The following is a 144179-nucleotide window of genomic DNA, read 5'->3' as shown; positions in this document are numbered from 1 at the left end:
CTACACTCTATAACCTACACTCTATACCCTACACTCTCTACCCTACTCTCTACACTTTATACCCTACACTCTACACTCTATACCCTACACTCTATACCCTACACTCTACACACTATACCCTACACTCTACACTCTATTCCCTACACTCTATACCATACTCTCTATACCCTACACTCTTTACCCTACAATATACACTCTATACCCTACACTCTACACTCTATACCATACACTCTATACCCTACACTCTATACCCTACACTCTGCACTCTATACCCTACAATCTATACCCTACACTCTATACCCTACACTCTAAACCCTACACTCTATACCCTACACTCTACACTCTATACCCTACACTCTATACCATACACTCTATACCCTACACTCTATACCCTACACTCTATACCCTACACTCTACACCCTACACTCTATAACATACACTTTATACCCTACACTCTATACCCTACACTCTACACCCTACACTCTATACCCTACACTCTATACCCTACTCTTTACACTTTATACCCTACACTCTACACTCTATAACCTACAATCTACACCCTACACTCTACACTCTATACCCTACAGTCTATAACCTACACTCTATACCCTACACTCTATACCCTACTCTCTACACTTTATACCCTACACTCTACACTCTATAACCTACAATCTACACCCTACACTCTACACTCTATACCCTACACTCTATAACCTACACTCTATACCCTACACTCTATACCCTACTCTCTACACTTCATACCCTACACTCTACACTGTATACCCTACACTCTATACCCTACACTCTACACCCTACACTCTACACTCTATACCCTACACTCTATAACCTACACTCTATACCCTACACTCTATACCCTACTCTCTACACTTTATACCCTACACTCTACACTCTATACCCTACACTCTATACCCTACACTCTACACTCTATACCCTACACTCTACACCCTACACTCTACACTCTATACCCTACACTCTACACTCTATACCCTGCTCTCTAAACCCTACACTCTATACCCTACACTCTATACCCTACACTCTATACCCTACACTCTATACCCTACACTCTTCACCCTACACTTTATAGCTTACACTCTATACCCTACACTCTATACCATTCACTCTATACCCTACACTCTATACCCTACACTCTACACTCTACACCATACGCTCTATACCCTACCCTCTATACCTTACACTCTATACCCTACACTCTACACATTATACCCTACACTATATACCCTACACTCTACACTTTATACCCTACACTCTACACTCTATACCCTACACTCTATACCCTACACTCTACACTCTATACCCTACACTCTACACTCTATTCCCTACACTCTATACCATACTCTCTATACCCTACACTCTTTACCCTACAATATACACTCTATACCCTACACTCTACACTCTATACCATACTCTATACCCTGCACTCTATACCCTACACTCTGCTCTCTATACCCTACAATCTATACCCTACACTCTATACCCTACACTCTAAACCCTACACTCTATACCCTACACTCTACACTCTATACCCTACACTCTATACCATACACTCTATACCCTACACTCTATACCCTACACTCTATACCCTACACTCTACACCCTACACTCTATAACATACACTTTATACCCTACACTCTATACCCTACACCCTACACTCTATACCCTACACTCTATACCCTACTCTCTACACTTTATACCCTACACTCTACACTCTATAACCTACAATCTACAATCTACACCCTACACTCTACACCCTACACTCTATAACCTACACTCTATACCCTACACTCTATACCCTACTCTCTACACTTTATACCCTACACTCTACACTCTATAACCTACAATCTACACCCTACACTCTACACTCTATACCCTACACTCTATAACCTACACTCTATACCCTACACTCTATACCCTACTCTCTACACTTTATACCCTACACTCTACACTGTATACCCTACACTCTATACCCTACACTCTACACCCTACACTCTACACTCTATACCCTACACTCTATAACCTACACTCTATACCCTACACTCTATACCCTACTCTCTACACTTTATACCCTACACACTACACTCTATACCCTACACTCTACACTCTATACCCTACACTCTATAACCTACACTCTACACTCTATACCCTACACTCTACACTCTATACCCTACTCTCTAAACCCTACACTCTATACCCTACACTCTACACCCTACACTCTATACCCTACACTCTATACCCTACACTCTTCACCCTACACTTTATAGCTTACACTCTATACCCTACACTCTATACCATTCACTCTATACCCTACACTCTATACCCTACACTCTACACTCTACACCATACGCTATAGAGCTACCCTCTATACCTTACACTCTATACCCTACACTCTACACATTATACCCTACACTATATACCCTACACTCTACACTCTATACCCTACACTCTATACCATACACTTTATACCCTACACTCTATACCCTACACTCTACACTCTATACCCTACACTCTACACTCTACACCCCACACTCTACACTTTACACTCTATACCCTACACTCTATACCCTACATTCTATACCCTACACTCTACACTTTATCCCCTACACTCTATACCCTACACTCTATACCCTACACTCTATACCCTACTCGCTATACCCTACACTCTATACCATACACTCTACACTCTATACTCTACACTCTACAACATACACTCTATACCCTACACTCTATACCCTACACTCTATACCCTTCACTCTACACACTATACCCTACACTCTATACCATACACTCTACACCCTACACTCTATACCCTACACTCTATACCCTACACTCTACACTCTATACCCTACACTCTATACCATACAATCTATACCCTACACTCTACACTCTATACCCTACGCTCTATACCATACACTCTATACCCTACACTCTATGCCCTACACTCTAATCTCCATACCATACACTCTATACCCTACACTCTATAACATACATTCTACACCCTACACTCTATACCATACACTCTATACCATACACTCTACACTCTATACCATACACTCTATACCCTACACTCTACACTTTATACCCTACACTCTATACCCTACACTCTATACCCTACACTCTATACCCTACACGCTATACCCTACACTCTATACCCTACACTCTATACCCTACACTCTACACTCTATACCCTACACTCTATACCATACACTCTATACCCTACACTCTACACTCTATACCCTACACTCTATACCATACACTCTATATCATACACTCTATGCCCTACACTCTAATCTCCATACCATACACTCTATACCATACACTCTATAACATACATTCTACACCCTACACTCTATACCATACACTCTATACCCTACACTCTACACTCTATACCATACACTCTATACCCTACACGCTACACTCTATACCCTAAACTCTACACCCTACACTCTATTCCCTACACTCTATACCCTACACTCTATACCCTACACTGTACACTCTATACCCTACACTCTATACCCTACACTCTATACCATGCACTCTATACCATACACTCTATCCCCTACACTCTATACCATACACTCTACACTCTATACCCTACACTCTATACCCTACACTCTGCACTCTATACCCTACACTCTATACCCTACACGCTACACTCTATACCCTACACTCTACACTCTATACCCTACACTCTATACCCTACAATCTATACCATACACTCTATATCATACACTCTATACCCTACACTCTATACCCTATACTCTACACTCTATACCCTACACTCTACACTCTATACCCTACACTCTATACATTACAATCTATACCATACACTCTATACCATACACTCTATACCCTACACTCTATACCTCACACTCTACACTCTATCCCCTGCACTCTATACCATACACCCTACACTCTATACCATACCCTCTATACCCTACACTCTAAACTCTATACCCTACACTCTATACCCTACACTCTATAGCCTACACCCTACGCTCTATACCCTACACTCTATACCCTACACTCTACACTCTATACCCTACACTCTATTTCATACACTCTATACCCTACACTCTATACCCTACACTCTACACTCTATACCATACACTCTACACTTTACACTCTATACCCTACACTCTATACCCTACACTCTATACCCTACACTCTACACTCTATACCCTACACTCTATATCATACACTCTATACCCTACACTCTACACTCTATTTCCTACACTCTATACCATACACTTTATACCCTACACTCTTTACCCTACACTATACACTCTATACCCTACACTCTACACTCTATACCATAGACTCTATACCCTACAATCCACACTCTATACCCTACAATCTATACCCTTCACTCTATACCCTACACTCTATACCCTACACTCTATACCCTACACTCTACACTCTATACCCTACACTCTATACCATGCACTCTATACCATACACTCTATCCCCTACCCTCTATACCATACACTCTACACTCTATACCCTACACTCTATACCCTACACTCTGCACTCTATACCCTACACTCTCTACCCTACACTCTACACTCTATACCCTACACTCTACACTCTATACCCTACACTCTATACCCTACAATCTATACCATACACTCTATATCATACACTCTATACCCTACACTCTATACCCTACACTCTACACTCTATACCCTACACTCTACACTCTATACCCTACACTCTATACATTACAATCTATACCATACACTCTATACCATACACTCTATACCCTACACTCTATACCTCACACTCTACACTCTATCCCCTGCACTCTATACCATACACCCTACACTCTATACCATACCCTCTATACCCTACACTCTAAACTCTATACCCTACACTCTATACCCTACACTCTATAACCTACACCCTACGCTCTATACCCTACACTCTATACCCTACACTCTACACTCTATACCCTACACTCTATTCCATACACTCTATACCTACACTCTATACCCTACACTCTACACTCTATACCCTACACTCTACACTCTATACCCTACACTCTATACCCTACACTCTATACCCTACACTCTACACTCTATACCCTACACTCTATATCATACACTCTATACCCTACACTCTACACTCTATTTCCTACACTCTATACCATACACTTTATACCCTACACTCTATACCCTACACTATACACTCTATACCCTACACTCTACACTCTATACCATAGAATCTATACCCTACAATCTACACTCTATACCCTACAATCTATACCCTTCACTCTATACCCTACACTCTATACCCTACACTCTATACCCTACACTCTACACTCTATACCCTACACTCTATAACATACACTTTATACCCTACACTCTATACCTTACACTCTATACCCTACACTATACACCCTACACTCTACACTCTATACCCTACACTCTATAACCTACACTCTATACCCTACACTCTCTACCCTACTCTCTACACTTTATACCCTACACTCTACACTCTATACCCTACACTCTATACCCTACACTCTACACACTATACCCTACACTCTACACTCTATTCCCTACACTCTATACCATACTCTCTATACCCTACACTCTTTACCCTACAATATACACTCTATACCCTACACTCTACACTCTATACCATACACTCTATACCCTACACTCTATACCCTACACTCTGCACTCTATACCCTACAATCTATACCCTACACTCTATACCCTACACTCTAAACCCTACACTCTATACCCTACACTCTACACTCTATACCCTACACTCTATACCATACACTCTATACCCTACACTCTATACCCTACACTCTATACCCTACACTCTACACCCTACACTCTATAACATACACTTTATACCCTACACTCTATACCCTACACTCTACACCCTACACTCTATACCCTACACTCTATACCCTACTCTTTACACTTTATACCCTACACTCTACACTCTATAACCTACAATCTACACCCTACACTCTACACTCTATACCCTACACTCTATAACCTACACTCTATACCCTACACTCTATACCCTACTCTCTACACTTTATACCCTACACTCTACACTCTATAACCTACAATCTACACCCTACACTCTACACTCTATACCCTACACTCTATAACCTACACTCTATACCCTACACTCTATACCCTACTCTCTACACTTCATACCCTACACTCTACACTGTATACCCTACACTCTATACCCTACACTCTACACCCTACACTCTACACTCTATACCCTACACTCTATAACCTACACTCTATACCCTACACTCTATACCCTACTCTCTACACTTTATACCCTACACTCTACACTCTATACCCTACACTCTATACCCTACACTCTACACTCTATACCCTACACTCTATACCCTACACTCTACACTCTATACCCTACACTCTACACTCTATACCCTGCTCTCTAAACCCTACACTCTATACCCTACACTCTATACCCTACACTCTATACCCTACACTCTATACCCTACACTCTTCACCCTACACTTTATAGCTTACACTCTATACCCTACACTCTATACCATTCACTCTATACCCTACACTCTATACCCTACACTCTACACTATACACCATACGCTCTATACCCTACCCTCTATACCTTACACTCTATACCCTACACTCTACACATTATACCCTACACTATATACCCTACACTCTACACTTTATACCCTACACTCTACACTCTATACCCTACACTCTATACCCTACACTCTACACTCTATACCCTACACTCTACACTCTATTCCCTACACTCTATACCATACTCTCTATACCCTACACTCTTTACCCTACAATATACACTCTATACCCTACATTCTACACTCTATACCATACTCTATACCCTGCACTCTATACCCTACACTCTGCTCTCTATACCCTACAATCTATACCCTACACTCTATACCCTACACTCTAAACCCTACACTCTATACCCTACACTCTACACTCTATACCCTACACTCTATACCATACACTCTATACCCTACACTCTATACCCTACACTCTATACCCTACACTCTACACCCTACACTCTATAACATACACTTTATACCCTACACTCTATACCCTACACTCTACACCCTACACTCTATACCCTACACTCTATACCCTACTCTCTACACTTTATACCCTACACTCTACACTCTATAACCTACAATCTACACCCTACACTCTACACTCTATACCCTACACTCTATAACCTACACTCTATACCCTACACTCTATACCCTACTCTCTACACTTTATACCCTACACTCTACACTCTATAACCTACAATCTACACCCTACACTCTACACTCTATACCCTACACTCTATAACCTACACTCTATACCCTACACTCTATACCCTACTCTCTACACTTTATACCCTACACTCTACACTGTATACCCTACACTCTATACCCTACACTCTACACCCTACACTCTACACTCTATACCCTACACTCTATAACCTACACTCTATACCCTACACTCTATACCCTACTCTCTACACTTTATACCCTACACTCTACACTCTATACCCTACACTCTACACTCTATACCCTACACTCTATAACCTACACTCTACACTCTATACCCTACACTCTACACTCTATACCCTACTCTCTAAACCCTACACTCTATACCCTACACTCTACACCCTACACTCTATACCCTACACTCTATACCCTACACTCTTCACCCTACACTTTATAGCTTACACTCTATACCCTACACTCTATACCATTCACTCTATACCCTACACTCTATACCCTACACTCTACACTCTACACCATACGCTATAGAGCTACCCTCTATACCTTACACTCTATACCCTACACTCTACACATTATACCCTACACTATATACCCTACACTCTACACTCTATACCCTACACTCTATACCATACACTTTATACCCTACACTCTATACCCTACACTCTACACTCTATACCCTACACTCTACACTCTACACCCCACACTCTACACTTTACACTCTATACCCTACACTCTATACCCTACATTCTATACCCTACACTCTACACTTTATCCCCTACACTCTATACCCTACACTCTATACCCTACACTCTATACCCTACTCGCTATACCCTACACTCTATACCATACACTCTATACCCTACACTCTACACTTTATACCCTACACTCTATACCCTACACTCTATACCCTACACCCTACGCTCTATACCCTACACTCTATACCATACACTCTATACCCTACACTCTACACTTTATACGCTACACTCTATACCCTACACTCTATACCCTACACCCTACGCTCTATACCCTACACTCTATACCCTACACTCTATACCATACACTCTATATCCTACACTCTATACCCTACACTCTACACTCTATTACATGCACTCTATACCCTACACTCTATACCCTACACTCTACACTCTATACCCTACACTCTACACTCTACACTCTATACCCTACACTCTATACCCTACACTCTATACTCTATACCCTACACTCTATACCCTACACTCTACACTCTGTGCCCTACACTCTATGCCCTACACTCTAATCCCTACACTCTACACTCTATACCCTACACTCTATACCCTACACTCCATACCCTACACTCTATACCCTACACTCTACACTCTATACCCTACACTCTATACCCTACACTCTATACCCTACATTCTATACCCTACACTCTATACCCTACACTCTACAGTCTATACCCTACACTCTATACCCTACACTCTATACCCTACACTCTATACCCTACACTCTACACTCTATACCCTTCACTCTATACCATACACTCTATACCCTACACTCTACACTCTATATGCTACACTCTATACCCTACACTCTATACCCTACACTCTACACTCTATACCCTACACTCTATACCCTACACTCTATACTCTACACTCTATACCCTACACTCTATACCCTACACTTTATACCCTACACTCTACACTCTATACCCTACACTCTATACCCTACACTCTATACCATACACTCCATACCCTCCACTCTATACCCTACACTCAACACTCTATAACCTACACTCTATACCATACACTCTATACCCTACACTCTATACCCGACACTCTATACCCTACACTATACACTCTATACCCTACACTCTACACTCTACACTGTATACCATACACTCTATACCCTACACTCTATACCCTACACTCTACACTCTATACCCTACACTCTACACCCTACACTCTATACCATACACTCTATACCCTACACTCTACACTCTATACCCAACACTCTATACCCTACACTCTATACCCTACACTCTATTCCATACACTTTATACCCTACACTCTATACCATACACTCTACACTCTATACCTTACACTCTACACTTTACACTCTATACCCTACACTCTATAGCCTACACTCTATACCCTACACTCTATACCCTACACTCTACACTCTATACCCTACAATATATACCCTACACTTTAATCCCTACACTCTACACTCTATACCCTACACTCTATTCCCTACACTCTATACCCTACACTGTATACCCTACACTCTACACTCTATACCCTACTCTCTATGCAATACACTCTATACCCTACACTCTTTACCCTACACTCTACACTCTATACCCTACACTCTATACCATACACTCTATGCCCTACACTCTACACTCTATTCCCTACACTCTATACCATACACTCTATACCCTTTACTCTATACCCTACACTCTATAACCTACACTATACACTCTATACCCTACACTCTACACTCTATTCCCTACACTTTATACCATACACTCTATACCCTTTACTCTATACCCTACACTCTATAACCTACACTATACACTCTATACCCTACACTCTACACTCTATACCATACACGCTATACCCTACACTCTATACCCTACACTTTACACTCTATACCCTACAATCTATACCCTACACTCTATACCCTACACTCTATACCCTACACTCTATACCATACACTCTATACCCTACACTCTATGCCCTACACTCTATAACATACACTCTATACCCTACACTCTATACCTTTCACTCTATACCCTACACTCTACACTCTATACCCTACAATCTATACCCTACACTCTACACTCTATACCCTACAATCTATACCCTACACTCTATACCCTACACTCTACACCCTACACTCTATACCATACACTCTATACCCTACACTCTATGCCCTACACTCTATAACATACACTCTATACCCTACACTCTATACCTTACACTCTATACCCTACACTCTACACCCTACACTCTACACTCTATACCCTACACTCTATACCCAACAGTCTATACCATACACTCTACACTCTATACCCTACACTCTACACTCTATACCCTACACGCTATACCCTACACTCTACACTCTATACCCTACGCTCTATACCATACACACTATACCCTACACTCTATACCCTACACTCTACACCCTACAATCTGTACGCTACACTCTACACTCTATACCCTACACTCTATACTCTATACCCTACACTCTATACCCTACACTTTATACCATACACTCTATACCCTACACTCTACACCCTACACTCTATACCCTATACTCTATACCCTACACTCTGCACTTTATACCCTACACTCTACACTCTATACTCTACACTCTACAACATACACTCTATACCCTACACTCTATACCCTACACTCTATACCCTTCACTCTACACAATATACCCTACACTCTATACCATACACTCTACACCCTACACTCTATACCCTACACTCTATACCCTACACTCTACACTCTATACCCTACACTCTATACCATACAATCTATACCCTACACTCTACACTCTATACCCTACACTCTATACCATACACTCTATACCCTACACTCTATGCCCTACACTCTAATCTCCATACCATACACTCTATACCCTACACCCTATAACATACATTCTACACCCTACACTCTATACCATACACTCTATACCATACACTCTACACTCTATACCATACACTCTATACCCTACACTCTACACTTTATACCCTACACTCTATACCCTACACTCTATACCCTACACTCTATACCCTACACGCTATACCCTACACTCTATACCCTACACTCTATACCCTACACTCTACACTCTATACCCTACACTCTATACCATACACTCTATACCCTACACTCTACACTCTATACCCTACATGCTATACCATACACTCTATACCATACACTCTATGCCCTACACTCTAATCTCCATACCATACACTCTATACCCTACACTCTATAACATACATTCTACACCCTACACTCTATACCATACACTGTATACCCTACACTCTACACTCTATACCATACACTCTATACCCTACACGCTACACTCTATACCCTAAACTCTACACCCTACACTCTATTCCCTACACTCTATACCCTACACTCTATACCCTACACTCTATACCCTACACTCTACACTCTATACCCTACACTCTATACCCTACACTCTATACCATGCACTCTATACCATACACTCTATCCCCTACACTCTATACTATACACTCTACACTCTATACCCTACACTCTATACCCTACAATCTGCACTCTATACCCTACACTCTATACCCTACACTCTACACTCTATACCCTACACTCTACACTCTATACCCTACACTCTATACCCTACAATCTATACCATACACTCTATATCATACACTCTATACCCTACACTCTACACTCTATACCCTACACTCTATACCATACACTCTATACCCTACACTCTATACACTACACTCTATACCCTACACTCTACACCCTACACTCTATAACATACACTTTATACCCTACACTCTATACCCTACACTCTACACCCTACACTCTATACCCTACACTCTATACCCTACTCTCTACACTTTATACCCTACACTCTACACTCTATAACCTACAATCTACACCCTACACTCTACACTCTATACCCTACACTCTATAACCTACACTCTATACCCTACACTCTATACCCTACTCTCTACACTTTATACCCTACACTCTACACTCTATAACCTACAATCTACATCCTACACTCTACACTCTATACCCTACACTCTATAACCTACACTCTATACCCTACACTCTATACCCTACTCTCTACACTTTATACCCTACACTCTACACTGTATACCCTACACTCTATACCCTACACTCTACACCCTACACTCTACACTCTATACCCTACACTCTATAACCTACACTCTATACCCTACACTCTATACCCTACTCTCTACACTTTATACCCTACACTCTACACTCTATACCCTACACTCTACACTCTATACCCTACACTCTATAACCTACACTCTACACTCTATACCCTACACTCTACACTCTATACCCTACTCTCTAAACCCTACACTCTATACCCTACACTCTACACCCTACACTCTATACCCTACACTCTATACCCTACACTCTTCACCCTACACTTTATAGCTTACACTCTATACCCTACACTCTATACCATTCACTCTATACCCTACACTCTATACCCTACACTCTACACTCTACACCATACGCTATAGAGCTACCCTCTATACCTTACACTCTATACCCTACACTCTACACATTATACCCTACACTATATACCCTACACTCTACACTCTATACCCTACACTCTATACCATACACTTTATACCCTACACTCTATACCCTACACTCTACACTCTATACCCTACACTCTACACTCTACACCCCACACTCTACACTTTACACTCTATACCCTACACTCTATACCCTACATTCTATACCCTACACTCTACACTTTATCCCCTACACTCTATACCCTACACTCTATACCCTACACTCTATACCCTACTCGCTATACCCTACACTCTATACCATACACTCTATACCCTACAATTTACACTCTATACCCTACACTCTATACCCTACACTCTATACCATGCACTCTATACCATACACTCTATCCCCTACACTCTATACCATACACTCTACACTCTATACCCTACACTCTATACCCTACACTCTATACCCTACACTGTATACCCTACACTCTACACTCTATACCCTACAATCTATGCCCTACACTCTATACCCTACACTCTATACCCTACACTCTATACCCTACACTCTATACCATACACACTATGCCCTACACTCTACACTCTATTCCCTACACTCTATACCATACACTCTATACCCTTTACTCTATACCCTACACTCTATAACCTACACTATACACTCTATACCCTACACTCTACACTCTATTCCCTACACTCTATACCATACACTCTATACCCTTTACTCTGTACCCTACACTCTATAACCTACACTATACACTCCATACCCTACACTCTACACTCTATACCATACACTCTATACCCTACACTCTATACCCTACACTCTACACTCTATACCCTACAATCTATACCCTACACTCTATACCCTACACTCTATACCATACACTCTATACCCTACACTCTATGCCCTACACTCTATAACATACACTCTATACCCTACACTCTATACCTTACACTCTATACCCTACACTCTACACCCTACACTCTACACTCTATACCCTACACTCTATACCCAACACTCTATACCATACACTCTACACTATATACCCTACACTCTATACCCTACACTCTACACTCTATACCCTACACTCTATACCCTACACTCTACACTCTATACCCTACGCTCTATACCATACACACTATACCCTACACTCTATACCCTACACTCTACACCCTACACTCTGTACGCTACACTCTACACTCTATACCCTACACTCTATACTCTATACCCTACACTCTATACCCTACACTTTATACCATACACTCTCTACCCTACACTCTACACTCTATACCCTACACTCTATACCCTATACTCTATACCCTACACTCTGCACTCTATACCCTACACTCTACACTCTATACTCTACACTCTACAACATACACTCTATACCCTACACTCTATACCCTACACTCTATACCCTTCACTCTACACACTATACCCTACACTCTATACCATACACTCTACACCCTACACTCTATACCCTACACTCTATACCCTACACTCTACACTCTATACCCTACACTCTATACCATACAATCTATACCCTACACTCTACACTCTATACCCTAAGCTCTATACCATACACTCTATACCCTACACTCTATGCCCTACACTCTAATCTCCATACCATACACTCTATACCCTACACTCTATAACATACATTCTACACCCTACACTCTATACCATACACTCTATACCATACACTCTACACTCTATACCATACACTCTATACCCTACACTCTACACTTTATACCCTACACTCTATACCCTACACTCTATACCCTACACTCTATACCCTACACGCTATACCCTACACTCTATACCCTACACTCTATACCCTACACTCTACACTCTATACCCTACACTCTATACCATACACTCTATACCCTACACTCTACACTCTATACCCTACACTCTATACCATACACTCTATATCATACACTCTATGCCCTACACTCTAATCTCCATACCATACACTCTATACCATACACTCTATAACATACATTCTACACCCTACACTCTATACCATACACTCTATACCCTACACTCTACACTCTATACCATACACTCTATACCCTACACGCTACACTCTATACCCTAAACTCTACACCCTACACTCTATTCCCTACACTCTATACCCTACACTCTATACCCTACACTCTACACTCTATACCCTACACTCTATACCCTACACTCTATACCATGCACTCTATACCATACACTCTATCCCCTACACTCTATACCATACACTCTACACTCTATACCCTACACTCTGCACTCTATACCCTACACTCTATACCCTACACTCTACACTCTATACCCTACACTCTACACTCTATACCCTACACTCTATACCCTACAATCTATACCATACACTCTATATCATACACTCTATACCCTACACTCTATACCCTATACTCTACACTCTATACCCTACACTCTACACTCTATACCCTACACTCTATACATTACAATCTATACCATACACTCTATACCATACACTCTATACCCTACACTCTATACCTCACACTCTACACTCTATCCCCTGCACTCTATACCATACACACTACACTCTATACCATACCCTCTATACCCTACACTCTAAACTCTATACCCTACACTCTATACCCTACACTCTATACCCTACACCCTACGCTCTGTACCCTACACTCTATACCCTACACTCTACACTCTATACCCTACACTCTATTCCATACACTCTATACCCTACACTCTATACCCTACACTCTACACTCTATACCATACACTCTACACTTTACACTCTATACCCTACACTCTATACCCTACACTCTATACCCTACACTCTACACTCTATACCCTACACTCTATATCATACACTTTATACCCTACACTCTACACTCTATACCCTACACTCTATACCCTACACTCTACACTCTATTTCCTACACTCTATACCATACACTTTATACCCTACACTCTTTACCCTACACTATACACTCTATACCCTACACTCTACACTCTATACCATAGACTCTATACCCTACAATCCACACTCTATACCCTACAATCTATACCCTTCACTCTATACCCTACACTCTATACCCTACACTCTATACCCTACACTCTACACTCTATACCCTACACTCTATACCATGCACTCTATACCATACACTCTATCCCCTACCCTCTATACCATACACTCTACACTCTATACCCTACACTCTATACCCTACACTCTGCACTCTATACCCTACACTCTATACCCTACACTCTACACTCTATACCCTACACTCTACACTCTATACCCTACACTCTATACCCTACAATCTATACCATACACTCTATATCATACACTCTATACCCTACACTCTATACCCTACACTCTACACTCTATACCCTACACTCTACACTCTATACCCTACACTCTATACATTACAATCTATACCATACACTCTATACCATACACTCTATACCCTACACTCTATACCTCACACTCTACACTCTATCCCCTGCACTCTATACCATACACCCTACACTCTATACCATACCCTCTATACCCTACACTCTAAACTCTATACCCTACACTCTATACCCTACACTCTATAACCTACACCCTACGCTCTATACCCTACACTCTATACCCTACACTCTACACTCTATACCCTACACTCTATTCCATACACTCTATACCCTACACTCTATACCCTACACTCTACACTCTATACCCTACACTCTATACTCTATACCCTACACTCTAAACCGTACATTCTACACTCTATACCCTACACTCTATACCCTACACTCTATACCCTACACTCTACACTCTATACCCTACACTCTATATCATACACTCTATACCCTACACTGTACACTCTATTTCCTACACTCTATACCATACACTTTATACCCTACACTCTATACCCTACACTATACACTCTATACCCTACACTCTACACTCTATACCATAGACTCTATACCCTACAATCTACACTCTATACCCTACAATCTATACCCTTCACTCTATACCCTACACTCTATACCCTACACTCTATACCCTACACTCTACACTCTATACCCTACACTCTATAACATACACTTTATACCCTACACTCTATACCTTACACTCTATACCCTACACTATACACCCTACACTCTACACTCTATACCCTACACTCTATAACCTACACTCTATACCCTACACTCTACACTTTATACCCTACACTCTACACTCTATACCCTACACTCTATACCCTACACTCTACACACTATACCCTACACTCTACACTCTATTCCCTACACTCTATACCATACTCTCTATACCCTACACTCTTTACCCTACAATATACACTCTATACCCTACACTCTACACTCTATACCATACACTCTATACCCTACACTCTATACCCTACACTCTGCACTCTATACCCTACAATCTATACCCTACACTCTATACCCTACACTCTAAACCCTACACTCTATACCCTACACTCTACACTCTATACCCTACACTCTATACCATACACTCTATACCCTACACTCTATACCCTACACTTTATACCCTACACTCTACACCCTACACTCTATAACATACACTTTATACCCTACACTCTATACCCTACACTCTACACCCTACACTCTATACCCTACACTCTATACCCTACTCTTTACACTTTATACCCTACACTCTACACTCTATAACCTACAATCTACACCCTACACTCTACACTCTATACCCTACACTCTATAACCTACACTCTATACCCTACACTCTATACCCTACTCTCTACACTTTATACCCTACACTCTACACTCTATAACCTACAATCTACACCCTACACTCTACACTCTATACCCTACACTCTATAACCTACACTCTATACCCTACACTCTATACCCTACTCTCTACACTTCATACCCTACACTCTACACTGTATACCCTACACTCTATACCCTACACTCTACACCCTACACTCTACACTCTATACCCTACACTCTATAACCTACACTCTATACCCTACACTCTATACCCTACTCTCTACACTTTATACCCTACACTCTACACTCTATACCTTACACTCTATACCCTACACTCTACACTCTATACCCTACACTCTATACCCTACACTCTACACTCTATACCCTACACTCTACACTCTATACCCTGCTCTCTAAACCCTACACTCTATACCCTACACTCTATACCCTACACTCTATACCCTACACTCTATACCCTACACTCTTCACCCTACACTTTATAGCTTACACTCTATACCCTACACTCTATACCATTCACTCTATACCCTACACTCTATACCCTACACTCTACACTCTACACCATACGCTCTATACCCTACCCTCTATACCTTACACTCTATACCCTACACTCTACACATTATACCCTACACTATATACCCTACACTCTACACTTTATACCCTACACTCTACACTCTATACCCTACACTCTATACCCTACACTCTACACTCTATACCCTACACTCTACACTCTATTCCCTACACTCTATACCATACTCTCTATACCCTACACTCTTTACCCTACAATATACACTCTATACCCTACACTCTACACTCTATACCATACTCTATACCCTGCACTCTATACCCTACACTCTGCTCTCTATACCCTACAATCTATACCCTACACTCTATACCCTACACTCTAAACCCTACACTCTATACCCTACACTCTACACTCTATACCCTACACTCTATACCATACACTCTATACCCTACACTCTATACCCTACACTCTATACCCTACACTCTACACCCTACACTCTATAACATACACTTTATACCCTACACTCTATACCCTACACTCTGCACCCTACACTCTATACCCTACACTCTATACCCTACTCTCTACACTTTATACCCTACACTCTACACTCTATAACCTACAATCTACACCCTACACTCTACACTCTATACCCTACACTCTATAACCTACACTCTATACCCTACACTCTATACCCTACTCTCTACACTTTATACCCTACACTCTACACTCTATAACCTACAATCTACACCCTACACTCTACACTCTATACCCTACACTCTATAACCTACACTCTATACCCTACACTCTATACCCTACTCTCTACACTTTATACCCTACACTCTACACTCTATACCCTACACTCTACACTCTATACCCTACACTCTATAACCTACACTCTACACTCTATACCCTACACTCTACACTCTATACCCTACTCTCTAAACCCTACACTCTATACCCTACAGTCTACACCCTACACTCTATACCCTACACTCTATACCCTACACTCTTCACCCTACACTTTATAGCTTACACTCTATACCCTACACTCTATACCATTCACTCTATACCCTACACTCTATACCCTACACTCTACACTCTACACCATACGCTATAGAGCTACCCTCTATACCTTACACTCTATACCCTACACTCTACACATTATACCCTACACTATATACCCTACACTCTACACTCTATACCCTACACTCTATACCATACACTTTATACCCTACACTCTATACCCTACACTCTACACTCTATACCCTACACTCTACACTCTACACCCCACACTCTACACTTTACACTCTATACCCTACACTCTATACCCTACATTCTATACCCTACACTCTACACTTTATCCCCTACACTCTATACCCTACACTCTATACCCTACACTCTATACCCTACTCGCTATACCCTACACTCTATACCATACACTCTATACCCTACACTCTACACTTTATACCCTACACTCTATACCCTACACTCTATACCCTACACCCTACGCTCTATACCCTACACTCTATACCATACACTCTATACCCTACACTCTACACATTATACGCTACACTCTATACCCTACACTCTATACCCTAAACCCTACGCTCTATACCCTACACTCTATACCCTACACTCTAATCCCTACACTCTACACACTATACCCTACACTCTATACCCTACACTCTATACCATACACTCTATATCCTACACTCTATACCCTACACTCTACACTCTATTCCATGCACTCTATACCCTACACTCTATACCCTACACTCTACACTCTATACCCTACACTCTACACTCTACACTCTATACCCTACACTCTATACCCTACACTCTATACTCTATACCCTACACTCTATACCCTACACTCTACACTCTGTGCCCTACACTCTATGCCCTACACTCTAATCCCTACACTCTACACTCTATACCCTACACTCTATACCCTACACTCCATACCCTACACTCTATACCCTACACTCTACACTCTATACCCTACACTCTATACCCTACACTCTATACCCTACATTCTATACCCTACACTCTATACCCTACACTCTACAGTCTATACCCTACACTCTATACCCTACACTCTATACCCTACACTCTATACCCTACACTCTACACTCTATACCCTTCACTCTATACCATACACTCTATACCCTACACTCTACACTCTATATGCTACACTTTATACCCTACACTCTATACCCTACACTCTACACTCTATACCCTACACTCTATACCCTACACTCTATACTCTACACTCTATACCCTACACTCTATACCCTACACTTTATACCCTACACTCTACACTCTATACCCTACACTCTATACCCTACACTCTATACCATACACTCCATACCCTCCACTCTATACCCTACACTCAACACTCTATAACCTACACTCTATACCATACACTCTATACCCTACACTCTATACCCGACACTCTATACCCTACACTATACACTCTATACCCTACACTCTACACTCTACACTGTATACCATACACTCTATACCCTACACTCTATACCCTACACTCTACACTCTATACCCTACACTCTACACCCTACACTCTATACCATACACTCTATACCCTACACTCTACACTCTATACCCAACACTCTATACCCTACACTCTATACCCTACACTCTATTCCATACACTTTATACCCTACACTCTATACCATACACTCTACACTCTATACCTTACACTCTACACTTTACACTCTATACCCTACACTCTATAGCCTACACTCTATACCCTACACTCTATACCCTACACTCTACACTCTATACCCTACAATATATACCCTACACTTTAATCCCTACACTCTACACTCTATACCCTACACTCTATACCCTACACTCTATACCCTACACTGTATACCCTACACTCTACACTCTATACCCTACTCTCTATGCAATACACTCTATACCCTACACTCTTTACCCTACACTCTACACTCTATACCCTACACTCTATACCATACACTCTATGCCCTACACTCTACACTCTATTCCCTACACTCTATACCATACACTCTATACCCTTTACTCTATACCCTACACTCTATAACCTACACTATACACTCTATACCCTACACTCTACACTCTATTCCCTACACTTTATACCATACACTCTATACCCTTTACTCTATACCCTACACTCTATAACCTACACTATACACTCTATACCCTACACTCTACACTCTATACCATACACGCTATACCCTACACTCTATACCCTACACTCTACACCCTACACTCTATACCATACACTCTATACCCTACACTCTATGCCCTACACTCTATAACATACACTCTATACCCTACACTCTATACCTTACACTCTATACCCTACACTCTACACCCTACACTCTACACTCTATACCCTACACTCTATACCCAACAGTCTATACCATACACTCTACACTCTATACCCTACACTCTACACTCTATACCCTACACTCTATACCCTACACTCTACACTCTATACCCTACGCTCTATACCATACACACTATACCCTACACTCTATACCCTACACTCTACACCCTACAATCTGTACGCTACACTCTACACTCTATACCCTACACTCTATACTCTATACCCTACACTCTATACCCTACACTTTATACCATACACTCTATACCCTACACTCTACACCCTACACTCTATACCCTATACTCTATACCCTACACTCTGCACTTTATACCCTACACTCTACACTCTATACTCTACAATCTACAACATACACTCTATACCCTACACTCTATACCCTACACTCTATACCCTTCACTCTACACACTATACCCTACACTCTATACCATACACTCTACACCCTACACTCTATACCCTACACTCTATACCCTACACTCTACACTCTATACCCTACACTCTATACCATACAATCTATACCCTACACTCTACACTCTATACCCTACACTCTATACCATACACTCTATACCCTACACTCTATGCCCTACACTCTAATCTCCATACCATACACTCTATACCCTACACCCTATAACATACATTCTACACCCTACACTCTATACCATTCACTCTATACCATACACTCTACACTCTATACCATACACTCTATACCCTACACTCTACACTTTATACCCCACACTCTATACCCTACACTCTATACCCTACACTCTATACCCTACACGCTATACCCTACACTCTATACCCTACACTCTATACCCTACACTCTACACTCTATACCCTACACTCTATACCATACACTCTATACCCTACACTCTACACTCTATACCCTACACTCTATACCATACACTCTATACCATACACTCTATGCCCTACACTCTAATCTCCATACCATACACTCTATACCCTACACTCTATAACATACATTATACACCCTACACTCTATACCATACACTGTATACCCTACACTCTACACTCTATGCCATACACTCTATACCCTACACGCTACACTCTATACCCTAAACTCTACACCCTACACTCTATTCCCTACACTCTATACCCTACACTCTATACCCTACACTCTATACCCTACACTCTACACTCTATACCCTACACTCTATACCCTACACTCTATACCATGCACTCTATACCATACACTCTATCCCCTACACTCTATACTATACACTCTACACTCTATACCCTACACTCTATACCCTACAATCTGCACTCTATACCCTACACTCTATACCCTACACTCTACACTCTATACCCTACACTCTACACTCTATACCCTACACTCTATACCCTACAATCTATACCATACACTCTATATCATACACTCTATACCCTACACTCTATACCCTACACTCTACACTCTATACCCTACACTCTACACTCTATACCCTACACTCTATACATTACAATCTATACCATACACTCTATACCATACACTCTATACCCTACACTCTATACCTCACACTCTACACTCTATCCCCTGCACTCTATACCATACACACTACACTCTATACCATACCCTCTATACCCTACACTCTAAACTCTATACCCTACACTCTATACCCTACACTCTATACCCTACACCCTACGCTCTATACCCTACACTCTATACCCTACACTCTATACCCTACACTCTATACCCTACACCCTACGCTCTATACCCTACACTCTATACCCTACACTCTACACTCTATACCATACACTCTACACTTTACACTCTATACCCTACACTCTATACCCTACACTCTATACCCTACACTCTACACTCTATACCCTACACTCTATACCATACACTTTATACCCTACACTCTTTACCCTACACTATACACTCTATACCCTACACTCTACACTCTATACCATAGACTCTATACCCTACAATCCACACTCTATACCCTACAATCTATACCCTTCACTCTATACCCTACACTCTATACCCTACACTCTATACCCTACACTCTACACTCTATACTCTACACTCTATACCATGCACTCTATACCGTACACTCTATCCCCTACACTCTATACCATACACTCTACACTCTATACCCTACACTCTATACCCTACACTCTGCACTCTATACCCTACACTCTATACCCTACACTCTACACTCTATACCCTACACTCTACACTCTATACCCTACACTCTATACCCTACAATCTATACCATACACTCTATTTCATACACTCTATACCCTACACTCTATACCCTACACTCTACACTCTATACCCTACACTCTACACTCTATACCCTACACTCTATACATTACAATCTACACCATACACTCTATACCATACACTCTATACCCTACACTCTATACCTCACACTCTACACTCTATCCCCTGCGCTCTATACCATACACCCTACACTCTATACCATACCCTCTATACCCTACACTCTAAACTCTATACCCTACACTCTATACCCTACACTCTATAACCTACACCCTACGCTCTATACCCTACACTCTATACCCTACACTCTACACTCTATACCCTACACTCTATTCCATACACTCTATACCCTACACTCTACACTCTATACCATACACTCTACACTTTACACTCTATACCCTACACTCTATACCCTACACTCTATACCCTACACTCTATACTCTATACCCTACACTCTACACTCTACACTCTATACCCTACACTCTATACCGTACACTCTATACTCTATACCCTACACTCTATACCCTACACTCTACACTCTATGCCCTACACTCTATGCCCTACACTCTAATCCCTACACTCTACACTCTATACCCTACACTCTATACCCTACACTCCATACCCTACACTCTATACCCTACACTCTACACTCTATACCCTACACTCTATACCCTACACTCTATACCCTACATTCTATACCCTACACTCTATACCCTACACTCTACACTCTATACCCTACACTCTATACCCTACACTCTATACCCTACACTCTATACCCTACACTCTACACTCTATACCTTTCACTCTATACCATACACTCTATACCCTACACTCTACACTCTATATGCTACACTCTATACCCTACAATCTATACCCTACACTCTACACTCTACACTCTATACCCTACACTCTATACCCTACACTCTATACTCTACACTCTATACCCTACACTCTATACCCTACACTTTATACCCTACACTCTACACTCTATACCCTACACTCTATACCCTACACTCTATACCATACACTCCATACCCTCCACTCTATACCCTACACTCTACACTCTATAACCTACACTCTATACCATACACTCTATACCCTACACTCTATACCCGACACTCTATACCCTACACTATACACTCTATACCCTACACTCTACACTCTACACTGTATACCATACACTCTATACCCTACACTCTATACCCTACACTCTACACTCTATACCCTACACTCTACACCCTACACTCTATACCCTACACTCTATACATTACAATCTACACCATACACTCTATACCATACACTCTATACCCTACACTCTATACCTCACACTCTACACTCTATCCCCTGCGCTCTATACCATACACCCTACACTCTATACCATACCCTCTATACCCTACACTCTAAACTCTATACCCTACACTCTATACCCTACACTCTATAACCTACACCCTACGCTCTATACCCTACACTCTATACCCTACACTCTACACTCTATACCCTACACTCTATTCCATACACTCTATACCCTACACTCTATACCCTACACTCTACACTCTATACCATACACTCTACACTTTACACTCTATACCCTACACTCTATACCCTACACTCTATACCCTACACTCTATACTCTATACCCTACACTCTACACTCTACACTCTATACCCTACACTCTATACCGTACACTCTATACTCTATACCCTACACTCTATACCCTACACTCTACACTCTATGCCCTACACTCTATGCCCTACACTCTAATCCCTACACTCTACACTCTATACCCTACACTCTATACCCTACACTCCATACCCTACACTCTATACCCTACACTCTACACTCTATACCCTACACTCTATACCCTACACTCTATACCCTACATTCTATACCCTACACTCTATACCCTACACTCTACACTCTATACCCTACACTCTATACCCTACACTCTATACCCTACACTCTATACCCTACACTCTACACTCTATACCCTTCACTCTATACCATACACTCTATACCCTACACTCTACACTCTATATGCTACACTCTATACCCTACACTCTATACCCTACACTCTACACTCTACACTCTATACCCTACACTCTATACCCTACACTCTATACTCTACACTCTATACCCTACACTCTATACCCTACACTTTATACCCTACACTCTACACTCTATACCCTACACTCTATACCCTACACTCTATACCATACACTCCATACCCTCCACTCTATACCCTACACTCTACACTCTATAACCTACACTCTATACCATACACTCTATACCTACACTCTATACCCGACACTCTATACCCTACACTATACACTCTATACCCTACACTCTACACTCTACACTGTATACCATACACTCTATACCCTACACTCTATACCCTACACTCTACACTCTATACCCTACACTCTACACCCTACACTCTATACCATACACTCTATACCCTACACTCTACACTCTATACCCAACACTCTATACCCTACACCCCACGCTCTATACCCTAAACTCTATACCCTACACTCTATACCCTACACTCTATTCCATACACTCTATACCCTACACTCTATACCATACACTCTACACTCTATACCTTACACTCTACACTTTACACTCTATACCCTACACTCTATAGCCTACACTCTATACCCTACACTCTATACCCTACACTCTATACTCTATACCCTACAATATATACCCTACACTTTAATCCCTACACTCTACACTCTATACCCTACACTCTATACCCTACAATCTATACCCTACACTGTATACCCTACACTCTACACTCAAAACCCTACACTCTATGCAATACACTCTATACCCTACACTCTATACCCTACACTCTACACTCTATACCCTACACTCTATACCATACACTCTATGCCCTACACTCTACACTCTATTCCCTACACTCTATACCATACACTCTATACCCTTTACTCTATACCCTACACTCTATAACCTACACTATACACTCTATACCCTACACTCTACACTCTATTCCCTACACTCTATACCATACACTCTATACCCTTTACTCTATACCCTACACTCTATAACCTACACTATACACTCTATACCCTACACTCTACACTCTATACCATACACTCTATACCCTACACTCTATACCCTACACTTTACACTCTATACCCTACAATCTATACCCTACACTCTATACCCTACACTCTATACCCTACACTCTATACCATACACTCTATACCCTACACTCTATGCCCTACACTCTATAACATACACTCTATACCCTACACTCTATACCTTTCACTCTATACCCTACACTCTACACTCTATACCCTACAATCTATACCCTACACTCTACACTCTATACCCTACAATCTATACCCTACACTCTATACCCTACACTCTATACCCTACACTCTATACCATACACTCTATACCCTACACTCTATGCCCTACACTCTATAACATACACTCTATACCCTACACTCTATACCTTACACTCTATACCCTAACTCTACACCCTACACTCTACACTCTATAACCTACACTCTATACCCAACACTCTATACCATACACTCTACACTATATACCCTACACTCTATACCCTACACTCTACACTCTATACCTTACACTCTATACCCTACACTCTACACTCTATACCCTACGCTCTATACCATACACACTATACCCTACACTATATACCCTACACTCTACACCCTACACTCTGTACGCTACACTCTACACTCTATACCCTACACTCTATACTCTATACCCTACACTCTATACCCTACACTTTATACCATACACTCTATACCCTACACTCTACACTCTATACCCTACACTCTATACCCTATACTCTATACCCTGCACTCTGCACTCTATACCCTACACTCTACACTCTATACTCTACACTCTACAACATACACTCTATACCCTACACTCTATACCCTACACTCTATACCCTTCACTCTACACACTATACCCTACACTCTATACCATACACTCTACACCCTACACTCTATACCCTACACTCTATACCCTACACTCTACACTCTATACCCTACACTCTATACCATACAATCTATACCCTACACTCTACACTCTATACCCTACACTCTATACCATACACTCTATACCCTACACTCTATGCCCTACACTCTAATCTCCATACCATACACTCTATAGCCTACACTCTATAACATACATTCTACACCCTACACTCTATACCATACACTCTATACCATACACTCTACACTCTATACCATACACTCTATACCCTACACTCTACACTTTATACCCTACACTCTATACCCTACACTCTATACCCTACACTCTATACCCTACACGCTATACCCTACACTCTATACCCTACACTTTATACCCTACACTCTACACTCTATACCCTACACTCTATACCATACACTCTATACCCTACACTCTACACTCTATACCATACACTCTATACCATACACTCTATACCATACACTCTATGCCCTACACTCTAATCTCCATACCATACACTCTATACCCTACACTCTATAACATACATTCTACACCCTACACTCTATACCATACACTCTATATCCTACACTCTACACTCTATACCATACACTCTATACCCTACACGCTACACTCTATACCCTAAACTCTACACCCTACACTCTATTCCCTACACTCTATACCCTACACTCTATACCCTACACTCTATACCCTACACTCTACACTCTATACCCTACACTCTATACCCTACACTCTATACCATGCACTCTATACCATACACTCTATCCCCTACACTCTATACCATACACTCTACACTCTATACCCTACACTCTATACCCTACACTCTGCACTCTATACCCTACACTCTATACCCTACACTCTACACTCTATACCCTACACTCTACACTCTATATCCTACACTCTATACCCTACAATCTATACCATACACTCTATATCATACACTCTATACCCTACACTCTATACCCTACAGTCTACACTCTATACCCTACACTCTACACTCTATACCCTACACTCTATACATTACAATCTATACCATACACTCTATACCATACACTCTATACCCTACACTCTATACCTCACACTCTACACTCTATCCCCTGCACTCTATACCATACACCCTACACTCTATACCATACCCTCTATACCCTACACTCTAAACTCTATACCCTACACTCTATACCCTACACTCTATACCCTACACCCTACGCTCTATACCCTACACTCTATACCCTACACTCTACACTCTATACCCTACACTCTATTCCATACACTCTATACCCTACACTCTATACCCTACACTCTACACTCTATACCATACACTCTACACTTTACACTCTATACCCTACACTCTATACCCTACACTCTATACCCTACACTCTACACTCTATACCCTACACTCTTTATCATACACTCTATACCCTACACTCTACAGTCTATTTCCTACACTCTTTACCATACACTTTATACCCTACACTCTTTACCCTACACTATACACTCTATACCCTACACTCTACACTCTATACCATAGACTCTATACCCTACAATCCACACTCTATACCCTACAATCTATACCCTTCACTCTATACCCTACACTCTATACCCTACACTCTATACCCTACACTCTACACTCTATACCCTACACTCTATACCATGCACTCTATACCATACACTCTATCCCCTACACTCTATACCATACACTCTACACTCTATACCCTACACTCTATACCCTACACTCTGCACTCTATACCCTACACTCTATACCCTACACTCTACACTCTATACCCTACACTCTACACTCTATACCCTACACTCTATACCCTACAATCTATACCATACACTCTATATCATACACTCTATACCCTACACTCTATACCCTACACTCTACACTCTATACCCTACACTCTACACTCTATACCCTACACTCTATACATTACAATCTATACCATACACTCTATACCATACACTCTATACCCTACACTCTATACCTCACACTCTACACTCTATCCCCTGCACTCTATACCATACACCCTACACTCTATACCATACCCTCTATACCCTACACTCTAAACTCTATACCCTACACTCTATACCCTACACTCTATAACCTACACCCTACGCTCTATACCCTACACTCTATACCCTACACTCTACACTCTATACCCTACACTCTATTCCATACACTCTATACCCTACACTCTATACCCTACACTCTACACTCTATACCATACACTCTACACTTTACACTCTATACCCTACACTCTATACCCTACACTCTATACCCTACACTCTATACTCTATACCCTACACTCTATACCGTACATTCTACACTCTATACTCTACACTCTATACCCTACACTCTATACCCTACACTCTACACTCTATACCCTACACTCTATATCATACACTCTATACCCTACACTTTACACTCTATTTCCTACACTCTATACCATACACTTTATACCCTACACTCTTTACCCTACACTATACACTCTATACCCTACACTCTACACTCTATACCATAGACTCTATACCCTACAATCTACACTCTATAGCCTACAATCTATACCCTTCACTCTATACCCTACACTCTATACCCTACACTCTATACCCTACACTCTACACTCTATACCCTACACTCTATAACATACACTTTATACCCTACACTCTATACCTTACACTCTATACCCTACACTCTACACCCTACACTCTACACTCTATACCCTACACTCTATAACCTACACTCTATACCCTACACTCTTTACCCTACTCTCTACACTTTATACCCTACACTCTACACTCTATACCCTACACTCTATACCCTACACTCCACACTCTATACCCTACACTCTACACTCTATTCCCTACACTCTATACCATACTCTCTATACCCTACACTCTTTACCCTACAATATACACTCTATACCCTACACTCTACACTCTATACCATACACTCTATACCCTACACTCTATACCCTACACTCTGCACTCTATACCCTACAATCTATACCCTACACTCTATACCCTACACTCTAAACCCTACACTCTATACCCTACACTCTACACTCTATACCCTACACTCTATACCGTACATTCTACACTCTATACTCTACACTCTATACCCTACACTCTATACCCTACACTCTACACTCTATACCCTACACTCTATATCATACACTCTATACCCTACACTCTACACTCTATTTCCTACACTCTATACCATACACTTTATACCCTACACTCTTTACCCTACACTATACACTCTATACCCTACACTCTACACTCTATACCATAGACTCTATACCCTACAATCTACACTCTATAGCCTACAATCTATACCCTCCCTTCACTCTATACCCTACACTCTATACCCTACACTCTATACTCTACACTCTACACTCTATACCCTACACTCTATAACATACACTTTATACCCTACACTCTATACCTTACACTCTATACCCTACACTCTACACCCTACACTCTACACTCTATACCCTACACTCTATAACCTACACTCTATACCCTACACTCTTTACCCTACTCTCTACACTTTATACCCTACACTCTACACTCTATACCCTACACTCTATACCCTACACTCCACACTCTATACCCTACACTCTACACTCTATTCCCTACACTCTATACCATACTCTCTATACCCTACACTCTTTACCCTACAATATACACTCTATACCCTACACTCTACACTCTATACCATACACTCTATACCCTACACTCTATACCCTACACTCTGCACTCTATACCCTACAATCTATACCCTACACTCTACACCCTACACTCTACACTCTATACCCTACACTCTATAACCTACACTCTATACCCTACACTCTTTACCCTACTCTCTACACTTTATACCCTACACTCTACACTCTATACCCTACACTCTATACCCTACACTCCACACTCTATACCCTACACTCTACACTCTATTCCCTACACTCTATACCATACTCTCTATACCCTACACTCTTTACCCTACAATATACACTCTATACCCTACACTCTACACTCTATACCATACACTCTATACCCTACACTCTATACCCTACACTCTGCACTCTATACCCTACAATCTATACCCTACACTCTATACCCTACACTCTAAACCCTACACTCTATACCCTACACTCTACACTCTATACCCTACACTCTATACCATACACTCTATACCCTACACTCTATACCCTACACTCTATACCCTACACTCTATTCCATACACTCTATACCCTACACTCTATACCATACACTCTACACTCTATACCTTACACTCTACACTTTACACTCTATACCCTACACTCTATAGCCTACACTCTATACCCTACACTCTATACCCTACACTCTATACTCTATACCCTACAATATATACCCTACACTTTAATCCCTACACTCTACACTCTATACCCTACACTCTATACCCTACACTCTATACCCTACACTGTATACCCTACACTCTACACTCAAAACCCTACACTCTATGCAATACACTCTATACCCTACACTCTATACCCTACACTCTACACTCTATACCCTACACTCTATACCATACACTCTATGCCCTACACTCTACACTCTATTCCCTACACTCTATACCATACACTCTATACCCTTTACTCTATACCCTACACTCTATAACCTACACTATACACTCTATACCCTACACTCTACACTCTATTCCCTACACTCTATACCATACACTCTATACCCTTTACTCTATACCCTACACTCTATAACCTACACTATACACTCTATACCCTACACTCTACACTCTATACCATACACTCTATACCCTACACTCTATACCCTACTATTTACACTCTATACCCTACAATCTATACCCTACACTCTATACCCTACACTCTATACCCTACACTCTATACCATACACTCTATACCCTACACTCTATGCCCTACACTCTATAACATACACTCTATACCCTACACTCTATACCTTTCACTCTATACCCTACACTCTACACTCTATACCCTACAATCTATACCCTACACTCTACACTCTATACCCTACAATCTATACCCTACACTCTATACCCTACACTCTATACCCTACACTCTATACCATACACTCTATACCCTACACTCTATGCCCTACACTCTATAACATACACTCTATACCCTACACTCTATACCTTACACTCTATACCCTAACTCTACACCCTACACTCTACACTCTATAACCTACACTCTATACCCAACACTCTATACCATACACTCTACACTATATAGCCTACACTCTATACCCTACACTCTACACTCTATACCCTACACTCTATACCCTACACTCTACACTCTATACCCTACGCTCTATACCATACACACTATACCCTACACTCTATACCCTACACTCTACACCCTACACTCTGTACGCTACACTCTACACTCTATACCCTACACTCTATACCCTACACTCTACACTCTATACCCTACTCTCTAAACCCTACACTCTATACCCTACACTCTATAACCTACACTCTATACCCTACACTCTATACCCTACACTCTTCACCCTACACTTTATAGCTTACACTCTATACCCTACACTCTATACCATTCACTCTATACCCTACACTCTATACCCTACACTCTACACTCTACACCATACGCTCTATACCCTACCCTCTATACCTTACACTCTATACCCTACACTCTACACATTATACCCTACACTTTATACCCTACACTCTACACTCTATACCCTACACTCTATACCATACACTCTATACCCTACACTTTATACCCTACACTCTACACTCTATACCCTACACTCTACACTCTACACCCTACACTCTACACTTTACACTCTATACCCTACACTCTATACCCTTCACTCTATACCCTACACTCTACACTTTATCCCCTACACTCTATACCCTACACTCTATACCCTACACTCTATACCCTACTCGCTATACCCTAAACTCTATACCATACACTCTATACCCTACACTCTACACTTTATACCCTACACTCTATACCCTACACTCTATACCCTACACCCTACGCTCTATACCCTACACTCTATACCCTACACTCTATACCATACACTCTATACCCTACACTCTACACTTTATACCCTACACTCTATACCCTACACTCTATACCCTACACCCTACGCTCTATACCCTACACTCTATACCCTACACTCTAATCCCTACACTCTACACACTATACCCTACACTCTATACCCTACACTCTATACCATACACTCTATATCCTACACTCTATACCCTACACTCTACCATCTATTCCATGCACTCTATACCCTACACTCTATACCCTACACTCTACACTCTATACCCTACACTCTACACTCTACACTCTGTACCCTACACTCTATACCGTACACTCTATACTCTATACCCTACACTCTATACCCTACACTCTACACTCTATGCCCTACACTCTATGCCCTACACTCTAATCCCTACACTCTACACTCTATACCCTACACTCTATACCCTACACTCCATACCCTACACTCTATACCCTACACTCTACACTCTATACCCTACACTCTATACCCTACACTCTATACCCTACATTCTATACCCTACACTCTATACCCTACACTCTACACTCTATACCCTACACTCTATACCCTACACTCTACACTCTATACCCTTCACTCTATACCATACACTCTATATCCTACACTCTACACTCTATATGCTACACTCTTTACCCTACACTCTATACCCTACACTCTACACTCTACACTCTATACCCTACACTCTATACCCTACACTCTATACTCTACACTCTATACCCTACACTCTATACCCTACACTTTATACCCTACACTCTATACCCTACACTCTATACCCTACACTCTATACCCTACACTCTATACCATACACTCCATACCCTCCACTCTATACCCTACACTCTACACTCTATAACCTACACTCTATACCATACACTCTATACCCTACACTCTATACCCGACACTCTATACCCTACACTATACACTCTATACCCTACACTCTACACTCTACACTGTATACCATACACTCTATACCCTACACTCTATACCCTACACTCTACAATCTATACCCTACACTCTATACCATACACTCTATACCCTACACTCTACACACTATACCCAACACTCTATACCCTACACTCTATATTCTACACCCTACGCTCTATACCCTACACTCTATACCCTACACTCTATACCCTACACTCTATTCCATACACTCTATACCCTACACTCTATACCATACACTCTACACTCTATACCTTGCACTCTACACTTTACACTCTATACCCTACACTCTATAGCCTACACTCTATACCCTACACTCTACACCCTACACTCTACACTCTATACCCTACAATATATACCCTACACTTTAATCCCTACACTCTACACTCTATACCCTACACTCTATACCCTACACTCTATACCCTACACTGTATACCCTACACTCTACACTCTATACCCTACACTCTATACCCTACACTCTACACTCTATACCCTACACTCTATACCCTACACTCTACACTCTATACCCTACACTCTACACTCTATACCCTACTCTCTAAACCCTACACTCTATACCCTACACTCTATAACCTACACTCTATACCCTACACTCTATACCCTACACTCTTCACCCTACACTTTATAGCTTACACTCTATACCCTACACTCTATACCATTCACTCTATACCCTACACTCTATACCCTACACTCTACACTCTACACCATACGCTCTATACCCTACCCTCTATACCTTACACTCTATACCCTACACTCTACACATTATACCCTACACTTTATACCCTACACTCTACACTCTATACCCTACACTCTATACCATACACTCTATACCCTACACTCTATACCCTACACTCTACACTCTATACCCTACACTCTACACTCTACACCCTACACTCTACACTTTACACTCTATACCCTACACTCTATACCCTTCACTCTATACCCTACACTCTACACTTTATCCCCTACACTCTATACCCTACACTCTATACCCTACACTCTATACCCTACTCGCTATACCCTACACTCTATACCATACACTCTATACCCTACACTCTACACTTTATACCCTACACTCTATACCCTACAATCTATACCCTACACCCTACGCTCTATACCCTACACTCTATACCCTACACTCTATACCATACACTCTATACCCTACACTCTACACTTTATACCCTACACTCTATACCCTACACTCTATACCCTACACCCTACGCTCTATACCCTACACTCTATACCCTACACTCTAATCCCTACACTCTACACACTATACCCTACACTCTATACCCTACACTCTATACCATACACTCTATATCCTACACTCTATACCCTACACTCTACCATCTATTCCATGCACTCTATACCCTACACTCTATACCCTACACTCTACACTCTATACCCTACACTCTACACTCTACACTCTGTACCCTACACTCTATACCGTACACTCTATACTCTATACCCTACACTCTATACCCTACACTCTACACTCTATGCCCTACACTCTATGCCCTACACTCTAATCCCTACACTCTACACTCTATACCCTACACTCTATACCCTACACTCCATACCCTACACTCTATACCCTACACTCTACACTCTATACCCTACACTCTATACCCTACACTCTATACCCTACATTCTATACCCTACACTCTATACCCTACACTCTACACTATATACCCTACACTCTATACCCTACACTCTATACCCTACACTCTACACTCTATACCCTTCACTCTATACCATACACTCTATACCCTACACTCTACACTCTATATGCTACACTCTTTACCCTACACTCTATACCCTACACTCTACACTCTATACCCTACACTCTATACCCTACACTCTATACTCTACACTCTATACCCTACACTCTATACCCTACACTTTATACCCTACACTCTATACCCTACACTCTATACCCTACACTCTATACCCTACACTCTATACCATACACTCCATACCCTCCACTCTATACCCTACACTCTACACTCTATAACCTACACTCTATACCATACACTTTATACCCTACACTCTATACCCGACACTCTATACCCTACACTATACACTCTATACCCTACACTCTACACTCTACACTGTATACCATACACTCTATACCCTACACTCTATACCCTACACTCTACACTCTATACCCTACACCCTACACTCTATACCATACACTCTATACCCTACACTCTACACACTATAGCCAACACTCTATACCCTACACTCTATACCCTACACCCTACGCTCTATACCCTACACTCTATACCCTACACTCTATACCCTACACTCTATTCCATACACTCTATACCCTACACTCTATACCATACACTCTACACTCTATACCTTGCACTCTACACTTTACACTCTATACCCTACACTCTATAGCCTACACTCTATACCCTACACTCTACACCCTACACTCTACACTCTATACCCTACAATATATAACCTACACTTTAATCCCTACACTCTACACTCTATACCCTACACTCTATACCCTACACTCTATACCCTACACTGTATACCCTACACTCTACACTCTATACCCTACACTCTATGCAATACACTCTATACCCTACACTCTATACCCTACACTCTACACTCTATACCCTACACTCTATACCATACACTCTATGCCCTACACTCTACACTCTATTCCCTACACTCTATACCATACACTCTATACCCTTTACTCTATACCCTACACTCTATAACCTACACGATACACTCTATACCCTACACTCTACACTCTATTCCCTACACTCTATACCATACACTCTATACCCTTTACTCTATACCCTACACTCTATAACCTACACTATACACTCTATACCCTACACTCTACACTCTATACCATACACTCTATACCCTACACTCTATACCCTACACTTTACACTCTATACCCTACAATCTATACCCTACACTCTATACCCTACACTCTATACCCTACACTCTATACCATACACTCTATACAATACACTCTATGCCCTACACTCTATAACATACACTCTATACCCTACACTCTATACCTTTCACTCTATACCCTACACTCAACACCCTACACTATACACTCTATACCCTACACTCTATACCCTACACTCTATACCATACACTCTACACTCTATACCCTACACTCTATACCCTACACTCTATACCCTACATTCTATACCCTACACTCTATACCCTACACTCTACACTCTATACCCTACACTCTATACCCTACACTCTATACCCTACACTCTATACCCTACACTCTACACTCTATACCCTTCACTCTATACCATACACTCTATACCCTACACTCTACACTCTATACGCTACACTCTATACCCTACACTCTATACCCTACACTCTACACTCTACACTCTACACCCTACGTTCTATACCCTACACTCTATACTCTACACTCTATACCCTACACTCTATACCCTACACTCTACACTCTATACCCTACACTCTATACCTTACACTCTATACCTTACACTCTATACCCTACACTCTATACCATACACTCCATACCCTCCACTCTATACCCTACACTCTACACTCTATAACCTACACTCTATACCATACACTCTATACCCTACACTCTATACCCAAAACTCTATACCCTACACTATACACTCTATACCCTACACTCTACACTCTACACTGTATACCATACACTCTATACCCTACACTCTATACCCTACACTCTACACTCTATACCCTACACTCTACACCCTACACTCTATACCATACACTCTATACCCTACACTCTACACTCTATACCCAACACTCTATACCCTACACTCTATACCCTACACCCTACGCTCTATACCCTACACTCTATACCCTACACTCTATACCATACTCTCTACACTCTATACCTTACACTCTACACTTTACACTCTATACCCTACACTCTATAGCCTACACTCTATACTCTATACCCTACACTCTATACCCTACACTCTACACTCTATACCCTACATTATATACCCTACACTTTAATCCCTACACTCTACACTCTATACCGTACACTCTATACCCTACACTCTATACCCTACACTGTATACCCTACACTCTACACTCTATACCCTACACTCTATGCAATACACTCTATACCCTACACTCTATACCCTACACTCTACACTCTATACCCTACACTCTATACCATACACTCTATGCCCTACACTCTACACTCTATTCCCTACACTCTATACCATACACTCTATACCCTTTACTCTATACCCTACACTCTATAACCTACACTATACACTCTATACCCTACACTCTACACTCTATTCCCTACACTCTATACCATACACTCTATACCCTTTACTCTATACCCTACACTCTATAACCAACACTATACACTCTATACCCTACACTCTACACTCTATACCATACACTCTATACCCTACACTCTATACCCTACACTTTACACTCTATACCCTACAATCTATACCCTACACTCTATACCCTACACTCTATACCCTACACTCTATACCATACATCCTATACCCTACACTCTATGCCCTACACTCTATAACATACACTCTATACCCTACACTCTATACCTTACACTCTATACCCTACACTCTACACCCTACACTCTACACTCTATACCCTACACTCTATACCCTACACTCTATACCATACACTCTACACTATATACCCTACACTCTATACCCTACACTCTACACTCTATACCCTACACTCTATACCCTACACTCTACACTCTATACCCTACGCTCTATACTATACACTCTATACCCTACAATCTATATCATACACACTATACCCTACACTCTATACCCTACACTCTATACCCTACACTCTATACGCTACACTCTGCACTCTATACCCTACACTCTATACCATACACTCTATACCCTACACTCTACACTCTATACCCTACACTCTATACCCTACACTCTATACCGTACACTGTACACTCTATACTCTACACTCTACAACATACACTCTATACCCTACACTCTATACCCTACACTCTACACACTATACCCTACACTCTATACCATACACTCTATACCCTTTACTCTATACCCTACACTCTATAACCTACACTATACACTCTATACCCTACACTCTACACTCTATTCCCTACACTCTATACCATACACTCTATACCCTTTAATCTATACCCTACACTCGATAACCTACACTATACACTCTATACCCTACACTTTACACTCTATACCCTACAATCTATACCCTACACTCTATACCCTACACTTTATACCCTACACTCTATACCATACACTCTATACCCTACACTCTATGCCCTACACTCTATAACATACACTCTATACCCTACACTCTATACCTTACACTCTATACCCTACACTCTACACCCTACACTCTACACTCTATACCCTACACTCTATACCCTACACTCTATACCATACACTCTACACTATATACCCTACACTCTATACCCTACACTCTACACACTATACCCTACACTCTATACCCTACACTCTACACTCTATGCCCTACGCTCTATACCATACAATCTATACCCTACACTCTATACCATACACACTATACCCTACACTCTATACCCTACACTCTATACCCTACACTCTATACGCTACACTCTACACTCTATACCCTACACTCTATACTCTACACTCTATACCCTACACTCTATACCCTACACTCTATACCATACACTCTATACCCTACACTCTACACTCTATACCGTACACTCTATACCCTACACTCTATACCCTACACTCTACACTCTATACCCTACACTCTACACTCTATACTCTACACTCTACAACATACACTCTATACCCTACACTCTATACCCTACACTCTATACCCTACACTCTACACACTATACCCTACACTCTATACGTTACACTCTACACCCTACACTCTATACCCTACACTCTATACCCTACACTCTACACTCTATACCCTACATTCTACACCATACACTCTATACCCTACACTCTACACTCTATACCCTACACTCTATATAATACACTCGATACCCTACACTTTACACTCTATACCCTACACTCTGCACTTTACACTCTATACCCTACGCTCTATACCCTACACTCTACACTCTATACCCTACACTCTATACCCTACACTCTACACTCTATACACTACACTCTATTCCATACACTCTATACCAAACACTCTATACCCTACACTCTACACTCTATACCCTACACTCTACACTTTACACTCTATACCCTACACTCTATACCCTACACTCTATAATCTATGCCCTACACTCTATACCCTACACTCTACAATCTATACCCTACACTCTATACCCTACACTCTATAACCTACACTTTACACTCTATATCCTACACTCTATACCCTACACTCTATACCCTACACTCTATACCCTACACTCTATACCATATACTCTATACCCTACACTCTATACCCTACACTCTACACTCTATACCCTACACTCTATACCCTACACTCTACACTCTGTACCCTACACTCTATACTATACACTCTATACACTACACTCTACACTCTATACCCTACACTCTATACCATACACTCTATACCCTACACTCTACACTCTATACCCTACACTCTATACCCTACACTCTATACCCTACACTCTACACTCTACACTCTATACCCTACACTCTATACCCTACACTCTATACTCTACACTTTACACCCTACACTCTATACCCTACACTCTATACCCTACACTCTACACTCTATACCCTACACTCTATACCCTACACTCTATACCCTACACTCTACACTCTATACACTACACTCTACACCCTACACTCTATACCATACACTCTATACCCTACACTCTACACTCTATACCCTACACTCTATACCCTACATTCTATACCCTACACCCTACGCTCTATACCCTACACTCTATACCCTACACTCTACACTTTATACCCTACCCTCTATTCCATACACTCTATACCCTACACTCTATACCATACACTCTACACTCTATACCCTACACTCTACAGTTTACACTCTATACCCTACACTCTATAGCCTACACTCTATACCCTACACTCTATACCCTACACTCTACACTCTATACCCTACCGTTTATACCTTACACTTTAATCCCTACACTCTACACTCTACCCTACACTCTATACCCTACACTGTATACCCTACACTCTACACTCTATACCCTACACTCTATGCCCTACACTCTATACCCTACACTCTATACCCTACACTCTACACTCTATACCCTACACTCTATACCATACACACTATGCCCTACACTCTATACTCTATTCCCTACACTCTATACCATACACTCTATACCCTTTACTCTATACCCTACACTCTATACCCTACACTATACACTATATACCCTACACTCTACACTCTACACTGTATACCATATACTCTATACCCTACACTCTATACCCTACTCTCTACACTCTGTACCCTACACTCTATACCCTACACATTATACCCTACACCCTACACTCTATACCCTACACTCCCTGCCCTACACTCTACACTTTATGCCCTACACTCTATACTATGCACTCTATACCCTACACTCTACACTCTATACCCTACACTCTATACCATACACTTTATACCCTACAGTCTATACCCTACACTCTAAACTCTATACCATACACTCTATACTCTACACTCTATACCATACACTCTACACCCTACACTCTATACCCTACACTATACACTCTATACCTTACACTCTATACCCTACACTCTAAACCCTACACTCTATACCACACACTCTATACCCTACACTCTACACTCTATACCCTACACTCTATACCCTGCACTCTATACCCTACACCCTACGCTCTATACCCTACACTCTATACCCTACACTCTATACTCTATACCCTACACTCTATTCCATACATTCTATACCCTACACTCTATACCCTACACTCTAATCCCTACACTCTACACTCTATACCCTACACTCTATACCCTACACTCTATACCATACACTCTATACCCTACACTCTATACTCTACACTTTACACCCTACACTCTATACCCTACACTCTATACCCTACACTCTACACTCTATACCCTACACTCTATACCCTACACTCTATACCCTCCACTCTATACCCTACACTCCATACCCTCCACTCTATACCCTACACTCTACACTCTATACCCTACACTCTATACCATACACTCTATACCCTACACTTTATACCCTACACTCTATACCCTACACTCTACACTCTATACACTACAATCTACACCCTACACTCTATACCATACACTCTATACCCTACACTCTACACTCTATACCCTACACTCTATACCCTACATTCTATACCCTACACCCTACGCTCTATACCCTACACTCTATACCCTACACTCTACACTTTATACCCTACCCTCTATTCCATACACTCTATACCCTACACTCTATACCATACACTCTACACTCTATACCCTACACTCTACAGTTTACACTCTATACCCTACACTCTATAGCCTACACGATATACCCTACACTCTTTACCCTACACTCTACACTCTATACCCTACCGTATATACCTTACACTTTAATCCCTACACTCTACACTCTACCCTACACTCTATACCCTACACTGTATACCCTACACTCTACACTCTATACCCTACACTCTATGCCCTACACTCTATACCCTACACTCTCTACCCTACACTCTACACTCTATACCCTACACTCTATACCATACACACTATGCCCTACACTCCACACTCTATTCCCTACACTCTATACCATACACTCTATACCCTTTACTCTATACCCTACACTCTATACCCTACACTATACACTATATACCCTACACTCTACACTCTACACTGTATACCATATACTCTATACCCTACACTCTACACTCTACACTGTATACCATATACTCTATACCCTACACTCTATACCCTACTCTCTACACTCTGTACCCTACACTCTATACCCTACACATTATACCCTACACCCTACACTCTATACCCTACACTCCATGCCCTACACTCTACACTTTATGCCCTACACTCTATACCATACACTTTATACCCTACACTCTATACCCTACACTCTAAACTCTATACCATACACTCTATACTCTACACTCTATACCATACACTCTACACCCTACACTCTATACCCTACACTATACACTCTATACCTTACACTCTATACCCTACACTCTAAACCCTACACTCTATACCATACACTTTATACCCTACACTCTATACCCTACACTCTAAACTCTATACCATACACTCTATACTCTACACTCTATACCATACACTCTACACCCTACACTCTATACCCTACACTATACACTCTATACCTTACACTCTATACCCTACACTCTAAACCCTACACTCTATACCACACACTCTATACCCTACACTCTACACTCTATACCCTACACTCTATACCCTGCACTCTATACCCTACACCCTACGCTCTATACCCTACACTCTATACCCTACACTCTATACTCTATACATAGTAACATAGTAACATAGTTAGTAAGGCCGAAAAAAGACATTTGTCCATCCAGTTCAGCCTATATTCCATCATAATAAATACCCAGATCTACGTCCTTCTACAGAACCTAATAATTGTATGATACAATATTGTTCTGCTCCAGGAAGACATCCAGGCCTCTCTTGAACCCCTCGACTGAGTTCGCCATCACCACCTCCTCAGGCAAGCAATTCCAGATTCTCACTGCCCTAACAGTAAAGAATCCTCTTCTATGTTGGTGGAAAAACCTTCTCTCCTCCAGACGCAAAGAATGCCCCCTTGTGCCCGTCACCTTCCTTGGTATAAACAGATCATCAGCGAGATATTTGTATTGTCCCCTTATATACTTATACATGGTTATTAGATCGCCCCTCAGTCGTCTTTTTTCTAGACTAAATAATCCTAATTTCGCTAATCTATCTGGGTATTGTAGTTCTCCCATCCCCTTTATTAATTTTGTTGCCCTCCTTTGTACTCTCTCTAGTTCCATTATATCCTTCCTGAGCACCGGTGCCCAAAACTGGACACAGTACTCCATGTGCGGTCTAACTAGGGATTTGTACAGAGGCAGTATAATGCTCTCATCATGTGTATCCAGACCTCTTTTAATGCACCCCATGATCCTGTTTGCCTTGGCAGCTGCTGCCTGGCACTGGCTGCTCCAGGTAAGTTTATCATTAACTAGGATCCCCAAGTCCTTCTCCCTGTCAGATTTACCCAGTGGTTTCCCGTTCAGTGTGTAATGGTGATATTGATTCCCTCTTCCCATGTGTATAACCTTACATTTATCATTGTTAAACCTCATCTGCCACCTTTCAGCCCAAGTTTCCAACTTATCCAGATCCATCTGTAGCAGAATACTATCTTCTCTTGTATTAACTGCTTTACATAGTTTTGTATCATCTGCAAATATCGATATTTTACTGTGTAAACCTTCTACCAGATCATTAATGAATATGTTGAAGAGAACAGGTCCCAATACTGACCCCTGCGGTACCCCACTGGTCACAGCGACCCAGTTAGAGACTATACCATTTATAACCACCCTCTGCTTTCTATCACTAAGCCAGTTACTAACCCATTTACACACATTTTCCCCCAGACCAAGCATTCTCATTTTGTGTACCAACCTCTTGTGCGGCACGGTATCAAACGCTTTGGAAAAATCGAGATATACCACGTCCAATGACTCACCGTGGTCCAGTCTATAGCTTACCTCTTCATAAAAACTGATTAGATTGGTTTGACAGGAGCGATTTCTCATAAACCCATGCTGATATGGAGTTAAACAGTTATTCTCATTGAGATAATCCAGAATAACATCCCTCAGAAACCCTTCAAATATTTTACCAACAATAGAGGTTAGACTTACTGGCCTATAATTTCCAGGTTCACTTTTAGAGCCCTTTTTGAATATTGGCACCACATTTCCTATGCGCCAGTCCTGCGGAACAGACCCTGTCGCTATAGAGTCACTAAAAATAAGAAATAATGGTTTATCTATTACATTACTTAGTTCTCTTAGTACTCGTGGGTGTATGCCATCCGGACCCGGAGATTTATCTATTTTAATCTTATTTAGCCGGTTTCGCACCTCTTCTTGGGTTAGATTGGTGACCCTTAATATAGGGTTTTCATTGTTTCTTGGGATTTCACCTAGCATTTCATTTTCCACCGTGAATACCGTGGAGAAGAAGGTGTTTAATATGTTAGCTTTTTCCTCGTCATCTACAACCATTCTTTCCTCACTATTTTTTAAGGGGCCTACATTTTCAGTTTTTATTCTTTTACTATTGATATAGTTGAAGAACAGTTTGGGATTAGTTTTACTCTCCTTAGCAATGTGCTTCTCTGTTTCCTTTTTGGCAGCTTTAATTAGTTTTTTAGATAAAGTATTTTTCTCCCTATAGTTTTTTAGAGCTTCAATGGTGCCATCCTGCTTTAGTAGTGCAAATGCTTTCTTTTTACTGTTAATTGCCTGTCTTACTTCTTTGTTTAGCCACATTGGGTTTTTCCTATTTCTAGTCCTTTTATTCCCACAAGGTATAAACCGCTTACACTGCTTATTTAGGATGTTCTTAAACATTTCCCATTTATTATCTGTATTCTCATTTCTGAGGATATTGTCCCAGTCTACCAGATTAAGGGCATCTCTAAGCTGTTCAAACTTTGCCTTCCTAAAGTTCAATGTTTTTGTGACTCCCTGACAAGTCCCCCTAGTGAAAGACAGGTGAAACTGCACAATATTGTGGTCGCTATTTCCTAAATGCCCAACCACCTGCAGATTTGTTATTCTGTCAGGTCTATTAGATAGTATTAGGTCTAAAAGTGCTGCTCCTCTGGTTGGATTCTGCACCAATTGTGAAAGATAATTATTCTTGGTTATTATCAGAAACCTGTTGCCTTTATGGGTTTCACAGGTTTCTGTTTCCCAGTTAATATCCGGGTAGTTAAAGTCCCCCATAACCAGGACCTCATTATGGGTTGCAGCTTCATCTATCTGCTTTAGAAGTAGACTTTCCATGCTTTCTGTTATATTTGGGGGTTTGTAACAGACCCCAATGAGAATTTTGTTACCATTTTTCCCTCCATGAATTTCAACCCATATGGACTCGACATCCTCATTCCCTTCGCTAATATCCTCCCTTAAAGTGGACTTTAGACAAGACTTTACATAGAGACAAACCCCTCCTCCTCTCCGATTTTTACGATCCTTTCTAAACAGACTGTAACCCTGTAAGTTAACTGCCCAGTCATAGCTTTCATCTAACCATGTCTCGGTTATTCCCACTATGTCAAAGTTACCTGTAGATATTTCTGCTTCTAGTTCTTCCATCTTGTTTGTCAGGCTTCTGGCGTTTGCGAGCATGCAGTTTAGAGGATTTTGTTTTGTTCCAATCTCCTCACTGTGGATTGTTTTAGAAATGTTCTTACCTCCCTTCTGAGTATGTTTTCCTGGGTCGTCTTTGTTCGAGTCTAATGTTTTTCTTCCCGTCCCCTCTTCTTCTAGTTTAACGCCCTCCTGATGAGTGTAGCGAGTCTTCTGGCGAATGTGTGTTTCCCAGGTTTGTTGAGGTGTAGTCCGTCTCTGGCGAGGAGTCCATCATACCAGTAATTCACACCGTGGTCCAGGAATCCAAATCCTTGTTGTCTGCACCATCGTCTTAGCCAGTTGTTTGCATCAAGGATCCTGTTCCATCTCCTGGTGCCATGCCCGTCTACTGGAAGGATAGAAGAAAAAACTACCTGTGCATCCAGTTCCTTTACTTTCTTCCCCAACTCTTCAAAGTCCTTGCAGATTGTCGGTAGGTCCTTCCTTGCCGTGTCATTGGTGCCAACATGTATCAGAAGAAATGGGTGGACGTCCTTGGAGCTGAAGAGCTTTGGTATCCTATCGGTCACATCCTTGATCATCGCACCTGGAAGGCAGCATACTTCTCTTGCAGTTATGTCCGGTCTGCAGATGGCTGCTTCGGTGCCTCTCAGTAGTGAGTCTCCCACCACCACCACTCTTCGTTGCTTCTTGGCTGTACTTTTTGCTGTCACTTGTTGCTGTGTGCCCTTTTCTTTTTTGCTTGCTGGTATTGCTTCATTCTTAGGTGTGCCATCTTCATCCTCTACAAAGATTTGATATCGGTTCTTCAGTTGTGTGGTTGGTGATTTCTCCATGGTCTTCTTGCTTCTTTTGGTCACATGCTTCCACTCATCTGCTTTTGGAGGTTCTCTGACACTTTTTGCACCTTCTGTGACCAGTAGAGATGCTTCTGTTCTGTCTAGAAAGTCTTCATTCTCTTTGATGAGTTTCAAAGTTGCTATTCTTTCTTCCAGACCCCGCACCTTTTCTTCTAAAAGGGCCACTAGTCTACACTTCTGACAGGTGAAATTGGATTCTTCTTCTGGTCGATCTGTGAACATGTAGCACATGCTGCAGCTCACCATGTAGGTTGTCACATCTGCCATGTTGTTCCTAGATCCTGCTGACTTGCTGTGTGTTTTCCTTCTTGTGTAATCTACTCAGCCAAGCTCTCTTGCAATAATGTCCTACAGGCAAAAATTTGCGCGCCGTAAGGCGCGCGGTTTGGTGATGCTTTCGAAGCAGCTGGTCCCGGCTGTACCCAACGATCTTCTAGCTTAGGGAGACTTCGCTTCTCCCAGAAGGCACCTGGAATATGCAAATTAGCCTCCTGAAGCTTGAATCCCTGGTTTGGTGATGCTTTCGAAGCAGCTGGTCCCGGCTGTACCCAACGATCTTCTAGCTTAGGGAGACTTCGCTTCTCCCAGAAGGCACCTGGAATATGCAAATTAGCCTCCTGAAGCTTGAATCCCTGGTTTGGTGATGCTTTCGAAGCAGCTGGTCCCGGCTGTACCCAACGATCTTCTAGCTTAGGGAGACTTCGCTTCTCCCAGAAGGCACCTGGAATATGCAAATTAGCCTCCTGAAGCTTGAATCCCTGGTTTGGTGATGCTTTCGAAGCAGCTGGTCCCGGCTGTACCCAACGATCTTCTAGCTTAGGGAGACTTCGCTTCTCCCAGAAGGCACCTGGAATATGCAAATTAGCCTCCTGAAGCTTGAATCCCTGGTTTGGTGATGCTTTCGAAGCAGCTGGTCCCGGCTGTACCCAACGATCTTCTAGCTTAGGGAGACTTCGCTTCTCCCAGAAGGCACCTGGAATATGCAAATTAGCCTCCCGAAGCTTGAATCCCTACACTCTATTCCATACATTCTATACCCTACACTCTATACCCTACACTCTAATCCCTACACTCTACACTCTATACCCTACACTCTATACCCTACACTCTATACCATACACTCTATATCCTACACTCTATACCCTACACTCTACACTCTATTCCATGCACTCTATACCCTACACTCTATACCCTACGACTCTACACTCTATACCCTACACTCTACACTCTACACTCTATACCCTACACTCTATACCCTACACTCTATACTCTATATCCTACACTCTATACCCTACACTCTACACTCTATGCCCTACACTCTATGCCCTACACTCTAATCCCTACACTCTACACTCTATACCCTACACTCTATAGCCTACACTCCATACCCTACACTCTATACCCTACACTCTATACCCTACACTCTATACCCTACACTCTATACCCTACATTCTATACCCTACACTCTATACCCTACACTCTACACTCTATACCCTACACTCTATACCCTACACTCTATACCCTACACTCTATACCCTACACTCTACACTCTATAGCCTTCACTCTATACCATACACTCTATACCCTACACTCTACACTCTATTGCATGCACTCTATACCCTACACTCTATAACCTACACTCTATACCCTACACTCTTTACCCTACTCTCTACACTTTATACCCTACACTCTACACTCCATACCCTACACTCTATAAACTACACTCTACACTCTATACCTTACACTCTACACTCTATTCCCTACACTCTATACCATACTCTCTATACCCTACACTCTTTACCCTACAATATACACTCTATACCCTACACTCTACACTCTATACCATACACTCTATACCCTACACTCTATACCCTACACTCTATACCCTACACTCTGCACTCTATACCCTACAATCTATACCCTACACTCTATACCCTACATTCTAAACCCTACACTCTATACCCTACACTCTACACTCTATACCCTACACTCTATACCATACACTCTATACCCTACACTCTATACCCTACACTCTATACCCTACACTCTACACCCTACACTCTATAACAAACACTTTATACCCTACACTCTATACCCTACACTCTACACCATACACTCTATACCCTACACTCTATACCCTACTCTCTACACTTTATACCCTACACTCTACACTCTATAACCTACAATCTACACCCTACACTCTACACTCTATACCCTACACTCTATAACCTACACTCTATACCCTACACTCTATACCCTACTCTCTACACTTTATACCCTACACTCTACACTCTATAACCTACAATCTACACCCTACACTCTACACTCTATACCCTACACTCTATAACCTACACTCTATACCCTACACTCTATACCCTACTCTCTACGCTGTATACCCTACACTCTATACCCTACACTCTACACCCTACACTCTATACCCTAGACTCTATAACCTACACTCTATACTCTACACTCTATACCCTACTCTCTACACTTTATACCCTACACTCTATACCCTACACTCTACACTCTATACCCTACACTCTATACCCTACACTCTACACTCTATACCCTACACTCTACACTCTATACCCTACTCTCTAAACCCTACACTCTATACCCTACACTCTATACCCTACACTCTATACCCTACACTCTATACCCTACACTCTTCACCCTACACTTTATAGCTTACACTCTATACCCTACACTCTATACCATTCACTCTATACCCTACACTCTATACCCTACACTCTACACTCTACACCATACGCTCTATACCCTACCCTCTACACCTTACACTCTATACCCTACACTCTACACATTATACCCTACACTATATACCCTACACTCTACACTCTATACCCTACACTCTATACCCTACACTCTACACACTATACCCTACACTCTACACTCTATTCCCTACACTCTATACCATACTCTCTATACCCTACACTCTTTACCCTACAATATACACTCTATACCCTACACTCTACACTCTATACCATACACTCTATACCCTACACTCTATACCCTACACTCTGCACTCTATACCCTACAATCTATACCCTACACTCTATACCCTACACTCTAAACCCTACACTCTATACCCTACACTCTACACTCTATACCCTACACTCTATACCATACACTCTATACCCTACACTCTATACCCTACACTCTATACCCTACACTCTACACCCTACACTCTATAACATACACTTTATACCCTACACTCTATACCCTACACTCTACACCCTACACTCTATACCCTACACTCTACACCCTACTCTCTACACTTTATACCCTACACTCTACACTCTATAACCTACAATCTACACCCTACACTCTACACTCTATACCCTACACTCTATAACCTACACTCCATACCCTACACTCTATACCCTACTCTCTACACTTTATACCCTACTCTCTACACTCTATAACCTACAATCTACACCCTACACTCTACACTCTATACCCTACACTCTATAACCTACACTCTATACCCTACATTCTATACCCTACTCTCTACACTTTATACCCTACACTCTACACTGTATACCCTACACTCTATACCCTACACTCTACACCCTACACTCTACACTCTATACCCTACACTCTATAACCTACACTCTATACCCTACACTCTATACCCTACTCTCTACACTTTATACCCTACACTCTACACTCTATACCCTACACTCTATACCCTACACTCTACACACGATACCCTGCACTCTACACTCTATTCCCTACACTCTATACCATACTCTCTATACCCTACACTCTTTACCCTACAATATACACTCTATACCCTACACTCTACACTCTATACCATACACTCTATACCCTACACTCTATACCCTACACTCTGCACTCTATACCCTACAATCTATACCCTACACTCTATACCCTACACTCTAAACCCTACACTCTATACCCTACACTCTACACTCTATACCCTACACTCTATACCATACACTCTATACCCTACACTCTATACCCTACACTCTATACCCTACACTCTACACCCTACACTCTATAACATACACTTTATACCCTACACTCTATACCCTACACTCTACACCCTACACTCTATACCCTACACTCTATACCCTACTCTCTACACTTTATACCCTACACTCTACACTCTATAACCTACAATCTACACCCTACACTCTACACTCTATACCCTACACTCTATAACCTACACTCTATACCCTACACTCTATACCCTACTCTCTACACTTTATACCCTACACTCTACACTCTATAACCTACAATCTACACCCTACACTCTACACTCTATACCCTACACTCTATAACCTACACTCTATACCCTACTCTCTACACTTTATACCCTACACTCTACACTGTATACCCTACACTCTATACCCTACACTCTACACCCTACACTCTACACTCTATACCCTACACTCTATAACCTACACTCTATACCCTACACTCTATACCCTACTCTCTACACTTTATACCCTACACTCTACACTCTATACCCTACACTCTATACCCTACACTCTACACTCTATACCCTACACTCTATACCCTACACTCTACACTCTATACCCTACACTCTACACTCTATACCCTACTCTCTAAACCCTACACTCTATAATTTACACTCTATACCCTACACTCTATACCCTACACTCTATACCCTACACTCTTCACCCTACACTTTATAGCTTACACTCTATACCCTACACTCTATACCATTCACTCTATACCCTACACTCTATACCCTACACTCTACACTCTACACCATACGCTCTATACCCTACCCTCTATACCTTACACTCTATACCCTACACTCTACACATTATACCCTACACTATATACCCTACACTCTACACTCTATACCCTACACTCTATACCATACACTTCATACCCTACACTCTATACCCTACACTCTACACTCTATACCCTACACTCTACACTCTACACCCTACACTCTACACTTTACACTCTATACCCTACACTGTATACCCTACACTCTACACTCTATACCCTACACTCTATGCCCTACACTCTATACCCTACACTCTATACCCTACACTCTACACTCTATACCCTACACTCTATACCATACACACTATGCCCTACACTCTACACTCTATTCCCTACACTCTATACCATACGCTCTATACCCTTTACTCTATACCCTACACTCTATACCCTACACTATACACTATATACCCTACACTCTACACTCTACACTGTATACCATATACTCTATACCCTACACTCTATACCCTACTCTCTACACTCTGTACCCTACACTCTATACCCTACACATTATACCCTACACCCTACACTCTATACCCTACACTCCATGCCCTACACTCTACACTTTATGCCCTACACTCTATACTATGCACTCTATACCCTACACTCTACACTCAATACCCTACACTCTATACCATACACTTTATACCCTACACTCTATACCCTACACTCTAAACTCTATACCATACACTCTATACTCTACACTCTATACCATACACTCTACACCCTACACTCTATACCCTACACTATACACTCTATACCGTACACTCTATACCCTACACTCTAATCCCTACACTCTATACCACACACTCTATACCCTACACTCTACACTCTATACCCTACACTCTATACCCTGCACTCTATACCCTACACCCTACGCTCTATACCCTACACTCTATACCCTACACTCTATACTCTATACCCTACACTCTATTCCATACATTCTATACCCTACACTCTATACCCTACACTCTAATCCCTACACTCTACACTCTATACCCTACACTCTATACCCTACACTCTATACCATACACTCTATACCCTACACTCTATACTCTACACTTTACACCCTACACTCTATACCCTACACTCTATACCCTACACTCTACACTCTATACCCTACACTCTATACCCTACACTCTATACCCTACACTCCATACCCTCCACTCTATACCCTACACTCTACACTCTATACCCTACACTCTATACCATACACTCTATACCCTACACTCTATACCCTACACTCTATACCCTACACTCTACACTCTATACAATACACTCTACACCCTACACTCTATACCATACACTCTATACCCTACACTCTACACTCTATACCCTACACTCTATACCCTACATTCTATACCCTACACCCTACGCTCTATACCCTACACTCTATACCCTACACTCTACACTTTATACCCTACCCTCTATTCCATACACTCTATACCCTACACTCTATACCCTACACTCTATACTCTATACCCTACACTCTATTCCATACATTCTATACCCTACACTCTATACCCTACACTCTAATCCCTACACTCTAAACTCTATACCATACACTCTATACTCTACACTCTATACCATACACTCTACACCCTACACTCTATACCCTACACTATACACTCTATACCGTACACTCTATACCCTACACTCTAATCCCTACACTCTATACCACACACTCTATACCCTACACTCTACACTCTATACCCTACACTCTATACCCTGCACTCTATACCCTACACCCTACGCTCTATACCCTACACTCTATACCCTACACTCTATACTCTATACCCTACACTCTATTCCATACATTCTATACCCTACACTCTATACCCTACACTCTAATCCCTACACTCTACACTCTATACCCTACACTCTATACCCTACACTCTATACCATACACTCTATACCCTACACTCTATACTCTACACTTTACACCCTACACTCTATACCCTACACTCTATACCCTACACTCTACACTCTATACCCTACACTCTATACCCTACACTCTATACCCTACACTCCATACCCTCCACTCTATACCCTACACTCTACACTCTATACCCTACACTCTATACCATACACTCTATACCCTACACTCTATACCCTACACTCTATACCCTACACTCTACACTCTATACAATACACTCTACACCCTACACTCTATACCATACACTCTATACCCTACACTCTACACTCTATACCCTACACTCTATACCCTACATTCTATACCCTACACCCTACGCTCTATACCCTACACTCTATACCCTACACTCTACACTTTATACCCTACCCTCTATTCCATACACTCTATACCCTACACTCTATACCATACACTCTACACTCTATACCCTACACTCTACAGTTTACACTCTATACCCTACACTCTATAGCCTACACTCTATACCCTACACTCTATACCCTACACTCTACACTCTATACCCTACCGTATATACCTTACACTTTAATCCCTACACTCTACACTCTACCCTACACTCTATACCCTACACTGTATACCCTACACTCTACACTCTATACCCTACACTTTATGCCCTACACTCTATACCCTACACTCTATACCCTACACTCTACACTCTATACCCTACACTCTATACCATACACACTATGCCCTACACTCTACACTCTATTCCCTACACTCTATACCATACACTGTATACCCTTTACTCTATACCCTACACTCTATACCCTACACTATACACTATATACCCTACACTCTACACTGTATACCATATACTCTATACCCTACACTCTATACCCTACTCTCTACACTCTGTACCCTACACTCTATACCTTACACATTATACCCTACACCCTACACTCTATACCCTACACTCCATGCCCTAAACTCTACACTTTATGCCCTACACTCTATACTATGCACTCTATACCCTACACTCTACACTCTATACCCTACACTCTATACCATACACTTTATACCCTACACTCTATACCCTACACTCTAAACTCTATACCATACACTCTATACTCTACACTCTATACCATACACTCTACACCCTACACTCTATACCCTACACTATACACTCTATACCTTACACTCTATACCCTACACTCTAAACCCTACACTCTATACCACACACTCTATACCCTACACTCTACACTCTATACCCTACACTCTATACCCTGCACTCTATACCCTACACCCTACGCTCTATACCCTACACTCTATACCCTACACTTTATACTCTATACCCTACACTCTATTCCATACATTCTATACCCTACACTCTATACCCTACACTCTAATCCCTACACTCTACACTCTATACCCTACACTCTATACCCTACACTCTATACCATACACTCTATATCCTACACTCTATACCCTACACTCTATACCCTACACTCTACACTCTATACCCTACACTCTACACTCTACACTCTATACCCTACACTCTATACCCTACACTCTATACTCTATATCCTACACTCTATACCCTACACTCTACACTCTATACCCTACACTCTATACCCTACACTCCATACCCTACACTCTATACCCTACACTCTATACCCTACACTCTATACCCTACACTCTATACCCTACATTCTATACCCTACACTCTATACCCTACACTCTACACTCTATACCCTACACTCTATACCCTACACTCTATAACCTACACTCTATACCCTACACTCTATACCCTACTCTCTACACTTTATACCCTACACTCTACACTCTATACCCTACACTCTATACCCTACACTCTACACTCTGTACCCTACACTCTATACCCTACACTCTACACTCTATACCCTACACTCTACACTCTATACCCTACTCTCTAAACCCTACACTCTATACCCTACACTCTATACCCTACACTCTATACCCTACACTCTATACCCTACACTCTTCACCCTACACTTTATAGCTTACACTCTATACCCTACACTCTATACCATTCACTCTATACCCTACACTCTATACCCTACACTCTACACTCTACACCATACGCTCTATACCCTACCCTCTACACCTTACACTCTATACCCTACACTCTACACATTATACCCTACACTATATACCCTACACTCTACACTTTATACCCTACACTCTACACTCTATACCCTACACTCTATACCCTACACTCTACACACTATACCCTACACTCTCCACTCTATTCCCTACACTCTATACCATACTCTCTATACCATACACTCTTTACCCTACAATATACACTCTATACCCTACACTCTACACTCTATACCATACACTCTATACCCTACGCTCTATACCCTACACTCTGCACTCTATACCCTACAATCTATACCCTACACTCTATACCCTACACTCTAAACTCTACACTCTATACCCTACACTCTACACTCTATACCCTACACTCTATACCATACACTCTATACCCTACACTCTATACCCTACACTCTATACCCTACACTCTACACCCTACACTCTATAACATACACTTTATACCCTACACTCTATACCCTACACTCTACACCCTACACTCTATACCCTACACTCTATACCCTACTCTTTACACTTTATACCCTACACTCTACACTCTATAACCTACAATCTACACCCTACACTCTACACTCTATACCCTACACTCTATAACCTACACTCTATACCCTACACTCTATACCCTACTCTCTACACTTTATACCCTACACTCTACACTCTATAACCTACAGTCTACACCCTACACTCTACACTCTATACCCTACACTCTATAACCTACACTCTATACCCTACACTCTATACCCTACTCTCTACACTTTATACCCTACACTCTACACTGTATACCCTACACTCTATACCCTACACTCTACACCCTACACTCTACACTCTATACCCTACACTCTATAACCTACACTCTATACCCTACACTCTATACCCTACACTCTACACCCTACACTCTATAACATACACTTTATACCCTACACTCTATACCCTACACTCTACACCCTACACTCTATACCCTACACTATACACTCTATACCTTACACTCTATACCCTACACTCTAAACCCTACACTCTATACCACACACTCTATACCCTACACTCTACACTCTATACCCTACACTCTATACCCTGCACTCTATACCCTACACCCTACGCTCTATACCCTACACTCTATACCCTACACTTTATACTCTATACCCTACACTCTATTCCATACATTCTATACCCTACACTCTATACCCTACACTCTAATCCCTACACTCTACACTCTATACCCTACACTCTATACCCTACACTCTATACCATACACTCTATATCCTACACTCTATACCCTACACTCTATACCCTACACTCTACACTCTATACCCTACACTCTACACTCTACACTCTATACCTTACACTCTATACCCTACACTCTATACTCTATATCCTACACTCTATACCCTACACTCTACACTCTATACCCTACACTCTATACCCTACACTCCATACCCTACACTCTATACCCTACACTCTATACCCTACACTCTATACCCTACACTCTATACCCTACATTCTATACCCTACACTCTATACCCTACACTCTACACTCTATACCCTACACTCTATACCCTACACTCTATAACCTACACTCTATACCCTACACTCTATACCCTACTCTCTACACTTTATACCCTACACTCTACACTCTATACCCTACACTCTATACCCTACACTCTACACTCTGTACCCTACACTCTATACCCTACACTCTACACTCTATACCCTACACTCTACACTCTATACCCTACTCTCTAAACCCTACACTCTATACCCTACACTCTATACCCTACACTCTATACCCTACACTCTATACCCTACACTCTTCACCCTACACTTTATAGCTTACACTCTATACCCTACACTCTATACCATTCACTCTATACCCTACACTCTATACCCTACACTCTACACTCTACACCATACGCTCTATACCCTACCCTCTACACCTTACACTCTATACCCTACACTCTACACATTATACCCTACACTATATACCCTACACTCTACACTTTATACCCTACACTCTACACTCTATACCCTACACTCTATACCCTACACTCTACACACTATACCCTACACTCTCCACTCTATTCCCTACACTCTATACCATACTCTCTATACCATACACTCTTTACCCTACAATATACACTCTATACCCTACACTCTACACTCTATACCATACACTCTATACCCTACGCTCTATACCCTACACTCTGCACTCTATACCCTACAATCTATACCCTACACTCTATACCCTACACTCTAAACTCTACACTCTATACCCTACACTCTACACTCTATACCCTACACTCTATACCATACACTCTATACCCTACACTCTATACCCTACACTCTATACCCTACACTCTACACCCTACACTCTATAACATACACTTTATACCCTACACTCTATACCCTACACTCTACACCCTACACTCTATACCCTACACTCTATACCCTACTCTTTACACTTTATACCCTACACTCTACACTCTATAACCTACAATCTACACCCTACACTCTACACTCTATACCCTACACTCTATAACCTACACTCTATACCCTACACTCTATACCCTACTCTCTACACTTTATACCCTACACTCTACACTCTATAACCTACAGTCTACACCCTACACTCTACACTCTATACCCTACACTCTATAACCTACACTCTATACCCTACACTCTATACCCTACTCTCTACACTTTATACCCTACACTCTACACTGTATACCCTACACTCTATACCCTACACTCTACACCCTACACTCTACACTCTATACCCTACACTCTATAACCTACACTCTATACCCTACACTCTATACCCTACTCTCTACACTTTATACCCTACACTCTACACTCTATACCCTACACTCTATACCCTACACTCTACACACTATACCCTACACTCTACACTCTATTCCCTACACTCTATACCATACTCTCTATACCCTACACTCTTTACCCTACAATATACACTCTATACCCTACACTCTACACTCTATACCATACACTCTATACCCTACACTCTATACCCTACACTCTGCACTCTATACCCTACAATCTATACCCTACACTCTATACCCTACAATCTAAACCCTACACTCTATACCCTACACTCTACACTCTATACCCTACACTCTATACCATACACTCTATACCCTACACTCTATACCCTACACTCTACACCCTACACTCTATAACATACACTTTATACCCCACACTCTATACCCTACACTCTACACCCTACACTCTATACCCTACACTCTATACCCTACTCTCTACACTTTATACCCTACACTCTACACTCTATAACCTACAATCTACACCCTACACTCTACACTCTATACCCTACACTCTATAACCTACACTCTATACCCTACACTCTATACCCTACTCTCTACACTTTATACCCTACACTCTACACTCTATAACCTACAATCTACACCCTACACTCTACACTCTATACCCTACACTCTATAACCTACACTCTATACCCTACACTCTATACCCTACTCTCTACACTTTATACCCTACACTCTACACTGTATACCCTACACTCTATACCCTACACTCTACACCCTACACTCTACACTCTATACCCTACACTCTATAACCTACACTCTATACCCTACACTCTATACCCTACTCTCTACACTTTATACCCTACACTCTACACTCTATACCCTACACTCTATACCCTACACTCTACACTCTATACCCTACACTCTATACCCTACACTCTACACTCTAGACCCTACACTCTACACTCTATAACCTACTCTCTAAACCCTACACTCTATACCTTACACTCTATACCCTACACTCTATACCCTACACTCTATACCCTACACTCTTCACCCTACACTTTATAGCTTACACTCTATACCCTACACTCTATACCATTCACTCTATACCCTACACTCTATACCCTACACTCTACACTCTACACCATACGCTCTATACCCTACCCTCTATACCTTACACTCTATACCCTACACTCTACACATTATACCCTACACTATATACCCTACACTCTACACTCTATACCCTACACTCTATACCATACACTCTATACCCTACACTCTATACCCTACACTCTACACCCTACACTCTACACTCTACACCCTACACTCTACACTTTACACTCTATACCCTACACTATATACCCTACACTCTATACCCTACACTCTACACTTTATCCCCTACACTCTATACCCTACACTCTATACCATACACTCTATACCCTACTCGCTATACCCTACACTCTATACCATACACTCTATACCCTACACTCTACACTTTATACCCTACACTCTATACCCTACACTCTATACCCTACACCCTACGCTCTATACCCTACACTCTATACCCTACACTCTATACCATACACTCTATACCCTACACTCTACACTTTATACCCTACACTCTATACCCTACACTCTATACCCTACACCCTACGCTCTATACCCTACACTCTATACCCTACACTCTAATCCCTACACTCTACACACTATACCCTACACTCTATACCCTACACTCTATACCATACACTCTATATCCTACACTCTATACCCTACACTCTACACTCTATTCCATGCACTCTATACCTTACACTCTATACCCTACACTCTACATTCTATAACATACACTCTACACTCTATACCCTACACTCTATACTCTATACCCTACACTCTATACCCTACACTCTACACTCTATGCCCTACACTCTATGCCCTACACTCTAATCCCTACACTCTACACTCTATACCCTACACTCTATACCCTACACTCCATACCCTACACTCTATACCCTACACTCTACACTCTATACCCTGCACTCTATACCCTACACTCTATACCCTACATTCTATACCCTACACTCTATACCCTACACTCTACACTCTATACCCTACACTCTATACCCTACACTCTATACCCTACACTCTATACCCTACACTCTACACTCTATACCCTTCACTCTATACCATACACTCTATACCCTACACTCTACACTCTATATGCTACACTCTATACCCTACACTCTATACCCTACACTCTACACTCTATACCCTACACTCTATACCCTACACTCTATACTCTACACTCTATACCCTACACTCTATACCCTACACTTTATACCCTACACTCTACACTCTATACCCTACACTCTATACCCTACACTCTATACCCTACACTCTATACCATACACTCCATACCCTCCACTCTATACCCTACACTCTACACTCTATAACCTACACTCTATACCATACACTCTATACCCTACAATCTATACCCGACACTCTATACCCTACACTATACACTCTATACCCTACACTCTACACTGTATACCATACACTCTATACCCTACACTCTACACCCTACACTCTATACCATACACTCTATACCCTACACTCTACACTCTATACCCAACACTCTATACCCTACACTCTATACCCTACACCCTACGCTCTATACCCTACACTCTATACCCTACACTCTATACCCTACACTCTATTCCATACACTCTATACCCTACAATCTATACCATACACTCTACACTCTATACCTTACACTCCACACTTTACACTCTATACCCTACACTCTATAGCCTACACTCTATACCCTACACTCTATACCCTACACTCTACACTCTATACCCTACAATATATACCCTACACTTTAATCCCTACACTCTACACTCTATACCCTACACTCTATACCCTACACTCTATACCCTACACTGTATACCCTACACTCTACACTCTATACCCTACACTCTATGCAATACACTCTATACCCTACACTCTATACCCTACACTCTACACTCTATACCCTACACTCTATACCATACACTCTATGCCCTACACTCTACACTCTATTCCCTACACTCTATACCATACACTCTATACCCTTTACTCTATACCCTACACTCTATAACCTACACTATACAGTCTATACCCTACACTCTACACTCTATTCCCTACACTCTATACCATACACTCTATACCCTTTACTCTATACCCTACACTCTATAACCTACACTATACACTCTATACCCTACACGCTACACTCTATACCATACACTCTATACCCTACACTCTATACCCTACACTTTACACTCTATACCCTACAATCTATACCCTACACTCTATACCCTACACTCTATACCCTACACTCTATACCATACACTCTATACCCTACACTCTATGCCCTACACTCTATAACATACACTCTATACCCTACACTCTATACCTTTCACTCTATACCCTACACTCTACACCCTACACTCTACACTCTATACCCTACACTCTATACCCTACACTCTATACCATACACTCTACACTCTATACCCTACACTCTATACCCTACACTCTATACCCTACATTCTATACCCTACACTCTATACCCTACACTCTACACTCTATACCCTACACTCTATACCCTACACTCTATACCCTACACTCTATACCCTACACTCTATGCCCTACACTCTTCACCCTACACTTTATAGCTTACACTCTATACCCTACACTCTATACCATTCACTCTATACCCTACACTCTATACCCTACACTCTACACTCTACACCATACGCTCTATACCCTACCCTCTATACCTTACACTCTATACCCTACACTCTACACATTATACCCTACACTATATACCCTACACTCTACACTTTATACCCTACACTCTACACTCTATACCCTACACTCTATACCCTACACTCTACACTCTATACCCTACACTCTACACTCTATTCCCTACACTCTATACCATACTCTCTATACCCTACACTCTTTACCCTACAATATACACTCTATACCCTACACTCTACACTCTATACCATACACTCTATACCCTACACTCTATACCCTACACTCTGCACTCTATACCCTACAATCTATACCCTACACTCTATACCCTACACTCTAAACCCTACACTCTATAACCTACACTCTAAACTCTATACCCTACACTCTATACCATACACTCTATACCCTACACTCTATACCCTACACTCTATACCCTACACTCTACACCCTACACTCTATAACATACACTTTATACCCTACACTCTATACCCTACACTCTACACCCTACACTCTATACCCTACACTCTATACCCTACTCTCTACTCTTTATACCCTACACTCTACACTCTATAACCTACAATCTACACCCTACACTCTACACTCTATACTCTACACTCTATAACCTACACTCTATACCCTACACTCTATACCCTACTCTCTACACTTTATACCCTACACTCTACACTGTATACCCTACACTCTATACCCTACACTCTACACCCTACACTCTACACTCTATACCCTACACTCTATAACCTACACTCTATACCCTACACTCTATACCCCACTCTCTACACTTTATACCCTACACTCTACACTCTATACCCTACACTCTATAACCTACACTCTATACCCTACACTCTATACCCTACTCTCTACACTTTATACCCTACACTCTACACTGTATACCCTACACTCTATACCCTACACTCTACACCCTACACTCTACACTCTATACCCTACACTCTATAACCTACACTCTATACCCTACACTCTATACCCCACTCTCTACACTTTATACCCTACACTCTACACTCTATACCCTACACTCTAGACCCTACACTCTACACTCTATACCCTACACTCTATACCCTACACTCTACACTCTATACCCTACACTCTACACTCTATACCCTACTCTCTAAACTCTACACTCTATACCCTACACTCTATACCCTACACTCTATACCCTACACTCTATACCCTACACTCTTCACCCTACACTTTATAGCTTATACTCTATACCCTACACTCTATACCATTCACTCTATACCCTACACTCTATACCCTACACTCTACACATTATACCCTACACTATATACCCTACACTCTACACTCTATACCCTACACTCTATACCATACACTCTATACCCTACACTCTATACCCTACACTCTACACTCTATACCCTACACTCTACACTCTACACCCTACACTCTACACTTTACACTCTATACCCTACACTCTATACCCTACACTCTATACCCTACACTCTACACTTTATCCCCTACACTCTATACCCTACACTCTATACCCTACACTCTATACCCTACTCGCTATACCCTACACTCTATACCATACACTCTATACCCTACACTCTACACTTTATACCCTACACTCTATACCCTACACTCTATACCCTACACCCTACGCTCTATACCCTACACTCTATACCCTACACTCTATACCATACACTCTATACCCTACACTCTACACTTTATACCCTACACTCTATACCCTACACTCTATACCCTACACCCTACGCTCTATACCCTACACTCTATACCCTACACTCTTATCCCTACACTCTACACACTATACCCTACACTCTATACCCTACACTCTATACCATACACTCTATATCCTACACTCTATACCCTACACTCTACACTCTATTCCATGCACTCTATACCCTACACTCTATACCCTACACTCTACATTTTATACCCTACACTCTACACTCTACACTCTATACCCTACACTCTATACTCTATACCCTACACTCTATACCCTACACTCTACACTCTATGCCCTACACTCTATGCCCTACACTCTAATCCCTACACTCTACACTCTATACCCTACACTCTATACCCTACACTCCATACCCTACACTCTATACCCTACACTCTACACTCTATACCCTACACTCTATACCCTACACTCTATACCCTACATTCTATACCCTACACTCTATACCCTACACTCTACACTCTATACCCTACACTCTATACCCTACACTCTATACCCTACACTCTACACTCTATACCCTTCACTCTATACCATACACTCTATACCCTACACTCTACACTCTATATGCTACACTCTATACCCTACACTCTATACCCTACACTTTACACTCTATACCCTACACTCTATACCCTACACTCTATACTCTACACTTTATACCCTACACTCTATACCCTACACTTTATACCCTACACTCTACACTCTATACCCTACACTCTATACCCTACACTCTATACCATACACTCCATACCCTCCACTCTATACCCGACACTCTATACCCTACACTATACACTCTATACCCTACACTCTACACTCTACACTGTATACCATACACTCTATACCCTACACTCTACACCCTACACTCTATACCATACACTCTATACCCTACATTCTACACTCTATACCCAACACTCTATACCCTACACTCTATACCCTACACCCTACGCTCTATACCCTACACTCTATACCCTACACTCTATACCCTACACTCTATTCCATACACTCTATACCCTACACTCTATACCATACACTCTACACTCTATACCTTACACTCTACACTTTACACTCTATACCCTACACTCTATAGCCTACACTCTATACCCTACACTCTATACCCTACACTCTACACTCTATACCCTACAATATATACCCTACACTTTAATCCCTACACTCTAAACTCTATACCCTACACTCTATACCCTACACTCTATACATTACACTGTATACCCTACACTCTACACTCTATACCCTACACTCTATGCAATACACTCTATACCCTACACTCTATACCCTACACTCTACACTCTATACCCTACACTCTATACCATACACTCTATGCCCTACACTCTACACTCTATTCCCTACACTCTATACCACACACTCTATACCCTTTACTCTATACCCTACACTCTATAACCTACACTATACAGTCTATACCCTACACTCTATACTCTATTCCCTACACTCTATACCGTACACTCTATACCCTTTACTCTATACCCTACACTCTATAACCTACACTATACACTCTATACCCTACACTCTACACTCTATACCATACACTCTATACCCTACACTCTATACCCTACACTTTACACTCTATACCCTACAATTTATACCCTACACTCTATACCCTACACTCTATACCCTACACTCTATACCATACACTCTATACCCTACACTCTATGCCCTACACTCTATAACATACACTCTATACCCTACACTCTATACCTTTCACTCTATACCCTACACTCTACACCCTACACTCTACACTCTATACCCTACACTCTATACCCTACACTCTATACCATACACTCTACACTCTATACCCTACACTCTATACCCTACATTCTATACCCTACACTCTATACCCTACACTCTACACTCTATACCCTACACTCTATACCCTACACTCTAAACCCTACACTCTATACCCTACACTCTATGCCCTACACTCTTCACCCTACACTTTATAGCTTACACTCTATACCCTACACTCTATACCATTCACTCTATACCCTACACTCTATACCCTACACTCTACACTCTACACCATACGCTCTATACCCTACCCTCTATACCTTACACTCTATACCCTACACTCTACACATTATACCCTACACTATATACCCTACACTCTACACTTTATACCCTACACTCTACACTCTATACCCTACACTCTATACCCTACACTCTACACTCTATACCCTACACTCTACACTCTATTCCCTACACTCTATACCATACTCTCTATACCCTACACTCTTTACCCTACAATATACACTCTATACCCTACACTCTACACTCTATACCATACACTCTATACCCTACACTCTATACCCTACACTCTGCACTCTATACCCTACAATCTATACCCTACACTCTATACCCTACACTCTAAACCCTACACTCTATACCCTACACTCTACACTCTATACCCTACACTCTATACCATACACTCTATACCCTACACTCTATACCCTACACTCTATACCCTACACTCTACACCCTACACTCTATAACATACACTTTATACCCTACACTCTATACCCTACACTCTACACCCTACACTCTATACCCTACACTCTATACCCTACTCTCTACACTTTATACCCTACACTCTACACTCTATAACCTACAATCTACACCCTACACTCTACACTCTATACTCTACACTCTATAACCTACACTCTATACCCTACACTCTATACCCTACTCTCTACACTTTATACCCTACACTCTACATACTATAACCTACAATCTACACCCTACACTCTACACTCTATACCCTACACTCTATAACCTACACTCTATACCCTACACTCTATACCCTACTCTCTACACTTTATACCCTACACTCTACACTGTATACCCTACACTCTATACCCTACACTCTACACCCTACACTCTACACTCTATACCCTACACTCTATAACCTACACTCTATACCCTACACTCTATACCCCACTCTCTACACTTTATACCCTACACTCTACACTCTATACCCTACACTCTATACCCTACACTCTACACTCTATACCCTACACTCTATACCCTACACTCTACACTCTATACCCTACACTCTACACTCTATACCCTACTTTCTAAACCCTACACTCTATACCCTACACTCTATACCCTACACTCTATACCCTACACTCTATACCCTACACTCTTCACCCTACACTTTATAGCTTACACTCTATAACCTACACTCTATACCATTCACTCTATACCCTACACTCTATACCCTACACTCTACACTCTACACCATATGCTCTATACCCTACCCTCTATACCTTACACTCTATACCCTACACTCTACACATTATACCCTACACTATATACCCTACACTCTACACTCTATACCCTACACTCTATACCATACACTATACCCTACACTCTATACCCTACACTCTACACTCTATACCCTACACTCTACACTCTACACCCTACACTCTACACTTTACACTCTATACCCTACACTCTATACCCTACACTCTATACCCTACACTCTACACTTTATCCCCTACACTCTATACCCTACACTCTATACCATACACTCTATACCCTACACTCTACACTTTATACCCTACACTCTATACCCTACACTCTATGCCCTACACCCTACGCTCTATACCCTACACTCTATACCCTACACTCTATACCATACACTCTATACCCTACACTCTACACTTTATACCCTACACTCTATACCCTACACTCTATACCCTACACCCTACGCTCTATACCCTACACTCTATACCCTACACTCTAATCCCTACACTCTACACACTATACCCTACACTCTATACCCTACACTCTATACCATACACTCTATATCCTACACACTATACCCTACACTCTACACTCTATTCCATGCACTCTATACCCTACACTCTATACCCTACACTATACATTCTATACCCTACACTCTACACTCTACACTCTATACCCTACACTCTATACCCTACACTCTATACTCTATACCCTACACTCTATACCCTACACTCTACACTCTATGCCCTACACTCTATGCCCTACACTCTAATCCCTACACTCTACACTCTATACCCTACACTCTATACCCTACACTCCATACCCTACACTCTATACCCTACACTCTACACTCTATACCCTACACTCTATACCCTACACTCTACACTCTATACCCTACACTCTATACCCTACACTCTATACCCTACATTCTATACCCTACACTCTATACCCTACACTCTACACTCTATACCCTACACTCTATACCCTACACTCTATACCCTACACTCTATACCCTACACTCTACACTCTATACCCTTCACTCTATATGCTACACTCTATACCCTACACTCTATACCCTACACTCTACACTCTATACCCTACACTCTATACCCTACACTCTATACTCTATACTCTATACCCTACACTCTATACCCTACACTCCATACCCTCCACTCTATACCCTACACTCTACACTCTATAACCTACACTCTATACCATACACTCTATACCCTACACTCTATACCCGACACTCTATACCCTACACTATACACTCTATACCCTACACTCTGCACTCTACACTGTATACCATACACTCTATACCCTACACTCTACGCCCTACACTCTATACCATACACTCTATACCCTACACTCTACACTCTATACCCAACACTCTATACCCTACACTCTATACCGTACACCCTACGCTCTATACCCTACACTCTATACCCTACACTCTATACCCTACACTCTATTCCATACACTCTATACCCTACACTCTATACCATACACTCTACACTCTATACCTTACACTCTACACTTTACACTCTATACCCTACACTCTATAGCCTACACTCTATACCCTACACTCTATACCCTACACTCTACACTCTATACCCTACAATATATACCCTACACTTTAATCCCTACACTCTACACTCTATACCCTACACTCTATACCCTACACTCTATACCATACACTCTATATCCTACACTCTATACCCTACACTCTACACTCTTTTCCATGCACTCTATACCCTACACTCTATACCCTACACTCTACATTCTATACCCTACACTCTACACTCTACACCCTACACTCTATACCCTACACTCTATACTCTATACCCTACACTCTATACCCTACACTCTACACTCTATGCCCTACACTCTATGCCCTACACTCTAATCCCTACACTCTACACTCTATACCCTACACTCTATACCCTACACTCCATACCCTACACTCTATACCCTACACTCTACACTCTATACCCTACACTCTATACCCTACACTCTATACCCTACATTCTATACCCTACACTCTATACCCTACACTCTACACTCTATACCCTACACTCTATACACTACACTCTATACCCTACACTCTATACCCTACACTCTACACTCTATACCCTTCACTCTATACCATACACTCTATACCCTACACTCTACACTCTATATGCTACACTCTATACCCTACACTCTATACCCTACACTCTACACTCTATACCCTACACTCTATACCCTACACTCTATACTCTACACTCTATACCCTACACTCTATACCCTACACTTTATACCCTACACTCTACACTCTATACCCTACACTCTATACCCTAAACTCTATACCCTACACTCTATACCATACACTCCATACCCTCCACTCTATACCCTACACTCTACACTCTATAACCTACACTCTATACCATACACTCTATACCCTACACTCTATACCCGACACTCTATACCCTACACTATACACTCTATACCCTACACTCTACACTCTACACTGTATACCATACACTCTATACCCTACACTCTACACTCTATACCCTACACTCTATACCATACACTCTATACCCTACACTCTATACCCTACACTCTACACTCTATACCCTACACTCTACACTCTACACCCTACACTCTACACTTTACACTCTATACCCTACACTCTATACCCTACACTCTATACCCTACACTCTACACTTTATCCCCTACACTCTATACCCTACACTCTATACCCTACACTCTATACCCTACTCGCTATACCCTACACTCTATACCATACACTCTATACCCTACACTCTACACTTTATACCCTACACTCTATACCCTACACTCTATACCCTACACCCTACGCTCTATACCCTACACTCTATACCCTACACTCTATACCATACACTCTATACCCTACACTCTACACTTTATAACCTACACTCTATACCCTACACTCTATACCCTACACCCTACGCTCTATACCCTACACTCTATACCCTACACTCTAATCCCTACACTCTACACACTATACCCTACACTCTATACCCTACACTCTATACCATACACTCTATATCCTACACTCTATACCCTACACTCTACACTCTATTCCATGCACTCTATACCCTACACTCTATACCCTACACTCTACATTCTATACCCTACACTCTACACTCTATACCCTACACTCTATACCCTACACTCTATACTCTATACCCTACACTCTATACCCTACACTCTACACTCTATGCCCTACACTCTATGCCCTACACTCTAATCCCTACACTCTACACTCTATACCCTACACTCTATACCCTACACTCCATACCCTACACTCTATACCCTACACTCTACACTCTATACCCTACACTCTATACCCTACACTCTATACCCTACATTCTATACCCTACACTCTATACCCTACACTCTACACTCTATACCCTACACTCTATACCCTACACTCTATACCCTACACTCTATACCCTACACTCTACACTCTATACCCTTCACTCTATACCATACACTCTATACCCTACACTCTACACTCTATATGCTACACTCTATACCCTACACTCTATACCCTACACTCTACACTCTATACCCTACACTCTATACCCTACACTCTATACTCTACACTCTATACCCTACACTCTATACCCTACACTTTATACCCTACACTCTACACTCTATACCCTACACTCTATACCCTACACTCTATACCCTACACTCTATACCATACACTCCATACCCTCCACTCTATACCCTACACTCTACACTCTATAACCTACACTCTATACCATACACTCTATACCCTACACTCTATACCCGACACTCTATACCCTACACTATACACTCTATACCCTACACTCTACACTGTATACCATACACTCTATACCCTACACTCTACACCCTACACTCTATACCATACACTCTATACCCTACACTCTACACTCTATACCCAACACTCTATACCCTACACTCTATACCCTACACCCTACGCTCTATACCCTACACTCTATACCCTACACTCTATACCCTACACTCTATTCCATACAATCTATACCATACACTCTACACTCTATACCTTACACTCTACACTTTACACTCTATACCCTACACTCTATAGCCTACAATCTATACCCTACACTCTACACTCTATACCCTACAATATATACCCTACACTTTAATCCCTACACTCTACACTCTATACCCTACACTCTATACCCTACACTCTATACCCTACACTGTATACCCTACACTCTACACTCTATACCCTACACTCTATGCAATACACTCTATACCCTACACTCTATACCCTACACTCTACACTCTATACCCTACACTCTATACCATACACTCTATGCCCTACACTCTACACTCTATTCCCTACACTCTATACCATACACTCTATACCCTTTACTCTATACCCTACACTCTATAACCTACACTATACAGTCTATACCCTACACTCTACACTCTATTCCCTACACTCTATACCATACACTCTATACCCTTTACTCTATACCCTACACTCTATAACCTACACTATACACTCTATACCCTACACTCTACACTCTATACCATACACTCTATACCCTACACTCTATACCCTACACTTTACACTCTATACCCTACAATCTATACCCTACACTCTATACCCTACACTCTATACCCTACACTCTATACCATACACTCTATACCCTACACTCTATGCCCTACACTCTATAACATACACTCTATACCCTACACTCTATACCTTTCACTCTATACCCTACACTCTACACCCTACACTCTACACTCTATACCCTACACTCTATACCCTACACTCTATACCATACACTCTACACTCTATACCCTACACTCTATACCCTACACTCTATACCCTACATTCTATACCCTACACTCTATACCCTACACTCTACACTCTATACCCTACACTCTATACCCTACACTCTATACCCTACACTCTATACCCTACACTCTATGCCCTACACTCTTCACCCTACACTTTATAGCTTACACTCTATACCCTACACTCTATACCATTCACTCTATACCCTACACTCTATACCCTACACTCTACACTCTACACCATACGCTCTATACCCTACCCTCTATACCTTACACTCTATACCCTACACTCTACACATTATACCCTACACTATATACCCTACACTCTACACTTTATACCCTACACTCTACACTCTATACCCTACACTCTATACCCTACACTCTACACTCTATACCCTACACTCTACACTCTATTCCCTACACTCTATACCATACTCTCTATACCCTACACTCTTTACCCTACAATATACACTCTATACCCTACACTCTACACTCTATACCATACACTCTATACCCTACACTCTATACCCTACACTCTGCACTCTATACCCTACAATCTATACCCTACACTCTATACCCTACACTCTAAACCCTACACTCTATACCCTACACTCTACACTCTATACCCTACACTCTATACCATACACTCTATACCCTACACTCTATACCCTACACTCTATACCCTACACTCTACACCCTACACTCTATAACATACACTTTATACCCTACACTCTATACCCTACACTCTACACCCTACACTCTATACCCTACACTCTATACCCTACTCTCTACACTTTATACCCTACACTCTACACTCTATAACCTACAATCTACACCCTACACTCTACACTCTATACTCTACACTCTATAACCTACACTCTATACCCTACACTCTATACCCTACTCTCTACACTTTATACCCTACACTCTACATACTATAACCTACAATCTACACCCTACACTCTACACTCTATACCCTACACTCTATAACCTACACTCTATACCCTACACTCTATACCCTACTCTCTACACTTTATACCCTACACTCTACACTGTATACCCTACACTCTATACCCTACACTCTACACCCTACACTCTACACTCTATACCCTACACTCTATAACCTACACTCTATACCCTACACTCTATACCCCACTCTCTACACTTTATACCCTACACTCTACACTCTATACCCTACAATCTATACCCTACACTCTACACTCTATACCCTACACTCTATACCCTACACTCTACACTCTATACCCTACACTCTACACTCTATACCCTACTCTCTAAACCCTACACTCTATACCCTACACTCTATACCCTACACTCTATACCCTACACTCTATACCCTACACTCTTCACCCTACACTTTATAGCTTACACTCTATACCCTACACTCTATACCATTCACTCTATACCCTACACTCTATACCCTACACTCTACACTCTACACCATATGCTCTATACCCTACCCTCTATACCTTACACTCTATACCCTACACTCTACACATTATACCCTACACTATATACCCTACACTCTACACTCTATACCCTACACTCTATACCATACACTCTATACCCTACACTCTATACCCTACACTCTACACTCTATACCCTACACTCTACACTCTACACCCTACACTCTACACTTTACACTCTATACCCTACACTCTATACCCTACACTCTATACCCTACACTCTACACTTTATCCCCTACACTCTATACCCTACACTCTATACCCTACACTCTATACCCTACTCGCTATACCCTACACTCTATACCATACACTCTATACCCTACACTCTACACTTTATACCCTACACTCTATACCCTACACTCTATACCCTACTCTCTACACTTTATACCCTACACTCTACATACTATAACCTACAATCTACACCCTACACTCTACACTCTATACCCTACACTCTATAACCTACACTCTATACCCTACACTCTATACCCTACTCTCTACACTTTATACCCTACACTCTACACTGTATACCCTACACTCTATACCCTACACTCTACACCCTACACTCTACACTCTATACCCTACACTCTATAACCTACACTCTATACCCTACACTCTATACCCCACTCTCTACACTTTATACCCTACACTCTACACTCTATACCCTACAATCTATACCCTACACTCTACACTCTATACCCTACACTCTATACCCTACACTCTACACTCTATACCCTACACTCTACACTCTATACCCTACTCTCTAAACCCTACACTCTATACCCTACACTCTATACCCTACACTCTATACCCTACACTCTATACCCTACACTCTTCACCCTACACTTTATAGCTTACACTCTATACCCTACACTCTATACCATTCACTCTATACCCTACACTCTATACCCTACACTCTACACTCTACACCATATGCTCTATACCCTACCCTCTATACCTTACACTCTATACCCTACACTCTACACATTATACCCTACACTATATACCCTACACTCTACACTCTATACCCTACACTCTATACCATACACTCTATACCCTACACTCTATACCCTACACTCTACACTCTATACCCTACACTCTACACTCTACACCCTACACTCTACACTTTACACTCTATACCCTACACTCTATACCCTACACTCTATACCCTACACTCTACACTTTATCCCCTACACTCTATACCCTACACTCTATACCCTACACTCTATACCCTACTCGCTATACCCTACACTCTATACCATACACTCTATACCCTACACTCTACACTTTATACCCTACACTCTATACCCTACACTCTATACCCTACACACTACGCTCTATACCCTACACTCTATACCCTACACTCTATACCATACACTCTATACCCTACACTCTACACTTTATACCCTACACTCTATACCCTACACTCTATACCCTACACCCTACGCTCTATACCCTACACTCTATACCCTACACTCTAATCCCTACACTCTACACACTATACCCTACACTCTATACCCTACACTCTATACCATACACTCTATATCCTACACTCTATACCCTACACTCTACACTCTATTCCATGCACTCTATACCCTACACTCTATACCCTACACTCTACATTCTATACCCTACACTCTACACTCTACACTCTATACCCTACACTCTATACTCTATACCCTACACTCTATACCCTACACTCTACACTCTATGCCCTACACTCTATGCCCTACACTCTAATCCCTACACTCTACACTCTATACCCTACACTCTATACACTACACTCCATACCCTACACTCTATACCCTACACTCTACACTCTATACCCTACACTCTATACCCTACACTCTATACCCTACATTCTATACCCTACACTCTATACCCTACACTCTACACTCTATACCTACACTCTATACCCTACACTCTATACCCTACACTCTACACTCTATACCCTTCACTCTATACCATACACTCTATACCCTACACTCTACACTCTATATGCTACACTCTATACCCTACACTCTATACCCTACACTTTACACTCTATACCCTACACTCTATACCCTACACTCTATACTCTACACTTTATACCCTACACTCTATACCCTACACTCTATACCCTACACTTTATACCCTACACTCTACACTCTAAACCCTACACTCTATACCCTACACTCTATACCCTACACTCTATACCATACACTCCATACCCTCCACTCTATACCCGACACTCTATACCCTACACTATACACTCTATACCCTACACTCTACACTCTACACTGTATACCATACACTCTATACCCTACACTCTACACCCTACACTCTATACCATACACTCTATACCCTACACTCTACACTCTATACCCAACACTCTATACCCTACACTCTATACCCTACACCCTACGCTCTATACCCTACACTCTATACCCTACACTCTATACCCTACAATCTATTCCATACACTCTATACCCTACACTCTATACCATACACTCTACACTCTATACCTTACACTCTACACTTTACACTCTATACCCTACACTCCATAGCCTACACTCTATACCCTACACTCTATACCCTACACTCTACACTCTATACCCTACAATATATACCCTACACTTTAATCCCTACACTCTACACTCTATACCCTACACTCTATACCCTACACTCTATACCCTACACTGTATACCCTACACTCTACACTCTATACCCTACACTCTATGCAATACACTCTATACCCTACACTCTATACCCTACACTCTACACTCTATACCCTACACTCTATACCATACACTCTATGCCCTACACTCTACACTCTATTCCCTACACTCTATACCATACACTCTATACCCTTTACTCTATACCCTACACTCTATAACCTACACTATACAGTCTATACCCTACACTCTACACTCTATTCCCTACACTCTATACCGTACACTCTATACCTTTTACTCTATACCCTACACTCTATAACCTACACTATACACTCTATACCCTACACTCTACACTCTATACCATACACTCTATACCCTACACTCTATACCCTACACTTTACACTCTATACCCTACAATCTATACCCTACACTCTATACCCTACACTCTATACCCTACACTCTATACCATACACTCTATACCCTACACTCTATGCCCTACACTCTATAACATACACTCTATACCCTACACTCTATACCTTTCACTCTATACCCTACACTCTACACCCTACACTCTACACTCTATACCCTACACTCTATACCCTACACTCTATACCATACACTCTACACTCTATACCCTACACTCTATACCCTACACTCTATACCCTACATTCTATACCCTACACTCTATACCCTACACTCTACACTCTATACCCTACACTCTATACCCTACACTCTATACCCTACACTCTATGCCCTACACTCTTCACCCTACACTTTATAGCTTACACTCTATACCCTACACTCTATACCATTCACTCTATACCCTACACTCTATACCCTACACTCTACACTCTACACCATACGCTCTATACCCTACCCTCTATACCTTACACTCTATACCCTACACTCTACACATTATACCCTACACTATATACCCTACACTCTACACTTTATACCCTACACTCTACACTCTATACCCTACACTCTATACCCTACACTCTACACTCTATACCCTACACTCTACACTCTATTCCCTACACTCTATACCATACTCTCTATACCCTACACTCTTTACCCTACAATATACACTCTATACCCTACACTCTACACTCTATACCATACACTCTATACCCTACACTCTATACCCTACACTCTGCACTCTATACCCTACAATCTATACCCTACACTCTATACCCTACACTCTAAACCCTACACTCTATACCCTACACTCTACACTCTATACCCTACACTCTATACCATACACTCTATACCCTACACTCTAAACCCTACACTCTATACCCTACACTCTACACCCTACACTCTATAACATACACTTTATACCCTACACTCTATACCCTACACTCTACACCCTACACTCTATACCCTACACTCTATACCCTACTCTCTACACTTTATACCCTACACTCTACACTCTATAACCTACAATCTACACCCTACACTCTACACTCTATACTCTACACTCTATAACCTACACTCTATACCCTACACTCTATACCCTACTCTCTACACTTTATACCCTACACTCTACATACTATAACCTACAATCTACACCCTACACTCTACACTCTATACCCTACACTCTATAACCTACACTCTATACCCTACACTCTATACCCTACTCTCTATAACCTACACTCTATACCCTACACTCTATACCCTACTCTCTACACTTTATACCCTACACTCTACACTGTATACCCTACACTCTATACCCTACACTCTACACCCTACACTCTACACTCTATACCCTACACTCTATAACCTACACTCTATACCCTACACTCTATACCCCACTCTCTACACTTTATACCCTACACTCTACACTCTATACCCTACACTCTATACCCTACACTCTACACTCTATACCCTACACTCTATACCCTACACTCTACACTCTATACCCTACACTCTACACTCTATACCCTACTCTCTAAACCCTACACTCTATACCCTACACTCTATACCCTACACTCTATACCCTACACTCTATACCCTACACTCTTCACCCTACACTTTATAGCTTACACTCTATAACCTACACTCTATACCATTCACTCTATACCCTACACTCTATACCCTACACTCTACACTCTACACCATATGCTCTATACCCTACCCTCTATACCTTACACTCTATACCCTACACTCTACACTCTACACAATACACTCTACACTTTACACTCTATACCCTACACTCTATACCCTACACTCTATACCCTACACTCTACACTTTATCCCCTACACTCTATACCCTACACTCTATACCCTACACTCTATACCCTACTCGCTATACCCTACACTCTATACCATACACTCTATACCCTACACTCTACACTTTATACCCTACACTCTATACCCTACACTCTATACCCTACACCCTACGCTCTATACCCTACACTCTATACCCTACACTCTATACCATACACTCTATACCCTACACTCTACACTTTATACCCTACACTCTATACCCTACACTCTATACCCTACACCCTACGCTCTATACCCTACACTCTATACCCTACACTCTAATCCCTACACTCTACACACTATACCCTACACTCTATACCCTACACTCTATACCATACACTCTATATCCTACACTCTATACCCTACACTCTACACTCTATTCCATGCACTCTATACCCTACACTCTATACCCTACACTCTACATTCTATACCCTACACTCTACACTCTACACTCTATACCCTACACTCTATACCCTACACTCTATACTCTATACCCTACACTCTATACCCTACACTCTACACTCTATGCCCTACACTCTATGCCCTACACTCTAATCCCTACACTCTACACTCTATACCCTACACTCTATACCCTACACTCCATACCCTACACTCTATACCCTACACTCTACACTCTATACCCTACACTCTATACCCTACACTCCATACCCTACATTCTATACCCTACACTCTATACCCTACACTCTACACTCTATACCCTACACTCTATACCCTACACTCTATACCCTACACTCTATACCCTACACTCTACACTCTATACCCTTCACTCTATACCATACACTCTATACCCTACACTCTACACTCTATATGCTACACTCTATACCCTACACTCTATACCCTACACTCTACACTCTATACCCTACACTCTATACCCTACACTCTATACTCTATACTCTATACCCTACACTCTATACCCTACACTTTATACCCTACACTCCATACCCTCCACTCTATACCCTACACTCTACACTCTATAACCTACACTCTATACCATACACTCTATACCCTACACTCTATACCCGACACTCTATACCCTACACTATACACTCTATACCCTACACTCTACACTCTACACTGTATACCATACACTCTATACCCTACACTCTACGCCCTACACTCTATACCATACACTCTATACCCTACACTCTACACTCTATACCCAACACTCTATACCCTACACTCTATACCGTACACCCTACGCTCTATACCCTACACTCTATACCCTACACTCTATACCCTACACTCTATTCCATACACTCTATACCCTACACTCTATACCATACACTCTACACTCTATACCTTACACTCTACACTTTACACTCTATACCCTACACTCTATAGCCTACACTCTATACCCTACACTCTATACCCTACACTCTACACTCTATACCCTACAATATATACCCTACACTTTAATCCCTACACTCTACACTCTATACCCTACACTCTATACCCTACACTCTATACCATACACTCTATATCCTACACTCTATACCCTACACTCTACACTCTATTCCATGCACTCTATCCCCTACACTCTATACCCTACACTCTACATTCTATACCCTACACTCTACACTCTACACCCTACACTCTATACCCTACACTCTATGCTCTATACCCTACACTCTATACCCTACACTCTACACTCTATGCCCTACACTCTATGCCCTACACTCTAATCCCTACACTCTACACTCTATACCCTACACTCTATACCCTACACTCCATACCCTACACTCTATACCCTACACTCTACACTCTATACCCTACACTCTATACCCTAAACTCTATACCCTACATTCTATACCCTACACTCTATACCCTACACTCTACACTCTATACCCTACACTCTATACCCTACACTCTATACCCTACACTCTATACCCTACACTCTACACTCTATACCCTTCACTCTATACCATACACTCTATACCCTACACTCTACACTCTATATGCTACACTCTATACCCTACACTCTATACCCTACACTCTACACTCTATACCCTACACTCTATACCCTACACTCTATACTCTACACTCTATACCCTACACTCTATACCCTACACTTTATACCCTACACTCTACACTCTATACCCTACACTCTATACCCTAAACTCTATACCCTACACTCTATACCATACACTCCATTCCCTCCACTCTATACCCTACACTCTACACTCTATAACCTACACTCTATACCATACACTCTATACCCTACACTCTATACCCGACACTCTATACCCTACACTATACACTCTATACCCTACACTCTACACTCTACACTGTATACCATACACTCTATACCCTACACTCTACACCCTACACTCTATACCATACACTGTATACCCTACACTCTACACTCTATACCCAACACTCTATACCCTACACTCTATACCCTACACCCTACGCTCTATACCCTACACTCTATACCCTACACTCTATACCCTACACTCTATTCCATACACTCTATACCCTACACTCTATACCATACACTCTACACTCTATACCTTACACTCTACACTTTACACTCTATACCCTACACTCTATAGCCTACACTCTATACCCTACACTCTATACCCTACACTCTACACTCTATACCCTACAATATATACCCTACACTTTAATCCCTACACTCTACACTCTATACCCTACACTCTATACCCTACACTCTATACCCTACACTGTATACCCTACACTCTACACTCTATACCCTACACTCTATGCAATACACTCTATACCCTACACTCTATACCCTACACTCTATACTCTATACCCTACACTCTATACCATACACTCTATGCCCTACACTCTACACTCTATTCCCTACACTCTATACCATACACTCTATACCCTTTACTCTATACCCTACACTCTATAACCTACACTATACAGTCTATACCCTACACTCTACACTCTATTCCCTACACTCTATACCATACACTCTATACCCTTTACTCTATACCCTACACTCTATAACCTACACTATACACTCTATACCCTACACTCTACACTCTATACATTACACTCTATACCCTACACTCTATACCCTACACTTTACACTCTATACCCTACAATCTATACCCTACACTCTATACCCTACACTCTATGCCCTACACTCTATACCATACACTCTATACCCTACACTCTATGCCCTACACTCTATAACATACACTCTATACCCTACACTCTATACCTTTCACTCTATACCCTACACTCTACACCCTACACTCTACACTCTATACCCTACACTCTATACCCTACACTCTATACCATACACTCTACACTCTATACCCTACACTCTATACCCTACACTCTATACCCTACATTCTATACCCTACACTCTATACCCTACACTCTACACTCTATACCCTACACTCTATACCCTACACTCTATACCCTACACTCTATACCCTACACTCTATGCCCTACACTCTTCACCCTACACTTTATAGCTTACACTCTATACCCTACACTCTATACCATTCACTCTATACCCTACACTCTATACCCTACACTCTACACTCTACACCATACGCTCTATACCCTACCCTCTATACCTTACACTCTATACCCTACACTATACACATTATACCCTACACTATATACCCTACACTCTACACTTTATACCCTACACTCTACACTCTATACCCTACACTCTACACTCTATTCCCTACACTCTATACCATACTCTCTATACCCTACACTCTTTACCCTACAATATACACTCTATACCCTACACTCTACACTCTATACCATACACTCTATACCCTACACTCTATACCCTACACTCTGCACTCTATACCCTACAATCTATACCCTACACTCTATACCCTACACTCTAAACCCTACACTCTATACCCTACACTCTACACTCTATACCCTACACTCTATACCATACACTCTATAACCTACACTCTATACCTACACTCTATACCCTACACTCTACACCCTACACTCTATAACATACACTTTATACCCTACACTCTATACCCTACACTCTACACCCTACACTCTATACCCTACACTCTATACCCTACTCTCTACACTTTATACCCTACACTCTACACTCTATAACCTAAGATCTACACCCTACACTCTACACTCTATACCCTACACTCTATAACCTACACTCTATACCCTACACTCTATACCCTACTCTCTACACTTTATACCCTACACTCTACACTGTATACCCTACACTCTATACCCTACACTCTACACCCTGCACTCTACACTCTATACCCTACACTCTATAACCTACACTCTATACCCTACACTCTATACCCCACTCTCTACACTTTATACCCTACACTCTACACTCTATACCCTACACTCTATACCCTACACTCTACACTCTATACCCTACACTCTATACCCTACACTATACACTCTATACCCTACACTCTACACTCTACACTGTATACCATACACTCTATACCCTACACTCTACACCCTACACTCTATACCATACACTCTATACCCTACACTCTACACTCTATACCCAACACTCTATACCCTACACTCTATACCCTACACCCTACGCTCTATACCCTACACTCTATACCCTACACTCTATACCCTACACTCTATTCCATACACTCTATACCCTACACTCTATACCATACACTCTACACTCTATACCTTACACTCTACACTTTACACTCTATACCCTACACTCTATAGCCTACACTCTATACCCTACACTCTATACCCTACACTCTACACTCTATACCCTACAATATATACCCTACACTTTAATCCCTACACTCTACACTCTATACCCTACACTCTATACCCTACACTCTATACCATACACTCTATATCCTACACTCTATACCCTACACTCTACACTCTATTCCATGCACTCTATACCCTACACTCTATACCCTACACTCTACATTCTATACCCTACACTCTACACTCTACACTCTATACTCTACACTCTATACCCTACACTCTATACTCTATACCCTACACTCTATACCCTACACTCTACACTCTATGCCCTACACTCTATGCCCTACACTCTAATCCCTACACTCTACACTCTATACCCTACACTCTATACCCTACACTCCATACCCTACACTCTATACCCTACACTCTACACTCTATACCCTACACTCTATACCCTACACTCTATACCCTACATTCTATACCCTACACTCTATACCCTACACTCTACACTCTATACCCTACACTCTATACCCTACACTCTATACCCTACACTCTATACCCTACACTCTACACTCTATACCCTTCACTCTATACCATACACTCTATACCCTACACTCTACACTCTATATGCTACACTCTATACCCTACACTCTATACCCTACACTCTACACTCTATACCCTACACTCTATACCCTACACTCTATACTCTACACTCTATACCCTACACTCTATACCCTACACTTTATACCCTACACTCTACACTCTATACCCTACACTCTATACCCTAAACTCTATACCCTACACTCTATACCATACACTCCATACCCTCCACTCTATACCCTACACTCTACACTCTATAACCTACACTCTATACCATACACTCTATACCCTACACTCTATACCCGACACTTTATACCCTACACTATACACTCTATACCCTACACTCTACACTCTACACTGTATACCATACACTCTATACCCTACACTCTACACCCTACACTCTATACCATACACTCTATACCCTACACTCTACACTCTATACCCAACACTCTATACCCTACACTCTATACCCTACACCCTACGCTCTATACCCTACACTCTATCCCCTACACTCTATACCCTACACTCTATTCCATACACTCTATACCCTACACTCTATACCATACACTCTACACTCTATACCTTACACTCTACACTTTACACTCTATACCCTACACTCTATAGCCTACACTCTATACCCTACACTCTATACCCTACATTCTACACTCTATACCCTACAATATATACCCTACACTTTAATCCCTACACTCTACACTCTATACCCTACACTCTATACCCTACACTCTATACCCTACACTCTATACCCTACACTGTATACCCTACACTCTACACTCTATACCCTACACTCTATGCAATACACTCTATACCCTACACTCTATACCCTACACTCTACACTCTATACCCTACACTCTATACCATACACTCTATGCCCTACACTCTACACTCTATTCCCTACACTCTATACCATACACTCTATACCCTTTACTCTATACCCTACACTCTATAACCTACACTATACAGTCTATACCCTACACTCTACACTCTATTCCCTACACTCTATACCATACACTCTATACCCTACACTCTATAACCTACACTATACACTCTTTACCCTACACTCTACACTCTATACCATACACTCTATACCCTACACTCTATACCCTACACTTTACACTTTATACCCTACAATCTATACCCTACACTCTATACCCTAAACTCTATGCCCTACACTCTATAACATACACTCTATACCCTACACTCTAAACCTTTCACTCTATACCCTACACTCTACACCCTACACTCTACACTCTATACCCTACACTCTATACCCTACACTATATACCATACACTCTACACTCTATACCCTACACTCTATACCCTACACTCTATACCCTACATTCTATACCCTACACTCTATACCCTACACTCTACACTCTATACCCTACACTCTATACCCTACACTCTATACCCTACACTCTATGCCCTACACTCTTCACCCTACACTTTATAGCTTACACTCTATACCCTACACTCTATACCATTCACTCTATACCCTACACTCTATACCCTACACTCTACACTCTACACCATACGCTCTATACCCTACCCTCTATACCTTACACTCTATACCCTACACTCTACACATTATACCCTACACTATATACCCTACACTCTACACTTTATACCCTACACTCTACACTCTATACCTTACACTCTATACCCTACACTCTACACTCTATACCCTACACTCTACACTCTATTCCCTACACTCTATACCATACTCTCTATACCCTACACTCTTTACCCTACAATATGCACTCTATACCCTACACTCTACACTCTATACCATACACTCTATACCCTACACTCTATACCCTACACTCTGCACTCTATACCCTACAATCTATACCCTACACTCTACACATTATACCCTACACTATATACCCTACACTCTACACTTTATACCCTACACTCTACACTCTATACCTTACACTCTATACCCTACACTCTACACTCTATACCCTACACTCTACACTCTATTCCCTACACTCTATACCATACTCTCTATACCCTACACTCTTTACCCTACAATATGCACTCTATACCCTACACTCTACACTCTAAACCCTACACTCTATACCCTACACTCTACACTCTATACCCTACACTCTATACCATACACTCTATACCCTACACTCTATACCCTACACTCTATACCCTACACTCTACACCCTACACTCTATAACATACACTTTATACCCTACACTCTATACCCTACACTCTACACCCTACACTCTATACCCTACACTCTAAACCCTACTCTCTACACTTTATACCCTACACTCTACACTCTATAACCTACAATCTACACCCTACACTCTACACTCTATACCCTACACTCTATAACCTACACTCTATACCCTACACTCTATACCCTACTCTCTACACTTTATACCCTACACTCTACACTCTCTACCCTACACTCTATACCCTACACTCTACACCCTACACTCTACACTCTATACCCTACACTCTATAACCTACACTCTATACCCTACACTCTATACCCCACTCTCTACACTTTATACCCTACACTCTACACTCTATACCCTACACTCTATACCCTACACTCTACACTCTATACCCTACACTCTATACCCTACACTCTACACTCTATACCCTACACTCTACACTCTATACCCTACTCTCTAAACCCTACACTCTATACCCTACACTCTATACCCTACACTCTATACCCTATACTCTATACCCTCTACTCTTCACCCTACACTTTTTTGCTTACACTCTATAACCTACACTCTATACCATTCACTCTATACCCTACACTCTATACCCTACACTCTACACTCTACACCATATGCTCTATACCCTACCCTCTATACCTTACACTCTATACCCTACACTCTACACATTATACCCTACACTATATACCCTACACTCTACACTCTATACCCTACACCCTATACCATACACTCTATACCCTACACTCTATACCCTACACTCTACACTCTATACCCTACACTCTACACTCTACACCCTACACTCTACACTTTACACTCTATCCCCTACACTCTATACCCTACACTCTATACCCTACACTCTATACCCTACTCGCTATACCCTACACTCTATACCATACACTCTATACCCTACACTCTACACTTTATACCCTACACTCTATACCCTACAATCTATACCCTACACCCTACGCTCTATACCCTACACTCTATACCCTACACTCTATACCATACACTCTATACCCTACACTCTACACTTTATACCCTACACTCTATACCCTACACTCTATACCCTCCACCCTACGCTCTATACCCTACACTCTATACCCTACACTCTAATCCCTACACTCTACACACTATACCCTACACTCTATACCCTACACTCTATACCATACACTCTACATCCTACACTCTATACCCTACACTCTACACTCTATTCCATGCACTCTATACCCTACACTCTATACCCTACACTCTACATTCTATACCCTACACTCTACACTCTACACTCTATACCCTACACTCTATAATCTACACTCTATACTCTATACCCTACACTTTATACCCTACACTCTACACTCTATGCCCTACACTCTATGCCCTACACTCTAATCCCTACACTCTACACTCTATACCCTACACTCTATACCCTACACTCCATACCCTACACTCTATACCCTACACTCTACACTCTATACCCTACACTCTATACCCTACACTCTATACCCTACATTCTATACCCCACACTCTATACCCTACACTCTACACTCTATACCCTACACTCTATACCCTACACTCTATACCCTACACTCTATACCCTACACTCTACACTCTATACCCTTCACTCTATACCATACACTCTATACCCTACACTCTATATGCTACACTCTATACCCTACACTCTATACCCTACACTCTACACTCTATACCCTACACTCTATACCCTACACTCTATACTCTATACTCTATACCCTACACTCTATACCCTACACTTTATACCCTACACTCCATACCCTCCACTCTATACCCTACACTCTACACTCTATAACCTACACTCTATACCATACACTCTATACCCTACACTCTATACCCGACACTCTATACCCTACACTATACACTCTATAACCTACACTCTATACCCTACACTCTATACTCTATACTCTATACCCTACACCCTATACCCTACACTTTATACCCTACACTCCATACCCTCCACTCTATACCCTACACTCTACACTCTATAACCTACACTCTATACCATACACTCTATACCCTACACTCTATACCCGACACTCTATACCCTACACTATACACTCTATACCCTACACTCTACACTCTACACTGTATACCATACACTCTATACCCTACACTCTACACCCTACACTCTATACCATACACTCTATACCCTACACTCTACACTCTATACCCAACACTCTATACCCTACACTCTATACCCTACACCCTACGCTCTATACCCTACACTCTATACCCTACACTCTATACCCTACACTCTATTCCATACACTCTATACCCTACACTCTATACCATACACTCTACACTCTATACCTTACACTCTACACTTTACACTCTATACCCTACACTCTATAGCCTACACTCTATACCCTACACTCTATACCCTACACTCTACACTCTATACCCTACAATATATACCCTACACTTTAATCCCTTCACTCTACACTCTATACCCTACACTCTATACCCTACACTCTATACCCTACACTGTATACCCTACACTCTACACTCTATACCCTACACTCTATACCCGACACTTTATACCCTACACTATACACTCTATACCCTACACTCTACACTCTACACTGTATACCATACACTCTATAACCTACACTCTACACCCTGCACTCTATACCATACACTCTATACCCTACACTCTACACTCTATACCCAACACTCTATACCCTACACTCTATACCCTACACCCTACGCTCTATACCCTACACTCTATACCCTACACTCTATACCCTACACTCTATTCCATACACTCTATACCCTACACTCTATACCATACACTCTACACTCTATACCTTACACTCTACACTTTACACTCTATACCCTACACTCTATAGCCTACACTCTATACCCTACACTCTATACCCTACATTCTACACTCTATACCCTACAATATATACCCTACACTTTAATCCCTACACTCTACACTCTATACCCTACACTCTATACCCTACACTCTATACCCTACACTGTATACCCTACACTCTACACTCTATACCCTACACTCTATGCAATACACTCTATACCCTACACTCTATACCCTACACTCTACACTCTATACCCTACACTCTATACCATACACTCTATGCCCTACACTCTACACTCTATTCCCTACACTCTATACCATACACTCTATACCCTTTACTCTATACCCTACACTCTATAACCTACACTATACAGTCTATACCCTACACTCTACACTCTATTCCCTACACTCTATACCATACACTCTATACCCTACACTCTATAACCTACACTATACACTCTTTACCCTACACTCTACACTCTATACCATACACTCTATACCCTACACTCTATACCCTACACTTTACACTCTATACCCTACAATCTATACCCTACACTCTATACCCTACACTCTATACCCTACACTCTATACCCTACACTCTATACCCTACACTCTATGCCCTACACTCTATAACATACACTCTATACCCTACACTCTATACCTTTCACTCTATACCCTACACTCTACACCCTACACTCTACACTCTATACCCTACACTCTATACCCTACACTCTATACCATACACTCTACACTCTATACCCTACACTCTATACCCTACACTCTATACCCTACATTCTATACCCTACACTCTATACCCTACACTCTACACTCTATACCCTACACTCTATACCCTACACTCTATACCCTACACTCTATGCCCTACACTCTTCACCCTACACTTTATAGCTTACACTCTATACCCTACACTCTATACCATTCACTCTATACCCTACACTCTATACCCTACACTCTACACTCTACACCATACGCTCTATACCCTACCCTCTATACCTTACACTCTATACCCTACACTCTACACATTATACCCTACACTATATACCCTACACTCTACACTTTATACCCTACACTCTACACTCTATACCTTACACTCTATACCCTACACTCTACACTCTATACCCTACACTCTACACTCTATTCCCTACACTCTATACCATACTGTCTATACCCTACACTCTTTACCCTACAATATGCACTCTATACCCTACACTCTACACTCTATACCATACACTCTATACCCTACACTCTATACCCTACACTCTGCACTCTATACCCTACAATCTATACCCTACACTCTATACCCTACACTCTAAACCCTACACTCTATACCCTACACTCTACACTCTATACCCTACACTCTATACCATACACTCTATACCCTACACTCTATACCCTACACTCTATACCCTACACTCTACACCCTACACTCTATAACATACACTTTATACCCTACACTCTATACCCTACACTCTACACCCTACACTCTATACCCTACACTCTAAACCCTACTCTCTACACTTTATACCCTACACTCTACACTCTATAACCTACAATCTACACCCTACACTCTACACTCTATACCCTACACTCTATAACCTACACTCTATACCCTACACTCTATACCCTACTCTCTACACTTTATACCCTACACTCTACACTCTATACCCTACACTCTATACCCTACACTCTACACCCTACACTCTACACTCTATACCCTACACTCTATAACCTACACTCTATACCCTACACTCTATACCCCACTCTCTACACTTTATACCCTACACTCTACACTCTATACCCTACACTCTATACCCTACACTCTACACTCTATACCCTACACTCTATACCCTACACTCTACACTCTATACCCTACACTCTACACTCTATACCCTACTCTCTAAACCCTACACTCTATACCCTACACTCTATACCCTACACTCTATACCCTATACTCTATACCCTCTACTCTTCACCCTACACTTTTTTGCTTACACTCTATAACCTACACTCTATACCATTCACTCTATACCCTACACTCTATACCCTACACTCTACACTCTACACCATATGCTCTATACCCTACCCTCTATACCTTACACTCTATACCCTACACTCTACACATTATACCCTACACTATATACCCTACACTCTACACTCTATACCCTACACTCTATACCATACACTCTATACCCTACACTCTATACCCTACACTCTACACTCTATACCCTACACTCTACACTCTACACCCTACACTCTACACTTTACACTCTATCCCCTACACTCTATACCCTACACTCTATACCCTACACTCTATACCCTACTCGCTATACCCTACACTCTATACCATACACTCTATACCCTACACTCTACACTTTATACCCTACACTCTATACCCTACAATCTATACCCTACACCCTACGCTCTATACCCTACACTCTATACCCTACACTCTATACCATACACTCTATACCCTACACTCTACACTTTATACCCTACACTCTATACCCTACACTCTATACCCTCCACCCTACGCTCTATACCCCTACACTCTATACCCTACACTCTAATCCCTACACTCTACACACTATACCCTACACTCTATACCCTACACTCTATACCATACACTCTATATCCTACACTCTATACCCTACACTCTACACTCTATTCCATGCACTCTATACCCTACACTCTATACCCTACACTCTACATTCTATACCCTACACTCTACACTCTACACTCTATACCCTACACTCTATAATCTACACTCTATACTCTATACCCTACACTCTATACCCTACACTCTACACTCTATGCCCTACACTCTATGCCCTACACTCTAATCCCTACACTCTACACTCTATACCCTACACTCTATACCCTACACTCCATACCCTACACTCTATACCCTACACTCTACACTCTATACCCTACACTCTATACCCTACACTCTATACCCTACATTCTATACCCTACACTCTATACCCTACACTCTACACTCTATACCCTACACTCTATACCCTACACTCTATACCCTACACTCTACACTCTATACCCTTCACTCTATACCATACACTCTATACCCTACACTCTATATGCTACACTCTATACCCTACACTCTATACCCTACACTCTACACTCTATACCCTACACTCTATACCCTACACTCTATACTCTATACTCTATACCCTACACTCTATACCCTACACTTTATACCCTACACTTCATACCCTCCACTCTATACCCTACACTCTACACTCTATAACCTACACTCTATACCATACACTCTATACCCTACACTCTATACCCGACACTCTATACCCTACACTATACACTCTATAACCTACACTCTATACCCTACACTCTATACTCTATACTCTATACCCTACACCCTATACCCTACACTTTATACCCTACACTCCATACCCTCCACTCTATACCCTACACTCTATAACCTACACTCTATACCATACACTCTATACCCTACACTCTATACCCGACACTCTATACCCTACACTATACACTCTATACCCTACACTCTACACTCTACACTGTATACCATACACTCTATACCCTACACTCTACACCCTACACTCTATACCATACACTCTATACCCTACACTCTACACTCTATACCCAACACTCTATACCCTACACTCTATACCCTACACCCTACGCTCTATACCCTACACTCTATACCCTACACTCTATACCCTACACTCTATTCCATACACTCTATACCCTACACTCTATACCATACACTCTACACTCTATACCTTACACTCTACACTTTACACTCTATACCCTACACTCTATAGCCTACACTCTATACCCTACACTCTATACCCTACACTCTACACTCTATACCCTACAATATATACCCTACACTTTAATCCCTACACTCTACACTCTATACCCTACACTCTATACCCTACACTCTATACCCTACACTGTATACCCTACACTCTACACTCTATACCCTACACTCTATGCAATACACTCTATACCCTACACTCTATACCCTACACTCTACACTCTATACCCTACACTCTATACCATACACTCTATGCCCTACACTCTACACTTTATTCCCTACACTCTATACCATACACTCTATACCCTTTACTCTATACCCTACACTCTATAACCTACACTATACAGTCTATACCCTACACTCTACACTCTATTCCCTACACTCTATACCATACACTCTATACCCTTTACTCTATACCCTACACTCTATAACCTACACTATACACTCTATACCCTACACTCTACACTCTATACCATACACTCTACACCCTACACTCTATACCCTACACTTTACACTCTATACCCTACAATCTATACCCTACACTCTATACCCTACACTCTATACCCTACACTCTATACCATACACTCTATACCCTACACTCTATGCCCTACACTCTATAACATACACTCTATACCCTACACTCTATACCTTTCACTCTATACCCTTCACTCTACACCCTACACTCTACACTCTATACCCTACACTCTATACCCTACACTCTATACCATACACTCTACACTCTATACCCTACACTCTATACCCTACACTCTATACCCTACATTCTATACCCTACACTCTATACCCTACACTCTACACTCTATACCCTACACTCTATACCCTACACTCTATAAACTACACTCTATACCCTACACTCTATGCCCTACACTCTTCACCCTACACTTTATAGCTTACACTCTATACCCTACACTCTATACCATTCACTCTATACCCTACACTCTATACCCTACACTCTACACTCTACACCATACGCTCTATACCCTACCCTCTATACCTTACACTCTATACCCTACACTCTACACATTATACCCTACACTATATACCCTACACTCTACACTTTATACCCTACACTCTACACTCTATACCCTACACTCTATACCCTACACTCTACACTCTATACCCTACACTCTACACTCTATTCCCTACACTCTATACCATACTCTCTATACCCTACACTCTTTACCCTACAATATACACTCTATACCCTACACACTACACTCTATACCATACACTCTATACCCTACACTCTATACCCTACACTCTGCACTCTATACCCTACAATCTATACCCTACACTCTATACCCTACACTCTAAACCCTACACTCTATACCCTGCACTCTACACTCTATACCCTACACTCTATACCATACACTCTATACCCTACACTCTATACCCTACACTCTATACCCTACACTCTACACCCTACACTCTATAACATACACTTTATACCCTACACTCTATACCCTATACTCTACACCCTACACTCTATACCCTACACTCTATACCCTACTCTCTACACTTTATACCCTACACTCTACACTCTATAACCTACAATCTACACCCTACACTCTACACTCTATACTCTACACTCTATAACCTACACTCTATACCCTACACTCTATACCCTACTCTCTACACTTTATACCCTACACTCTACATACTATAACCTACAATCTACACCCTACACTCTACACTCTATACCCTACACTCTATAACCTACACTCTATACCCTACACTCTATACCCTACTCTCTACACTTTATACCCTACACTCTACACTGTATACCCTACATTCTATACCCTACACTCTACACCCTACACTCTACACTCTATACCCTACACTCTATAACCTTCACTCTATACCCTACACTCTATACCCCACTCTACACTTTATACCCTACACTCTACACTCTATACCCTACACTCTATACCCTACACTCTACACTCTGTACCCTACACTCTATACCCTACACTCTACACTCTATACCCTACACTCTACACTCTATACCCTACTCTCTAAACCCTACACTCTATACCCTACACTCTATACCCTACACTCTATACCCTACACTCTTCACCCTACACTTTATAGCTTACACTCTATACCCTACACTCTATACCATTCACTCTATACCCTACACTCTATACCCTACACTCTACACTTTACACCATACGCTCTATACCCTACCGTCTATACCTTACACTCTATACCCTACACTCCACACATTATACCCTACACTATATACCCTACACTCTACACTCTATACCCTACACTCTATACCATACACTCTATACCCTACACTATATACCCTACACTCTACACTCTATACCCTACACACTACACTCTACACCCTACACTCTACACTTTACACTCTATACCCTACACTCTATACCCTACACTCTATACCCTACACTCTACACTTTATCCCCTACACTCTATACCCTACACTCTATACCCTACACTCTATACCCTACTCGCTATACCCTACACTCTATACCATACACTCTATACCCTACACTCTACACTTTATACCCTACACTCTATACCCTACACTCTATACCCTACACTCTATACCATACACTCCATACCCTCCACTCTATACCCTACACTCTACACTCTATAACCTACACTCTATACCATACACTCTATACCCTACACTCTATACCCGACACTCTATACCCTACACTATACACTCTATACCCTACACTCTACACTCTACACTGTATACCATACACTCTATACCCTACACTCTACACCCTACACTCTAAACCATACACTCTATACCCTACACTCTACACTCTATACCCAACACTCTATACCCTACACTCTATACCCTACACCCTACGCTCTATACCCTACACTCTATACCCTACACTCTATACCCTACACTCTATTCCATACACTCTATACCCTACACTCTATACCATACACTCTACACTTTATACCTTACACTCTACACTTTACACTCTATACCCTACACTCTATAGCCTACACTCTATACCCTACACTCTATACCCTACACTCTACACTCTATACCCTACAATATATACCCTACACTTTAATCCCTACACTCTACACTCTATACCCTACACTCTATACCCTACACTCTATACCCTACACTGTATACCCTACACTCTACACTCTATACCCTACACTCTATGCAATACACTCTATACCCTACACTCTATACCCTACACTCTACACTCTATACCCTACACTCTATACCATACACTCTATGCCCTACACTCTACACTTTATTCCCTACACTCTATACCATACACTCTATACCCTTTACTCTATACCCTACACTCTATAACCTACACTATACAGTCTATGCCCTACACTCTACACTCTATTCCCTACACTCTATACCATACACTCTATACCCTTTACTCTATACCCTACACTCTATAACCTACACTATACACTCTATACCCTACACTCTACACTCTATACCATACACTCTACACCCTACACTCTATACCCTACACTTTACACTCTATACCCTACAATCTATACCCTACACTCTATACCCTACACTCTATACCCTACACTCTATACCATACACTCTATACCCTACACTCTATGCCCTACACTCTATAACATACACTCTATACCCTACACTCTATACCTTTCACTCTATACCCTTCACTCTACACCCTACACTCTACACTCTATACCCTACACTCTATACCCTACACTCTATACCATACACTCTACACTCTATACCCTACACTCTATACCCTACACTCTATACCCTACATTCTATGCCCTACACTCTATACCCTACACTCTACACTCTATACCCTACACTCTATACCCTACACTCTATAAACTACACTCTATACCCTACACTCTATGCCCTACACTCTTCACCCTACACTTTATAGCTTACACTCTATACCCTACACTCTATACCATTCACTCTATACCCTACACTCTATACCCTACACTCTACACTCTACACCATACGCTCTATACCCTACCCTCTATACCTTACACTCTATACCCTACACTCTACACATTATACCCTACACTATATACCCTACACTCTACACTTTATACCCTACACTCTACACTCTATACCCTACACTCTATACCCTACACTCTACACTCTATACCCTACACTCTACACTCTATTCCCTACACTCTATACCATACTCTCTATACCCTACACTCTTTACCCTACAATATACACTCTATACCCTACACACTACACTCCATACCATACACTCTATACCCTACACTCTATACCCTACACTCTGCACTCTATACCCTACAATCTATACCCTACACTCTATACCCTACACTCTAAACCCTACACTCTATACCCTGCACTCTACACTCTATACCCTACACTCTATACCATACACTCTATACCCTACACTCTATACCCTACACTCTATACCCTACACTCTACACCCTACACTCTATAACATACACTTTATACCCTACACTCTATACCCTATACTCTACACCCTACACTCTATACCCTACTCTCTACACTTTATACCCTACACTCTACACTCTATAACCTACAATCTACACCCTACACTCTACACTCTATACTCTACACTCTATAACCTACACTCTATACCCTACACTCTATACCCTACTCTCTACACTTTATACCCTACACTCTACATACTATAACCTACAATCTACACCCTACACTCTACACTCTATACCCTACACTCTATAACCTACACTCTATACCCTACACTCTATACCCTACTCTCTACACTTTATACCCTACACTCTACACTGTATACCCTACATTCTATACCCTACACTCTACACCCTACACTCTACACTCTATACCCTACACTCTATAACCTACACTCTATACCCTACACTCTATACCCCACTCTCTACACTTTATACCCTACACTCTACACTCTATACCCTACACTCTATACCCTACACTCTACACTCTGTACCCTACACTCTATACCCTACACTCTACACTCTATACCCTACACTTTACACTCTATACCCTACTCTCTAAACCCTACACTCTATACCCTACACTCTATACCCTACACTCTATACCCTACACTCTTCACCCTACACTTTATAGCTTACACTCTATACCCTACACTCTATACCATTCACTCTATACCCTACACTCTATACCCTACACTCTACACTTTACACCATACGCTCTATACCCTACCGTCTATACCTTACACTCTATACCCTACACTCCACACATTATACCCTACACTATATACCCTACACTCTACACTCTACACCCTACACTCTATACCATACACTCTATACCCTACACTATATACCCTACACTCTACACTCTATACCCTACACACTACACTCTACACCCTACACTCTACACTTTACACTCTATACCCTACACTCTATACCCTACACTCTATACCCTACACTCTACACTTTATCCCCTACACTCTATACCCTACACTCTATACCCTACACTCTATACCCTACTCGCTATACCCTACACTCTATACCATACACTCTATACCCTACACTCTACACTTTATACCCTACACTCTATACCCTACACTCTATACCCTACACCCTACGCTCTATACCCTACACTCTATACCCTACACTCTATACCATATACTCTATACCCTACACTCTACACTTTATACCCTACACTCTATACCCTACACTCTATACCCTACACCCTACACTCTATACCCTACACTCTATACACTACACTCTAATCCCTACACTCTACACACTATACCCTACACTCTATACCCTACACTCTATACCATACACTCTATATCCTACACTTTATACCCTACACTCTACACTCTATTCCATGCACTCTATACCCCACACTCTATACCCTACACTCTATAACCTACACTCTACACTCTACACTCTATACCCTACACTCTATACCCTACACTCTATACTCTATACCCTACACTCTATACCCTACACTCTACACTCTATGCCCTACACTCTATGCCCTACACTCTATGCCCTACACTCTAATCCCTACACTCTACACTCTATACCCTACACTCTATACCCTACACTCCATACCCTACACTCTATACCCTACACTCTACACTCTATACCCTACACTCTATACCCTACACTCTATACCCTACACTCTATACCCTACACTCTATACCCTACACTCTATACCATACACTCTATACGCTACACTCTATGCCCTACACTCTATACCATACACTCTATACGCTACACTCTATGCCCTACACTCTATAACATACACTCTATACCCTACACTCTACACCCTACACTCTACACTCTATACCCTACACTCTATACCCTACACTCTATACCGTACACTCTATACCCTACACTCTATACCCTACATTCTATACCCTACACTCTATACCCTACACTCTACACTCTATACCCTTCACTCTATACCATACACTCTATACCCTACACTCTACACTCTATATGCTACACTCTATACCCTACACTCTATACCCTACACTCTACACTCTACACTCTATACCCTACACTCTATACCCTACACTCTATACTCTACACTCTATACCCTACACTCTATACCCTACACTTTATACCCTACACTCTACACTCTATACCCTACACTCTATACCCTACACTCTATACCCTACACTCTATACCATACACTCCATACCCTCCACTCTATACCCTACACTATACACTCTATACCCTACACTCTACACTCTACACTGTATACCATACACTCTATTCCCTACACTCTATACCCTACACTCTACACTCTATACCCTACACTCTACACCCTACACTCTATACCATACACTCTATACCCTACACTCTACACTCTATACCCAACACTCTATACCCTACACTCTATACCCTACACCCTACGCTCTATACCCTACACTCTATACCCTACACTCTATACCCTACACTCTATTCCATACACTCTATACCCTACACTCTATACCATACACTATACACTCTATACCTTACACTCTACACTTTACACTCTATACCCTACACTCTATACCCTACACTCTACACTCTATACCCTACAATATATACCCTACACTTTAATCCCTACACTCTACACTCTATACCCTACACTCTATACCCTACACTCTATACCCTACACTGTATACCCTACACTCTACACTCTATACCCTACACTCTATGCAATACACTCTATACCCTACACACTATACCCTACACTCTACACTCTATAACCTACACTCTATACCATACACTCTATGCCCTACACTCTACACTCTATTCCCTACACTCTATACCATACACTCTATACCCTTTACTCTATACCCTACACTCTATAACCTACACTATACACTCTATTCCCTACACTCTACACTCTATTCCCTACACTCTATACCATACACTTTATACCCTTTACTCTATACCCTACACTCTATAACCTACACTATACACTCTATACCCTACACTCTACACTCTATACCATACACTCTATACCCTACACTCTATACCCTACACTTTACACTCTATACCCTACAATCTATACCCTACACTCTATACCCTACACTCTATACCCTACACTCTATACCCTACACTTTACACTCTATACCCTACAATCTATACCCTACACTCTATACCCTACACTCTATACCCTACACTCTATACCATACACTCTATACCCTACAATCTATGCCCTACACTCTATAACATACACTCTATACCCTACACTCTATACCTTTCACTCTATACCCTACACTCTACACTTTATACCCTACACTCTATACCCTACACTCTATACCCTACACCCTACACTCTATACCCTACACTCTATACACTACACTCTAATCCCTACACTCTACACACTATACCCTACACTCTATACCCTACACTCTATACCATACACTCTATATCCTACACTCTATACCCTACACTCTACACTCTATTCCATGCACTCTATACCCCACACTCTATACCCTACACTCTACACTCTATAACCTACACTCTACACTCTACACTCTATACCCTACACTCTATACCCTACACTCTATACTCTATACCCTACACTCTATACCCTACACTCTACACTCTATGCCCTACACTCTATGCCCTACACTCTATGCCCTACACTCTAATCCCTACACTCTACACTCTATACCCTACACTCTATACCCTACACTCCATACCCTACACTCTATACCCTACACTCTACACTCTATACCCTACACTCTATACCCTACACTCTATACCCTACACTTTATACCCTACACTCTACACTCTATACCCTACACTCTATACCCTACACTCTATACCCTACACTCTATACCATACACTCCATACCCTCCACTCTATACCCTACACTATACACTCTATACCCTACACTCTACACTCTACACTGTATACCATACACTCTATTCCCTACACTCTATACCCTACACTCTACACTCTATACCCTACACTCTACACCCTACACTCTATACCATACACTCTATACCCTACACTCTACACTCTATACCCAACACTCTATACCCTACACTCTATACCCTACACCCTACGCTCTATACCCTACACTCTATACCCTACACTCTATACCCTACACTCTATTCCATACACTCTATACCCTACACTCTATACCATACACTATACACTCTATACCTTACACTCTACACTTTACACTCTATACCCTACACTCTATACCCTACACTCTACACTCTATACCCTACAATATATACCCTACACTTTAATCCCTACACTCTACACTCTATACCCTACACTCTATACCCTACACTCTATACCCTACACTGTATACCCTACACTCTACACTCTATACCCTACACTCTATGCAATACACTCTATACCCTACACACTATACCCTACACTCTACACTCTATAACCTACACTCTATACCATACACTCTATGCCCTACACTCTACACTCTATTCCCTACACTCTATACCATACACTCTATACCCTTTACTCTATACCCTACACTCTATAACCTACACTATACACTCTATTCCCTACACTCTACACTCTATTCCCTACACTCTATACCATACACTTTATACCCTTTACTCTATACCCTACACTCTATAACCTACACTATACACTCTATACCCTACACTCTACACTCTATACCATACACTCTATACCCTACACTCTATACCCTACACTTTACACTCTATACCCTACAATCTATACCCTACACTCTATACCCTACACTCTATACCCTACACTCTATACCCTACACTTTACACTCTATACCCTACAATCTATACCCTACACTCTATACCCTACACTCTATACCCTACACTCTATACCATACACTCTATACCCTACAATCTATACCCTACACTCTATACCCTACACTCTATACCCTACACTCTATACCATACACTCTATACCCTACACTCTATGCCCTACACTCTATAACATACACTCTATACCCTACACTCTATACCTTTCACTCTATACCCTTCACTCTACACCCTACACTCTACACTCTATACCCTACACTCTATACCCTACACTCTATACCATACACTCTACACTCTATACCCTACACTCTATACCCTACACTCTATACCCTACATTCTATACCCTACACTCTATACCCTACACTCTACACTCTATACCCTACACTCTATACCCTACACTCTATAAACTACACTCTATACCCTACACTCTATGCCCTACACTCTTCACCCTACACTTTATAGCTTACACTCTATACCCTACACTCTATACCATTCACTCTATACCCTACACTCTATACCCTACACTCTACACTCTACACCATACGCTCTATACCCTACCCTCTATACCTTACACTCTATACCCTACACTCTACACATTATACCCTACACTATATACCCTACACTCTACACTTTATACCCTACACTCTACACTCTATACCCTACACTCTATACCCTACACTCTACACTCTATACCCTACACTCTACACTCTATTCCCTACACTCTATACCATACTCTCTATACCCTACACTCTTTACCCTACAATATACACTCTATACCCTATACACTACACTCCATACCATACACTCTATACCCTACACTCTATACCCTACACTCTGCACTCTATACCCTACAATCTATACCCTACACTCTATACCCTACACTCTAAACCCTACACTCTATACCCTGCACTCTACACTCTATACCCTACACTCTATACCATACACTCTATACCCTACACTCTATACCCTACACTCTATACCCTACACTCTACACCCTACACTCTATAACATACACTTTATACCCTACACTCTATACCCTATACTCTACACCCTACACTCTATACCCTACTCTCTACACTTTATACCCTACACTCTACACTCTATAACCTACAATCTACACCCTACACTCTACACTCTATACTCTACACTCTATAACCTACACTCTATACCCTACACTCTATACCCTACTCTCTACACTTTATACCCTACACTCTACATACTATAACCTACAATCTACACCCTACACTCTACACTCTATACCCTACACTCTATAACCTACACTCTATACCCTACACTCTATACCCTACTCTCTACACTTTATACCCTACACTCTACACTATATACCCTACATTCTATACCCTACACTCTACACCCTACACTCTACACTCTATACCCTACACTCTATAACCTACACTCTATACCCTACACTCTATACCCCACTCTCTACACTTTATACCCTACACTCTACACTCTATACCCTACACTCTATACCCTACACTCTACACTCTGTACCCTACACTCTATACCCTACACTCTACACTCTATACCCTACACTCTACACTCTATACCCTACTCTCTAAACCCTACACTCTATACCCTACACTCTATACCCTACACTCTATACCCTACACTCTTCACCCTACACTTTATAGCTTACACTCTATACCCTACACTCTATACCATTCACTCTATACCCTACACTCTATACCCTACACTCTACACTTTACACCATACGCTCTATACCCTACCGTCTATACCTTACACTCTATACCCTACACTCCACACATTATACCCTACACTATATACCCTACACTCTACACTCTACACCCTACACTCTATACCATACACTCTATACCCTACACTATATACCCTACACTCTACACTCTATACCCTACACACTACACTCTACACCCTACACTCTACACTTTACACTCTATACCCTACACTCTATACCCTACACTCTATACCCTACACTCTACACTTTATCCCCTACACTCTATACCCTACACTCTATACCCTACACTCTATACCCTACTCGCTATACCCTACACTCTATACCATACACTCTATACCCTACACTCTACACTTTATACCCTACACTCTATACCCTACACTCTATACCCTACACCCTACGCTCTATACCCTACACTCTATACCCTACACTCTATACCATATACTCTATACCCTACACTCTACACTTTATACCCTACACTCTATACCCTACACTCTATACCCTACACCCTACACTCTATACCCTACACTCTATACACTACACTCTAATCCCTACACTCTACACACTATACCCTACACTCTATACCCTACACTCTATACCATACACTCTATATCCTACACTCTATACCCTACACTCTACACTCTATTCCATGCACTCTATACCCCACACTCTATACCCTACACTCTACACTCTATAACCTACACTCTACACTCTACACTCTATACCCTACACTCTATACCCTACACTCTATACTCTATACCCTACACTCTATACCCTACACTCTACACTCTATGCCCTACACTCTATGCCCTACACTCTATGCCCTACACTCTAATCCCTACACTCTACACTCTATACCCTACACTCTATACCCTACACTCCATACCCTACACTCTATACCCTACACTCTACACTCTATACCCTACACTCTATACCCTACACTCTATACCCTACACTCTATACCCTACACTCTATACCCTACACTCTATACCATACACTCTATACGCTACACTCTATGCCCTACACTCTATAACATACACTCTATACCCTACACTCTATACCTTTCACTCTATACCCTACACTCTACACCCTACACTCTACACTCTATACCCTACACTCTATACCCTACACTCTATACCGTACACTCTATACCCTACACTCTATACCCTACATTCTATACCCTACACTCTATACCCTACACTCTACACTCTATACCCTTCACTCTATACCATACACTCTATACCCTACACTCTACACTCTATATGCTACACTCTATACCCTACACTCTATACCCTACACTCTACACTCTACACTCTATACCCTACACTCTATACCCTACACTCTATACTCTACACTCTATACCCTACACTCTATACCCTACACTTTATACCCTACACTCTACACTCTATACCCTACACTCTATACCCTACACTCTATACCCTACACTCTATACCATACACTCCATACCCTCCACTCTATACCCTACACTATACACTCTATACCCTACACTCTACACTCTACACTGTATACCATACACTCTATTCCCTACACTCTATACCCTACACTCTACACTCTATACCCTACACTCTACACCCTACACTCTATACCATACACTCTATACCCTACACTCTACACTCTATACCCAACACTCTATACCCTACACTCTATACCCTACACACTACGCTCTATACCCTACACTCTATACCCTACACTCTATACCCTACACTCTATTCCATACACTCTATACCCTACACTCTATACCATACACTATACACTCTATACCTTACACTCTACACTTTACACTCTATACCCTACACTCTATACCCTACACTCTACACTCTATACCCTACAATATATACCCTACACTTTAATCCCTACACTCTACACTCTATACCCTACACTCTATACCCTACACTCTATACCCTACACTGTATACCCTACACTCTACACTCTATACCCTACACTCTATGCAATACACTCTATACCCTACACACTATACCCTACACTCTACACTCTATAACCTACACTCTATACCATACACTCTATGCCCTACACTCTACACTCTATTCCCTACACTCTATACCATACACTCTATACCCTTTACTCTATACCCTACACTCTATAACCTACACTATACACTCTATTCCCTACACTCTACACTCTATTCCCTACACTCTATACCATACACTTTATACCCTTTACTCTATACCCTACACTCTATAACCTACACTATACACTCTATACCCTACACTCTACACTCTATACCATACACTCTATACCCTACACTCTATACCCTACACTTTACACTCTATACCCTACAATCTATACCCTACACTCTATACCCTACACTCTATACCCTACACTCTATACCCTACACTTTACACTCTATACCCTACAATCTATACCCTACACTCTATACCCTACACTCTATACCCTACACTCTATACCATACACTCTATACCCTACAATCTATGCCCTACACTCTATAACATACACTCTATACCCTACACTCTATACCTTTCACTCTATACCCTACACTCTACACCTTACACTCTACACTCTATACCCTACACTCTATACCCTACACTCTATACCATACACTCTACACTCTATACCCTACACTCTATACCCTACACTCTATACCCTACATTCTATACCCTACACTCTATACCCTACACTCTACACTCTATACCCTACACTCTATACCCTACACTCTATACCCTACACTCTATACCCTACACTCTACACTCTATATCCTTCACTCTATACCATACACTCTATACCCTACACTCTACACTCTATACGCTACACTCTATACCCTACACTCTATACCCTACACTCTACACTCTACACTCTGTACCCTACGTTCTATACCCTACACTCTATACTCTACACTCTATACCCTACACTCTATACCCTACACTCTATACCCTACACTCTACACTCTATACCCTACACTCTATACCTTACACTCTATACCCTACACTCTATACCATACACTCCATACCCTCCACTCTATACCCTACACTCTGCACTCTATAACCTACACTCTATACCATACACTCTATACCCTACACTCTATACCCGAAACTCTATACCCTACACTATACACTCTATACCCTACACTCTACACTCTACACTGTATACCATACACTCTATAACCTACACTCTATACCCTACACTCTACACTCTATACCCTACACTCTACACCCTACACTCTATACCATACACTCTATACCCTACACTCTACACTCTATACCCAACACTCTATACCCTACACTCTATACCCTACACCCTACGCTCTATACCCTACACTCTATACCCTACACTCTACACTCTATACCCTACACTCTATTCCATACACTCTATACCCTACACTCTATACCATACTCTCTACACTCTATACCTTACACTCTACACTTTACACTCTATACCCTACACTCTATAGCCTACACTCTATACCCTACACTCTATACCCTACACTCTACACTCTATACCCTACATTATATACCCTACACTTTAATCCCTACACTCTACACTCTATACCGTACACTCTATACCCTACACTCTATACGCTACACTGTATACCCTACACTCTACACTCTATACCCTACACTCTATGCAATACACTCTATACCCTACACTCTATACCCTACACTCTACACTCTATACCCTACACTCTATACCATACACTCTATGCCCTACACTCTACACTCTATTCCCTACACTCTATACCATACACTCTATACCCTTTACTCTATACCCTACACTCTATAACCTACACTATACACTCTATACCCTACACTCTACACTCTATTCCCTACACTCTATACCATACAATCTATACCCTTTACTCTATACCCTACACTCTATAACCTACACTATACACTCTATACCCTACACTCTACACTCTATACCATACACTCTATAACCTACACTTTACACTCTATACCCTACAATCTATACCCTACACTCTATACCCTACACTCTATACCCTACACTCTATACCATACACTCTATACCCTACACTCTATGCCCTACACTCTATAACATACACTATATACCCTACACTCTATACCTTACACTCTATACCCTACACTCTACACCCTACACTCTACACTCTATACCCTACACTCTATACCCTACACTCTATACCATACACTCTACACTATATACCCTACACTCTATACCCTACACTCTACACTCTATACCCTACACTCTCTACCCTCCACTCTACACTCTATACCCTACGCTCTATACCATACACTCTATAACCTACAATCTATACCATACACACTATACCCTACACTCTATACCCTACACTCTATACCCTACACTCTATACGCTACACTCTACACTCTATACCCTACACTCTATACTCTACACTCTATACCCTACACTCTATACCATACACTCTATACCCTACACTCTACACTCTATACCCTACACTCTATACCCTACACTCTATACCCTACACTGTACACTCTATACTCTACACTCTACAACATACACACTATACCCTACACTCTATACCATACACTCTATACCCTTTACTCTATACCCTACACTCTATAACCTACACTATACACTCTATACCCTACACTCTACACTCTATTCCCTACACTCTATACCATACACTCTATACCCTTTAATCTATACCCTACACTCGATAACCTACACTATACACTCTATACCCTACACTTTACACTCTATACCCTACAATCTATACCCTACACTCTATACCCTACACTCTATACTCTACACTCTATACCCTACACTCTATACCCTACACTCTATACCATACACTCTATACCCTACACTCTACACTCTATACCGTACACTCTATACCCTACACTCTATACCCTACACTCTACACTCTATACCCTACACTCTACACTCTATGCTCTACACTCTACAACATACACTCTATACCCTACACTCTATACCCTACACTCTATACCCTACACTCTATACCCTACACTCTACACACTATACCCTACACTCTATACGTTACACTCTACACCCTACACTCTATACCCTACACTCTATACCCTACACTCTACACTCTATACCCTACACTCTATACCATACACTCTATACCCTACACTCTACACTCTATACCCTACACTCTATATAATACACTCTATACCCTACACTTTACACTCTATACCCTACACTCTGCACTTTACACTCTATACCCTACGCTCTATACCCTACACTCTACACTCTATACCCTACACTCTATACCCTACACTCTATACCCTACACTCTATACCCTACACCCTACACTCTATACCCTACACTCTATACCCTACACTCTACACTCTATACCCTACACTCTATTCCATACACTCTATACCCAACACTCTATACCCTACACTCTACACTCTATACCCTACACTCTACACTTTACACTCTATACCCTACACTCTATACCCTACACTCTATACTCTATGCCCTACACTCTATACCCTACACTCTACAATCTATACCCTACACTCTATACCCTACACTCTATAACCTACACTTTACACTCTATATCCTACACTCTATACCCTACACTCTATACCCTACACTCTATACCATATACTCTATACCCTACACGCTATACCCTACACTCTACACTCTATATCCTACACTCTATACCCCACACTTTAAACCCTACACCCTACACTCTATACCCTACACTCTATACCATACACTCTACACTCTGTACCCTACACTCTATACTATACACTCTATACACTACACTCTACACTCTATACCCTACACTCTATACCATACACTCTATACCCTACACTCTACACTCTATACCCTACACTCTATACCCTACACTCTATACCCTACACTCTACACTCTACACTCTATACCCTACACTCTATACCCTACACTCTATACTCCACACTTTACACCCTACACTTTATACCCTACACTCTATACCCTACACTCTACACTCTATACCCTACACTCTATACCCTACACTCTATACCCTACACTCTATACCCTACACTCCATACCCTCCACTCTATATCCTACACTCTACACTCTATACCCTACACTCTATACCATACACTCTATACCCTACACTCTATACCCTACACTCTATACCGTACACTCTACACTCTATACACTACACTCTATACCTTACACTCTATACCATACACTCTATACCCTACACTCTACACTCTATACCCTACACTCTACAGTTTACACTCTATACCCTACACTCTATCGCCTACACTCTATACCCTACACTCTATACCCTACACTCTACACTCTATACCCTACCGTATATACCCTACACTTTAATCCCTACACTCTACACTCTACCCTACACTCTATACCCTACACTGTATACCCTACACTCTACACTCTATACCCTACACTCTATGCCCTACACTCTATACCCTACACTCTATACCCTACACTCTACACTCTATACCCTACACTCTATACCATACACACTATGCCCTACACTCTACACTCTATTCCCTACACTCTATACCATACACTCTATACCCTTTATTCTATACCCTACACTCTATACCCTACACTATACACTCTATACCCTACACTCTACACTCTACACTGTATACCATATACTCTATACCCTACACTCTATACCCTACTCTCTACACTCTGTACCCTACACTCTATACCCTACACATTATACCCTACACCCTACACTCTATACCCTACACTCCATGCCCTACACTCTACACTCTATGCCCTACACTCTATACTATGCACTCTATACCCTACACTCTACACTCTATACCCTACACTCTATACCATACACTTTATACCCTACACTCTATACCCTACACTCTAAACTCTATACCATACACTCTATACTCTACACTCTATACCATACACTCTACACCCTACACTCTATACCCTACACTATACACTCTATACCTTACACTCTATACCCTACACTCTAAACCCTACACTCTATACCAAACACTCTATACCCTGCACTCTATACCCTACACCCTACGCTCTATACCCTACACTCTATACCCTACACTCTATACTCTATACCCTACACTCTATTCCATACATTCTATACCCTACACTCTATACCCTACACTCTAATCCCTACACTCTACACTCTATACCCTACACTCTATACCATACACTCTATATCCTACACTCTATACCCTACACTCTACACTCTATTCCATGCACTCTATACCCTACACTCTATACCCTACACTCTACACTCTATACCCTACACTCTACACTCTACACTCTATACCCTACACTCTATACCCTACACTCTATACTCTATATCCTACACTCTATACCCTACACTCTACACTCTATGCCCTACACTCTATGCCCTACACTCTAATCCCTACACAATAAACTCTATACCCTACACTCTATACCCTACACTCCATACCCTACACTCTATACCCTACACTCTATACCCTACACTCTATACCCTACACTCTATACCCTACATTCTATACCCTACACTCTATACCCTACACTCTACACTCTATACCCTACACTCTATACCCTACACTCTATACCCTACACTCTATACCCTACACTCTACACTCTATACCCTTCACTCTATACCATGCACTCTATACCCTACACTCTACACTCTATTGCATGCACTCTATACCCTACACTCTATACCCTACACTCTACACTCTATACCCTACACTCTACACTCTATACCCTACACTCTATACCCTACACTCTACACTCTATGCCCTACACTCTTTGCCCTACACTCTAATCCCTACACTCTACACCCTACACTCTATACCCTACACTCCATACCCTACACTCTATACCCTACACTCTATACCCTACACTCTATACCCTACACTCTATACCCTACACTCTACACTCTATACCCTACACTCTATACCCTACACTCTATACCTTACACTCTACACTCTATACTCTTCACTCTATACCATACACTCTATACCCTACACTCTACACTCTATACGCTACACTCTATACCCTACACTCTATACCCTACACTCTACACTCTACACTCTATACCCTACACTCTATACCCTACACTCTATACTCTACACTCTATACCCTACACTCTATACCCTACACTCTATACCCTACACTCTACACTCTATACCCTACACTCTATACCCTACACTCTATACCTTACACTCCATACCCTCCACTCTATACCCTACTCTCTACGCTCTATAACCTACACTCTATACCATACACTCTATACCCTACACTCTATACCCGACACTCTATACCCTACACTATACACTCTATACCCTACACTCTACACTCTACACTGTATACCATACACTCTATACCCTACACTCTATAGCCTACACTATACACTCTATACCCTACACTCTACACTCTACACTGTATACCATACACTCTATACCCTACACTCTATACCCTACACTCTACACTCTATACCCTACACTCTACACCCTACACTCTATACCATACACCAGTGTTCCCCAAGTCCGGTCCTCAAGAGCCACCAACAGGTCATGTTTTCAGGATTTCCTTAGTATTGCTCAGGTGATAATTGCATCACCTGGACAGGCAAGCATTCAATGACCTGTGCAATAGTAAGGAAATCCTGAAAACATGACCTGTTGGTGGCTCTTGAGGACCGGACTTGGGGAACACTGCCATACACTCTATACCCTACACTCTACACTCTATACCCTACACTCTGTACCCTACACTCTATACCCTACACCCTACGCTCTATACCCTACACTCTATACCCTACACTCTACACTCTATACCCTACACTCTATTCCATACACTCTATACCCTACACTCTATACCATACACTCTACACTCTATACCCTACACTCTACACTTTACACTCTATACCCTACACTCTATAGCCTAAACTCTATACCCTACACTCTATACCCTACACTCTACACTCTATACCCTACATTATATACCCTACACTTTAATCCCTACACTCTACACTCTATACCCTACACTCTATGCACTACACTCTATACCCTACACTCTATACCCTACACTCTACACTCTATACCCTACACTCTATACCATACACTCTATGCCCTACACTCTACACTCTATTCCCTACACTCTATACCATACACTCTATACCCTTTACTCTATACCCTACACTCTATAACCTACACTATACACTCTATACCCTACACTCTACACTCTATTCCCTACACTCTATACCATACACTCTATACCGTTTACTCTATACCCTACACTCTATAACCTACACTATACACTCTATACCCTACACTCTACACTCTATACCATACACTCTATACCCTACACTCTATACCCTACACTTTACACTCTATACCCTACAATCTATACCCTACACTCTATACCCTACACTCTATACCCTACACTCTATACCATACACTCTATACCCTACACTCTATGCCCTACACTCTATAACATACACTCTATACCCTACACTCTATACCTTACACTCTATACCCTACACTCTACACCCTACACTCTACACTCTATACCCTACACTCTATACCCTACACTCTATACCATACACTCTACAATATATACCCTACACTCTATACCCTACACTCTACACTCTATACCCTACACTCTATACCCTGCACTCTACACTCTATACCCTACGCTCTATACCATACACTCTATACCCTACACTCTATACCATACACACTATACCCTACACTCTATACCCTACACTCTATACCCTACACTCTATGCGCTACACTCTACACTCTATACCCTACACTCTATACTCTACACTCTATACCCTACACTCTATACCCTACACTCTATACCATACACTCTATACCCTACACTCTACACTCTATACCCTACACTCTATACCCTACACTCTACACTCTATACTCTACAGTCTACAACATACACTCTATACCCAACACTCTATACCTTACACTCTACACACTATACCCTACACTCTATACCATACACTCTATACCCTTTACTCTATACCCTACACTTTATAACCTACACTATACACTCTATACCCTACAATATACACTCTATTCCCTACACTCTATACCATACACTCTATACCCTTTACTCTATACCCTACACTCTATAACCTACACTATACACTCTATACCCTACACTTTACACTCTATACCCTACAATCTATACCCTACACTCTATACCCTACACTCTATACCCTACACTCTATACCATACACTCTATACCCTACACTCTATGCCCTACACTCTATAACATACACTCTATACCCTACACTCTATACCTTACACTCTATACCCTACACTCCACACCCTACACACTACACTCTATACCCTACACTCTATACGCTACACTCTATACCATACACTCTACAATATATACCCTACACTCTATACCCTACACTACACTCTATACCCTACACTCTATACCCTACACTCTACACTCTATACCCTACGCTCTAAACCATACACTCTATACCCTACACTCTATACCATACACACTATACCCTACACTCTATACCCTACACTCTATACCCTACACTCTATACGCTACACTCTACACTCTATACCCTACACTCTATACTCTACACTCTATACCCTACACTCTATACCCTACACTCTATACCATACACTCTATACCCTACACTCTACACTCTATACCCTACACTCTATACCCTACACTCTATACCCTACACTCTACACTCTATACTCTACACTCTACAACATACACTCTATACCCTACACTCTATACCCTACACTCTACACACTATACCCTACACTCTATACCATACACTCTATACCCTTTACTCTATACCCTACACTCTATAACCTACACTATACACTCTATACCCTACACTCTACACTCTATTCCCTACACTCTATACCATACACTCTATACCCTTTACTCTATACCCCACACTCTATAACCTACACTATACACTCTATACCCTACACTCTACACTCTAAACCATACACTCTATACCCTACACTCTATACCCTACACTCTACACTCTATACCCTACAATCTATACCCTACACTCTATACCCTACACTCTATACCCTACACTCTATACCATACACTCTATACCCTACACTCTATGCCCTACACTCTATAACATACACTCTATACCCTACACTCTATACCTTACACTCTATACCCTACACTCTACACCCTACACTCTACACTCTATACCCTACACTCTATACCCTACACTCTATACCATACACTCTACACTATATACCCTACACTCTATACCCTACACTCTACACTCTATACCCTACACTCTATACCCTACACTCTATACCATACACTCTACAATATATACCCTACACTCTATACCCTACACTCTACACTCTATACCCTACACTCTATACCCTACACTCTACACTCTATACCCTACGCTCTATACCATACACTCTATACCCTACACTCTATACCATACACACTATACCCTACACTCTATACCCTACACTCTATACCCTACACTCTATGCGCTACACTCTACACTCTATACCCTACACTCTATACTCTACACTCTATACCCTACACTCTATACCCTACACTCTATACCATACACTCTATACCCTACACTCTACACTCTATACCCTACACTCTATACCCTACACTCTACACTCTATACTCTACAGTCTACAACATACACTCTATACCCAACACTCTATACCTTACACTCTACACACTATACCCTACACTCTATACCATACACTCTATACCCTTTACTCTATACCCTACACTTTATAACCTACACTATACACTCTATACCCTACAATATACACTCTATTCCCTACACTCTATACCATACACTCTATACCCTTTACTCTATACCCTACACTCTATAACCTACACTATACACTCTATACCCTACACTTTACACTCTATACCCTACAATCTATACCATACACTCTATACCCTTTACTCTATACCCTACACTCTATAACCTACACTATACACTCTATACCCTACACTCTACACTCTATACCATACACTCTATACCCTACACTCTATACCCTACACTTTACACTCTATACCCTACAATCTATACCCTACACTCTATACCCTACACTCTATACCCTACACTCTATACCATACACTCTATACCCTACACTCTATACCCTACACTCTACACTCTATACCCTACACTCTATACCATACACTCTATGCCCTACACTCTACACTCTATTCCCTACACTCTATACCATACACTCTATACCCTTTACTCTATACCCTACACTCTATAACCTACACTATACACTCTATACCCTACACTCTACACTCTATTCCCTACACTCTATACCATACAATCTATACCCTTTACTCTATACCCTACACTCTATAACCTACACTATACACTCTATACCCTACACTCTACACTCTATACCCTACAATCTATACCCTACACTCTATACCCTACACTCTATACCCTACACTCTATACCATACACTCTATACCCTACACTCTATGCCCTACACTCTATAACATACACTCTATACCCTACACTCTATACCCTACACTCTACACTCTATACCCTACACTCTACACCCTACACTCTATACCATACACCAGTGTTCCCCAAGTCCGGTCCTCAAGAGCCACCAACAGGTCATGTTTTCAGGATTTCCTTAGTATTGCTCAGGTGATAATTGCATCACCTGGACAGGCAAGCATTCAATGACCTGTGCAATAGTAAGGAAATCCTGAAAACATGACCTGTTGGTGGCTCTTGAGGACCGGACTTGGGGAACACTGCCATACACTCTATACCCTACACTCTACACTCTATACCCTACACTCTGTACCCTACACTCTATACCCTACACCCTACGCTCTATACCCTACACTCTATACCCTACACTCTACACTCTATACCCTACACTCTATTCCATACACTCTATACCCTACACTCTATACCATACACTCTACACTCTATACCCTACACTCTACACTTTACACTCTATACCCTACACTCTATAGCCTAAACTCTATACCCTACACTCTATACCCTACACTCTACACTCTATACCCTACATTATATACCCTACACTTTAATCCCTACACTCTACACTCTATACCCTACACTCTATGCACTACACTCTATACCCTACACTCTATACCCTACACTCTACACTCTATACCCTACACTCTATACCATACACTCTATGCCCTACACTCTACACTCTATTCCCTACACTCTATACCATACACTCTATACCCTTTACTCTATACCCTACACTCTATAACCTACACTATACACTCTATACCCTACACTCTACACTCTATTCCCTACACTCTATACCATACACTCTATACCGTTTACTCTATACCCTACACTCTATAACCTACACTATACACTCTATACCCTACACTCTACACTCTATACCATACACTCTATACCCTACACTCTATACCCTACACTTTACACTCTATACCCTACAATCTATACCCTACACTCTATACCCTACACTCTATACCCTACACTCTATACCATACACTCTATACCCTACACTCTATGCCCTACACTCTATAACATACACTCTATACCCTACACTCTATACCTTACACTCTATACCCTACACTCTACACCCTACACTCTACACTCTATACCCTACACTCTATACCCTACACTCTATACCATACACTCTACAATATATACCCTACACTCTATACCCTACACTCTACACTCTATACCCTACACTCTATACCCTGCACTCTACACTCTATACCCTACGCTCTATACCATACACTCTATACCCTACACTCTATACCATACACACTATACCCTACACTCTATACCCTACACTCTATACCCTACACTCTATGCGCTACACTCTACACTCTATACCCTACACTCTATACTCTACACTCTATACCCTACACTCTATACCCTACACTCTATACCATACACTCTATACCCTACACTCTACACTCTATACCCTACACTCTATACCCTACACTCTACACTCTATACTCTACAGTCTACAACATACACTCTATACCCAACACTCTATACCTTACACTCTACACACTATACCCTACACTCTATACCATACACTCTATACCCTTTACTCTATACCCTACACTTTATAACCTACACTATACACTCTATACCCTACAATATACACTCTATTCCCTACACTCTATACCATACACTCTATACCCTTTACTCTATACCCTACACTCTATAACCTACACTATACACTCTATACCCTACACTTTACACTCTATACCCTACAATCTATACCCTACACTCTATACCCTACACTCTATACCCTACACTCTATACCATACACTCTATACCCTACACTCTATGCCCTACACTCTATAACATACACTCTATACCCTACACTCTATACCTTACACTCTATACCCTACACTCCACACCCTACACACTACACTCTATACCCTACACTCTATACGCTACACTCTATACCATACACTCTACAATATATACCCTACACTCTATACCCTACACTACACTCTATACCCTACACTCTATACCCTACACTCTACACTCTATACCCTACGCTCTAAACCATACACTCTATACCCTACACTCTATACCATACACACTATACCCTACACTCTATACCCTACACTCTATACCCTACACTCTATACGCTACACTCTACACTCTATACCCTACACTCTATACTCTACACTCTATACCCTACACTCTATACCCTACACTCTATACCATACACTCTATACCCTACACTCTACACTCTATACCCTACACTCTATACCCTACACTCTATACCCTACACTCTACACTCTATACTCTACACTCTACAACATACACTCTATACCCTACACTCTATACCCTACACTCTACACACTATACCCTACACTCTATACCATACACTCTATACCCTTTACTCTATACCCTACACTCTATAACCTACACTATACACTCTATACCCTACACTCTACACTCTATTCCCTACACTCTATACCATACACTCTATACCCTTTACTCTATACCCCACACTCTATAACCTACACTATACACTCTATACCCTACACTCTACACTCTAAACCATACACTCTATACCCTACACTCTATACCCTACACTCTACACTCTATACCCTACAATCTATACCCTACACTCTATACCCTACACTCTATACCCTACACTCTATACCATACACTCTATACCCTACACTCTATGCCCTACACTCTATAACATACACTCTATACCCTACACTCTATACCTTACACTCTATACCCTACACTCTACACCCTACACTCTACACTCTATACCCTACACTCTATACCCTACACTCTATACCATACACTCTACACTATATACCCTACACTCTATACCCTACACTCTACACTCTATACCCTACACTCTATACCCTACACTCTATACCATACACTCTACAATATATACCCTACACTCTATACCCTACACTCTACACTCTATACCCTACACTCTATACCCTACACTCTACACTCTATACCCTACGCTCTATACCATACACTCTATACCCTACACTCTATACCATACACACTATACCCTACACTCTATACCCTACACTCTATACCCTACACTCTATGCGCTACACTCTACACTCTATACCCTACACTCTATACTCTACACTCTATACCCTACACTCTATACCCTACACTCTATACCATACACTCTATACCCTACACTCTACACTCTATACCCTACACTCTATACCCTACACTCTACACTCTATACTCTACAGTCTACAACATACACTCTATACCCAACACTCTATACCTTACACTCTACACACTATACCCTACACTCTATACCATACACTCTATACCCTTTACTCTATACCCTACACTTTATAACCTACACTATACACTCTATACCCTACAATATACACTCTATTCCCTACACTCTATACCATACACTCTATACCCTTTACTCTATACCCTACACTCTATAACCTACACTATACACTCTATACCCTACACTTTACACTCTATACCCTACAATCTATACCATACACTCTATACCCTTTACTCTATACCCTACACTCTATAACCTACACTATACACTCTATACCCTACACTCTACACTCTATACCATACACTCTATACCCTACACTCTATACCCTACACTTTACACTCTATACCCTACAATCTATACCCTACACTCTATACCCTACACTCTATACCCTACACTCTATACCATACACTCTATACCCTACACTCTATACCCTACACTCTACACTCTATACCCTACACTCTATACCATACACTCTATGCCCTACACTCTACACTCTATTCCCTACACTCTATACCATACACTCTATACCCTTTACTCTATACCCTACACTCTATAACCTACACTATACACTCTATACCCTACACTCTACACTCTATTCCCTACACTCTATACCATACAATCTATACCCTTTACTCTATACCCTACACTCTATAACCTACACTATACACTCTATACCCTACACTCTACACTCTATACCATACACTCTATAACCTACACTTTACACTCTATACCCTACAATCTATACCCTACACTCTATACCCTACACTCTATACCCTACACTCTATACCATACACTCTATACCCTACACTCTATGCCCTACACTCTATAACATACACTATATACCCTACACTCTATACCTTACACTCTATACCCTACACTCTACACCCTACACTCTACACTCTATACCCTACACTCTATACCCTACACTCTATACCATACACTCTACACTATATACCCTACACTCTATACCCTTCACTCTACACTCTATACCCTACACTCTCTACCCTCCACTCTACACTCTATACCCTACGCTCTATACCATACACTCTATAACCTACAATCTATACCATACACACTATACCCTACACTCTATACCCTACACTCTATACCCTACACTCTATACGCTACACTCTACACTCTATACCCTACACTCTATACTCTACACTCTATACCCTACACTCTATACCATACACTCTATACCCTACACTCTACACTCTATACCCTACACTCTATACCCTACACTCTATACCCTACACTGTACACTCTATACTCTACACTCTACAACATACACACTATACCCTACACTCTATACCATACACTCTATACCCTTTACTCTATACCCTACACTCTATAACCTACACTATACACTCTATACCCTACACTCTACACTCTATTCCCTACACTCTATACCATACACTCTATACCCTTTAATCTATACCCTACACTCGATAACCTACACTATACACTCTATACCCTACACTTTACACTCTATACCCTACAATCTATACCCTACACTCTATACCCTACACTCTATACTCTACACTCTATACCCTACACTCTATACCCTACACTCTATACCATACACTCTATACCCTACACTCTACACTCTATACCGTACACTCTATACCCTACACTCTATACCCTACACTCTACACTCTATACCCTACACTCTACACTCTATGCTCTACACTCTACAACATACACTCTATACCCTACACTCTATACCCTACACTCTATACCCTACACTCTACACACTATACCCTACACTCTATACGTTACACTCTACACCCTACACTCTATACCCTACACTCTATACCCTACACTCTACACTCTATACCCTACACTCTATACCATACACTCTATACCCTACACTCTACACTCTATACCCTACACTCTATATAATACACTCTATACCCTACACTTTACACTCTATACCCTACACTCTGCACTTTACACTCTATACCCTACGCTCTATACCCTACACTCTACACTCTATACCCTACACTCTATACCCTACACTCTATACCCTACACTCTATACCCTACACCCTACACTCTATACCCTACACTCTATACCCTACACTCTACACTCTATACCCTACACTCTATTCCATACACTCTATACCCAACACTCTATACCCTACACTCTACACTCTATACCCTACACTCTACACTTTACACTCTATACCCTACACTCTATACCCTACACTCTATACTCTATGCCCTACACTCTATACCCTACACTCTACAATCTATACCCTACACTCTATACCCTACACTCTATAACCTACACTTTACACTCTATATCCTACACTCTATACCCTACACTCTATACCCTACACTCTATACCCTACACTCTATACCATATACTCTATACCCTACACGCTATACCCTACACTCTACACTCTATATCCTACACTCTATACCCCACACTTTAAACCCTACACCCTACACTCTATACCCTACACTCTATACCATACACTCTACACTCTGTACCCTACACTCTATACTATACACTCTATACACTACACTCTACACTCTATACCCTACACTCTATACCATACACTCTATACCCTACACTCTACACTCTATACCCTACACTCTATACCCTACACTCTATACCCTACACTCTACACTCTACACTCTATACCCTACACTCTATACCCTACACTCTATACTCCACACTTTACACCCTACACTTTATACCCTACACTCTATACCCTACACTCTACACTCTATACCCTACACTCTATACCCTACACTCTATACCCTACACTCTATACCCTACACTCCATACCCTCCACTCTATATCCTACACTCTACACTCTGTACCCTACACTCTATACTATACACTCTATACACTACACTCTACACTCTATACCCTACACTCTATACCATACACTCTATACCCTACACTCTACACTCTATACCCTACACTCTATACCCTACACTCTATACCCTACACTCTACACTCTACACTCTATACCCTACACTCTATACCCTACACTCTATACTCCACACTTTACACCCTACACTTTATACCCTACACTCTATACCCTACACTCTACACTCTATACCCTACACTCTATACCCTACGCTCTATACCATACACTCTATACCCTACACTCTATACCATACACACTATACCCTACACTCTATACCCTACACTCTATACCCTACACTCTATGCGCTACACTCTACACTCTATACCCTACACTCTATACTCTACACTCTATACCCTACACTCTATACCCTACACTCTATACCATACACTCTATACCCTACACTCTACACTCTATACCCTACACTCTATACCCTACACTCTACACTCTATACTCTACAGTCTACAACATACACTCTATACCCAACACTCTATACCTTACACTCTACACACTATACCCTACACTCTATACCATACACTCTATACCCTTTACTCTATACCCTACACTTTATAACCTACACTATACACTCTATACCCTACAATATACACTCTATTCCCTACACTCTATACCATACACTCTATACCCTTTACTCTATACCCTACACTCTATAACCTACACTATACACTCTATACCCTACACTTTACACTCTATACCCTACAATCTATACCATACACTCTATACCCTTTACTCTATACCCTACACTCTATAACCTACACTATACACTCTATACCCTACACTCTACACTCTATACCATACACTCTATACCCTACACTCTATACCCTACACTTTACACTCTATACCCTACAATCTATACCCTACACTCTATACCCTACACTCTATACCCTACACTCTATACCATACACTCTATACCCTACACTCTATACCCTACACTCTACACTCTATACCCTACACTCTATACCATACACTCTATGCCCTACACTCTACACTCTATTCCCTACACTCTATACCATACACTCTATACCCTTTACTCTATACCCTACACTCTATAACCTACACTATACACTCTATACCCTACACTCTACACTCTATTCCCTACACTCTATACCATACAATCTATACCCTTTACTCTATACCCTACACTCTATAACCTACACTATACACTCTATACCCTACACTCTACACTCTATACCATACACTCTATAACCTACACTTTACACTCTATACCCTACAATCTATACCCTACACTCTATACCCTACACTCTATACCCTACACTCTATACCATACACTCTATACCCTACACTCTATGCCCTACACTCTATAACATACACTATATACCCTACACTCTATACCTTACACTCTATACCCTACACTCTACACCCTACACTCTACACTCTATACCCTACACTCTATACCCTACACTCTATACCATACACTCTACACTATATACCCTACACTCTATACCCTACACTCTACACTCTATACCCTACACTCTCTACCCTCCACTCTACACTCTATACCCTACGTTCTATACCATACACTCTATAACCTACAATCTATACCATACACACTATACCCTACACTCTATACTCTATACCCTACACTCTATACGCTACACTCTACACTCTATACCCTACACTCTATACTCTACACTCTATACCCTACACTCTATACCATACACTCTATACCCTACACTCTACACTCTATACCCTACACTCTATACCCTACACTCTATACCCTACACTGTACACTCTATACTCTACACTCTACAACATACACACTATACCCTACACTCTATACCATACACTCTATACCCTTTACTCTATACCCTACACTCTATAACCTACACTATACACTCTATACCCTACACTCTACACTCTATTCCCTACACTCTATACCATACACTCTATACCCTTTAATCTATACCCTACACTCGATAACCTACACTATACACTCTATACCCTACACTTTACACTCTATACCCTACAATCTATACCCTACACTCTATACCCTACACTCTATACTCTACACTCTATACCCTACACTCTATACCCTACACTCTATACCATACACTCTATACCCTACACTCTACACTCTATACCGTACACTCTATACCCTACACTCTATACCCTACACTCTACACTCTATACCCTACACTCTACACTCTATGCTCTACACTCTACAACATACACTCTATACCCTACACTCTATACCCTACACTCTATACCCTACACTCTACACACTATACCCTACACTCTATACGTTACACTCTACACCCTACACTCTATACCCTACACTCTATACCCTACACTCTACACTCTATACCCTACACTCTATACCATACACTCTATACCCTACACTCTACACTCTATACCCTACACTCTATATAATACACTCTATACCCTACACTTTACACTCTATACCCTACACTCTGCACTTTACACTCTATACCCTACGCTCTATACCCTACACTCTACACTCTATACCCTACACTCTATACCCTACACTCTATACCCTACACTCTATACCCTACACCCTACACTCTATACCCTACACTCTATACCCTACACTCTACACTCTATACCCTACACTCTATTCCATACACTCTATACCCAACACTCTATACCCTACACTCTACACTCTATACCCTACACTCTACACTTTACACTCTATACCCTACACTCTATACCCTACACTCTATACTCTATGCCCTACACTCTATACCCTACACTCTACAATCTATACCCTACACTCTATACCCTACACTCTATAACCTACACTTTACACTCTATATCCTACACTCTATACCCTACACTCTATACCCTACACTCTATACCCTACACTCTATACCATATACTCTATACCCTACACGCTATACCCTACACTCTACACTCTATATCCTACACTCTATACCCCACACTTTAAACCCTACACCCTACACTCTATACCCTACACTCTATACCATACACTCTACACTCTGTACCCTACACTCTATACTATACACTCTATACACTACACTCTACACTCTATACCCTACACTCTATACCATACACTCTATACCCTACACTCTACACTCTATACCCTACACTCTATACCCTACACTCTATACCCTACACTCTACACTCTACACTCTATACCCTACACTCTATACCCTACACTCTATACTCCACACTTTACACCCTACACTTTATACCCTACACTCTATACCCTACACTCTACACTCTATACCCTACACTCTATACCCTACACTCTATACCCTACACTCTATACCCTACACTCCATACCCTCCACTCTATATCCTACACTCTACACTCTATACCCTACACTCTATACCATACACTCTATACCCTACACTCTATACCCTACACTCTATACCGTACACTCTACACTCTATACACTACACTCTACACCCTACACTCTATACCATACACTCTATACCCTACACTCTACACTCTATACCCTACACTCTACAGTTTACACTCTATACCCTACACTCTATCGCCTACACTCTATACCCTACACTCTATACCCTACACTCTACACTCTATACCCTACCGTATATACCCTACACTTTAATCCCTACACTCTACACTCTACCCTACACTCTATACCCTACACTGTATACCCTACACTCTACACTCTATACCCTACACTCTATGCCCTACACTCTATACCCTACACTCTATACCCTACACTCTACACTCTATACCCTACACTCTATACCATACACACTATGCCCTACACTCTACACTCTATTCCCTACACTCTATACCATACACTCTATACCCTTTATTCTATACCCTACACTCTATACCCTACACTATACACTCTATACCCTACACTCTACACTCTACACTGTATACCATATACTCTATACCCTACACTCTATACCCTACTCTCTACACTCTGTACCCTACACTCTATACCCTACACATTATACCCTACACCCTACACTCTATACCCTACACTCCATGCCCTACACTCTACACTCTATGCCCTACACTCTATACTATGCACTCTATACCCTACACTCTACACTCTATACCCTACACTCTATACCATACACTTTATACCCTACACTCTATACCCTACACTCTAAACTCTATACCATACACTCTATACTCTACACTCTATACCATACACTCTACACCCTACACTCTATACCCTACACTATACACTCTATACCTTACACTCTATACCCTACACTCTAAACCCTACACTCTATACCAAACACTCTATACCCTGCACTCTATACCCTACACCCTACGCTCTATACCCTACACTCTATACCCTACACTCTATACTCTATACCCTACACTCTATTCCATACATTCTATACCCTACACTCTATACCCTACACTCTAATCCCTACACTCTACACTCTATACCCTACACTCTATACCATACACTCTATATCCTACACTCTATACCCTACACTCTACACTCTATTCCATGCACTCTATACCCTACACTCTATACCCTACACTCTACACTCTATACCCTACACTCTACACTCTACACTCTATACCCTACACTCTATACCCTACACTCTATACTCTATATCCTACACTCTATACCCTACACTCTACACTCTATGCCCTACACTCTATGCCCTACACTCTAATCCCTACACAATAAACTCTATACCCTACACTCTATACCCTACACTCCATACCCTACACTCTATACCCTACACTCTATACCCTACACTCTATACCCTACACTCTATACCCTACATTCTATACCCTACACTCTATACCCTACACTCTACACTCTATACCCTACACTCTATACCCTACACTCTATACCCTACACTCTATACCCTACACTCTACACTCTATACCCTTCACTCTATACCATGCACTCTATACCCTACACTCTACACTCTATTGCATGCACTCTATACCCTACACTCTATACCCTACACTCTACACTCTATACCCTACACTCTACACTCTATACCCTACACTCTATACCCTACACTCTACACTCTATGCCCTACACTCTTTGCCCTACACTCTAATCCCTACACTCTACACCCTACACTCTATACCCTACACTCCATACCCTACACTCTATACCCTACACTCTATACCCTACACTCTATACCCTACACTCTATACCCTACACTCTACACTCTATACCCTACACTCTATACCCTACACTCTATACCTTACACTCTACACTCTATACTCTTCACTCTATACCATACACTCTATACCCTACACTCTACACTCTATACGCTACACTCTATACCCTACACTCTATACCCTACACTCTACACTCTACACTCTATACCCTACACTCTATACCCTACACTCTATACTCTACACTCTATACCCTACACTCTATACCCTACACTCTATACCCTACACTCTACACTCTATACCCTACACTCTATACCCTACACTCTATACCTTACACTCCATACCCTCCACTCTATACCCTACTCTCTACGCTCTATAACCTACACTCTATACCATACACTCTATACCCTACACTCTATACCCGACACTCTATACCCTACACTATACACTCTATACCCTACACTCTACACTCTACACTGTATACCATACACTCTATACCCTACACTCTATAGCCTACACTATACACTCTATACCCTACACTCTACACTCTACACTGTATACCATACACTCTATACCCTACACTCTATACCCTACACTCTACACTCTATACCCTACACTCTACACCCTACACTCTATACCATACACTCTATACCCTACACTCTACACTCTATACCCTACACTCTGTACCCTACACTCTATACCCTACACCCTACGCTCTATACCCTACACTCTATACCCTACACTCTACACTCTATACCCTACACTCTATTCCATACACTCTATACCCTACACTCTATACCATACACTCTACACTCTATACCCTACACTCTACACTTTACACTCTATACCCTACACTCTATAGCCTAAACTCTATACCCTACACTCTATACCCTACACTCTACACTCTATACCCTACATTATATACCCTACACTTTAATCCCTACACTCTACACTCTATACCCTACACTCTATGCACTACACTCTATACCCTACACTCTATACCCTACACTCTACACTCTATACCCTACACTCTATACCATACACTCTATGCCCTACACTCTACACTCTATTCCCTACACTCTATACCATACACTCTATACCCTTTACTCTATACCCTACACTCTATAACCTACACTATACACTCTATACCCTACACTCTACACTCTATTCCCTACACTCTATACCATACACTCTATACCGTTTACTCTATACCCTACACTCTATAACCTACACTATACACTCTATACCCTACACTCTACACTCTATACCATACACTCTATACCCTACACTCTATACCCTACACTTTACACTCTATACCCTACAATCTATACCCTACACTCTATACCCTACACTCTATACCCTACACTCTATACCATACACTCTATACCCTACACTCTATGCCCTACACTCTATAACATACACTCTATACCCTACACTCTATACCTTACACTCTATACCCTACACTCTACACCCTACACTCTACACTCTATACCCTACACTCTATACCCTACACTCTATACCATACACTCTACAATATATACCCTACACTCTATACCCTACACTCTACACTCTATACCCTACACTCTATACCCTGCACTCTACACTCTATACCCTACGCTCTATACCATACACTCTATACCCTACACTCTATACCATACACACTATACCCTACACTCTATACCCTACACTCTATACCCTACACTCTATGCGCTACACTCTACACTCTATACCCTACACTCTATACTCTACACTCTATACCCTACACTCTATACCCTACACTCTATACCATACACTCTATACCCTACACTCTACACTCTATACCCTACACTCTATACCCTACACTCTACACTCTATACTCTACAGTCTACAACATACACTCTATACCCAACACTCTATACCTTACACTCTACACACTATAACAGAAAAAGACCAAATTGAAATATTTCACAGATTTCTCTACCATGCTCACAACCCTAGTGGGGGAGCCTCACAAAGAGAGCCACAATTCAAGGCTGGACACTCCACAATACAGAAATAATCATGAGGAAACGGAGTTACTGTCCATAAATAATCAGATTTTTATTAGTTAACAACCACAAAATTCTAATATTGATACAACAAGTTTCTACAATACATATAAATATAAACCTAAAACAAAAAAGAGGGGTAGTGGTAGCAAAAGAGATGGAAAGACACTGCGTGGATATACCCAATGCCAAAAGATCCTTTCATAAAGTGCTTAGTGCAAATGAGAGCTGGGCTAGGATCAGGGCACTATACAGTATTCAAAGTACGTCATGACAATTGTTGTTGCCAATTACACTAAGCCGTGCGCAAAGGCTCAGAAAGCTATTTAGTACAGGTATATTAATACCTACATATAGAAGTGCCCAGATAAATCTTACCCAGATGCTGGCAGTTAGGACGCTCCACGCAGTGGCCCCAACGCGCGTTTCGCGTCAGCTTCGTCAGGGGGCAGTGCTGCTACATGTCAAAAGGGTATCTTATAAAGGTTGCTCTAATTATCGGGATTCAGCCCACGTGTTACGGCGCATGTTACCGCCCGTCCGGCAGGGAATTACATCCCAGGCGGCATCCAAAATGGCGCCGCGGTCAGTTCCGCCGGAAGTGGCGTCACTGAACCGCACGCGTCATCAACGGCGCCGCCTGCAATGTCCCACAATCCAGACGCAAGCGGACATGCGCACAGTGGGCCCGGGCGTCCAAGACTATCAGGCCAATCATCACAGGGACAAGAATAGAGAGGGGGCAGTGTCAAAGGGCTCAGCAACCACAGCGCCAGCCGCTGTGCTGCGGATGAAGAGGTTTTAACCCATTAAGGAGCTCATTTTCAAATAGTGCCACATTGTGTAGAAAAATATACATATATATGATACCCAGTCAGGTCGCAGTGATGGTTATAAACAATATAACAATAAAGGGGTGTGAATAATATTCTTACATATAAATGCACAGTATAATACAACAGGCATAAAAAACGAAAGAAAAAAAGAGAGAGAAAAAACTCTCCAGAGATAAAAAGGAATTATACATAGTATACTAAAGCTATACTAAACAATTATATAGCATACTTATCCAAGCAACTATATTGTGTTTGTTATACTAGAGTTTAATAGTTTGACATTAAATCCAAAAATATGTTAATCATAATGTGATGTGAACAGTGAATATCCATAAATTTACATACAACAGTGCATATAGCCACAAATAATGAACTCCTATATAAAAAGACACAGGAATATAATGATCCATCTTCATTTATCCAAAGCTGCTGTCCTTTCAGAACGCACCAACAGAAGAAATTCAGAATGATCGAGAACGCTGCATCCCAGAGGACACGCCTCATCGTGACAACACAGTCTAAACCAAGCCGCAAAGCCAGCCCCATGGTACGTACACCTCGAGCAACATACTATTGTGAATATAGAAAAAAAGGAAAAAATTAATACCAACATACAACAAACACAAAGCAACACCAAATAAAAACAAATAAAAACCGGAGACATGTACTACAAAAAGGAACTAAAACTCAATTGCTCATTGAGACCCGCTGGAGCAAGTGTATTCAGTATGGTAATCCAGCGGCATTCTCTTTGAGATAGTTTCCGTTTGGCATCACCACCTCTAATTCCCATATGAATTTTTTCAATTCCCCATACTTTGAGTTCTTTAGGGTTGCAATTATGGCACTTCCGAAAATGTTTCGGGATTGGTTTTAAATTTTCTACATCTTCCACCTCAGTTGCCGCCTTAATATCACGCACGTGTTCACGTACACGGATTCTCAACTCTCTTGATGTCAAACCAATATAAATGAGTTTACATGTACATATCGCAAAGTATACGACATAAGTCGTACTACATGTGATATGATCCATTATTTTAAACTCACGCTTGCCATCAGATGAGCAGAAGGTGGAAGATCTAACCATATTTCTGCAAGCCATACAGTCACCACATGGAAAAAAGCCATTTTTAGGTTTTCCGGCTTTGAATGGATCATATTTCTTAGCCACGTAGTGACTGTGTACAAGTATGTCTTTGATGTTACTACTACGGCGTGATGTCATTAGAGGTCGTTCAGAGAGGCAATTCTTGAGTAGGGGGTCAGTTTTTAGAATGGGCCAGTGTTTATTCAAAACGCATCTCATCTCGTCCCACCTGTGGTTAAAGGTTGATATAAATCTAGGTTGGTTATCCTCCATCTTACCTCTAGCTTTCTTATTGTCACCCAAAAGATCATTTCTACATGTCTGTTTAGCCCTTCTATACCCCCTCTTGATAGTCCGTCTGCTATATCCACGTTGGTGAAATCGTTCCCCAAGGTCCACAGCCTGCCTCTCGAATAAAGTATCTGAGGCACAGATCCTTCGAGCCCGAAGGAACTGCCCTATGGGGATGGCTCTTATCGTGGAGGGTGGATGGGACGAAGATGAATGAAGAAGCGCGTTCACAGAGGTTTCTTTTCTATACATGTCTGTGTAAATTTCGCCATTACCTTGGACCCTTAGCGTGATGTCTAAAAATGAAATTTCTTCATGATGGTACATGTAGGTGAGCTTGATGTTGGAGCCGTTATCATTCAATCCTACCATAAACTCATGTAACTCCAGGACAGGGCCCTGCCATATAAATAAGATATCATCAATATATCTGTACCAACCAAGAATTTGGTGGACAGAGGGGGCGGACTGTGCGCCATCCTGAAAGATCTCACGCTCCCAAAGTCCTAAAAACAAATTTGCATAGGATGGCGCACAGGCCGCCCCCATGGCAGTGCCCTGCCGCTGGAGAAAAAAACGATCTTTAAAAATAAAAAAATTATGTGTGAGGATGAATTCCAACAGCTCCAACACCAGCTCACGTAAATCCGGGTCCAAGTTACTTGCCTCCAGAAAAAATCTTGAGGCTTTCAACCCATCCACATGTCGAATACTCGTGTACAATTGTTCGACATCAGCCGTAACCAAAAGCATATTTTCCTCCACGATAAGGCCATCAACCCGACGCAGGACGTCCGTAGTGTCTCTGACATACGAGGGCAGCGTTTCTACCTGTGGTTTTAAGTAGTGTTCAATAAATTTGCATGTTGTGTCGCATAGCCCTCCTATGCCAGAGACAATCGGACGCCCTGGCGGAGAGAGGAGGTCTTTGTGGACCTTGGGGAGTAAGTAAAAGGTAGGTATCACCGGACATTGGGTGAGCAGACCCCCCAACGTTTTTTTATTGATAATACCTCTTTCACAAGCTATTTCTAAAATAGTTTGAAGCTGTTTCTGAAAATTCAATAAAGGATTTTGTGTTAGAGGGGTGTATGTATCCCTATTCCTCAACTGCCTAAACGCTTCTTTTTCGTACCTGTCCACTGGCCAGATGACCACATTTCCCCCCTTATCTGCTGGTTTTACAACCACATCATCCCACATCTTAATCTCTTGTAGAGCCTCTCTCTGCTTAGGTGTGAGATTATCTTTTTTCTTGTAATTACTGATTTTACTGAGGTCCTCTGCCACTAATCTAGTAAAGATTTCCACCTGTGGACAGAGAGACAAGGGAGGAAATGTGGTACATCTGGCCGAAATGTGAGGTGGAGAGGCACTTACCCCCATATCAAGGGACTCCCGTTCAAGATCTTCCAGATCCCTCAAGGTTTCCAATTCAATGGGATCCTTAATATCAACATGTCCTGAGGAACGTAGATGAATCCTTTTAAGGATGATCTTCCGGGCAAATAGGTGTAGGTCTTTCAATGCTACAAAAAAATCAAAATTATTGCATGGGGAGAAAGACAAACCCAGACCCAAAACCTCCCTCTGTGATTCAGAGAGGGCATGAGTGGATAAATTAATTACCTCCAGTACATTAGATTTCATTTTTTTATCTCTCACAGGAGATAAATCCATTTTACGCTTATTCCTTAATCTTCCACTTTTCCACTCGTTTCTCTCCTGATCTTTTTTACTCCAAAATGGTCTACCATTTTCAGCTCTTGATACTTTCTCCTCAGCCGAGGATACAGAGGAAAAGGATACGGACCGACTCCTAGGGACTGATTTATTGAATGTACGTCTATTATACCACTTATATACATGGCCTTGTTGTCGGTCCGTTACATCTCGCTGGTATTTTTTTGTTTTATTTTGTACTACTTCTGTCTCCCATTTCTTAAGAGACAGATCCATTTCATCCTTAAATTTAGTTTTTGCTTCCCCCGTCAAGCATTTATTAATTTCTTCCTGTATTCCATTCAATTCGTCATCAAGTTCTTTCAGCTGTTTTTCATTATGTTTGGCCAATAGTTCCATAAATCTTTTTGAACATGCTGATGCCGCATCTTCCCATTGCTGAATAAAATCATTATCATTTACCACAAAAGATGGGAACACTTGCACCCGTAAACCCCTCGGGACTAGATCACATCCTATATACCGCTCAAGAAAAGCCTTATTCCACCACAGACGAATACGTCTGTGGAGTAGCTCCTTATATTTGTTGGTAAGAATACTAGTGTCTCCGGATCTAAAATCAGCTGTGCTACCAGCACCCTCATTAAAAACTTGATCAAGCTGGTTTAGCCACGCTTTTTCGCGTTCACGAAAGTCCATATCTTCAAATCTGGTTACTGTGAAAACACAGATAATAGCATAACAGAAAAAGACCAAATTGAAATATTTCACAGATTTCTCTACCATGCTCACAACCCTAGTGGGGGAGCCTCACAAAGAGAGCCACAATTCAAGGCTGGACACTCCACAATACAGAAATAATCATGAGGAAACGGAGTTACTGTCCATAAATAATCAGATTTTTATTAGTTAACAACCACAAAATTCTAATATTGATACAACAAGTTTCTACAATACATATAAATATAAACCTAAAACAAAAAAGAGGGGTAGTGGTAGCAAAAGAGATGGAAAGACACTGCGTGGATATACCCAATGCCAAAAGATCCTTTCATAAAGTGCTTAGTGCAAATGAGAGCTGGGCTAGGATCAGGGCACTATACAGTATTCAAAGTACGTCATGACAATTGTTGTTGCCAATTACACTAAGCCGTGCGCAAAGGCTCAGAAAGCTATTTAGTACAGGTATATTAATACCTACATATAGAAGTGCCCAGATAAATCTTACCCAGATGCTGGCAGTTAGGACGCTCCACGCAGTGGCCCCAACGCGCGTTTCGCGTCAGCTTCGTCAGGGGGCAGTGCTGCTACATGTCAAAAGGGTATCTTATAAAGGTTGCTCTAATTATCGGGATTCAGCCCACGTGTTACGGCGCATGTTACCGCCCGTCCGGCAGGGAATTACATCCCAGGCGGCATCCAAAATGGCGCCGCGGTCAGTTCCGCCGGAAGTGGCGTCACTGAACCGCACGCGTCATCAACGGCGCCGCCTGCAATGTCCCACAATCCAGACGCAAGCGGACATGCGCACAGTGGGCCCGGGCGTCCAAGACTATCAGGCCAATCATCACAGGGACAAGAATAGAGAGGGGGCAGTGTCAAAGGGCTCAGCAACCACAGCGCCAGCCGCTGTGCTGCGGATGAAGAGGTTTTAACCCATTAAGGAGCTCATTTTCAAATAGTGCCACATTGTGTAGAAAAATATACATATATATGATACCCAGTCAGGTCGCAGTGATGGTTATAAACAATATAACAATAAAGGGGTGTGAATAATATTCTTACATATAAATGCACAGTATAATACAACAGGCATAAAAAACGAAAGAAAAAAAGAGAGAGAAAAAACTCTCCAGAGATAAAAAGGAATTATACATAGTATACTAAAGCTATACTAAACAATTATATAGCATACTTATCCAAGCAACTATATTGTGTTTGTTATACTAGAGTTTAATAGTTTGACATTAAATCCAAAAATATGTTAATCATAATGTGATGTGAACAGTGAATATCCATAAATTTACATACAACAGTGCATATAGCCACAAATAATGAACTCCTATATAAAAAGACACAGGAATATAATGATCCATCTTCATTTATCCAAAGCTGCTGTCCTTTCAGAACGCACCAACAGAAGAAATTCAGAATGATCGAGAACGCTGCATCCCAGAGGACACGCCTCATCGTGACAACACAGTCTAAACCAAGCCGCAAAGCCAGCCCCATGGTACGTACACCTCGAGCAACATACTATTGTGAATATAGAAAAAAAGGAAAAAATTAATACCAACATACAACAAACACAAAGCAACACCAAATAAAAACAAATAAAAACCGGAGACATGTACTACAAAAAGGAACTAAAACTCAATTGCTCATTGAGACCCGCTGGAGCAAGTGTATTCAGTATGGTAATCCAGCGGCATTCTCTTTGAGATAGTTTCCGTTTGGCATCACCACCTCTAATTCCCATATGAATTTTTTCAATTCCCCATACTTTGAGTTCTTTAGGGTTGCAATTATGGCACTTCCGAAAATGTTTCGGGATTGGTTTTAAATTTTCTACATCTTCCACCTCAGTTGCCGCCTTAATATCACGCACGTGTTCACGTACACGGATTCTCAACTCTCTTGATGTCAAACCAATATAAATGAGTTTACATGTACATATCGCAAAGTATACGACATAAGTCGTACTACATGTGATATGATCCATTATTTTAAACTCACGCTTGCCATCAGATGAGCAGAAGGTGGAAGATCTAACCATATTTCTGCAAGCCATACAGTCACCACATGGAAAAAAGCCATTTTTAGGTTTTCCGGCTTTGAATGGATCATATTTCTTAGCCACGTAGTGACTGTGTACAAGTATGTCTTTGATGTTACTACTACGGCGTGATGTCATTAGAGGTCGTTCAGAGAGGCAATTCTTGAGTAGGGGGTCAGTTTTTAGAATGGGCCAGTGTTTATTCAAAACGCATCTCATCTCGTCCCACCTGTGGTTAAAGGTTGATATAAATCTAGGTTGGTTATCCTCCATCTTACCTCTAGCTTTCTTATTGTCACCCAAAAGATCATTTCTACATGTCTGTTTAGCCCTTCTATACCCCCTCTTGATAGTCCGTCTGCTATATCCACGTTGGTGAAATCGTTCCCCAAGGTCCACAGCCTGCCTCTCGAATAAAGTATCTGAGGCACAGATCCTTCGAGCCCGAAGGAACTGCCCTATGGGGATGGCTCTTATCGTGGAGGGTGGATGGGACGAAGATGAATGAAGAAGCGCGTTCACAGAGGTTTCTTTTCTATACATGTCTGTGTAAATTTCGCCATTACCTTGGACCCTTAGCGTGATGTCTAAAAATGAAATTTCTTCATGATGGTACATGTAGGTGAGCTTGATGTTGGAGCCGTTATCATTCAATCCTACCATAAACTCATGTAACTCCAGGACAGGGCCCTGCCATATAAATAAGATATCATCAATATATCTGTACCAACCAAGAATTTGGTGGACAGAGGGGGCGGACTGTGCGCCATCCTGAAAGATCTCACGCTCCCAAAGTCCTAAAAACAAATTTGCATAGGATGGCGCACAGGCCGCCCCCATGTTGATATTGATGATATCTTATTTATATGGCAGGGCCCTGTCCTGGAGTTACATGAGTTTATGGTAGGATTGAATGATAACGGCTCCAACATCAAGCTCACCTACATGTACCATCATGAAGAAATTTCATTTTTAGACATCACGCTAAGGGTCCAAGGTAATGGCGAAATTTACACAGACATGTATAGAAAAGAAACCTCTGTGAACGCGCTTCTTCATTCATCTTCGTCCCATCCACCCTCCACGATAAGAGCCATCCCCATAGGGCAGTTCCTTCGGGCTCGAAGGATCTGTGCCTCAGATACTTTATTCGAGAGGCAGGCTGTGGACCTTGGGGAACGATTTCACCAACGTGGATATAGCAGACGGACTATCAAGAGGGGGTATAGAAGGGCTAAACAGACATGTAGAAATGATCTTTTGGGTGACAATAAGAAAGCTAGAGGTAAGATGGAGGATAACCAACCTAGATTTATATCAACCTTTAACCACAGGTGGGACGAGATGAGATGCGTTTTGAATAAACACTGGCCCATTCTAAAAACTGACCCCCTACTCAAGAATTGCCTCTCTGAACGACCTCTAATGACATCACGCCGTAGTAGTAACATCAAAGACATACTTGTACACAGTCACTACGTGGCTAAGAAATATGATCCATTCAAAGCCGGAAAACCTAAAAATGGCTTTTTTCCATGTGGTGACTGTATGGCTTGCAGAAATATGGTTAGATCTTCCACCTTCTGCTCATCTGATGGCAAGCGTGAGTTTAAAATAATGGATCATATCACATGTAGTACGACTTATGTCGTATACTTTGCGATATGTACATGTAAACTCATTTATATTGGTTTGACATCAAGAGAGTTGAGAATCCGTGTACGTGAACACGTGCGTGATATTAAGGCGGCAACTGAGGTGGAAGATGTAGAAAATTTAAAACCAATCCCGAAACATTTTCGGAAGTGCCATAATTGCAACCCTAAAGAACTCAAAGTATGGGGAATTGAAAAAATTCATATGGGAATTAGAGGTGGTGATGCCAAACGGAAACTATCTCAAAGAGAATGCCGCTGGATTACCATACTGAATACACTTGCTCCAGCGGGTCTCAATGAGCAATTGAGTTTTAGTTCCTTTTTGTAGTACATGTCTCCGGTTTTTATTTGTTTTTATTTGGTGTTGCTTTGTGTTTGTTGTATGTTGGTATTAATTTTTTCCTTTTTTTCTATATTCACAATAGTATGTTGCTCGAGGTGTACGTACCATGGGGCTGGCTTTGCGGCTTGGTTTAGACTGTGTTGTCACGATGAGGCGTGTCCTCTGGGATGCAGCGTTCTCGATCATTCTGAATTTCTTCTGTTGGTGCGTTCTGAAAGGACAGCAGCTTTGGATAAATGAAGATGGATCATTATATTCCTGTGTCTTTTTATATAGGAGTTCATTATTTGTGGCTATATGCACTGTTGTATGTAAATTTATGGATATTCACTGTTCACATCACATTATGATTAACATATTTTTGGATTTAATGTCAAACTATTAAACTCTAGTATAACAAACACAATATAGTTGCTTGGATAAGTATGCTATATAATTGTTTAGTATAGCTTTAGTATACTATGTATAATTCCTTTTTATCTCTGGAGAGTTTTTTCTCTCTCTTTTTTTCTTTCGTTTTTTATGCCTGTTGTATTATACTGTGCATTTATATGTAAGAATATTATTCACACCCCTTTATTGTTATATTGTTTATAACCATCACTGCGACCTGACTGGGTATCATATATATGTATATTTTTCTACACAATGTGGCACTATTTGAAAATGAGCTCCTTAATGGGTTAAAACCTCTTCATCCGCAGCACAGCGGCTGGCGCTGTGGTTGCTGAGCCCTTTGACACTGCCCCCTCTCTATTCTTGTCCCTGTGATGATTGGCCTGATAGTCTTGGACGCCCGGGCCCACTGTGCGCATGTCCGCTTGCGTCTGGATTGTGGGACATTGCAGGCGGCGCCGTTGATGACGCGTGCGGTTCAGTGACGCCACTTCCGGCGGAACTGACCGCGGCGCCATTTTGGATGCCGCCTGGGATGTAATTCCCTGCCGGACGGGCGGTAACATGCGCCGTAACACGTGGGCTGAATCCCGATAATTAGAGCAACCTTTATAAGATACCCTTTTGACATGTAGCAGCACTGCCCCCTGACGAAGCTGACGCGAAACGCGCGTTGGGGCCACTGCGTGGAGCGTCCTAACTGCCAGCATCTGGGTAAGATTTATCTGGGCACTTCTATATGTAGGTATTAATATACCTGTACTAAATAGCTTTCTGAGCCTTTGCGCACGGCTTAGTGTAATTGGCAACAACAATTGTCATGACGTACTTTGAATACTGTATAGTGCCCTGATCCTAGCCCAGCTCTCATTTGCACTAAGCACTTTATGAAAGGATCTTTTGGCATTGGGTATATCCACGCAGTGTCTTTCCATCTCTTTTGCTACCACTACCCCTCTTTTTTGTTTTAGGTTTATATTTATATGTATTGTAGAAACTTGTTGTATCAATATTAGAATTTTGTGGTTGTTAACTAATAAAAATCTGATTATTTATGGACAGTAACTCCGTTTCCTCATGATTATTTCTGTATTGTGGAGTGTCCAGCCTTGAATTGTGGCTCTCTTTGTGAGGCTCCCCCACTAGGGTTGTGAGCATGGTAGAGAAATCTGTGAAATATTTCAATTTGGTCTTTTTCTGTTATGCTATTATCTGTGTTTTCACAGTAACCAGATTTGAAGATATGGACTTTCGTGAACGCGAAAAAGCGTGGCTAAACCAGCTTGATCAAGTTTTTAATGAGGGTGCTGGTAGCACAGCTGATTTTAGATCCGGAGACACTAGTATTCTTACCAACAAATATAAGGAGCTACTCCACAGACGTATTCGTCTGTGGTGGAATAAGGCTTTTCTTGAGCGGTATATAGGATGTGATCTAGTCCCGAGGGGTTTACGGGTGCAAGTGTTCCCATCTTTTGTGGTAAATGATAATGATTTTATTCAGCAATGGGAAGATGCGGCATCAGCATGTTCAAAAAGATTTATGGAACTATTGGCCAAACATAATGAAAAACAGCTGAAAGAACTTGATGACGAATTGAATGGAATACAGGAAGAAATTAATAAATGCTTGACGGGGGAAGCAAAAACTAAATTTAAGGATGAAATGGATCTGTCTCTTAAGAAATGGGAGACAGAAGTAGTACAAAATAAAACAAAAAAATACCAGCGAGATGTAACGGACCGACAACAAGGCCATGTATATAAGTGGTATAATAGACGTACATTCAATAAATCAGTCCCTAGGAGTCGGTCCGTATCCTTTTCCTCTGTATCCTCGGCTGAGGAGAAAGTATCAAGAGCTGAAAATGGTAGACCATTTTGGAGTAAAAAAGATCAGGAGAGAAACGAGTGGAAAAGTGGAAGATTAAGGAATAAGCGTAAAATGGATTTATCTCCTGTGAGAGATAAAAAAATGAAATCTAATGTACTGGAGGTAATTAATTTATCCACTCATGCCCTCTCTGAATCACAGAGGGAGGTTTTGGGTCTGGGTTTGTCTTTCTCCCCATGCAATAATTTTGATTTTTTTGTAGCATTGAAAGACCTACACCTATTTGCCCGGAAGATCATCCTTAAAAGGATTCATCTACGTTCCTCAGGACATGTTGATATTAAGGATCCCATTGAATTGGAAACCTTGAGGGATCTGGAAGATCTTGAACGGGAGTCCCTTGATATGGGGGTAAGTGCCTCTCCACCTCACATTTCGGCCAGATGTACCACATTTCCTCCCTTGTCTCTCTGTCCACAGGTGGAAATCTTTACTAGATTAGTGGCAGAGGACCTCAGTAAAATCAGTAATTACAAGAAAAAAGATAATCTCACACCTAAGCAGAGAGAGGCTCTACAAGAGATTAAGATGTGGGATGATGTGGTTGTAAAACCAGCAGATAAGGGGGGAAATGTGGTCATCTGGCCAGTGGACAGGTACGAAAAAGAAGCGTTTAGGCAGTTGAGGAATAGGGATACATACACCCCTCTAACACAAAATCCTTTATTGAATTTTCAGAAACAGCTTCAAACTATTTTAGAAATAGCTTGTGAAAGAGGTATTATCAATAAAAAAACGTTGGGGGGTCTGCTCACCCAATGTCCGGTGATACCTACCTTTTACTTACTCCCCAAGGTCCACAAAGACCTCCTCTCTCCGCCAGGGCGTCCGATTGTCTCTGGCATAGGAGGGCTATGCGACACAACATGCAAATTTATTGAACACTACTTAAAACCACAGGTAGAAACGCTGCCCTCGTATGTCAGAGACACTACGGACGTCCTGCGTCGGGTTGATGGCCTTATCGTGGAGGAAAATATGCTTTTGGTTACGGCTGATGTCGAACAATTGTACACGAGTATTCGACATGTGGATGGGTTGAAAGCCTCAAGATTTTTTCTGGAGGCAAGTAACTTGGACCCGGATTTACGTGAGCTGGTGTTGGAGCTGTTGGAATTCATCCTCACACATAATTTTTTTATTTTTAAAGATCGTTTTTTTCTCCAGCGGCAGGGCACTGCCATGGGGGCGGCCTGTGCGCCATCCTATGCAAATTTGTTTTTAGGACTTTGGGAGCGTGAGATCTTTCAGGATGGCGCACAGTCCGCCCCCTCTGTCCACCAAATTCTTGGTTGGTACAGATATATTGATGATATCTTATTTATATGGCAGGGCCCTGTCCTGGAGTTACATGAGTTTATGGTAGGATTGAATGATAACGGCTCCAACATCAAGCTCACCTACATGTACCATCATGAAGAAATTTCATTTTTAGACATCACGCTAAGGGTCCAAGGTAATGGCGAAATTTACACAGACATGTATAGAAAAGAAACCTCTGTGAACGCGCTTCTTCATTCATCTTCGTCCCATCCACCCTCCACGATAAGAGCCATCCCCATAGGGCAGTTCCTTCGGGCTCGAAGGATCTGTGCCTCAGATACTTTATTCGAGAGGCAGGCTGTGGACCTTGGGGAACGATTTCACCAACGTGGATATAGCAGACGGACTATCAAGAGGGGGTATAGAAGGGCTAAACAGACATGTAGAAATGATCTTTTGGGTGACAATAAGAAAGCTAGAGGTAAGATGGAGGATAACCAACCTAGATTTATATCAACCTTTAACCACAGGTGGGACGAGATGAGATGCGTTTTGAATAAACACTGGCCCATTCTAAAAACTGACCCCCTACTCAAGAATTGCCTCTCTGAACGACCTCTAATGACATCACGCCGTAGTAGTAACATCAAAGACATACTTGTACACAGTCACTACGTGGCTAAGAAATATGATCCATTCAAAGCCGGAAAACCTAAAAATGGCTTTTTTCCATGTGGTGACTGTATGGCTTGCAGAAATATGGTTAGATCTTCCACCTTCTGCTCATCTGATGGCAAGCGTGAGTTTAAAATAATGGATCATATCACATGTAGTACGACTTATGTCGTATACTTTGCGATATGTACATGTAAACTCATTTATATTGGTTTGACATCAAGAGAGTTGAGAATCCGTGTACGTGAACACGTGCGTGATATTAAGGCGGCAACTGAGGTGGAAGATGTAGAAAATTTAAAACCAATCCCGAAACATTTTCGGAAGTGCCATAATTGCAACCCTAAAGAACTCAAAGTATGGGGAATTGAAAAAATTCATATGGGAATTAGAGGTGGTGATGCCAAACGGAAACTATCTCAAAGAGAATGCCGCTGGATTACCATACTGAATACACTTGCTCCAGCGGGTCTCAATGAGCAATTGAGTTTTAGTTCCTTTTTGTAGTACATGTCTCCGGTTTTTATTTGTTTTTATTTGGTGTTGCTTTGTGTTTGTTGTATGTTGGTATTAATTTTTTCCTTTTTTTCTATATTCACAATAGTATGTTGCTCGAGGTGTACGTACCATGGGGCTGGCTTTGCGGCTTGGTTTAGACTGTGTTGTCACGATGAGGCGTGTCCTCTGGGATGCAGCGTTCTCGATCATTCTGAATTTCTTCTGTTGGTGCGTTCTGAAAGGACAGCAGCTTTGGATAAATGAAGATGGATCATTATATTCCTGTGTCTTTTTATATAGGAGTTCATTATTTGTGGCTATATGCACT

Source organism: Ranitomeya imitator, chromosome 3 (genome assembly GCF_032444005.1).
Source record: "Ranitomeya imitator isolate aRanImi1 chromosome 3, aRanImi1.pri, whole genome shotgun sequence".
Lineage (NCBI taxonomy): Eukaryota > Metazoa > Chordata > Amphibia > Anura > Dendrobatidae > Ranitomeya > Ranitomeya imitator.
Note: the sequence above shows the minus strand (reverse complement) of the source record.